The sequence below is a fragment of the Haliotis cracherodii genome, unplaced genomic scaffold (genome assembly GCF_022045235.1).
Source record: "Haliotis cracherodii isolate W230 unplaced genomic scaffold, xgHalCrac1.p SCAF_11, whole genome shotgun sequence".
Lineage (NCBI taxonomy): Eukaryota > Metazoa > Mollusca > Gastropoda > Lepetellida > Haliotidae > Haliotis > Haliotis cracherodii.
In genome coordinates, this window is record NW_027266266.1 from 13,670,838 (window position 1) to 13,792,733 (window position 121,896).

At 40.6% G+C, this 121,896-nt stretch overlaps 7 protein-coding genes across 9 annotated transcripts; 3 read left to right on the forward strand and 4 right to left on the reverse strand.

Moving 5' to 3' along the window:
• Positions 1 to 5,192: 5,192 nt before the first annotated feature.
• On the reverse strand, positions 5,193 to 11,929 carry LOC139455415 (uncharacterized). Its single transcript, XM_071236969.1, has 4 exons — positions 11,785 to 11,929; positions 10,314 to 10,980; positions 9,546 to 9,667; positions 5,193 to 5,307 (listed from the first exon to the last, which is right to left on the reverse strand). Exons 1-4 carry the CDS (start codon positions 11,927 to 11,929, stop codon positions 5,285 to 5,287), a joined length of 957 nt encoding a protein of 318 aa, XP_071093070.1. The 3' UTR covers positions 5,193 to 5,284.
• A 16,461-nt stretch (positions 11,930 to 28,390) lies between these two features.
• On the forward strand, positions 28,391 to 28,771 carry LOC139454859 (phytanoyl-CoA hydroxylase-interacting protein-like). Its single transcript, XM_071236477.1, has one exon. It carries the CDS (start codon positions 28,391 to 28,393, stop codon positions 28,769 to 28,771), a length of 381 nt encoding a protein of 126 aa, XP_071092578.1.
• Positions 28,772 to 40,827: 12,056 nt separating this feature from the next.
• On the reverse strand, positions 40,828 to 46,465 carry LOC139454860 (uncharacterized). The gene is made up of 5 exons (XM_071236478.1): positions 46,309 to 46,465; positions 45,094 to 45,772; positions 43,005 to 43,147; positions 42,465 to 42,578; positions 40,828 to 40,850 (listed from the first exon to the last, which is right to left on the reverse strand). The coding sequence occupies exons 1-5, from the start codon at positions 46,463 to 46,465 to the stop codon at positions 40,828 to 40,830; spliced, it is 1,116 nt and encodes a 371-aa protein (XP_071092579.1).
• Positions 46,466 to 52,483: 6,018 nt separating this feature from the next.
• On the forward strand, positions 52,484 to 66,701 carry LOC139454861 (DNA repair protein RAD51 homolog 4-like). Its single transcript, XM_071236479.1, has 9 exons — positions 52,484 to 52,627; positions 55,103 to 55,221; positions 56,745 to 56,826; positions 58,403 to 58,522; positions 59,499 to 59,600; positions 60,902 to 60,992; positions 64,796 to 64,866; positions 65,189 to 65,338; positions 66,648 to 66,701. The coding sequence occupies exons 1-9, from the start codon at positions 52,484 to 52,486 to the stop codon at positions 66,699 to 66,701; spliced, it is 933 nt and encodes a 310-aa protein (XP_071092580.1).
• A 10,289-nt stretch (positions 66,702 to 76,990) lies between these two features.
• Positions 76,991 to 92,370, reverse strand: LOC139455416 (nucleoside diphosphate-linked moiety X motif 6-like). 2 transcript variants are annotated; one of them, XM_071236970.1, is made up of 9 exons: positions 92,350 to 92,370; positions 90,494 to 90,518; positions 88,219 to 88,307; positions 86,487 to 86,560; positions 85,632 to 85,723; positions 84,041 to 84,146; positions 82,940 to 83,044; positions 81,024 to 81,226; positions 76,991 to 78,170 (listed from the first exon to the last, which is right to left on the reverse strand). In XM_071236970.1, the coding sequence occupies exons 3-9, from the start codon at positions 88,278 to 88,280 to the stop codon at positions 77,982 to 77,984; spliced, it is 831 nt and encodes a 276-aa protein (XP_071093071.1). In that variant the 5' UTR covers positions 88,281 to 88,307; positions 90,494 to 90,518; positions 92,350 to 92,370; the 3' UTR covers positions 76,991 to 77,981. The 2 variants fall into 2 exon arrangements, with proteins under 2 accessions (XP_071093071.1, XP_071093072.1); XM_071236971.1 differs by lacking the exons at positions 90,494 to 90,518; positions 92,350 to 92,370 and adding an exon at positions 89,147 to 89,324.
• On the reverse strand, positions 89,334 to 90,387 carry LOC139454863 (mitochondrial translation release factor in rescue-like). The gene is made up of 2 exons (XM_071236480.1): positions 90,058 to 90,387; positions 89,334 to 89,549 (listed from the first exon to the last, which is right to left on the reverse strand). The coding sequence occupies exons 1-2, from the start codon at positions 90,385 to 90,387 to the stop codon at positions 89,334 to 89,336; spliced, it is 546 nt and encodes a 181-aa protein (XP_071092581.1).
• Positions 92,371 to 92,641: 271 nt separating the features above from the next.
• On the forward strand, positions 92,642 to 121,647 carry LOC139456238 (microtubule-associated protein futsch-like). 2 transcript variants are annotated; one of them, XM_071237843.1, is made up of 18 exons: positions 92,642 to 92,727; positions 94,574 to 96,719; positions 98,315 to 98,547; positions 99,915 to 100,368; positions 100,698 to 100,888; positions 102,084 to 102,290; positions 102,375 to 102,423; positions 106,599 to 106,760; positions 106,904 to 106,957; positions 108,524 to 108,571; positions 110,974 to 111,038; positions 115,161 to 115,244; positions 115,995 to 116,123; positions 117,708 to 118,270; positions 118,937 to 119,067; positions 119,504 to 119,590; positions 119,860 to 119,922; positions 121,337 to 121,647. In XM_071237843.1, exons 2-18 carry the CDS (start codon positions 94,578 to 94,580, stop codon positions 121,430 to 121,432), a joined length of 4,758 nt encoding a protein of 1,585 aa, XP_071093944.1. In that variant the 5' UTR covers positions 92,642 to 92,727; positions 94,574 to 94,577; the 3' UTR covers positions 121,433 to 121,647. The 2 variants fall into 2 exon arrangements, with proteins under 2 accessions (XP_071093944.1, XP_071093945.1); XM_071237844.1 differs by having other exon boundaries at positions 99,915 to 100,350.
• Positions 121,648 to 121,896: the final 249 nt, after the last annotated feature.

Here is a 121,896-nt window from a genome sequence, read left to right on the forward strand (position 1 = left end):
ACATAATCGTGGCGAACGATGATTCGAACCTACAATCATAGGTTTCTGGCGTACCCAAGGGACGCAACTCTGCACAGCGAATCGCGGCGCGTCAGACGACTGGGCCACCCGTGCCCCTAAACAGGGACGATAACTGGTCTTCTAGGTCGGATTCCAGCCTCGCGAAGATGGTTCCTTACAGTCTTGTCCGATATCCTCCTCAAAACAGGGATGCGTCCTGCAGTCTCCGTAGCTGTGGCATAGTGATGAGGAAGGTGGAACAGTCGAATGTAGCGATCCTGTGCAGGGGTGGTAACTCTTGGTCGGCCCGTTTCTCCGACGGTCTGCAGTTAAATTGAACTGTGTGTGTCGGTCCCAAAGGCGGCAAATGGTGCTTTGGTGGTCGTTGAAGTGGCGTTGAAGTGTAACAGAAGACTTCGATACCCCTCTTTGGATACGTCCTATGGCGATGTTCCGATTGGCAGCGCTGAGTCGCGGCCTTTTCGAACTTGAAACATGTTGACAATTGAATGACAAATTATTAACTTATGCTGGCCTTTTTTAGCCACTACCACGAGTTACGAATGCCATAACTTGCGCGTGCATTTTGCTTTACTGTTTTTTTTCTCCTTGACATTTTTGAATAAGTGTGAAAACAATGCCATTTAAGACATTGCAAATGGGAAATGACTGCGTTTTGACGTACCGTTGTCAAATATCGGGCCATCAATATTTTCCAAAAACATATATCCAATTTATATACCGGATTTTTTGTGTAGTCAGGATCAATGGACTACATACTACCTGTGCGTTTCATTTTTTGAAGAGTGTACATGTACCTATTTCAGTATAGGTATGCTTGCTACAAAGATTGGGGCGATGGGGTAGCCTAGTGGTTAAATCGTCGGCTCGTCACGCCGAAGATCCGTGTTCGACTGATCACATGGGTACAATGTGTGAAGCCCTTTTTCCGGTGTCCTCTGTCGTAGAATTGCTGGAATATTGCTAAAAGCGGTGTAAAACTACCATAATCATTCCCTGGTACAAAGATTGCAAGTGCCACATTTTTATAATCATTACTGAACAGCTAGCCTTTGAGAGTACTTGTAACTATATTGTTTGAAACATTATCTATTTATGATAGAACATATCAGTGCAATGACTGAAGCGTCACATACTTCCTGGTCAAGACTCATCGTTGGAATTCCATCTACATTACTCAAGGTTTTGACTACTGCGCTGTTCTTTCACTGACAATCTATTGCACACACAATATTTTTTCCAGGACACTTTGATGTTACAGAAATGACATTAAATAGCGTTCATCTTGCTATCAGTACACACCAGGGCTTTATTCACTGGCGTGACTAGTTCGATAAGACTTAGTGGTGCTGGGAGATATACGCGACCGCTTGCGAGTCTTATTACTCGATCCATTAAGTCGGCACGTTCTTGATGGGGATCTACTCTAACCGGTGACACGAACATTTTGAACAATATGTCATGCTGACAACTGCACCATTTAAGCATTATATAAACTTCGAGTATACATGATCGGCATACAATTATTTTTAGCAGAGCGTAGAAAGCGGCAAATGTATCTGTATGCAATTTGATTTACATAGATTCATCATCACAACACTTTAGTTGATATATGTAGTTGAGCCGTTACATCGGTGATTCGTTTAGAAATTGATCGACCAGGTATTATCAAACAAGCAACCATGTATTGTGAAGTAGGACATTGAGATAAAGCTTTTGTTTGAGAAAGTTCAATTACAGTCTTCGCGTGGTAAAAGACAACGAACTTCAGTTATAATTTGACCGCTGTCAGTGATATTATGATTATTATCAAATACTATAGGTAATCTTGCAATCTTTGTAACATGCTAACAAACAACAATATGCTCAGGGAGAATTCTGTATTCGAACCCTTGCGGGATTCTCACTATTTAAGGGTGACAAATTTTAATATTTATATTCAATATTTAAGAGTATCAAGCACTTTGCGATGGGTCCCAGAAAAATGAACAGAATCCACAAAAAATCATACATGTTTATTGTAAAAATGATTTATTCAGAAAACGTATAAACTAGGATCCAAAATACCTTTGTAACAGCCCATGTAAAAGTTCAGATATTTGTTTCATTGAAAGTCCATAAGTCACGTTAAGGATAAAACCCGACTCCGGGGTTTTGGTTGAAAGTGCAATAAATACCAGAATAAAAAAGGGATAAAGGGCGTCGACCAAAGTTGGAGCATGCGCACAAACTGAAGTCATGACATGTAAAATTTAACAACCTTTTACCAGTGTCCCCTTTTTCTTTTGTCAATAAACATCTGGAGGCAATTGATTTACTCTTAAGTACTGACACCTTGTCCTCAAATTACAACCTCAATTAACAATAGTAACACAGTTATTGTGGATATATTCTGTACATGTACAGTGCACACTTTTGTTATTTATCGAGATGTATGACGGTCGAAATGCGTATAACGAACGACGAATATAACGATCTAAAATTAGCGGTCTTTTTGAGTTCGTTATAACCGTAGTTTACTATACTTTCTAGTTATTATACGTGTCACGTTCTCGACAGCTATTATCAAAACATCAGTAGTATAGTGCGAATATCACTTTTATAAAGCGCAGAGACCTTTATTGGATGGTAAAAACCCATGATAGTATACAGAACATTAAATAGTACATTAATATATAATTACTTTACTAGTTTAACGTTTGACATTCAGTGACTTACCTCATGGTCAAGACTCATCTTCCTTTGGCTGCATGTATATCATGGTTCAGGTCACATGACGACAGAGACATTAGCCTGGTGTATCGTGTGTTGACTCACGACGGTGCAGACTGTGAGCGGGGTGCAGTGTGACTGGGCTGTTTGTGACGCCGTAGAAACCACATATACGACAGTATCGCACTGCGCATTTTGTATGGGGTTATTTTTGTGTGGTGTAAGCAAGATAGTATGTGGTAACTGCGGTAGTAAAGTACCTGATCCATTATACTGAATATCGCGCCCATGGCGAGTTATTATTAACCATAAATTCTTATGTAAATCCTTCCTTGCACCAATATCTTACAGATGCAGGCGGCAGTACCAACTGCTGCACATATCCTGAATATATATATATATATCTGTCAGGTTAAGTGAGTGTGTATGTAGTAGGGTGTGTCAGATTAATGTGTCAGATTAATGGTTGTAAACGTTACTCACTTTTGACAAGCCCAATGTGCACTTGTTTGTTGCTGACAAACAAAAGAATACAAGTGTACATGTGTTGCTCACAAACCAAGGAACATATGTGTTTCTGACAAACCAAGGAACACTTTTCGGTTTCTGACAAACTATGGAACACATGTGTGTTTCTGAAAACTAGGGAACACATGTGTGTTTCTGACAAACTATGGAACACATGTGTGTTTCTGACAAACCATGGAACACATGTGAGTGAGTGAGTTTGGTTTTACGCCGCTTTTAGCAATATTCCAGCAATATCACGCCGGGGGACACCAGAAATGAGCTTCACACATTGTACCCATGTCGGGAAGTGTGTTTCTGACAAACTATAGAACACATGTGTGTTTCTGAAATACTATGGTACACATGTGTGTTTCTGAAATACCAAGGGACACATGTGTGTTTCTGACAAACTATGGAACACATGTGTGTTTCTGAAATACCAAGAGACACGTGTGTGATTCTGACAAACTATGGAACACATGTGTGTTTCTGAAATACCAAGGAGACGTGTGTTTCTGACAAACTATGGGACACATGTGTGTTTCTGAAATATCAAGGAACACATGTGTGTTTGCGAAAAAACAAGGAACACATTTGATTTTCGGAAATACCAAGGAACACGTGTGTTTCTGAAAATAAACAAGGAACATATGTGTATTTTTGACAAACCAAGGAACACATGTATGTGTCTGACAAACTATAGAACACATGTGTGTTTCTGAAATACTAAGGGACACATATGTGTTTCTGAAATACCAAGGGACACATGTGTGTTTCTGACGAACTATGGAACACATGTGTGTTTCTGAAATACCAAGGAACACGTGTGTGTTTCTGAAATACCAATGAGACGTGTGTTTCTGACAAACTATGGAACATATGTGTGTTTCTGAGAGACCATGGAACACATGTGTGTTTCTGAAATACTAAGGGACACGTGTGTATCTGAAATACCAAGGGACACTTGTGTGTTTCTGACAAACTATGGAACACATGTGTGTTTCTGAAATACCAAGGAGACGTTTGTTTCTGACAAACTATGGAACATACGTGTGTTTCTAAAATACCAAGGAACACTTGTGTGTTTCTGAAAAAACAAGGAACACATGTGTGTTTCTGACATACCAAGGGACACTTGGAGGTTTCTGGAAAAACCAAGGAACACATGTGTGTTTCTGAAATACCAAGGAACACTTGTGTGTTTCTGGAAAAAAACAAGGAACACATGTGTATTTTTGACAAACCAAGGAACACATGTATGTTTCTGACAAACTATAGAACACATGTGTGTTGTCGACATACGAAGGAACACATGTGTGTTGTCGACATACCAAGGAACACATGTGTGTTGTCGACATACCAAGGAACACATGTGTGTTGCTGACATACCACGGAACTCTGTTCAGTGGGTATACTAGGGAGAGAGACAAAACCTTGGCATTCTTCTTTGGAATAAAACTATTCGAATCATTCGATAAATTGATGTTGTGTCTACAAGTAGAAGGTAAATGAGATTTGATTAAACAATTCATTCTAAAATGACATAATTTTCGGAAGGAAGTGATGCCCGCATGACAAGTATCCGATGACAAGTAACTTTTCTTGTGCTCAGTCTTCTGGAAAACCCACAAACATCGTTGGAACACAGGTTGCGGCGACAGTAACTCATCCCTACACTCAGTCGTTATGAAATACGGAGGATTTTCAGAATTTTGTGACACATCAAGCTGACACGACGTGATTAACTGAAATACTGTAAAAAGTCACTTAAACTAAACTCACTCACTCAATACAAGCTATAATGTTTACACTGCCAGACGTGATTGAAATCAAAACGGAGTCATGCGACCAATGACAGCATTGTGATCATGTGCGCTCATATTAAAACTAAAACAAACTTAAAAGCTTACATGTATTCACATTTATTAATTAGAAAAGTAAATCCCGTTTCAAGCAAGCACAATACATATGTTATAATATTGGTGTTGGTGTTTAATATTGGCCTGTGTAGGTCCTCAATTTGGCATATCGTCCCTCGGCTTCAGCATATGACAGACCGTGATCCTAAACCAGGTCAAAATGAAAACGCTCATATAATTACATAATAATTTACTCATATCAAAGTTCACACAGTTGAAAGCATGACTGAAGTAGAAACAAAATTTGTTTGCTTAAAATAGTCATCGCGGAATACATCTTTAAAAATCAATTTGAAAATCTGTATCTAGTGATGACACAATTGTGGAACCGTTTCAGTTCAATTGAAGTTGGGATTTTTGAGGAACAACATGCAGAATCAATTCTAGTGAGATGAAGTTGAAGTTCAGTTCAAACGCCACCTTTAAGATTTCAAGTACAGGTATAAGTTAGCATTTATATGGTTTCATATCAACTTTGCATGATAGTGTTGTACAAACAGTCTAAAATACAGCATAACCACAAATAACGGTAAACGTTAAAACTTCATCAGCACATCACAATACCAAAAGACAATACTAAACGATAGAAGTAAAACAATTACGAACAAAGCTTTTTTTTGAAAAATTAGTTAACAAACACGCGGTATTAATAATTGAACAGACCGTAATTCATTTGATAGACCACACAAAGAAATTGGCTTTGAACGCCATGTGAATTGTACACAACGAAATTACTGACCTGACATAATCACCATTATGCAAGACAGAATTTCTAAAATTGCCTGATATGGACAACCCTGTGATATGACATTAGTTCATGCCAAAAGTCTTGTTTAATATTTCTCTTTCCTTCCTAATTTACCACAAATTTACAAATAGCTACCTATCAGTGACTTTTAAATCCGGTTTGTAACTTTTCCGTAAAGATGGCCCGATTGTCTTGTTGAAAATTCTAGTCATTTAATATATATATTTCTACCAATCATCAATTCAGGGTCAGGCTCCATTTAATGTCAAAGTCTGTTATCATTTTCGAAATTTATTAGAAACTCTCGTGAAGTAGTACAAGGGTTATTGATGTACACTGATTTTGACTGATATTCACGTACAGGCGTTATTAGCGATGCATGTGAAAGTATAAGAACCACCACAAACATATGTTATTACATACATAAATAAGGATAAGATATATAGATGAACAACTTTTTTCGCCAATTGTAGCCTGTCCAGAATTGCACGGAATGTGGTACACTGTCTTCTAGCTTGTGGCTGGATGGTGGTTTTCCTGTGGTTTTATTGGTGTTCTGAATGCTGTGATTTCTATTGAAAACCACATCGATCGATGTTGGCCTGTTTCCTTAAGAGTCTCAGCAATTCCGTGCAATTGTGTACAGGCTTATATTAGCGCAACACCTAGGCCCCTCAAAACACGAACTAAAGAACATCAAAGCTCAGTCTCCAAAGATGGTTCTAAGTCAGCTCTATAAGACCACGTCCGTGACAACCCAAGCAACAGCATCCAGTGGGACAAAATCAAAGCCCTCACCACCAACCAAAGACTTCCAAATCAGAAAACTTCAAGAAGCCATCAACATCAAAAGACTACAACCTTCAATCAACTGTGAGCAAGGCTATTACATACCCCCTGCATACCATCAACTCATAAAAGACCCTGTGATACTCCTTTTGTTAATATCAATGGCTTCACCGGTCAATATGTTTACCCTGGTTATTGTTACTTCCGTGGCGATTCACGTTCTTTATAGAAGAAACCAGTGACAGCTGCGTCCGCATCTAAGCTATGTTCTTTCCATAAATCATACCCCCCTGTGAAGGTCTCGGACTGTGTACTGTCGCCAGACTCTGTGTCTGAGTCAGATTGGTATGATTCCTGATCAGGCCCTGAATCTGATTCGACTGTTGATCTGACTGTTTCATTGTCATGACTTGTTCCTAAACCAGAATCTGATAAAGGAGTGACACCATCCAACCACGTGTTGATACTTTCTCCCTTGGACATTTCTTCAACACTGATGACTGATGTGGAAAACCTGTCCGTGAAAGGAAAGGCTTCTAAATGTTGTAAGTCGGTAGGATTAGATGATCGAATCGTTGTCGTTTCTGAGTTTTTTTCTGTTTCTGTAGACCCATCACAAGGTATCCGACGTGTGTTACAGGTACAGTAAAATGTAGTTTTATGTGCAGATACAAGCTTCCTTGCTATTTCTTTTGAATGTGATTCTATGGTTTCTATGAAATCTGATCTTATTTCTTCAGCAAAATTAACATAACACCAGAGACGCTTCCAGTCAAATGCACCAGTCAGTATCTTTTCAGGCAATAACTTTCTGTGAACAAGGACACGTCCAAGTTTTTCACAATCTTCAGATTTTTCCAAGGAGCAAACTCCACACAAATGATCAGCAGAAAGATTACCTACAAGAGATGAAACGATTGTTACACAACAATCAGTAAACATGTTGTAGGTTTGGAATATGGAATGAACTGGTCTGTTATCCTCTAACAGCTGCGTTCTAGACACACATGCAAACATATATAATTACCGCGAATATCCCATCTTTATTACATCATTGCCATACTTCCTATATAATCTCGGCTGTTGTCACACTCTAAAATCTTCATATTTTCAACAGAAGTCCTCTTCATTGTCAACTATCCACAATCAGTTTTGCTAGTAATATTATGTTGTGCAAGTGTCAACGAAATTGGTGACATGGCACATTTCTTTGTTGTCAAGCTATAATTAGATCTTCAGTTTAAAAAAAGATAATGGTTCAGCTGAAGAACATTATATATTTTTGTGTTTACCTCAGTTTCACGTCGTTACACAGTCGCTAAGGTTGTCATATTTAGGATCGTTATGGCGCTACCGACCCTATCTGCATCGACTTCGTGCAAGAGTGATATCTTCATGGTCATTGTGGAACCACACCGGTGCAGGACTAGGTGTTGCACAGAGGATATTGTCCTCTATGTCTGCGTTTTGGTAGAGACCCAGAAGCAGCTCCCGGCCAGGAGAGGGACAGTTGGATTTGAGGTCAAGTGCCACTTCCCAGAACGACCCTGAAGAATACCCCTCCAAGGACGCAAGACAGACACGGCCTTTGGTCGGGATGGACCGTTGGGCGTGGGTCGCCGAGAAGATATACTTTTCATCACTGATATGGGAATGTCCGCTCCTCCAGTACAATCTCCATACGGCAGCCGAATGAGTAGGATTCCTGACATTTTAGCCCATCAGGACCTGCTTGGCGAATAGTTGTTACAGAATGGTCTTTTCGTCCTGTTTTTTTTCAATTGGTGTAGGACACACTTCACCGGGGCTTGTTCGCCATGTCTCAACAAGTTTCTTGTGTATAGTAGCTTGTATCAGAACCCCAAGCTCTCATAAAGAGTCCCAGAATGTCTTCCACTACTTCAGGATAATCTCTCAAACGTTATGTACAGTAGTTTACACAGTATCCATCTTCTTGCCTACACCAATTCAGTCTTCGTCGCCAGATCCGTCCTCTTAAGTTATATATATCTCATGTCAAAGTCGCAGGAAGTAACGTAATCAGATCCGGAAGTGACGACATCAAAACCGGAGATGGCATCATCAGAACAATAAATGACGTCATATATGTTTTCGTGGGATCACTCGAATTTATAACATCTGACAACACAAATATAACGCTCAAGGTTTATAACGCAGTTGCTTGCTCCATAACATTCTTCCGAATTGAGTCACTGCTGATAAGGCAGTAAACAATCTGAAAGGTGCCATGATGACGTCACAAGTGGAAACAGGATTCACATATTACGGTAGTACAGCGGAAGTACAACCTCTATTACATCAGGAGTACTCCCAGCACTCTCCGTAATTATTTGCGTCAAAAGAACTGATGTTGGAAAGAAGTGAGGTTTCCCGCATTGCTTATGTGCAAGACGCTTGGGTAGCCAGATGCTATTGCTGACAAGATTGATTATGGCCATTTGACTGTGAATACTTCTGTTGAAAAGCTGGCGACATTATTCTGTGACGATAGCCAAAATACGAGTTTTATGGCAATGATGCTTGATGTTTTAACTCTTTGGGTTGTATTAGTTTACACAGTTTTTAGGACACCGTATTCTTTGGGGGACATTGAAAATAACTGGTATTTAATTAGAACTTCCTGTTACACCCAAAAGAAAGATTCCTTCTGTATTATTATTTTTAAAGCAATTGATTCCATTAAAGCATTCAAATAAGTCGGACAAAACAATCCGGATGATGAAATTAACTTACGCCAAATGGATAAATGTCAACCCATGTGTATGATGGTTTATAATAACCTATTCAAATACCATTTGATTTACCTTTGAACAACAAACGTTTACCTTTATTGGGTGGCATCTGCGAAGATGCACAAGAATCAGCCACATTGTGCATGGTATCGTCTTCAAAACAGTCACCATCATTTGGTGTTGCAAGCTTGTTTTTGTGCGGGATGGTCACTCTTCTGACAGTTAAAGAAATGAAAACCACAAAATGACATGTATTATGACATTTTGTTATTGTTAAAACTGATGAACTATTTATTATGATACTCACCAATTACTGTAAAGTACACCTATATGTTTCAGTCAGAGATTTAGAAGATATTGTTTGTATCTCATCGAATGACCAGACAGTTGATATTTTCATTTGTGACAATACAAATGTTCTTATCTATTACGGCTTTTGTATTGATTTGTAAGTCCCCGTGATCCCCAGTGAGGTGGCCTAGCTTTGGTTACTGGTGGCCTATAGCCCGTGTTTTAAAACTGTATTCATGATATTGTTATGCTGAAATATGTTCTGTAAATTGTTTTAAATATGGCTTTCCATAAATGACTCAATTGTAAACATATGAGCCTGGTCTCGTCGCAATATAGCTGAAATAATGTCGAAGCGACGTTAGATATTAACTCACTCACTCACTGCACATACGAAATGTGCCCTGTTGATTAATGTTATATATATCTGACTGCAAAAACAATTACATTCAGTCTACCTCAATGACTATTATCAGCACGAAAATACAGAAAAATATACATATTACGTTTCTTGTCAAATAACATATCTCTCTCATCTACTCATCTAGTGACTAGTAAATGAATTGTCACCTTTTTGTTTTCACTGTACTTCCTGATCTTGATAACCTTCTGTCGACTTCTTTCATCGCTCTTTCTTTGGATGCGTAATTCACAATTACCAGCGGTTCATCAAGGTATTTTTCCAGAAGTTGGTAGACATCCCACTTAAGCAGAACTATTTTATCTGATGATGTGGGGTTAGATGTGTGATCTACAGCTGCTGCCACGAAGAAGGCTTTGCATAAGTTTCGGCATTTGTTGGGATTCATGTGAAGAGATCTGGGATTGACATAACGACCAGACTTCTCAAAAATGGTATTCCTTTTGTCTTCAAAACCTGCACTGTCTTTCAAATCATCTATATCAAGTACACCATTCAAAATGTTAAATTTTTCATCAGTAAATTCCCTTAATGAATACAGGACACCTTTGGACAACTCGTCGTTTCTTTGAATCAAGGTATCAAATTTGTCTTTTGACACGCTTCTAACAAAGGTAAGAATTTGAACTGGATGATCACATACGATAACGCATGCATCAAATACAACTCCGTCAATGTTTGTGTCTTTCAGTTGCAAATCTAACATCTGTGCAAGAGATGTTGCCATGTATATCAATCCAATCTTTGAGCTGCCAAGAAGGATTTGCATTTCTTTGTTCCATCTTCTTACTGCACCCACTGGGAGCATATGGACATCTAAAACATATGTTTCATATGTTAATCCTAATTGAACAACGTGCAAACTACATAAAACAAGAATCACATACATTTTATGAAACACGATATAAACAGAACACAGCTAGATGTGAAAATTAGTCTTTTTACTTAAAGCACCACCTACATTTATAATAGTTGTCGCCCTATAATATAAAGAATCCAAAAGCTTTTCTTCACATTGATTTAATGATGTCACCTAGAATTTGACCTTGAAGTAGTGTACGGTGGGATGCGTATTACTTGAATAATTGTAATACTGATTTTATACTGCTAGTACAAATAGAAATGACAAACCATGTAGACTGTGAACACTTGGCAAATTAGAAGTTCTGACTTTGACCCCAATTAGAAGATACCACTTTACAATCTGGACAAACTCCTTTCAGAAAAGGAAGAGGATAAGCCCAGGGGCCCAAAGGCTACAGTCAGGAACCTCATTCAGAGACTGTCTATACATTGTAAGACAGTTGTTCAGGGGGGTCAAAGCGGACTTTTACATTCACTCACATGACACATTCCTGATCTTACATTGCAGTACTCATACAGACGGGATATCCAGCGATGTAAAGCACATTTAACATACCAATGATTTCCGAAGAAGTTCTTTTCCTCATTTCTGGCACTATGTATATTCTTACCATAAGAGCAGCAACAATGTTATATTTTCGGGGCAAAGTTATTTTCGGAAAAGGTAAGGTAAGCTCCATCATGTTGAATATATCATTGTGTTATTATGTAAGAATATGACGTTAGCAACCTAAAGATAATGAGAGCAGTTCAAACCATTTTGAAGTCGGTTAGACAGTTCCTCCAAAAAGTTTTCAGTTGCATATACTTTTGGGCGGAAAGGATTGCTTGTAGCTATGGGGACTTCAACAGTTAAGTCTCCTCCGATGGCATCCTTGACCGGTAACATGCCAGCTGACATCTCTGTAAATATACCTGTTAACAGAGAGTGCCTGATTATCCATACGAATTGTAAGTGCATATTTAAAACATATAGGATAATGAGGATAACTTCTCTTCAGATTCGAAAAGTCGGAAGAAGGTAATTAGACCAAGAAGTTTAACTTACGCTTCAGGTATATTGATGATCTGATATCGTTCAATAACAATCAAATAGCCGATTCCCTTCAACTGATTTACCCTCCTGAACTAGAAATAAAGGAGACCAGTTTTATGGTAGACATGTTACAAGGCAGTTACAAATTTGACGCATATGTTCCCATATTTTTTTCGGATGTACACTTGACTTGCCTTTGCATGTGTTTGTGACGGGTGCCACCGGTGGGGCAGGATACGCTCACCTTTTCGCGACCACCTGGAATCATTACTATTCGATAGAGATTCGTAAACATATGCTCATGATATAGTCGGATTTGTACAATCGACTCTGCTTTATGCAGAGAAATCTATTGGATATGGAAGGGGTTTTGTCGCTTTATTTACTATCTAAACAAATTCTTTAAAGTAACGATTATGCAATATAAGCGTAGGATACTGTTAGCAACGACTCATTTGGGGATTTCTTCAGTTCAGACATTAACGCCATGATACTTTAAATGCTGTCAAGATGGTGTTAAGCTAAACTCATTCACTCTGAACATTTGAGTTTTGTGCCACAATAGAAATAAGACCATACCTTTCTAATGTTTTGTAACTGATGTTACTATGTCCTTGAGCTCACAGCGGGTGCACTTCAAAAATGGTTCTCTATGTTCTACCGTGTATGCCTCTGGTCCCTGGTTATCATAGAACAATACACCTGTGATTGGATTCACTACAATTTCAAGCAGTATACGGCCCTCTTCAATTATGTCGTGAAAATGAGCAGTGATATGTATGTCGTTCCAATCTAAACTTTCCCCCTTGTAGTCAATGGAGCACATACCACCTTTCAAACGTTGCTCTATTAAATGTTCTATCTGAGGGTATTTTTCTGTAGGCAGTTCGATTCCGTGAACTTCAAATGATTTAGACATATATTGGAATGTCTGTCCTTTGATCACAGCAGAAAATTTCTTTTCCTCCTCTCCTATGCCAAGAATATATGATCCACCTCCCTTGAGTTTTGCAAGAGCAGTTACATAGAGGGGAAGACGCAGATCCCACAAGTGGTCAACAAATTGTTCTGGGTCTCTCAAAATTTCCTTCTTCTTCTTCTGTTCTTTCGTTGTGTCGTTGAAGACAAATCCTTTCAGCTGAATATCTCTTTTTTCAGTTATGGTTTGTATAGTCTCATCATTTAAGAAAGGCTGTCTATGCTTGACCGCTGAATGATGGGGATTTTGCTGATAAGAGATGTGTTTCAGGAAGAACCGCAGTGCTTGTGCACTATCTGGTGTAAACCCTTTGTCTATGATAAATTTAGTCTTGGGATCTGTTATGATTATTGTAGATGAAGGCTCAATGTCAATAACCACAAATTCCTGGTCCTCCTGGAGTGTCTTTTTGTAGTAAACATCATCAAATGTTTCATCAGAATTTATGATGGTTTGAAGGTCATCATCTATGAACTCGTCAAGGTTTCCCTTACTCGGGTCTTCAGGACTCAGGCCTTCTAAGTGAATTAGAAGTTGTCCGCCTGAAGAATTCCTGAGAGCCGAGACAGACCGTTTTATCTCTTCTTTCTTCTTCTTTTTCAGTTCTGGGCTAGGGCGTCGCGGTTTATGTTTTTCTTCGTCCCAAATGGAGTTGAAACAAGTTACTTCAAGGTGCACGCAAAGGCTGTTGTTCCTTTTGTTGAATTCTTTACTGTACCTTTCACATTTGGTACATGTCTGAAATGAAAGTGCAACTAACGTACTAAGACCAACACGTCAATGTGAAATGATGTTCATCTGTTTTTATAATTGTCAGAAACCCTTAATCTTACTTCATTTGATATATTTCTGACAAATTGAACAGAATTCTTTGGTCAGATGTTGTATTACAGTAAAATAAACATACATGTATGTGTGTGAAGACATACTTGTATCCTAAGGATTATATACTTATTATCATTAGAATGTACACATTGAAAAAAACAAAACGTCATGTGTACCTAAAAAGAAAAGTAATTGCTGTCGACCTAGTTCAGTGAAGTCAGGCTTACTACATGCATGCATGCGCATTTTTTAATATTTATTTTAGGGCTGGCAATCGTTTGCACACACAACTGACTTTGCCAAGGCACGTTGATATTACAAACTCAACATTGAGTTGTTATCACCAATTAGCCAGTACAAAATAGGAAGTTATTGACTCAAGTGACAGGTTATCAAGTTGATCAGGAAGATATGCGTGGTCATGTGCTGATGGAGGGCGCTTTATCTGGTGTCATGGGCTGGCAATCGTTTGCACACACAACTGACTTTGGCCAAGGCACGTTGATATTTCAAACTCAACATTAAGTTGTTATCACCAATTAGCCAGTACAAAATAGGAAATTATTGACTCAAGTGACAGGTTATCAAGTTGATCAGGAAGTTATGCGTGGTCACGTGCTGATGGAGGGCGCTTTATCTGGTGTCATGTCCATTATATCGCTTCGTATGGCACGTAGATATCTTTAGGGATCTACTGCGCACATAACTATGATGCATCGTGAACAATATGTTCTGCTGAAAAAACTGCACCATGCAACAATAACTTTTGTTTATTACTGACTAGCAATATCTCCTGCTCAATGTAGGAACCTACATGCAGTTTTCTTAGCACTTCCATCCAAAGTCCACCATCCACGTTTAGGCCCCATTACACAGGGCTGCGACTTTTGTGCCACCCTCGAGGGATAAAAAACTGGCCAGGACGCTCAATGGTCGCCTGAACCCAGAAAATCATGTTTCTATGTAACAGACCACTGGGCCTTCATTCAGCAACAACGGCAATGCTTGTGCCTCCCTTCTGCCTCCTTTGAGCAACTAACCTCCTCGGCGACCTTTGTGCGACTGTTTTGAACATGTTGTCCGAACCTCCTGTGTACCACCTTGGAACCACCTAGGCAGCCATTCTGCCTCCTTTGAGCCTCCAACGACGACCTGACAAATTCTATGGTCGCACACGGGAGGCACAAAGGTCGCCATCCTGTGTAAAGGGCCCATTAGCATCTGGTTCCCTATTAATACTTTTATTATGAATCATTAGAATATAACTGATTATTTGTTCCATCATCCATTAATTGACAGTTTATCCCCTTTAGATAATACGTACCATCATTTACAAATCAGGACTGAAACAGGTATCACATGTTGGCTCATGTTCTCAAAACTAGTTCTAGTTTGGTGTAACACATATAATGAATAAAATGATTATGGAATCCTAGAGAACAAGGAGTGAGTTTGTGAGTATACTTTTACGCAGCTTTTAGCAATGCATGTATATTTCAGCAACACCACGGCGGGAGACATCAGAAATGGGCTTCACACGTTGTACCCATGTAGAGAATCGAACCCGGACCATCGGTGTGATCAGCCAACACTTTAACCACTAACCTGCCTAACCCTACCACCCAATAGCAAACAGGGAACCATTCTGTGTGTCTTTCAGATGGTTGATGTGACCGGGTTGAATACCTTTTGTTTCAGTTAACAAGCATCTAAGGAACCGCATGAACAGTATGCCATGCAAATACAATATACTGCCTTATGACTGCATCTGAACTAAAGAATACATTCTAGTTGTTGAACGGCTCACGTTTAACACAGCTTTTTTCAACATTTCAAAAGTAATATTTGAGTATCATTTTAAAAATGCGTAGAGACGTTTATTGGGCTAATTAAACCTATGGACGTGACGATCCTGGTAAGAAATGGCCATGAGCAACCCATGCGTCGTAAGAGGCGACTAACGGGATCGGTCTGGTCAGGCTCGTTGACGTGGTTGATGCATGTCACCGTATCCCAATTGCATAGATCGATGCTCATGGTGTCGATCACTGGATTGTCTGCTCCAGACTCGATTATTTACAGACCGCCGTCATATAGCTGCAATATTGGGGACAGCAGCGTTAACTAACAAATAAAAATAATAAAACATATGGTAGTAGTCTGAACAGTTATAACACACAACTACATAATTAGAATTAGGACACGTTTGACATTCAGGGACTTACTTCATGGTCAAGACTCATCTTCCTTTGGCTGCATGTATGTCATGGTTCAGGTCACATCACGAGAGAGACATTAGCCTTGTGTATCGTGTGTGGGTTGCAGTATTTCGGTGCATGATTATCTCCGTCTGGTCTGTCTGAACGTGTATGTAGCATGGTGTGTCAGCTTATCGGGTATATAGGTTGTAGACTTTTATCAGTTTTGATAAACCCGATGTGCACAATTTGGAACACAAGTGGTTTGCTGACAAACCAAGGAACACAAGTGTGTTTCCGAAAAACCAAGGAACACATGTGTGTTTCTGACAAGCCAAGGAACACATGTGTGTTGCCGACATACCAAAAAAACAAAGGTGTTGCCGACAAGCCAAGGAACACAAGTGTGTTCCTGACAAACCAAGGAATACATGTGTGTTTCTGACAAACCAAGGAACACATGTGTGTTGCCGACATACCAAGGAACACAAGTGTGTTGCTGACAAACCAAGGAACACAAGTGTGTTGCCGACATACCAAGGAACACAAGTGTGTTGCTGACAAGCCAAGGAACACAAGTGTGTTGCTGACAAGCCAAGGAACACAAGTGTGTTGCTGACAAACCAAGGAACACAAGTGTGTTGCTGACAAACCAAGGAACACAAGTGTGTTGCTGACAAACCAAGGAACACAAGTGTGTTTCTGACAAACCAAGGAACACATCTGTGTTGCGGACAAACCAAGGAACACATGTCTGTTTCTGACAAGCCAAGGAACACATGTGTGTTGCCGACATACCAAGGAACACACGTGTGTTGCCGACAAACTATGGAACACAAGTGTGTTGTCGACATACCAAGGAACACAAGTGTGTTGCTGACAAGCCAAGGCACACAAGTGTGTTGCTGACAAACCAAGGAACACGAGTGTGTTGCTGACAAACCAAGGTACACAAGTGTGTTGCTGACAAACCAAGGAACACAAGTGTGTTGCTGACAAGCCAAAGAACACAAGTGTGTTGCCGACATACCAAGGAACACAAGTGTGTTGCCGACAAACTATGGAACACAAGTGTGTTGTCGACAAACCACGGAACACTTGTGTGTTGCCGACATACCATGGAACACATGTGTGTTGTTGACAAACCAAGAAACACAAGTGTGTTGCTGACAAAACAAGGAACACGAATGTGTGTTTCTGACAAACCAAGGAACACATCTGTGTTGCTGACAAACCAAGGAACACAAGTGTGTTGACGACATACCAAGGAACACAAGTGTGTTGCTGACAAGCCAAGGCACACAAGTGTGTTGCTGACAAACCAAGGAACACGAGTGTGTTGCTGACAAACCAAGGTACACAAGTGTGTTGCTGACAAACCAAGGAACACAAGTGTGTTGCTGACAAGCCAAAGAACACAAGTGTGTTGCCGACATACCAAGGAACACAAGTGTGTTGCCGACAAACTATGGAACACAAGTGTGTTGTCGACAAACCACGGAACACTTGTGTGTTGCCGACATACCATGGAACACATGTGTGTTGTTGACAAACCAAGAAACACAAGTGTGTTGCTGACAAAACAAGGAACACGAATGTGTGTTTCTGACAAACCAAGGAACACAAGTGTGTTGTCGACATACCAAGGAACAGTTGTCTGTTGTCGACATGTCAAGGAACACTTGTGTTTTGCCGACATACCAAGGAACACAAGTGTGTTGCTGACAAGTCAAGGAACATAAGTGTGTTGCCGACATACCAAGTAACACTTGTGTGTTTCTGACATACCAAGGAACACAAGTGTGTTGCTGACAAGCCAAGGAACACAAGAGTGTTGTCGACATACCAAGGAACACTTGTGTGTTGCCGACAAACTATGGAACACATGAGTGTTGCTCTCAAGCCAAGGAACACATGAGTGTTGTTGACATACCAAGGAAAACACGTGTGTTGCCGACATACGAAGGAACACATGAGTGTTGCTGTCAAGCCAAGGAACACAAGAGTGTTGTTGACATACCAAGGAACACAAGTGTGTTGCTGACAAGCCAAGGAACACAAGAGTGTTGCTGACAAGCCAAGGAACACAAGAGTGTTGTTGACATACCAAGGAAAAGATGTGTGTTGCTTTCAGGCCAAGGAACACAAGAGTGTTGTCGACATACCAAGGAACACATGTGTGTTGCTGACAAGCCAAGGAACACAAGTATGTTGCCGACAAACAATGGAACACGTGTGGGTTGTTGACAAACTAAGTAACACATGTTGGTGTTGACAAACTAATCAAAAACAAGTCTGACAAAATAATCCGGATGATGAAAATTAACTTACGCCATGTGTATGATGGTTTATAATAACCTATTCAAATACCATTTGATTTACCTTTGAACAACAAACGTTTACCTTTATTGAGTGGCATCTGCGAAGATGCACAAGAATCAGCCACATTGTGCATGGTATCGTCTTCAAAACAGTCACCATCATTTGGTGTTGCAAGCTTGTTTTTGTGCGGGATGGCCACTCTTCTGACAGTTAAAGAAATGAAAACCACAAAATGACATGTATTATGACATTTTGTTATTGTTCAAACTGATGAACTGTTTATTATGATACTCACCAATTACTGTAAAGTACACCTATATGTTTCAGTCAGAGATTTAGAAGATATTTGTTTGTATCTCAGACAGTTGATATTTTCATTTGTGACAATACAAATGTTCTTATTTATTATTTTTTATTGATTTGTTGTCTTTCTCTGAAAACCATAGAGGCAGACTGAAAGTAGTTCTTGCATAAAATATAATTTCACACGATTGAGATATCTATCCTATGTTTTAAGATAAATACAGTATTTCACCATAAAATATATAATCATTAGATTTAACTAATGCAGTCACAACATCAGTTTGCCTGATTTTATCATACATGACTAGTCTTAACTTCCTCTGAGGTCTATACTCATTTTAGTTTCATTTCAACTATTGTATTCAAATGTCAATCTTAGCATACTCTCACAATTAAAATCTTAAAGCGTCATTGTTGGTTATGTTAGTTTAAATGGTAACATATACTTCCCAACGTCAACATATACGTAAATCCTGCTGGGGTATCATGCAGGAAGCAGAGGTACTGTAAGTCCGCATGATCCCCAGTGAGGTGGCCTAGCTTTGGTTACTGGTGGCCTATAGCCCGTGTTTTAAAACTGTATTCATGATATTGTTATGCTGAAATATGTTCTGTAAATTGTTTTAAATATGGCTTTGCATAAATGACTCAATTGTAAACATATGAGCCTGGTCTCGTTGCTATATAGCTGAAATAATGTCGAAGCGACGTTAAATATTAACTCACTCACTCACTGCACATACGAAATGTGCCCTGTTGATTAATGTTATATATATCTGACTGCAAAAACAATTACATTCAGTCTACCTCAATGACTATTATCAGCACGAAAATACAGAAAAATATACATATTACGTTTCTTGTCAAATAACATATCTCTCTCATCTACTCATCTAGTGACTAGTAAATGAATTGTCACCTTTTTGTTTTCACTGTACTTCCTGATCTTGATAACCTTCTGTCGACTTCTTTCATCGCTCTTTCTTTGGATGCGTAATTCACAATTACCAGCGGTTCATCAAGGTATTTTTCCAGAAGTTGGTAGACATCCCACTTAAGCAGAACTATTTTATCTGATGATGTGGGGTTAGATGTGTGATCTACAGCTGCTGCCACGAAGAAGGCTTTGCATAAGTTTCGGCATTTGTTGGGATTCATGTGAAGAGATCTGGGATTGACATAACGACCAGACTTCTCAAAAATGGTATTCCTTTTGTCTTCAAAACCTGCACTGTCTTTCAAATCATCTATATCAAGTACACCATTCAAAATGTTAAATTTTTCATCAGTAAATTCCCTTAATGAATACAGAACACCTTTGGACAACTCGTCGTTTCTTTGAATCAAGGTATCATATTTGTCTTTTGACACGCTTCTAACAAAGGTAAGAATTTGAACTGGATGATCACATACGATAACGCATGCATCAAATACAACTCCGTCAATGTTTGTGTCTTTCAGTTGCAAATCTAATGTCTCTGCAAGAGATTTTGCGATGTATATCAATCCAATCTTTGAGCTACCAAGAAGGATTTGCATTTCTTTGTTACATCTTCTTACAGCACCCACTGGGAGCATATGGACATCTAAAACATATGAATTATATGTTAATCCTAATTGAAAAACATGCAAATTACATAAAACAAAAAAAACAGTTACATTTTATGAAACACGACATAAACAGAACACAGCTAGATGTGAAAATTAGTCTTTTTACTAAAACCACCACTACATTTATAAAGGTTGTCCCCCTATAATATAAAGAATCCAAAGGCTTTTCTTCACATTGATTGAATGATGTCACCTAAAATTTGACCTTGAAGTAGTGTACGGTGGGATGTGTATTACTTGAATAATTGTAATACTGATTTTATACTGCTAGTACAAATAGAAATGACAAACCATGTAGACTGTGAACACTTGGCAAATTAGAAGTTCTGACTTTGACCCCAATTAGAAGATACCACTTTACAATCTGGACAAACTCCTTTCAGATAAGGAAGAGGATAAGCTCAGGGGCCCAAAGGCTACAGTCAGGACCCTCATTCAGAGACTGTCTATACATTGTAAGACAGTTGTTCAGGGGGGTCAAAGCGGACTTTTACATTCACTCACATGACACATTCCGGATCTTAGATTGCAGTACCCATACAGACGGGATATCCAGGGAGGTAAAGCATATTTAACATACCAATGATTTCCGAAGAAGTTTTTTTCCTCATTTCTGGCAATATGTATATTCTTACCATAAGAGTAGCAACAATGTTATATTTTCGGGGCAAAGTTATTTTCGGAATAGGTAAGGTATGCTCCATCACTCATGTTGAATACATCATTGTGTTATTATGTGAGAATATGGCGTTAGCAACCTAAACAAAATGAGAGCAGTTCAAACCATTTTGAAGTCGGTTAGATAGTTCCTCCAAAAAGTTTTCAGTTGCATATACTGTTGGGCGGAAAGGATTGCTTGTAGCTATGGGGACTTCAACAGTTAAGTCTTCTTCGATTGCGTCCTTGACAGGTAACATCTCAGCTGACATCTCTGTAAATATACCTGTTAACAGAGAGTGCCTGATTATCAATACGAATTGTATAAGTAAGTGCATATGTAAAACATATAGGATAATGAGGATAACTTCTGTTCAGATTAGAAAAGTCAAAAGAAGGTAATTAGGCCAAGAAGTTTAACTTACGCTTCAGGTATATTGATGATCTGATATCGTTCACTAACAGTCAAATAGTCAATTCCCTTTTACTGATTTACCCATTTGAACTAGAAATAAAGGAGTCCAGTGAGACCGCCTCATCTGTTTCATGTAAAGATTCAGAGTGACAAAACACTCTCCATAAAACTGTATGATAAGAGGGATGACTTCAACTTTCCAATAGTCAACATTCTCTTCATGTCGAGCAGTATTCCAGTAGCTCCAGCCTTTGGTGTCTACATTTCGAAACTTTTGAGATACAATCAATCATGCTCTTTCTACCAAGATGTCAAAGAACATCATACGACTCTTGCTCAGAAGTTGTTTGATCAAGGTTACAACATTCAAGGCACCAGTAAGACTTTCAAAAAGTTTTATGGTATACATGTGGAGGCAGTTCCAAATTTGACATATATTTTCCCATATTTCTTTCGGGTGAACAATTGACTTGCCTTTGCATGTGTTTGTGACGGGTGTCACTTATGGAGCAGGATACGCTAACCTTTTCGCGATCACCTGGAATCATTACTATTTGATAGAGATTCGTAAACATATGCTCATGATATAGTCGGAATTGTACAATCGACTCCGCTTTATGCGGAGATTTCTATTAGATATGGAAGGGGTTTTGTCGCTTTACTTACTATCTAAACAAATTCTTTAAAGTAACGATTATGCAATATAAGCTTAGGATACTGGTAGCAACGACCCATTTGGGGACTTCTTCAGTTTAGACATTAACGTCATGATAACTTAAATGCTGTCAAGATGGTGTTAAGCTAAACTCATTCACTCTGAACATTTGAGTTTTGTGCCACAATAGAAATAAGACCATACCTTTCTAATGTTTTGTAACTGATGTTATTATTTCCTTGAGCTCACAGCGGGTGCACTTCAAAAATGGTTCTCTATGTTCCACCTTGTATGCCTCTGGTCCCTGGTTATCATAGAACAATACACCTGTGATTGGATTCACTACAATTTCAAGCAGTATAGGGCCTTTTTCAATTATGTCGTAAAAATGAGCAGTGATGTGTATGTCGTTCCAATCTAAACTTTCCCCCTTGTAGTCAATGGAGCACATACCATCTTTCAAACGTTGCTCTATTAAATGTTTTATCTGAGGGTATTTTTCTGTAGGCAGTTCGATTCCGTGAACTTCAAATGATTTAGACATATATTGGAATGTCTTTCCTTTGATCACAGCAGAAAATTTCTTTTCCTCCTCTCCTATGCCAAGAATAAATGACCCACCTCCCTTGAGTTTTGCAAAAGCAGTTACATAGAGAGGAAGATGCAGATCCCACAGGTGGTCAACAAATTGTTCTGGGTGTCTCAAAATGTTCTTCTTTTTCTTCTGTTCTTTCGTTGTGTCCTTGAAGACAAATCCTTTCAGCTGAATATCTCTTTTTTCAGTTATGGTTTGTAAGGTCCCTTTTTTGACGAAAGGCTCTCTATACTTGACCTCTGAATGATTTAAATTTTGCTGATCAGAGATGTGTTTCAGGAAGAACCGCAGTGCTTGTGCACTATCTGGTGTAAACCCTTTGTCTATGATAAATTTAGTCTTGGGATCTGTTATGATTATTTTAGATGACGGCTGAATGTCAATAACTATAAATTCCTGATCCTCCTGGAGTGTCTTTTTGTGGTAAACATCATCAAATGTTTCATCAGAATTTAGGATGGTTTGAAGGTCATCATCTATGAACTCGTCAAAATTTCCCTGACACGGGTCTTCGGGACTCAGGCCTTCTAAGTGAATTAGAGGTTGTCCTCCTTTAGAATTCCTGAGGGCCGAGACAGACCGTTTTATCTCTTCTTTCTTCTTCTTTTTCAGTACTTGGCTAGGGCGTCGTGGTTTTTGTTTTTCTTCGTCCCAAATGGAGTTGAAACAAATTACCTCAAGGTGCACGCAAAGGCTGTTGTTCCTTTTGTTGAATTCTTTACTGTACTGTTCGCATTTTTTACACGTCTGAAATAAATGATGTACGTAATTTACAAGGAGTAACAGGTCAAGATGAAAAATGATCTTCATATATTTTATTTGTCAGAAAGCCCTAACCTCACTTCATTATTTTTTTAAATATTTGAACATATTTAATTGCTCAGGTATTATAGTTAAATAGATATAAATGGTTTGATACACGAAGCCATGCCAAATCTGAAAATTTTAATTGTGTGAAGACATACCTAGCTTTTCCTACGAGATTACGAATTATTTACGTTTTGTCATTAGAATGTACTGTGTGATCGCAGTTATGTACACTTGGTACACGAAGTCGTAATGTGTCCCAAAGAAGAAAACCATATAGCTTAACAGTTGGGGACATCTACCTATTTCAGTATAGGTATGCTTGCAACAAAGATTGGGGGCGGTGAGGTAGCCTAGTGGTTAAATCGTCCGCTCGTCCTTGTTCAGCTGCTCACATGGGAACAATGGAGCTCATTTTCCGGTGTCCCCCGCCGTGATATTCACTGACAATCTATTGCACACGTTGACATTACAGAAATAACATTGAATAACTATCACCTTGCTACCAGTACACACCAGGGCTGTATTGACTGAAATGACAGGTGTGACAAGTGTCTAACCACTCGATGCACGTCGCCACGTTGTTGCTGGGGACCACCCAATCCCGTTGTTCACCTCTTACCACAAGCATAGTCGCCTTTTACAGCAAGCATGGGTTGCTGAAGATCTGTTCTACCCCGAATCTTCACCCGGTGGCTCAGTGGGAAAACAGTGGGTTACAAAACTAATCGCGATATGTGAGGTTGCTGGTTCGATTCCCGACATCAATAATGAAATAGTTTCATTTCTTGTCTTCTATTTTAGAACATTGGAAACACTCAGTCTAAGTTCCCTTTGCTAATCAACCATCAGGTCTTACTTGGAAAAATTTAAAACTTCTACCAAGTCTTATTTGGAAAAAGTAAAACCTCCCAAAAAGTAATTCCAAAAAGTACAGTCCAAACAATGTCTAATATCCGTGATGGGTTTATAAAAGCGACTTGGAACGGTCATTATTGTTAATTGTGAAAGATACTTGTGAAAGTTGGCAATGCAGTTTTACCTGATCATGTGAACGAAATATTTTTAGAATTGTACATACATATATGAAGAAAACAAAAAGGTTATGAGTGAGGAATGTTAATGTTCACACGACTGTCTATTTCTGCTCTTTCCTTTCTGTCATTTTTGTATTAATTGTAAATATTCATACATCTAAATTTATGGGAGAGGGCGTTCTAAGTTTTGATAACTTGTGCCCAATCTTTTCATGGCAATAAGATATGTTTAAACTAAATCTAATGTAAACCATGACTGTAGAATATCTGCATTTCATGTAATAAAGACAACCAGCGCGGCTGTTCAAAGCGTCAATAAACAACTGGAGGCAATTGATTTACTCTTAAGCACTGACACCTTGTCCTCAATTACACCCTCAATTAACAATAGTAACACAGTTATTAAAGTGGATATATTCTGTACATGTACAGTGCACACTTTTGTTATTTATCGAGTAACATGATGTCACATGACTTGATAAAAGATGTATGACGGTCGAAATGCGTATAACGAACGACGGATATAACGATCTAAAAATTAGTGGTCCCTTCGAGTTTGTTATAACCGTAGTTTACTGTACTTTCTAGTTATTAAACGTGTCACCTTCTCGACAGCTATTATCAAAACATCAGTAGTATAGTGCGAATATCACTTTTAAAAAGCGCAGCGACGTATATTGGATGGTAAAACCCATGATAGTATACAGAACATTAAATAGTACATAAATATATAATTATTTTACTAGTATAACGTTTGACATTTAGTGACTTACCTCATGGTCAAGACTCATCTTCCTTCGGCTGCATGTATATCATGGTTCAGGTCACATCACGACAGAGACATTAGCCTTGTGTATCGTGTGTTGACTCACGACGGTGCAGACTGTGAGCTGGGTGCAGTGTGACTGGGCTGTTTGTGACGCCGTAGAAACCACATATACAACAGTATCGCAGTGCACCTTTTGTATAGGGTTATTTTTGTATGGTTTAAGCAAGAAAGTATGTGGTAACTGCGGTAGTAAAGTACCTTATCCAATATACTGAATATTGCGCCCATGGCGAGTTATTATTAACCATATACCAATTGCTGCACATATCCTGACTATATATATAGTTTATCTGAATATGTGTATGTCTATCAGGTTAAGTGAGTGTGTATGAAGCAAGGTGTTTCAGATTAATGGTTGTAAGCGTTACTCACTTTTGACAAACCCAATGTGCACTTGTTACAATAAGAATACAAGTGTACACGTGTGTTTCTGAAAGACCAAGGAACACGTGTGTTTCTGACAAACTACGGAACATATGTGTGTTTCTGAATAACTGTGGAACATATGTGTGTTTCTGAATAACTGTGGAACATATGTGTGTTTCTGAAATACCAAGGAACACATGTGCGTTTCTGACAAACTATGGAACACATGTGTTGTTTTTTAAAACTATGGAACACTTGTTTGTTGTCGACATACCAAGGAACACATCTGTGTTGTCTACATACCAAGGAACACTTGTGTGTTGTCGACATACCAAGGAACATTTCTGTGTTGTCGACATACCAAAGAACACCTGTGTGTTGTCGACATACCAAGGAACACTTGTGTGTTGTCGACATACCAAGGAACATTTGTGTGTTGTCGACATACCAAAGAACACCTGTGTGTTGTCGACATACCAAGGGACACATGTGTGTTTCTGACAAACTATGGAACACATGTGTGTTTCTGACAAACTTTGGAACATATGTGTGTTTCTGAAAAACCAAGGGAAACGTGTGTTTCTGACAAGCCAAGAATCACTTGTGTATTGCCGACATACCAAGGAACACATGTGTGTTGCCGACATACCAAGGAACACTTGTGTTGTCGACATACCAAGAAACACTTGTGTATTGCCGACATACCAAGGAACACTTGTGTGTTGCCGACATACCAAGGAACACTTGTGTTGTCGACATACCAAGGAACACTTGTATCTTGTCGACATACCAAGAAACATTTGTGTGTTGTCGACATACCAAGAAACTGCTGACAAACTATGGAACATATGTTTTTTTGGGTAAAAAACAAGGAACACTTGTGTTGTCGACGTACCAAGAAACACATGTGTGTGGTCGACATACCAAAGAACACTTGTGTATTGTCGGCATACCAAGGAACACATGTGTGTTGTCGACATCCCAAGGAACACTTGTGTATTGTCGACATACCAAGAAACACACGTGTGTTGTCTACATACCAAGGAACATATGTGTGTTGTCGACATACCAAGGAACACTTGTATCTTGTCGACATACCAAGAAACACATGTGTGTTGTCGACATACCTAGAAACACTTGTGTGATGTCTACATACCAAGGAACACTTGTGTATTGTCGGCATACCAAGGAACACTTGCGTTGCCGACATACCAAGGAACACATGTGTGTTTCTGACAAACCAAGGGATACATGGGTATTTCTGACAAACTGTGGAACATATGTGTGTTTCTGAAATACCAAGGGTTGCTGACAAGCCAAGGAACACATGTGTGTTTCTGACAGACTATGGAACACATGTGTGTTTCTGACAAACTATGGAACATATGGTTTTTTTTGAAAAAACAAGGAACACTTGTGTTGTCGACGTACCAAGAAACACATGTGTGTGGTCGACATACCAAAGAAACACTTGTGTATTGTCGGCATACCAAGGAACACATGTGTGTTGTCGACATACCAAGAAACACTTGTGTATTGTCGGCATACCAAGGAATACAAGTGTGTTGCCGACATCCCAAGGAACACTAGTGTGTTGTCGACATACCAAGAAACACACGTGTGTTGTTTACATACCAAGGAACACATGGGTATTGTCGGCATACCAAGGAACACATGTGTGTTGTCGACATACCAAGGAACACTTTTATGCTGTCGACATACCAAGGAACACTTGTTTGTTGTCGACATACCAAGAAACACACGTGTGTTGTCTACATACCAAGGAACACATGGATATTGTTGGCATACCAAGGAACACTTGTGTGTTGTCGACATACCAAGGAACACTTGTGTGTTGCCGACATCCCAAGGAACACATGTGTGTTGCTGACAAATCGTGGAACAAAAATAAGAAAAACACATTCGGTACAGTTTTAATGTATCGAGCCAATCAACAGGTATCAAATATAACTCGGTCCGGCTTTATGACACTGCCGGACACATTAGGTGATGCAGCTGAAGATTTCTCCATGTACACATATGTCTTGTTATTATTTCTGTTGGACAGCCTCCGTGGTCTAGTGGTGGAGCTGTCGCCCGGAGAGCGGAAGGTCCGGGGTTCGATACCCGGCCGCGTCGTACCAAAAAACATTAAAAGATGTTACATGTTGTTAGAGTGTACGCCAGATACACAGCACCCGCAGCATTGTGGCCCAGCTTGGGATAGCTCTTCAGGCGGATGGCGGGCAATACCAGGGGCAACCATACACAAGTTTACCAACAGTATTCAATCAGGGTGCGGTGCATGTATATCCAGTACTGGCTCACCAGAAAATACTTGGCCATGCTTAATAGCTACGCTCGACTGGTTCCCGTTGTTCCTGGAAAGGAGAGCAGCGACCCCAAGTGGGGGAGCTAAATCTAGGTGTGAGCGTCTGGTTTACTGTGTAGTCTGCGTAGAGTATACTTGATGAACAGAAATAGTTTCTTAACACTCGAATCTAATTTTGTACAGTTAACATAAAAACAGTATATAATCAATATGGAAGATTCTTTGTTACATCTAATAGGCATTGATGGTAAATATTATTTATTGCAGACTATCTAGCAACACTACTCGAGAAGGCCTAAAAGCATTGTTCAAGCAAATATTTCGACGAAGTGAATGGCCTTTACCGCAATTAACCCGGCGACTATTTCATCCAACTTAAAGAGTACAGCAATATCATGGCACCACAAATAAAGGACAATGAAGGAGATCCATACTGTCCCATAAACAGGGAACTTGAAGGTGTGTTCTTTTGGGTGACCCGGTCGAGGGGTGATCTACCAACTATATCACCATTTGGAGACATCAGAGTGGTGGTTCCCCTGGAGCGAGTCTTTGATGAGTCAGCCAGGCTGTACTTCTTGGATTTCTACTGTATGTCAGGTCAAAGTCGTAACCACTACGTCACATTGGTCCTGACGGAACGTAAATCAAAAGCCAATCGCTTCTGTCGGAAACACCTCGTTCGTCTGGAAGAAGATGAGAACGTATTTCTGATGAAGGAAGGGGGCACCTATAAAACGCTCCGCCAGGACAAAGTGTGGGTTGAAGTGTTCTAGACGAATGAAGTGGACATATCAGGTCTGGAGCTGACTAACACTGCAGTGGTTGGGGGTGGCAGTAGCCCAGGAGGCATACCTAAAAAACTGGTTGTAGAATATGAAAACACACCAGTATTTATTTCGCAAATGTTTTTATTGTAGGTGGTCGTCATAAGGTCGAGGTCTCTCAGCAGTAACATAGGAATGACCTAAAAAGTGATGTTTGACTATATTCCTGTACTAAACAGATCAACATATAATTCTTGAAACTGATACTAATACCATATCATTGCGATAACCGTTTTCGCCCGTTTTAAATAATATTTTTGAAATATATTTATTTTCGAATTTAACGTTCTGTCGTTTGTAGGGGCGTCACGATCAATCGAACTATCAAAATATTGATATTAGTAAGCACTTTAAGTCAATACATCGCTTGTTAAATCGGTTTCCGATCAATGGTATCGATTTCAGTTGGGAATATCCATAGTTTCGATTGTATTTACCATATCAATAAAATATATGCAATGCTGTTCAAATTTCTTTTCTTTTGATCATGAGTAGTAGTAATTTACACATGGTAATGTGGAAGTTTCTTTTTCTTTTATTTTTAGGATAAAGAAACACTGAAAACTATCGATTTTTATCGAAATAGTTTCTTTCAATATCAGTAGTTATCGCAATAGTGATTTCCAGACCACCCCTAGTCGTTTGTAGAAACAGGAATTAAAATCATTTTTGGAGAAAGTTGTATGGAGATCAGATTTTAGCATCTTATTTAAAAGTAGTCGTCTTGGATTTGAGACGTTCCGGGATAGCATGTGAAGTTATTCGTATGAAAGGAACAAATGCTCTTTCGGGGTCATTCAGACAACACAGACACACAGAAAATTAAAATAGGTATTTAGTGTTTGGATAAGAGCTGACCATGGGCGTAGACACACAAGACAGGATGAAAACCAAATTATATTCTCTTGGCAAGGGTATGGCATCCTTCATATGACGCTCTCTTAATACTGCCCTATCCCAGAACAATGAAAAACGAATTTGTATGGCTTCATGCAATACGTATTTCAGAGCGGTTTCATTAAAATGTGAAGAAGACATCTGTAATTTGAGCTTCCTTATAAAATTTCAAGACACACATACATTTTATTCAGTAGCAAAAGGCAAATGGTTCAATGTACAAATAAAGTGATAGAACAATTTGTCATGTGAAAAACATGTGGATATTAAGATTTACTACAATTCTTATAAAAGGAACACGTTTCAGAAACAAAGCTTAAGAGTGAATATGGTTAACATTGTTCTAATTATTACGTTCATCATTGTGTGTTGCAATTGGTTCATCTGTAATTGGGTAAATACTTATTCGTAAATATGTAAACATCCCACAAATAAACAATACATTCAATTCATATTCAGTCTCACCAGAATTACAATTCCTACGTATGGCAGCTAACTGATCAACAACAACATAATTGACGGATATTATTAACATTAAAGTTAAATTTGTAAAATAACCTAATTAACGCCTTATCATGTAACTTTGTGATGGATATTTCTGTTTTAAATGATGCTCTGCTATCTGAATAATGTGTTAAACAGTTTGAAGTACATATTGATTGGTGTCAGTTTTGAATATAAATATCTTTAGCGGTTGGCGCAATTATACATATAAACAGCTTTTCGTCACCAACATTTTGTAAAAGCCATACACAGCTTATCTGTGTGACAATAATATTTATAGCTAAAACGGATAGCATTATCATTAAACTGCCCGCATGTTATCAGAAATGAGCGGGCCACTGTAACTTGATAACGACCTCATATTGCTTGACGACGGACCACTATCACGCCCGTTGTTAGGTGACGTCAAAAGGAGTCAGATTTTGACGTCATCGGGTTTGTTCTATGACGTTTCAATGTTTCTTGTTTGCATTTCCAAAGCAACAAGTTTCCAAAAGATTTTTTTTTTTTCAAACTCACTATTTCTATTTCTAAACCTATCCTTGTTCTGTGTGGCATCTACTAAAATAAGACGTTCACGATATATCTTTCTCACAATAAGAACTCTGGCAGATAATTTAGAAAGGATGATATCATTGTTGACAATGTTACGTTTATCTCATCAGATAAGAAATAGATAGAATAGATGTATATATTCACAATGACCTTTGTACAATTTATGTTGAGGCATTGAAGGGACTATAGCCAACGTGGTAGTTGGTGTGAACATGTAGTTGTTTGAGCAGCCGTGCATGCATAACAGTAGTTGTCAAGCAAAGGTATACCTCAATAAAGAAACGTTCCATTGTCTATCTATACTAGGGGCGGTCGGGTAGCCTAGTGGTTAAAGCGTTCGCTCGTCACGCCGAAGACCCGTGTTCGATTCCCGACATGGGTACAATGTGCAAAGCCCATTTCTGGTGTTCCCCTGCCGTGATATTGCTGGAATATTGCTAAAGGCGGCGTAAAACCAAACTCACACACTCACTATAACTATGCTGAACAAAAAAAAGAAACGTCGGACTTTTTTAGATCAAAATTATATTTCATTGTCGTGATGATGTAAACTATGATATAATAGTCCATAGCATGCACTGCCTCTTTAGTAGATATTAACAGAAATCAGTCACTGAAACATCTGTGGAACTATGTGGCTGACGATATTGAGGAAAGTCAGATCTGTGTGTGGCCACCGTCTGCATCAATCAGACCTCTGCATCGGCGTCTCATTAACGTCACTAATGTCTGGATTTCTTGTTGGGGAATGTTATTAAAATTCCGCAAACAAGGCAGTTTCAAGTTCCCGGATGAGGATGAGGATGATTATAACGTTGTCTTACACGTCTGTCAAAGAGTCCCACAAATGTTAAATTGGATTCATGTCCGGACTTTTTTGGTTGGCCAAAGCATAACATCCACGTGGTTAGCCTGCAGGAAGTCCCGTGTGATGCCCAAACCGTTACAGATCCAGCGCAAGCGTCAACAAAACGTTTATTCCTCCGTCTGTACATCCGTTGTCGACTGGCACTTCTGGAGAGTTAAAAACGGGATTCATAACTAAAGAACACACCCTGTCAGGCACCCGAGTACAACGCAGATATGCACGAGCTCACGCTCAACTTTGACGTTGTACATGACGTTGGGTAAGAACTGGCCCAAAGTATGGCCTCCAGGCTCTCAGACCATGCCGTCGTAGCCGAATGCGAACAATTTGAGTACTGATTCTGTTGTTATGAGTTCCTTGAGTGGTCTAGGCAGTAACAGTTGCTGGGAGAAAATGATTTGCGTAAATGTGACGTCACAATATAGCGGCCTTCAGCTGGTGTTGTCACACGTGGACGTCCACTTCTCGAACGATCAGTGGTTACTCCAGTTGCATTGTAACACTTCCTAGAACGTTGTGCTGACCTCAAATACGCACCAACTTGTAATGTAACGTCTGCAGTACGCATTCCTACAAATCTTCTTCAAATCTAGATTGACAAACCAAGTAATTGTAACATGTTTGTTGTTGACAAATTTGATATAATTTGTTAATACCCACTTGATGGTCCCACTTCTTTTACTTTAGATCTCTGATGTTACACCTAATCACATTATCGCAGTATGAAATTAGAAATGTTTTCCTAGATTTGTTGATGACCCATGATTCCAACATGGCTTCGTACCCAAGAAAAAGACAATGTCATATTTGCCAGTAGCAAGGTCATTGCATTATTCTGTAATTTCACGTGGACGTTGATGTTGACGGGACATTCTTGATGACCTGAAGACAGGAAAGGAAGTAAGAAAATATCATGAACTCTTTATGTTTAGATTGAGTGTTTATATATTTGAGAGCTGTTTGATTCTGCTTTTAGTACTCTTGATGATATTGTTTTGGATCTAATGCTCCACCATTCTTGGATCCGTCTGTATCTATGGATTTGTAAGTTCTACGTGTGCTTCTTTACTCAGTATGTTCTAGATTATAAATTAACTGATTTATATTCGATTTCTTTACTTTGGTTAACGCCAGATCAACCTGTGGCTTTATTTACTGTCACAGAGAAGAATACACAATGGGAGATATAATTGTAAGGTTAATATTTGCATCCAAGTGGGTTTTATTCTTATTCCAAGTGGTGAATAAGTCAAGGGCCTTCGGGTATTTATTCTTCACATATGATATGACATGGAATAGTATTGCCCCAAACTATGGTTCAGTGTCCTTCTATATCATTTCCCGACACATTTTTTATTTCCAGTGTATCCTATATATTTGTCCTCTGATAGATAGGTTGGACCATCCTTGCCGTCGTAGCTTCGTATCTAAAGCGACGTTTGTATCTCCATTCCATCACTAACTTAAATTAGCACATTATTTGTCTTTCTTTACATGAGTGACGGTAGACGAGTCCTTTAGTATGATACTTCCAGTGGCTGGAACTACCGAGGTTCTGCTCTCCGGGCGACGCTCACCACAGAGACGGTTCAAAGAAGAACAAAGAGATTGTGTCATAGCGACTGATTAAGACTACCATTGTCTGAAGTACATTCCAAAGGCTAATTACCCTGTAGCCATGTCTCCATAACTTAGTTGTCATTACGTTTTAGGCGCTAATCCCCATTGTTAATCCTCACCACCATTTCATTGTATATTGACTGTCAGCCAACCTGGGCGACTATATCACTTCCCGTTAATTACTGCACACACCACCTAACACATCGAACCGCATTACAAACCACTCTCAATCTAAACAAGGCTCTCACTCTAGAAGCAATACTAAACCAACAAAATAAACTAGAAAACTTCAAGGCCTTAGGCGTATTCTTAATCAAAACGGAACTAATAAAACGCATCTAAAAACACTATAATCTACCAACTCAAAATTACATAAACAAACAAACATCCACCATACCCAGTTCCCTTAGTTCTACTCCCCAATCCCATCGGCATCTATTCCAAATCTCAAAATTCCCAAATTCTATATAAGCAGCCCCTAAAGCCCCCTCTTGGGTTGCACACAACCACTTTCGCCCCTTTCGGAAACACATTAAATGGCCTGGCCAGGCCCGTGTGCGAAATACGCATCAGTCGGAAAGCGTACGTTAAATCTCCAAAGTAAGTAAGTGCTGGTGTAGGGACGATCTCGAGCAGGATTTGCCGCTCGTAGGAAACGTCCTGAGGTGAGCTGGAGCTCCGCTCACCTCGTGTATACCTGAGCTGGAAGGTCCGCTCATCGCTGAGTTTGTGTTGTCAGAGCAGGTATTCCGCTCATTGTGCAATTGCTGTTTATTATTGACATGTTGTGCATAAAGCGTTCTGGGACAGTGATGTCGATGTTGTCCTTTATTCCCCCAAGAGCTAATTTCCCGTCACCATGCGCGTTGACAATAGCATGGGTGTTTGTACTTGGCAGAATTCCCACTGCATATTTAAACATGTTTTTCGAACGAGGGAATAATCTTTACAACTCGGCTCTGTTATCGAATGGATCTATTAATATAACTGGTTTAACCACAAAAGGAATGGTAATTTAAACGAACAATCCACTTCACGTTTTCACATTGTTTTTTTTTCTAGCCAACAGCGTGAGGGCTCGGCACTGGTATCAATCGTTTTGTTTGTTTGTTGTTTAACGCCGCAAACGGATCGGGTGGTCAGGCTAGGTGACCTGTTATCCTTCCCGACGCCGTGGGATGTTGATTATAATACCAGTCACTGGATTGTCTTTCTTACTTACTTACTTATATTGGAGATTTAACGTGCGCTTTCCGACTGCAAGCGTATGTCGCACACGGGCCCGGCCAGGCCATTTAATGTGTTTCCAAAAAAGGGGAAAAGTGAGTTTGTGCAACCCAGGAGGGGGGCTTTAGGGGTTGCTTATATAGTAATTTTGAGATTTGGAAAGAATGCCAAGAGTGGGTTGGGGACGAACTAAGGGAGCTGTGTGTGTTGGGTGGTTGTTAGATAAGGTAGTTTTGGTTTTAATATTTTATGTGGGGTTTAAATGCGACTAATTAGTCCTGATTTTATTAGGTATATGCCTAAGGCTTTGAATTTTTCTAATTTATTTTATGGATTTAGGATTGATTCTAGTGTAAGTCCGGTTTTAAGATTTAGGGTGGTCTGTAGTGTTGTTCGGTGTGTTTGGTAGTGTGTGCAGTGAATGAGTACGTGTTCTGGTGTTTCTTGTTGTTTGCAATGTGGGCAGTTTCCTGTTGTGAGTAGATTAGCTATTTTACGGTGATTATTTAGTTTGGTGAGGCCTGTTTGTAGTTTAGAAATTATTCTGTCGACTTTTTTGGATCGGTGTAGTATTTTTGGTTTATTTAGTTTCTTTTTAGTACTTTCCTGATTTGGCTATTTGAGTTTTGGTGTATATTTTGCCATTTTTTGTTGATTTTTTGTTTAGTGACACTTTTGAATCTGATTTTGAGCTGGGTAAGTTTAAGCTTATTTCTGGGAGTTTAAGGGATAATTTTGCTGCTTTATCTGCCTTTTCATTTCCAAAGACTCCTACATGGGCGGGGATGTTTACCTACCTTAGTTAAGTTGTTTGAGCTATTGAGTATTTGATTTATTAGTTTGGGGCGGTTTTTAGTGTTTTTATTTTTGAGGGCTTGTAGTCCACTGAGGGAGTCGGTGGATTGTCTGGTACAGACTCGCTTATGTACAGGTCGCCGTACAACAGCTGGAATACTGCTGGAATACTACTGGAATACTGCTGGGTGCGCCGTCAACAACGTCTAAGAGAGAGATATTTGGAGATTTTACGAGCGCTTCAGCCTCTGGCTATTTCGCACTCGGGGCAGACGGTTCTTATAAAATATAAAATAATGGGAATAAGTATAAACGTCTAGCCCAAAAAACTGTAAGTGAAGGGGGATAAAGTAATGAGAAGAGAGGTTGAGGTTTTAGTGGCCATAGAGAGCCGAGGAGGGATAAAAAGTTCTACATTAGCCAGGTTTATTTGGGGTATGATAACTAGGATAGGTAGAGTGATAGAAGTAATCAGTTAAGCTGATGTATAACTACTAATAATAAGAATAAATTAAATTTATAGGGGGGGGGGGGGGGGGGGGGGGAAGTAATGGTTATGTGTAGGTAACCTTAATTAAAAGCAGGGGCCTAGCGCGGGGGGTGGGTGGTGGGGGCAAGGCTGTGTGTCAGCGTGAATGGTAGTGGGCTTGTTGTTGTCGGCTATGGGTGGATGGCTGGTTAAACGGCTATAAAGATACTATGAATGGATATGTGGGTTTGTAGCGCGGACGTCGGAGTAGACAATCCGCGCTGTGGGTTGAGTGTGTGGACGTCACTGTGGACAATATGCTATAGAATTTTGAGGCGCGGACGTCGTAGAAGACAGCCCGCGCTGAGAATTTCGATCCCGATCCGAATCTAGAGTTTTGCTGTTTATGTTAGAGTTACTAGCTGTGTTTGTTTGGGAGGGTTTAAATTTTTTCTATTAAGTTGGTGTCCTTAAGAAAGGTGGCTATTTGTAGGTAAGTTGCTGGTGGATTGTCGGGTTTGAATAGCATTGTAATATTGTTGTTGTATTTGGGTGGGAGAGAGTTGTATAATTTTAGCTGTTGTTGTTTACATTTGCTGCAGGTGGTGAATATGTGTTTTATGTCTACAACGTCTAAAATGAGCGGGTTTAATTAAATAATATAAGGACTACTAGTTGTACACGTCTAACGGGCCGATCATTGTCTGTGAGTTGTTGCTGTTTATGTCATCAGACAAACATCAGGCTTACTGGACAAGATCAATAGCCAGTGTGTGCGTGAGAATGCGCCATATGCTACATTGGTATGATAACAATGCCGCTGTATTTTGTTACGTCATATTCTGCAGGGTTGTAATTGTCAGTATTATATCAATAACCTAGTTTAGATTTCCTGGAACGTTTGCGGTGTACAGAATCTGTAATCAATAGTCAGTGTAGGCCGGGGTAGACAGCGTGGCTTGAAATAGACACACACATTACAGCTAGTATAAAGGTGTGAGCAATGTGCAAATAGTTGTGCACGCCATATCACGTGGCCAAGATATAATCGAGTATGGCCAGGTAAAACAGGCACATGAACAACGATTCATGGCTTTGGGCTCAATGTCACACAGTCAACCAAGTCACTCATTATGACACCGCGATGCTTTTTAGTCAGACAAGCATAGGAATAAGGGCCTATGTATTCCTACCCCAAATCCCAGTGGCGTGTCATGTTGGTGCATGTTGGGTGAAATAGGTTAACATTTTGATGTGGGTGAGTGAGTTTGGTTTTACGCGGCTTTTAGCAGTTTTCCAGCAATATCACGGCGGGGGACACCAGAAATGGGCTTCACACATTGCTCCCATGTTGGGGATCGAACCCTCGTCATCGGCGAGACGAGCGAATGCTTTAACCACTAGGCTACCCGACCGCCCCCATTTTGATGTTTCTTTTAAGACTTGACTTTGTGCACATGTAATCAGCATCGATGTTCTTATCGTTCCTTCTTTACCCTGTGAACGACGTTATGTGTGTGTGTGTGTGAGTTGGGTTTAACGCTGCTTTTAACAGTATTCCAGTTATATCACGGCGTGTCAGCTTAATGTGGGAGGAAAGCCCCAAGTGATGCAGGTCTCAGACGTTTACCACTTCGGTGAAACCCACGAGCACGGGTATGGTGCTGACAAACCTAGAAACATAAACGACGTTATGTGGATTTCCGGTTCAAGTGGTTCCCAGCAAACGTGTTCTGTTTGAGTGAGGCGACAAAAAGGGATCGGATAGTCAGGCTTAGTGACTAACCCCGGCAGATTTGTATGCGCCAGTCCGTTACTTTCAGGGCGGTCGGGTAGCCTAGTGGTTAAAGCGTTCGCTCGTCACGCCGAAGACTCGGGTTCGATTCCCGACATGGGTACAATGTGTGAAGCCCTGGTGTCCCCCGCCGTGATATTGCTGGAATATTGCTAAAAGCGGCGTAAAACCAAACTCACACTGTTACTTTCAGGACGTCGTCATATAGCTGGAATGTTATTGAATATGCCGTTAAACAATAAACAAATAAACAATAAATAACAAATCCTGATTTTCAAATAAATATTCATATTGCCGAATATTTACGGCAGCTGCTACATGAAGTAGATGAATACTGCGATGGAGGGATGGGGGAAGAGGGGTAGATGCTCTGTATCTCAAAAAACATACTCTTACTTCAGAAATATATGAAGAGGCGATGCAACATCATGGACCCTCACACTTGGACAGTGGAGGGGAAACACACTGTCCAATCAATGGGAAGCTGAAGGGTCTGTTTGGGGCGATCCTGTATAACGGTGGTCTACCAGATTGGCTGCCTTTATGATGGTTTTTGTCTTTTGATGTTTAACGCCGCACTCAGCATTATTCCAGGTGCGGTCTGAAAATAATCGAATCTGGACAAGACAATCCAGTGATTGACATACCCGCATAGATAACGTGGTTCGTGACATACTGCAGCAGGAATATGTGATACTGCTTTCTACTTTGTCCTTCCAGAACATTTATCCGTTCACACACACACACACACACATACGCACACACGCACGCACGCACGCACGCACGCACGCACGCACACGAGCATGTACGTCGGAATATAAGTCTTCGACGCGACGTTAAACCACGTTTCAGCTCACCTGTTATTTTTTTTCAAGATGTTAAGTAATTGTGTGACGTTCCTTTGTCAAACGGATGCACGTGTGGCCCAGTCGTCTAAGGCGCCGCGATTCGCTGTGCATATTGCGTCCCTTGGGCACGCCAGAAACCTATCATTGTGTGTTCGAATCCCGATTCGGCCCGATTATGTTTCTAGGTTTGTCAGCACCATACCCATGCTCGTGGGTGTCACCGAAGTGGTAAACGTCTAAGACCTGCATCACTTCGGGCTTCCCTCCCACATCAAGCTGACACGCCGCGATATAATTGGAAAACTGTTAAAAGCGGCGTTAAACCAAACTCACTCACTCATATTATAAGGATAAACAATGGAGCGTCCTGAAATGAAAGACAAGACAGTGTGTGAATAACTTCTTCAAGATTTAATTAAATCGTTAATTTATATATCGTAATAAACGTTTTTTGTTTTGTTTCGTTTGTCTATTGTTTAACAAAATATTCAAAATATGTGAAAGCTGTGTATAAATAATGGAGTCCTAGGGTAGGTGTGGTTTGACTTACTTACTGTGTGGTTTGAGTATGAGCTTAGGTTTTATATTTTGGTTAGCTTATTGGTGGTTTTGATTTTTTATTTTAAATACGGATGATTAAATCTGTTTGGATAAAGTATTTGCCTAGGGCTTTGAAGTTGGATGTGTTGTTTTGGGGGTTTAATATTGTCCCTAAGGTTAATTCGGGTTTTGGGTTTAATGAGTTTTGGAGTGCTTGAACTGTAACCGTGGTCGTGGGTTTCTCTAAAGTGATAAACGTCTTAGACCTGCATCACTTCCGGCTTTCCACACACAACATGCTGACTCGTCATGGTAAAACGTAACTACCTGGCACGTTGTGATGCTTCTTTGATACCGTGATCAAAGCAAAACGTATTAATACCACAGGTTACCGAGTTGTTACTTCCGGCCAAGAACCGTACACCAAAACCCTTGCATAAACGACTATGCAAATATTCGTAATTAAGAATGTAAAAGGTACCTTGACATCTATTGACTAACTCAGGCCACTGTGATCGACTTTCAGTTGTTGAAGCAGTAGGTAGGGGGCATTGTGATTTTCCGACTTTCTTGTGTTGTATAACATAATTACTTAGCAAACTCAAAGCGTGCGGTGATTGGTATACAACTGTAATGCATTAAGTTAATATATATTTCTTCTAAAAAATAAACCCTTTGACCACACTGAAACAAAACACACCTCTTTCATAATTTCGGAATTCAACATAATTTGAAAATGTGAAAACTTATTATAACTACATAAATTTTAGTCAAAGCTGTAGGCGAATACATTTGTATCCCTGTCGTGAAGGCGTCGGTGAACCCTATGAAAATGAAAAAAAAAGCTGTACGAGATGGCCCGAAAATGTTTCCATAGATTTATAATTTTAACAGACAGCAGCACCTCAAGGCACGTGACTTATGTTTATTGACATCTAGACAAGCAGACGACGAGAGGTGAGAAGGGTGGTGATTACGGTATATATTTTATTTGGTGTTTTGTAAATATGAAATTTGGTATTAGTCATCTAGGGCTATTTACCTCAGTGTTGGACATTTGGTTTTTCTGTACTTACATGTAATGCAGCGATTCAGAACATTTTTGTCAGCAAGGCGTGGCAGTGTGTGTACATCAAAAGTACCGCTGTGTGACGTCATACGAGACTTAATTTACGAGATATCACGATAATTACCGCGATCCACGAATCAAGGTTATCCACGAATTTAGGTAACGGTTTTGTATATGATTAATTATTAAACATTATTATGTACATAGCATATTTTGTCAAAAACATGTTCTATTTAATTTTAAAATCGATATTATTATTATTATTATTATTATTATTATTATTATTATTATTATTTTTATTATGTCTTATGTCATCGTTCGATAAAATGATGTTGTGTCTATAAGTAGGAGCTAAAGGTGATTTTATTAAATACTTCATTCTGATAGTGCATATGTTTCGGAATGAAGTGATGCCCGCATTACAAGTATCACAGTACTAACTTTTCTTGTGCCCCGTGATCTGAAAAAAAACGACAAACATCGTTGGAACACACGTTTAGGCGACAGTAACTCATCCTTGCACTCGGGCGTTATGAAATACGGTGAAGTTTCTGAACTTTGTGACATATCAAGCTGACACGTCGTGATTAACTGAACTACTATTCAAATCCACGTTAAACCGAAATCACTCACTCAGTAGAATCTATAATATTTACACTGGTGGCTGTGATTGAAAGCAAACAGAGTCATGCGATCATTGACAGCACTGTTGTAATCATGTGCACTCACATTAAAACTAAAAATAAACTTAAAATCTTACATTTATTCACATGTTTTAATCAATAGAGAAAAGCACGTTCAAGCAAGCAGACAATTGATTAGGCGGAGAAATAGGAACAGACTGTTGATCAATACAAATGTCATAATATGAGTACTTTCATATTCGACAAGAACAAGTCCTAGGTTTGTCATACTGGAATTCGGCGTTGCTTCGATCATATGAGAGAGCTTGATCCCATATCAGGCCAAAATGAAAAAGCCCATATAATAAAACTATAATATACACATATCAAAGATCACGTTAGTACATACACAGTGAAAACATGACTAAAGCAGAAACAAAACCTGCTTTCTTAATATAGTTGTCTTAGCTTGTATCTTTAATAATGTATCAATTTGAAAATAAGCTTCTAGAGATGAAAAAATTGTGGACAACGTTTCATACATGCAGAATCGATTGTAGCGAGATGTAACGTTCAAGTTCAACTCAAATGCACCTTCATGATTTCAAGTATGTATATGAATCAGCATTTAGACAGCTGGAAACCACGACAGTGTGCAAAACCATGACAGTGTTGTCAAACATGTCTAAACTTAAATCTACACATTACAATTTCATTTGAATACAATACCAAAATACAATTACTATACGATACAAGTAAGACTATTGCAAAAGAATAAAACATATTCAAAAAAGAAATTTGTGTGTGTGTGTGTGTGTGTGTGTGTGTGTGTGTAAGTGTTTTTCCTGCTTTTGGCCCCACTGATTGCGGTGATATGTGGGCAATAGGCGTCCCTAAATTGTTCTTAAATTGTTATTGACATTACAATGTATCTATCAACATGCCGAAAGTCACACATAGGTGTGCTTCTCCTGGTTCTTGCAAAAGTTGCGAAGCAGTATGAAGAAATAGTGATACGAAAGGAGCATATTACGCAAAATCAGTCTTTGTTATATTGTTTCTATAACTGATTTATTGTTATCATGATGTGCAATAAGGGTGTCTTCATAAGGTCCGTCAAATTAACCAAATGAGACATCAGGTTACATCAACATAGCAGGATGCAAAAACCACGCGTACTTGCATGTACGTCTAATCTAGAATCACTTGTATCATTCAGTAAACTGTATACTGTCAAGATCAGACAGTGAACTGTCGACAGAATAATCTTATGAAGGATCTGTGTCATAGTCATCATTTTCTGAATGGAGTTTTAACCAGTTTCTGGTCCTGACATTTGTATCTACACTTCCGACTAATGAAGGCAACTTTTCCGTCGAAGGAATCTCCTCTGGTTGTCTTGGGTCAGTAGGATGAGGTGATGATGAAATAGCTGTGTTTTCTGACTCAGTAAACTTTACAATGTCAGGATCTGACTGACGTGACTGACCCGACCGGACTGACACTTCGATCTGAACCGTAACAACCAGAATCTGATGAAGGTTGCCTGCCGCAGAAAATCGGCAAATCGGGATATAGATGTTGTAGGTCTGTACGATGAGGTGATGATGGAATAGTTGTGTTTTGAATGTTTTCTGACCTGAACAAAGTACATGTAGGAACAGCGCTAGGTGTCTGAAACGTCTTACAAGTACAATGAAAGATAGTGGCATGGTCAGATATAAGCTTCCTGGCTATGTCTTTTGAATATATTTTGATGCTGTCTATGAATTCCGATCTCAGTTCTTCAGCGAAATTGACATAACGCCAGAGACACTTCCAATCAAATGTACCAGTCAGTATCTTTTCTGGCAATAACTTCCTGTTAACAAGCACCCGTCCAAGTTTTTCACAATCGACAGACATTTCCAAGGAGCAGACTCCACACAGATGCTCAGCAGGATTACCTACAAGAGAGGGAACAATGATAACCTAAGAAGTAGTATAGATGTGCAGGTCTTAGGATTTGGAATAAATTGAATACATGTAGCTGTGCTTCAAAAGTGATTGAAATTGTTCTATTTACTATCCACATATGTTATCCTATATATCACTCTGGGTTTCATCAGTTATCGCAAGTATGTTATGACAATGTTGGAGAACAACGCATTTAATTAGAACTTAATAAGAACAGTTAAGAAAAAAAGACTGACCCACCACCCCCCACCAAACTTTCCGTGATATCACTTTTCGATCAAATCTGTTCAGTAAAATATTCAGTCATGTCGGTATACACAATTCAGCTGATGAAAATGAGCTTACACCAATGGAATATTTGTCAACCCAGGTGTGTGCTGGTTTATAATAACATATTCAAAAACCATTTGATTTACCTTTGAACAACCAACATTTGCCTTTGATGATTGGTAGCTGATAAGATGCACACGAATCAGACACATAGTGGAAGGCATCATCTTCAAGACAGTCACCTACATCGGGTGTAGCAAGCTCGGTCTTGTGCGGGATGGTCTCTTCTCTGAAAAGTATATAACAATAAGAAAATACATAGAAGCAAAAACAAATATGCTGATGAATTGTGTAATATAATGCTCAACAATCACTGTATGGTATGCCTTCATTTTACAGTCAAATAGAGAAAATGAAGAGATGTAGAGATTGCTAAACGAGCTCCCGTGTCATACCAATTTTATGAAGCGAGTGCAGTTTTCTTTGGGATTGGGGTGGGTGAGTTAGCTTATATAGATGTAAGGTATATATCAAAACTTTACGAATAGTAAATAGTGGATAGTTGTCTTTTTGTCAATAACAGTGTTATCTCATCGAGTGACCTGACCCATTGATAGTTTAATTAGTAGCCACGAGTAAAACTATACCCTTTTTCAGGTCGTGAGATGAGATAAACATGTTATTCAACAAAACAACACAGATGTTACATATATTTAGATGATCGTTTTCTTATGGATTCTTATTTGGTATTTCTCTGAAAACCATTGGGGCAAACTGAAAGTAGTTCTTGTGTTATTTCACTCAATTGAGATATCTAGTTAATGCTTTCAGATATACACAGTATGTCTCCACTTATGCGTATTAAATGTTTACCTTACTACAGTGACAGTAGCATTTTACAAGAACAACTACTACTAGTAGTTATTAATATGACAGCACTTCCTGGGAGAAGTCCCGTTCACTGTCTGGGCTGCGTGTAAAAGGGGTAAGGGCCCTGAGCTCATGATCACTGACAGTGCCAGGATCACCCAAACCCTCTTCCCTGCATTTATTTATTTTAATCTGTAAATTACAATAAAAGGGACAGAACCCTTTCCACGGTCATAACATTATACGATTCTGACCAAATCACGAGCAAGTGTTTATCATTCATTAACAGATAGTGGCAGGTGTATATTACCCCAACTGCAGAATTAGGCAGAAAAGACAACGTCACGTTGCAAACATATTTTGTGTCAGCCAAAGTGTGATCAGAAGGGCATGGAATCGATAGGAAATGTTTGGATCAGTTTCCCAGCGACTTGCAGGGCGGATGGGTAGCCTGGTGGTTAAAGCGTTGGCTCACCACGCCATAGGCCCCGGATCGATTCCCCACATTCCCCATTTGTGGTGTCCCCCGCCATGATGTTTCTGAAATACTGCAAAAAAAAACGCCCCCAGCATCCTGCAGGTGGTCGACAGCGTTCCAACAGCCGGGAGACTGGTTTCTTCTGATTGCAACCATAGACCAGGACTGGGCTCCACTACTTTTCATTGATGTAGCGTGATACTGTCTAGACATCACAGATCGTCGTGAGATCAGTAGAGCTAGAACAACTGATCTCCATGTCCTACATCGGGGCTTGGTGACAGACTCTGTGCTGCAGGGATGATATTCTTGATGTGTTCTTGAGACTGTATCTTGGTGCAATCAGACCGGACTTCATCCTCATCGCTGATGCCTTCTTAGAGCAGGGGACTTTTGTCTGCATGGATGGTCAGCCCGGTAACCAGAACTCAACCCAATCATACTTATATGTGGAATGAGCTGCAGACTGCCCTCTCACGACGCCCTGTCCTTCCGTCAACTCTACATGAACTCGGCAAAGCTCTTACTGAAGAGTAGAACAATCTTCCCTTTGGATACCAGCCAGATACTTATTGGTGGCCATGAGACGATGGTACCAGGCCGTGATCGGATCACGTGGATCACATACGCAACACTGACATTTTTATTTCAATGAATTTGTTTTCGTGATTATTTGACATTTCACTTTTGATCAAATGCTGTTATTTTGACTGTTGATCTAGCTGATTAGTTGGTCACATGTTGTTTGTTGGCATTGTGTGTCACATGAAAACGGACTTTTGTTCATTAAACATGTCTTCACGCAATATTGTCTTTGGCTATTTCAACAGATGCACACAATTTGACGTATTACCAACCAAATATCCTCTGTTTGATAAAACTCTCACCTTAGTGTTTTCATTCTCAGCACTGTTTTCCCTGATCTTGATAACCTTCTGGCGACTTCCTTCATCAGAGTAATTGCTCTTTCTTTGGATGCGTTATTCACAATTACCAGCGGTTCATCAAGGTGTTTTTCAAGAAGCTGGTAGTCATCCCACTTCAGCAGAACTATTTTGTCTGATGATGTAGATGTGTGATCTACAGCTGCTGTCACAAAGAAGGCTTTGCATAAATGTCTGCATTTGCTAGGGTTCATCTGAAGAGATCTAGGATTAACATAAAGGCTACGTTTCTCGAACATTTTGTACCTTTTGTCTTCAAAACCTGCACTGTCTCTCAAATCATCAAGATCAAGTACACCATTCAAAATGTTGAATTTTTCATTAGTAAATTCCCTTAAAGAATACAGGACACCTTTGGACAACTGGTCATTTCTTTGAATCAAGGTATCATATTTGTCTTTTGACACGCTTCTAACAAAGGTAAAAATTTGAACTGGATGATCACATGCGATAACGCATGCATCAAATGCAACTCCGTCAATGTTTGTGTCTTTCAGTTGCAAATCTAACGACTCTGCAAGAGATGTTGCCATATATACCAATCCAATCTTTGAGCTGCCAAGAAGGATTTGCATTTCATTGTTCCATCTTCTTACTGCACCCACTGGGAGTATATGGACATCTAAAACATATGTATCACATGTTAATCCTAATTGAACAACATGCAAACTACATTTTATGAAAAACGACATAAACAGAACACAGCTAGATGTGAAAATTAGTCTTTTTACTTAAACAACCACCTACATTTATAAATGTGTCCCCCTAAATTATAATGAATCCAAAGGTTAAATGATGTCACCTAGAATGTGACCTTGAAGTATTGTACTTGTATGTGCATTACTTGAACAATTGTGAAGAAGCATGTAAAATTGATTTTATACTGCTAGTACAAATAAAAATGACAAACCATGTAGACAGGATATCCAGTGATGTAAAGCATATTTAACATACCAAAGATTTCAGAAGAAGTTCTTTTCCTCATTTCTGGCAATATATATATTCTTACCATAAGAGTAGCAACAATGTTATATTTAGGGGGCAAAGTTATTTTCGGAAAAGGTAAGGTATGCTCCATCACTCATGTTGAATATATCATTGTGTTATTATGTAAGAATATGACGTCAGCAACCTAAAGATAATGAGAGCAGTTCAAACCATTTTGAAGTCGGTTAGACAGTTTCTCCAAAAAGTTTTCTGTTGCATATACTGTTGGGCGGAAAGGGTTGCTTGTAGCTATGGGGACTTCGGCAGTTAAGCCTCCTTCGATGGCGTCTGTTAAAAATACCTCAACAGGTAACTTCTCAGCTGACATCTCTGTAAATATACCTGTTAACAGAGAGTGCCTGATTATCCATACGAATTGCATTAGTAAGCGCATATGTAAAACATAAAGGATAATGAGGATAACTTCTGTTCAGATTAGCCAAGTCAAAAGAAGGTAATTAGGCCAATAAGTTTAACTTAAGCTTCAGGTATATTGATGATCTGATATCGTACAATGACAATCAAAGAGTCAATTCCCTTCCACTGATTTACCCATCTGAACTGGAAATAAAGGAGACCGGTGAAACCGCCTCATCTGTTTCATATAAAGATTCAGAGTGACAAAACACTCTCCATAAGACTGTATGATAAGAGGGATGTCTTCAACTTTCCAACAGTCAACATTCTCTTCATATCGAGCAGTATTCCAGTAGTTCCAGCCTTTGGTGTTTACATTTCACAACTTTTGAGATGCAATCGATCATGCTCTTTCTACCAAGATTTTAAAGAATGTCATTCGACTCTTACTCAGTTGTTTGATCAAGGTTACAACATTCAAGGCCCCAGTAAGGCTTTCAAAACGTTTTATGGTATACATGTGGAGGCAGTTCCAAATTTGACGCATATTTTCCGATATTTTTTTCTAGTGAACAATTGCCTTTGTCTTTGCATGTGTTTGTGACGGGTGCCACCGGTGGGGCAGGACACGCTAACCTTTTCGCAAACACCTGGTATCATTACTATTTGACAGAGATTCGTAAACATATGCTCATGATATAGTCGGAATTGTACAATCGACTCTGCTTTATGAAGAGATTTCTATTGGATATGGAAAGGGTTTTGTCGCTTTACTTACTATCAAAACAATTTCTTTACAGTAACGATTATGTAATATAAGCTTAGGATACTGGTAGCAACGACCCATTTGGGGATTTCTCCAGTTCAGACATTAACGCCATGATACTTCAAATGCTGTCAAGATGGTGTTAAGCTAAACTCATTCTCTCTGAACATTTGAGTTTTGTGCCACAATAGAAATAAGACAATACCTTTCTAATGTTTTGTAACTGATGTTATTATTTCCTTGAGCTCACAGCGGGTGCACTTCAAAAACGGTTCTCTATGTTCCACCTTGTATGCCTCTGGTCCCTGGTTATCATAGAACAATACACCTGTGATTGGATTCACTACAATTTCAAGCAATATTCGGCCCTCTTCAATGATGTCATGAAAATGAGCAGTGATGTGTATGTCGTTCCAATCTAAAATTTCCCCCTTGTAGTCAATGGAGCACATACAACCTTTCAAACGTTGCTCTATTAAATGTTCTATCTGAGGGTATTTTTCTGCAGGCAGTTCGATTCCGTGAACTTCGAATGATTTGGACATATATTTGACTGTCTTTCCTTTGATCACAGCAGAAAATGTCTTTTCCTTCTCTCCTATGCCAAGAATAAATGACCCACCTCCCTTGAGTTTTGCAAAAGCAGTTATATAGAGGGGAAGACGCAGATCCCACAAGTGGTCAACAAATTTGTTTGTGTCTTCTAAAATTTCCTCCTTCTGCGTTGCGTCTGTGAAGACAAATCCTTTCAGCTGAATATCTCTTTTTTCAGTTATGGTTCGTAGGTTCTGATCATTTAAGAAAGGCTGTCTATAATTGACCTCTGAATGATTTGAATTTTGCTGATCAGAGATGTGTTTCAGGAAGCACCGCAGTGCTTGTGCACTATCTGGTGTAAACCCTTTGTCTATGATAAATTTAGTCTTGGGATCTGTTATGATTATTGTAGATGAAGGCTCAATATCAATAACCACAAATTCCGGATCCCCCTGGAGTGTCTTTTTGTAGTAAACATCATCAAATGTTTCATCAGAATTTATGATGGTTTGAAGGTCATCATCTATGAACTCGTCAAAATTTGCCTGACTCGGGTCTTCTGGACTCAGGCCTTCTAAGTGAATCAGAAGTTGTCCTCCTAAAGAATTTCTCAATGCCGAGACACACCGTTTTATCTCTTCTTTTTTCTTTTTTTTCCGTTCTGGATTAGGTCGTCGAGATGTTTGTGTTTTGTCGTCCCAAATTGTTTTGAAAGAAGTTACCTCAAGATGTACACAAAGGCTGTTGTTCCTTTTGTTGAATTGTATATTGTTCTGTTCACATTTTGGACACGTCTGAAATAAATAGTGTAACTAAAAGATTAGGAGTAACTGGTCAACATGAATGTGATAATCATTTAATTATTTGTCAGAAATCCCTTACCTCATGCATTCTCAAACCAACTTAAATTAATATACATGTATGGTGCATAAATCCAGGACAAAATCTGATAAATTTTAACTGTATGTAGAATATACTTTGTCAATGCAGTTATCTAATGTTCACAGTGAATACAAATAGTAATAGGTTCCTGGGAAGAAACCAGATTGCTGACAGTTGGGGATATCTTCCTACGTCAATGTTGGCAGACTGACTACAACATGGGAATATTGCACGCCAAACAAACACTCATCACTACTGAACTGCTAGCTTTCTTAGGTTACATGTAACGGTATTGTTTCAAACATAAACTATTTATATTGAAGCATATCAGTGTAATTACTGGAGCATTACTCACCTCCTGGTCAAGACTCATCGTTGGACATTCCTACCACATTCATATTTTACTGACGGTTTGGGCTATATGCGCAGTTCTGTTACTGACAATCTTTTGAACACACAGTTAATGGTTTTTGTCATGCCAACATTACAGACACAACATTGATCACCTAGCTACCAATACAGTCGATGAACATGCTGACTGATCTGACAGGTTTATCGGGTGTACCAGGAAGATGAAATTGATTGCACTACTCGATCCCTTAAAATCGATCTCTTAAGTCACCTGTGTATAACACACTGGGGAGACGTGACGCATCACGAACTATATGTGAAACTGAATAATTGTAACATGCAGCCGCTATATATAAACCGCGAATATGCGTTATAGGCATACAATTATTTATACCAGGTAGTAGAATGCTACATGTATGTTTCTATTTTTTTCGTTTCTTCATCAAACCACCTCAACTGATATTTGTAGTTAAGCCGTTACCACGGTGATTTCTTTAGCAATCGATCGACCAGGTATCGCGAAGGGTTGTTACAAAGAATACAATAACTTGCAACTATGCATTATGAAGTAGGCTAAGCTAAAAATCAATTAAAGTCTGTTTGTGGTTAAAGACAACGAACTTAGGTTATAATTGTATTGCTGTGAGTGTGCTAACAAAACAACAATTATAACCAGGGTGAATTTGGGACTGGAACGCACCTGGGATTCTACTACTTAAAGGTGGCAACTCTGCCCAGCGGTTTGCGGTGCCATAGACGACAGTCCCAAAGTCAGCACTGCTTGGCATCAGAGGCGCTGCAGGAGCTGTCAGAATGGCGTTGAAGACAGCACCAGACTGCTTCAGGGTCCCCATCGTAGCCTTTTCTATGGATGAATACAGCCGTTAGGCAGCGGGGCATAAGAATAAGAATAAAGAGTTTCCTTAGCTCTTCTAGAAATTGTTTGTTGTTTAACGCCGCACTCAGCAATATTCCAGCTATATGACGGCGGTCTGTAACTAATCGAGTCTGAGACAGATAATCCAGTTATCGACATCATGAGCATCGATCCACGCAATTGGGATACAATGACATGCATCAACCGAGCCTGACCGCCCGATCCCGTTGGTCGCCTCTTACGATAAGCATAGTCGCCTTCTAGAAGAGCAGCCGGCCAAATTTGATGGGCCCCCTCTGCGCTAAGCGCCTACTATTGAGGCGCTAGATAATCACATACAGCCCCCTCTGACAATAAGAACAACCCCACCACGTGAAGGTCAAGGGCTGGATTGCACTCGCAGAGGCTATTGGGTGACATTTTATAGACAATATTTTTGTTTCTACAACGCAGGGCTTATATGTACTTTGTTTTCAGAAACGGGTGCTTGATTAATAGTTTACCTACCAATACAAGACTTGTAAAAATGGGAATACCAGACACTAATGCTTGCAGCTACTGTTCATTTGAAGGACAAACGGTTTCACATAAATTATTCGATTCTAACAGGGTAACCCCTATCTTGCCAGAACTGGAGACTTATTTTTACAAGAATAAATGTTAAATACAACTTACCAAACAATACATGTTGCTCGGATTCCCACAAAGAAGCAACTGACACTCTTCAAAGAAATAATATTCAAATATGGAATCTCAAAAAGAATTACAACTTTCCAGTTCATACAGTGGGGATTGTATTAATTGTAAGTTGCCATTATACAAAATGTGCGTCAATTGTAAGCTCAAGATTGGATATATTTTCAAAATTCTAGTCTTCCTTTCATGTCTCATTTAATTGATTCACTTTGTACATTTAATAACATTACAAAATCAACATGTATTGTTAAATTATATAACAGGAAATGTATAACTTCTTTGAGAGGCATTAGACGTTGGGGGTACTAAGTTAGGATGAGATATATGCATGGATGAACAACTTCTATATTACAGTTAGGATAGACGTTGGGGTACTAAGTTAGGATGAGATATATGCATGGATGAACAACTTCTATATTACAGTTAGGATTGACGTTTCGGTGTAGATTCTAACACGTTATCAAAGCAAGAGATGTACAGAGTTGGGTTGAATATATATATATATATATATATATATATATATATATATATATATATATATATATATATATATATATATATATATATATATATATATATATATATATATATATATATATATATATATATATATATATATATATATACAGGTACGAGGCAGTGTTTATACAGTTGGGTTGATAGGTATGTAGTAGAAGCCTGTACGCATCTTAACAGGTGAAGCCAGTGGTATGAACAAAAAATTTATGACTGACTGGAGTCCTTGATGAGTTGATGGTACGAGGGGAATATGTATAGCCTTGGTTGATGGAAGTTGTTATCCACAAAGTTGTATATTTTCTTACTTACTCAGCAACTTCTAGAATGCCAATCAAACAGTTAACATGTAAGTTGTCTGAAAAAAGGTGTGTGCACTCATGTACCCCCCTCCCACACACACACACACACACACACACACACACACACTCACACACCTCTGAATCTGCCAGAATCTCGATCCACGAGTCATTCATGTAATTTATCTATAATGTACAAGTATTATAATAAGAAAATAGCAAAAGATTTCAGATTTTCCTTTAATCATTATGTAGCTAGTATGATATACAATACAATGTCCGGTATACATGTCTATGTATATTATATATATATATAGATATGTATATTGAGGTCTGTATTTGAAACAACCCAGACGAATCTTAAAAGTGCTAACAAGGTGGGGTGGCTTCATTAGCACGACTGGCAATGTTAAGCCTGCAAACACAACCAGCCAAGTACAGAAGAATATATGCCCCCCCCCCCCCCCCCCGTCATCTCACAACAACTACATGCACCCTACGTAGATTATTGCATAATGTATGCCATGCAACAGTCAGCCCAGGTGTCATAAATCACTCAGCTATGTGCATAATGTAACACGTTAGCCAGTGACTTGGATTCACAAAATCAAAGACATGCTTCATCTTCATCAGACACTGAAACTAATATCCAATAAAACCCATGCAAGTCCATAATATTTGGCAAGTCAAGATTACTGCAGTATAATGAAGAGAGTCTCTGGGCTCTTTTTTCTATTATATTTTTATAACTATAATTAAGCAGCTGTTTTTATCTGTAAAAAATGTTCATTTCAGTGAGAGACTAAATGTTAGTATAGAAAATTACATGCATCTTGTAATATTTCATTAGATATAGAATCTATTAGCATAATGATTTATTTTTATCTATTTTGTTAACTTTGTATGATTTAACTCATGCTGATACCTCCTTCCTAATATGGTTTCAAATGTAAGCTAGATGAAGGTATTATAATACATCTTTGAATGAAGTTAGGAAATTGTCAAAGTGGTGCAGAGTAACCTCCCCTGTAAACCCGGAAGTGAAGTTATTGCGGGAAATGCAAAATGACAGCTCTCATTCCGGGAGTGTGTTCAGCTTTGACACAGGCAGTAGTTGAGTCTCTTAAGAAGACTGGCGTGAAAACTGTGACAGATTTCATCACAGACGATGTAGAAAGTCTCGCACAAAGGTGCTCGATACCATACAAAGTGAGCATTGATACAACAGGCCGGAACTCGCTGCTGCCGTACGGGAGTGCAATTTATCTATTATACGGTCTCTGTTTACTATCTATAGGAGATAGGCATTATGTAGAGGGGAATGTCCGAGTAACTCTCCATTTCCTAAAAATAATGGAGCAGAGGCCCCGCAGTGGCAGAGGACCATTATTTTTAAGGAATGGAGAGTTACGAAGATATTCCCCTTCTAAAACTCATCCCTACTTTTACACTTTGACAAAATATTCTGTAGTTGAAAATATTTGAAAAATTCAAATGCTGCTTCAAGATAATATACAGTTGACAAGCAACTCTCCATTCCTGAAAAATAATGGAGCGTTCAAACAATAGAATGACGTCACAGATGTGTTTTAATTAGTTTTCAGATTGGAGGGTTTTATTGAGAACTCGATGACCGAAAATATGATATTCAGTACTAAATGAAATCTTGAAATCTGAAAAATACAATGTTTTTCGACATTGCAACAAAGTGAACTCTCACAGTTGCAAGGACAGTAATGCTGATGTCTGGGATAGACCTTATGACTTCACTCTGGAATGCTATGACATATCATGGTTCAGTTGATGACATCACATTATTGCTGATAGAGTCTGGGTAGCCGAATGTGAAAAAAATCCAACTAAATAAAAGTGTACTGATATATATTGATCAGATTATTATATAGGTCCTAATTTGATCTGGTATCCATTTTGTCAAACCTAATGGCACATGTTTTAAATTTGGGATTGAGGAACCAAACATGAGATTCTTATGAACAAAAGAGGTTATACTCAGTGAAAAGTCTGAACGATTTCCGGGCTTTAATTCAATTAGACAACACTTTTCCTCCAATCAGATTAAAGCACACACTCCCATTCATTTCATACAAAATGACTAAAGATACTGAAATAGGAGATGTAATCTACAGATGATGAATGAAAATTCCCAATTTTTGGTTCAAGATTTTCGCAATACTTCCAAATATATATTAAACTCACATTAATTTCAGGCATATTTTTACATCCTATAATTGTATGTATTTAGTTAAATAAATTATACTTAACTGAACTTGGATATTCAGGGTAGGGTCTACATATGTAAAAATTCCCCAATGGCCCCTCAAAGTGAACATTCCTATCCTAGATAAATCCAATGTCATACAATGGTCAGTTTTATCACTGACATAAACCAATCTGATGAAAATGCAAATGCAGCCGCCTAGCAGGAACTACTTTCAACGAGTCTTATCTTCCTGTTAACAAGAGGTGATCCTGGTTAGAATTGAGTCTTCGGCAACCCATGCGATGTTGTAAGAGGAATTGAGGGGATTGACCAGTGGTCAAGCCCTATGACTTGGTTGATGCATGTTATCGTATCCCAATTGCGTCTACAGATCAATGCTCATGATGTCTTTCACTGGATTGTCTGGTCCATACTTGATAATTTACAGACAGCAATGCATGCGGCATTAAACAAAAACAAAACAAAACAAACTACTTTTAAGCTCCCCATACAGTGTATGTCCCAAGATAGGTATTTCCTTAACAAACATGGCTGCAGATCATTTGGCATGTGATTAATGGGGTGAATCACTGAAAGATTTTATTCATAGGTGGTTTCATCACCGAGTAAAATATGCCTTAAATTTTGATTATTTCAAGAATTTTTTCCCTTGTGTGTTTCTATTTTGAGTATTACCATATTCGATGTAATAAGCGCCCAGGGCGCTCTCAAAATTAGAAATAGGGGGATCTTATTAGAATATCATTTTGGTGAAAAAAACAGAGTTGAAAGATAAATTTTGTGCTGACAGCGTGAAATGTGTATGTACGACAAATATATTTTTCCAGAATTTAATTGCCCATAATTAAGGGTGCATATAACACACGAGTGCGTATTATGCGCCAATAAATAAGTCTAGTGTACATTGATCAATTGGAAGGGGTGCTAATTGGGATTGTTCACTAGCCAATATATTAGCAAATATCGCTGTGGGCGCTTATTAGAGCGGGGCGCTTATTATGTCGAATACAGTATATATAATATGTCAAATATGCTCCAACAATAATTATTTTGTTCCTATATGATATTTACTGTAAAGAAAAACACTTGGCCTATTAGTAATAGTGAGTGAGTGAGTGAGTCTGGTTTAACGCCGCTTTTAACAGTATTCCAGTCATATCACGGCGTGTCAGCTTAATGTGGGAGGAAAATCCGAAGTGATGCAGGTCTCAGACGTTTACCACTTCAGTGAAACCCACGAGCACGGGTATGGTGCTGACAAACCTAGAAACATAATAGGGGCGAACCAGGATTCGAACCCACAATCTTAGGTTTCTGGCGTGCCTAAGGGACGCAACTCTGCACAGCGAATCTTGGTTCTTTAGACGACTGGGCCACCCGTGCCCCCCCATTAGTGATAATTTCTAGGAACATGATGAAAACAATGTTTGTGTTTTTTGCAGGATCTTGTGGCAATAAAAAGAGTTCTTCTTGCCCAACATTCTTCTTATCCCGTCCTTGGCCATGAAGCCTATTCTAGTGCTTGTTCTACCCTTGCTTTCTTCTCCACTGGTTGTGAAAGGCAAGTACATCAGACCAGTTAAAAAAATATTCTTCTTTCTTATGTTTTCATAACTTAGATTGTTAGTGGCTGTACCCTTGATATGTATCATAAATGTATCATAAATGTATCATAAATGTAACTTCTCGTCACGATATGGCTGAAATATTGCCCATGTGACGTTAAATAATAACACACTCACTCACTCTTATGTTTTCAAATCTCACTGAGTGGGTTGTGGGGTTGACCATTTGGGCTATTTCACTACTGGTATTGCGATTGTATTACAATTGTAACCCACACTTTTGCAATAGTTTTGCGATAGGTAAAAACCTTTGTAATAGTATTGCAATAGTGTTAAACCAACTTTAAGACTTGATAGTTCTATAGATCAATATAATAGATACGATAGAGTATTGCTGTCAAAGTCAGACATTTTCCATTCTGTCACTACTTAAACCAAAGGGAAGTAACTCTAATCTGAAGTTGTCTTCATTCTTACTATTCAATGACACCAGGTTTGAAATTTCGATTCAAAATGAGATACATTATGCATAATTTATGGCTTTTTTTATGACTAATTGTGACTATTGAAGCTATCGATGCTTTTGACAATACCTATGGTGTTTTTGAATTCCTTAAAATATAGTACAATCGTAGATTCGTAAGGCAAACAATTGCAATACATCGATAGTTTGACATCATTACACTCCAAGTAGAGAGGGAGGATTTTAGGTTTTGGCCACTCCCCCTTTGTCTCAAAGTATGAAGAAATGGTGACCACGGCAAGGTTCTCCTGCCAGTCTACAGTCTACCGAACACTTCCCACAGGATTTCCCCAAAATTATTGTACACAATATTGAATGAAATTTTGAATAAAATTGATCAAATATCTTACAAACATAAGTCCAGATATGAAATGAACATGATTTTAAAACCAGATAGTTTAATAATGGGATTGCTTATTTCATTTTGGATTTGTTGACTGTTTCCTGTGTTACATGCTCGCGGTGATCAGCTGATACTGTTTTTTGAGAGGGAGGAAAAACATTGTGTCAGTGTAAACCTTGTGTTTGTTAAAAATGTAAATAAATTTTGGGGGCACAATAGTGAGGGAACACTATATATGTTATGAAAGTGACGCTTTAGTTTTTTCTTTTTGTTCATACATCCAGCACCTCAGATATGAGGTGGGCGTGACCAAAATGCAAATGTCCAATTGGCCAAAAGATATTTCCGGATCCCTGGTCTACACTGTGCAGGGCAAAAAACAGAATTTCCGTTATAAAGTCTTTTCCTGACAATGCTTGAACAAAAACAAATATTAGGGATGGGGAAAATTTTGTAGCTGGCAGACATGTCATGAAAAAAAGGAACTTGAATTTAGCAAACCTTGTCATAAATGTTTTATAAGAGAATAAAAGAAAACTTGGATTTAAGAAATTGAATTAATGAAAACTGGATAGTACTTGGTTGCATTTGATATTTTTTCTTGATTAAAAGAAAGTATTAAAGGTTTAGATTTGAACCAATTCCTGTTCCAGACTGGACTCAATCTTAGATGGAGGTCTCTATACAGGGGAGGTAACTGAGGTAGCTGGAGAGATTGCAGCAGGGAAGACACAGGTAGCTAGCAACACAATGCTTGAGTTGGTTATTAAACCCTGGACGACCCAGGTGAACAGGTGCATCAGGGCTCCAGATATTTTTTCGAGACATTTAGAATTTATTAACATATTAGCATTCACATTCTTTTTCTCCCTTTGATCCAGTTTCTGTTCTGCTCCACACTAAAACATGTTAAATTTGTTTCTCCTTTGGCAAGAGACTTTGTTCAAAATATGGCTCTGTTCAACCAGCTTTGATAATCTGTGTATGTGCGTAAAATACTCCCCAAAACTATTCAAAACCCAATTACTTTCAATTAACTTGCGCTTGCATTAAATGAAAAACTCAATTGTTTGAAAACATCCCATATAAAAACCCAATGAAGCTTTTTCAGCATGCGTACAACTGAGCTAATTTCCGAAGCACAATGATGAGCTAATTTACTTTCTGAGTCAAGCTTATATTTATAACCGTTATACACATTTAAAACATTATTTAATTTGTTTTGAAATCTCAAAATGTTTACTCATTTTGGGAAAAACCCAATAGAGTGATAAATAGATGAGTGAAAAATATTGGTTACCCAATGAAAAATGTAATAACCCAATTAAAATAGAAACCCTAGAGTAAAAACTCAATTGCTCAAAAAGTTATCTGGGCCCACTTGCACAAAGCGATCTTAGCATCAAGGTGATCGTAACTACCATACTTTAACATAGGCTTACTACAGTCGTAGCCCTAAGATGATCGTAACTACCATACTTTAACATAGGCTTACGACAGTCGTAGCGCTAAGATGATCGTAACTCCCATACTTTAACATAGGCTTACAATAGTCGTAGCGCTATGATGATGGTAACTCCCATACTTTAACATAGGCTTACAATAGTCGTAGCGCTAAGATGATGGTAACTCCCATACTTTAACATAGGCTTACAATAGTCGTAACGCTAAGATGATGGTAACTCCCATTCTTTAACATAGGCTTACAATAATCGTAGCACTAGGATGAAAGTAACTACCATAGTTTAACATAGGCTTACAATAGTCGTAGCGCTAAGATGATGGTAACTCCCATACTTTAACATAGGCTTACAATAGTCGTAACGCTAAGATGATGGTAACTCCCATTCTTTAACATAGGCTTACAATAATCGTAGCACTAAGATGAAAGTAACTACCATAGTTTAACATAGGCTTACAATAGTCGTAGCGCTAAGATGATGGTAACTCCCATACTTTAACATAAGCTTACAATAGTCGTAGCGCTAAGATCGCTTTGTGCAAGTGGGCCCTGGAGCTCTGGTAGGATGAGATGATAATGTGACTGTTAACTTTTTAGCGCCTGACAGGCAGCTTGGGTTGTATGCTCCCTAGGGAGCTGTAATTCAAGTGCACACTGATCCAGTGACCGGGGTAATAATGTAATCCTTGGAGCATGCCTTAGGGTGTGGATTTGGTGAATTATTGATATGCACATTATTATTATAAACACTGTATGTGAGAGTCGTGTCAGTAGTAGGTGGCGTATCTTGACTTGTTGACACACAATGAGAACCAAAGTGACTTTGATATATGCTGGGTGTGCCTTCAGATATGTCTGAGCAGTGCGGCGTGTGTGTCATGTCAGCAGCGGGTGGCGTACGTCGACACGTGCGGTGCGTTCAGTGCGGAGAGGGTGATGGAGATGCTGCAGCTCCAGGGCCACACCCAGGTAGGATGCTTATGATGAACAGGTGGATAAAACAAACTGTTTTTTTAGTCCCATCCATTTGCTGTATATATGCTGTATTTATGCTCATAACAAACTTCGGTTACAACAATAACATTAGTGGTCCCTTTGAGTTTGTTATAACTGTAGTTTACTGTACATAGAAATTAATGTTAAATACCTATAAAATAAATCAAATAAATACCAATCTGGAACAAACTAACATTTTTCTCCAGTTTACCAGGCAATAGTGCCTTGTTAACTGACCGGAGTTACCTCTCCTTTCTACTGGAGCATAAAGAACCTCATTACACAAAGCATAACCTCCCCCAGTGTCAAATGACAATGACTGCCCACTAAGTCTTCGAAAGGCATTTAGAAGTTATGTACATAAGGAAGAGAATTTATTGATGTCAACTACTTTATACTGGTAATGAAGAACACGACGTTTCAGAGTATATGCTTACTCCTTCGTCAGGTGAATGTATGCAGAGAGCATATATATTTACATCTAAGGACTACAGAAGTAATAAGATAACAAAATGTGGAAACTTAACAAGGGAAGCCCACAGATAATTGGCGCTGATAATTGATGAGCAGTAGACAATGGAGCCAACACTTCACAGTAATTAGCGCTGATAGTTATGGACAGCTGGAAGCCAGGTCTTAAATTATCATTGCGCTCGTACAATGAAATTCAAAACAAATATTGTCAAGTGTGGCCGCTGTCCGGCATACGGAACACAGTAGTGTGTATTTTGCACTGTCTAGATCCGGAAACTGGATTTCCAGAAATATAGCATTTTATGTAGTATTTACATCTGTTTGCGTAAATATCGTCTGGTAGTGAGGTTTCCGGGTATCTGGGGTCCGCATAATTGGGGTTTCACTGCACGTCCACATTTTTGAAATCTTGATCGCTCAGATTTGTGGAATGGATTACTGCCCTTGTTTCAGATTTTTATCTTTGTCTTTGCAGAATCCTGAAGAAGTGATGTCCAGAATCTGCTGCTTCCAGCCTCATGACATATTTACCTTGTTTGCTGTACTAGAGAACATTCGAGTCCAGCTTGTTAAACAGGTGAGTGAGTGAGTATAGTTTTACGCCGCTTTTAGCAATATTCCAGCTATATCATGGCAGGGGACACCAGAAATGGGCTTCACACATTGTACCGATGTCGGGAATCGAACCAAGGTCTTCGGCGAGACAAACGAATGCTTTAACCACTAGGCTACCCGACCGCCCGTGTTAAACAGGTATTCTGTCCGTCTCACATTCAGTGGAAGAGTCAGTATCATCTGATTTATACTGTTATCAATCAACATATTGATAATATTGTGAGTGAAAGATGTGGCAGGGAATGTGAGGGTGTCAGCTGATCCGTAATAAGGCTTAAAAAAATAAAAGACAATGCCTATTGAAAATATAGTGCAGGCGGGAGTTTTTTTTTCCCTTTTCTTTTTGCTTGTTCATACTAGCTAGTATGTAACCATATAAACAGCTGTGTACCATCAACCTGGGAAATAGCCTGTACATAAACTAGCATTACAAACTCCCATAACATGAGATGCGCCGTAAAGCAGTGCTCATGTAAAGGGAAGTAACTGTGTGCTATATTTGATCACATTTTTTTTAAGTATTAGGATTTTTTATAAAAAAAATTAAAAATGGAAATAAAAACGAAACGTGCGGTAGACTTTATGAAGATGCGGGCGGTTCCCAAAGAACCAAGACTTATTTTTTTCAGCCTGAAAGTTTCATTATATTGAAGTTGCATTTCGAAGCTGTAGCATCGATGAAGACAGGGTTGACTTTTTGATGTCAACTGGGACGTTCCGGTAGCCACACATTGTCAAACCCGTCAGAACAAGATTAAATAAATAGCCCTGCACATCCTGTTCCCTATAATCAATTGTCACACTGTCTCAATAGTCTAATCAGGAAAATTCACTTCCCTGCCACACCTTGTAAATTTCCTTACAAAATACTGAGTATTCTAGTCAGCCTTATTAAGCTGCTGTTAGATAAATACGTTACTCCAACCATTTTGGATATTGTTACCCACTCACAATAATTTATTGACGCAAAACTTTCCAGATAAACAGTAACTTGTTATAACGCCTGTGAAAATCTGGGTTAGAATTGGTCTGCAGTAGCCTATGCTTGTCGTAAAAGGCGAATAACTGGATCAGTTGGTCAGTCCCGCTGACTTGGTTGATGCATGTCATTGTATCACAATTGTGTTGATTGATGCTCATGATGTCAATCACTGGATGGTCTGGACCAGACTCGATACTTACAGACCTCTGGAATAGTGCTGAGTGCGACGTTAAACAACAAAGAAAGAAACTATCTGAAGCTTAGTGATGATTTACTTCCAGACAGACAGTTTCTACCGTTGTCTGAAGCTGTTGGTTGTGGACAGTGTGACGTCGGTCATCTACCCAGTCCTGGGAGGCCAGCAGATGGACGGTCAGTATCACCACTATATACTTAGCAAAACAAGTTAGAGATCATGAATATTTTTGGGGATAATTTTATGAAATTGGGTGCTCAGTCTTAAACACAAATATATATATGTCAACGTATACCGGTTTTGTTTAATCTTGTAGTCAAATATTGGTTTAATTTCCTGTGAGCAGTCCTTGTGGTTTTACCATTGTGTGAGTCTGTGTGGTTTTACGATTGTGTGAGTTCATGTGATTTTACCATTGTGTGAGTTCATGTGATTTTACCATTGTGTGAGTTCATGTGATTTTACCATTGTGTGAGTTCATGTGATTTTACCATTGTGTGAGTTCATGTGATTTTACCATTGTGTGAGTTCATGTGATTTTACCATTGTGTGAGTTCATGTAGTTTTACCATTGTGTGAGTTCATGTGATTTTACCATTGTGTGTGTTCATGTGGTTTTACCATTGTGTGAGTTCATGTGATTTTACCATTGTGTGAGTCCTTGTGGTTTTACCATTGTGTGAGTTCATGTGGTTTTACCATTGTGTGAGTTCATGTGATTTGACCCTTGTGTGAGTTCATGTGATTTTACCATTGTGTGAGTTCATGTGATTTTACCATTGTGCGAGTCTATGTGGTTTTACCATTGTGTGAGTTCATGTGATTTTACCATTGTGTGAGTCCTTGTGGTTTTACCATTGTGTGAGTTCATGTGGTTTTACCATTGTGTGAGTTCATGTGATTTGACCCTTGTGTGAGTTCATGTGATTTTACCATTGTGTGAGTTCATGTGATTTTACCATTGTGCGAGTCTGTGTGGTTTTACCATTGTGTGAGTTCATGTGATTTTACCATTGTGTGAGTCTGTGTGGTTTTACCATTGTGTGAGTTCATGTGGTTTTACCATTGTGTGAGTTCATGTGATTTTACCATTGTGTGAGTTCATGTGGTTTTACCATTGTGTGAGTTCATGTGGTTTTACCATTGTGTGAGTTCATGTGGTTTTACCATTGTGTGAGTCCTTGTGGTTCTACCATTGTGTGAGTTCATGTGGTTTTACCATTGTGTGAGTTCATGTGGTTTTACCATTGTTTGAGTTCATGTGATTTGACCCTTGTGTGAGTTCATGTGGTTTTATCATTGTGTGAGTCCTTGTGGTTTTACCATTGTGTGAGTTCATGTGGTTTTACCATTGTGTGAGTTCATGTGATTTTACCATTGTGTGAGTTCATGTGGTTTTACGATTGTGTGAGTTCATGTGATTTTACCATTGTGTGAGTTCATGTGATGTTACCATTGTGTGAGTTCATGTGATTTTACCATTGTGTGAGTTCATGTGATTTTACCATTGTGTGAGTTCATGTGGCTTTACCATTATGTGAGTTCATGTGATGTTACCATTGTGTGAGTTCATGTGGTTTTACCATTGTGTGAGTTCATGTGGTTTTACCATTGTGTGAGTTCATGTGGTTTTACCATTGTGTGAGTCTGTGTGGTTTTACCATTGTGTGAGTTCATGTGGTTTTACCATTGTGTGAGTTCATGTGGCTTTACCATTGTGTGAGTTCATGTGATTTTACCATTGTGTGAGTTCATGTGATTTTACCATTGTGTGAGTTCATGTGATTTTACCATTGTGTGAGTCTGTGTGGTTTTACCATTGTGTGAGTTCATGTGATTTTACCATTGTGTGAGTTCATGTGGTTTTACCATTGTGTGAGTTCATGTGATTTTACCATTGTGTGAGTTCATGTGATTTTACCATTGTGTGAGTCTGTGTGGTTTTACCATTGTGTGAGTTCATGTGATTTTACCATTGTGTGAGTCTGTGTGGTTTTACCATTGTGTGAGTTCATGTGATTTTACCATTGTGTGAGTTCATGTGGCTTTACCATTGTGTGAGTTCATGTGCTTTTACCATTGTGTGAGTCTGTGTGGTTTTACCATTGTGTGAGTTCATGTGGTTTTACCATTATGTGAGTTTGTGTGGTTTTACCATTGTGTGAGTTCATGTGGTTCTACCATTGTGTGAGTTTGTGTGGTTTTATCATTGTGCGAGTTCATGTGGTTTTACCATTGTGTGAGTCTGTGTGGTTTTACCATTGTGTGAGTTCATGTGGTTTTACCATTATGTGAGTTTGTGTGGTTTTACCATTGTGTGAGTTCATGTGGTTCTACCATTGTGTGAGTTTGTGTGGTTTTACCATTGTGTGAGTTCATGTGGTTTTACCATTGTGTGAGTCTGTGTGGTTTTACCATTGTGTGAGTCTGTGTGGTTTTACCATTGTGTGAGTTCATGTGGTTTTACCATTGTGTGAGTTCATGTGGTTTTACCATTGTGTGAGTTCATGTGATTTTACCATTGTGTGAGTTCATGTGGTTTTACCATTGTGTGAGTTCATGTGGTTTTACGATTGTGTGAGTTCATGTGGTTTTACGATTGTGTGAGTTCATGTGGTTTTACCATTATGTGAGTTCATGTGGTTTGACCATTGTGTGAGTCTGTGTGGTTTTACCATTGTGTGAGTTCATGTGGTTTTACCATTGTGTGAGTTCATGTGGTTTTACCATTGTGTGAGTTCATGTGGTTTTACCATTGTGTGAGTTCATGTGGTTTTACCATTGTGTGAGTTCATGTGGTTTTACCATTGTGCGAGTTTGTGTGGTTTTACTGTAGTGTGTGTCTGTTTGGTTTCACCATTGTGCGAGCCCATAAGGTTTTACCATTGTGCATGTCTGTGTTGTTTTTACCAACTGAACGCCTGTTTGACTTGTGGAACTGTGCTACACCCTGTGTTCCTGTGTCCCTGTGTCCCCGTGTTCCTGTGTTTGTGTCCCTGTGTTCCTGTCCCTGTGTTCCTGTCCCTGTGTCCCTGTCCCTGTGTTCCTGTCCCTGTGTCCCTGTGTTCCGTGTTCCTGTCCCTGTGTTCCTGTCCCTGTCCCTGTGTTCCTGTCCCTGTGTCCCTGTGTCCCTGTCCCTGTGTTCCTGTCCCTGTGTCCCTGTGTTCCTGTCCCTGTGTTCCGTGTTCCTGTCCCTGTGTTCCTGTCCCTGTCCCTGTCCCTGTGTTCCTGTCCCTGTGTTCCGTGTTCCTGTCCCTGTCCCTGTGTTCCTGTCCCTGTGTCCCTGTGTTCCGTGTTCCTGTCCCTGTGTTCCTGTCCCTGTGTCCCTGTGTTCCGTGTTCCTGTCCCTGTGTTCCTGTCCCTGTTCCTGTGTTCCTGTCCCTGTCCCTGTGTTCCTGTCCCTGTGTCCTCGTGTTCCTGTCCCTGTCCCTGTGTCTCCGTGTTCCTGTCCCTGTGTTCCTGTCCCTGTGTCCCTGTGTTCCTGTCCCTGTGTACCTGTGTTCCTGTCCCTGTGTCCTTGTGTTCCTGTCCCTGTGTTCCTGTGTCCCTGTGTTCCTCTCCCTTTGTTCCTGTGTCCCTGTCCCTGTGTTCCTGTCCCTATGTTCCTGTTCCTGTGTCCCTGTGTTCCTGTCCCTCTGTTCCTGTGTTCCTCTGTTCCCGTGTTCCTGTTCCTGTGTCCCTCTGTTCCTGTTCCTGTGTCCCTCTGTTCCTGTGTCACTTTGTTCCCGTGTTCCTGTGTCCCTCTGTTCCTGTGTTTCTGTTCCTGTGTCCCTGTGTTCCTGTCCCTGTGTTCCTGTGTCCGTCTGTTCCCGTGTTCCTGTTCCTGTGTCCCTCTGTTCCCGTGTTCCTGTTCCTGTGTCCCTCTGTCCCTCTGTTCCCGTTCCTGTGTCCCTGTGTTCCTGTCCCTGTGTTCCTGTGTTCCTGTGTCCCTCTGTTCCCGTGTTTCTGTTCCTGTTGATCATCATGTGAATGTAAACAGGTCATGGTCTGATGGTTCAGCTTGGACACACACTCAAGATGCTGGCGGTGGAGTTCTCTATTGCTGTCCTGGTAAGTCGTCTTGGACCATGTGTCACATTAGCAATATTCCAGCTATCACATCACATCACATCAGCCTGTACTTGACAGATAGAACAATGAATTCGACCATGGCCCACATATTAATATCGACCACAACCAACACATCAACCAGCTGATTTCTCATTTTATGCACCTCCACAAGTATGTGTTCACTTTCATTAGTAAGCTCTATTCATGCCGTTTTGGAATGGTGTCATGTTAACATAATAAGGTGCAGACATCTTCACTATTGAGATTAAAATACAAAAGCAAATTTAAAATACCACATCCTTCCTATGTATCTTTGTTTCAGATCAGCAACAATGTGGTGTTTGGTGCGGATGGTCAGCGTGTGGCCAGTCTGGGCCGGACCTGGTCTCACATCCCACACACACGACTGGTCATCGAGAAGACTGGACGCTCCCAGCACCGGAGAGCTGTAGTGGTCAAGAGCTCGCGCCTGGTACGTGTTCACTGAACTTAAGGCGATCATAGTACCACACATATTCCCGAGGCAAGTGAGTTAACTGACTATAAAAGTCCAGTTTCCACCCTTGCCGAACTAGGCTGGTATAATGGAGTTATATTTTGGCTGGACTAACGAATCTATGCATAGTCCAATCAAAATCGCGCACCGAAACCGAAACCCGGTTCTTAAAGTGTCATGCAGATTTCGGTCGACTGCAGCATTTGCAAAGCATGTGCACCGCTAACTCGTTGTCAACAGATATTTTCTAAATCTATTCATGTTTATAATCAAGGTGCTCACGTGATTTGATGCACTTTGCGATGTAAGACTCGTTTTATCACAATATAGATCTTGATTATCGATCAGATCATCTTGACTGAGCGCCACCGTTTTGTTTGAAGCAAATGCAAGTGATACGAGAGGTTGAATCTGATTGGTCAGTAGGAGGGGCATAGAAAGGACATAACTCGCAATAGCCACTGGTGGTGCTACGATCGAGCCCAGGAATTCCAGCCTAGTTCGGCAAGGGTGGAAACTAGACTTTTAAAGTCAGTTAACTCTCTTGCCTCAGGAAGATGAGTACCACATTGTTGTAACGCTCTGTGCACTAACAGTGAGTGAGTTTGGTTGAGGCCAGTTACATCATTACATTTCTCCTTGATATATGAGGAAGGAAGTCATGAGCATGGGTGTGGTGCTGACAAATGACATTGGTTGGTTTGTTGTGTAACGCCGCACTCAGCAATATTCCGGCTATATGATGGTAGCCTGTAAAAAATCGAGTCTGGAGGAGACAATCCAGTGATGGACATCATGAGCATCGATCCATGCAATTGGGATTGATTACATGCTTCAACCAAGTCAGCGAGCCTGACCACCCGATCCCATTAGTCGCCTCTTACGACAAGCATAGTCTCCTTTTACGGCCAGCATGGGTTGCTGAAGGCCTATTCTACCCCGGATCTTCACGGGTCGACAAATGACATTGATCATCATTAATATGAAGTTGAAATCTGAACCAAACAGTCAGTGGATTCTGGCATCATTATGGGAAGCACCTCTGCACAAAAAACTTTGGTGCCTCCGATGACTGTGCCCCCCCCACCCCCCCCACGTGTGCCCCCTCTGCCTAACAATCCATTCACTGTACAGAACCTTGTAGGTTGCTTACTGTTGTCAGCAGTATTTCAACTAATGCTGGCCACCAATGCTGTCTATTATTATCCTTTAAAGAAAATTAAGGAAAATTAGATTGTTTTGTTAAAATATGATGTAAGTGTTTACTTTCGTGTCTTTGTTGCAGGTGACCCCAGTATCAACATCGTTCACAATACCCTCACTGGAGCCAGACAGCTGACAACAACATTCTGGGTACCCTCACTGGAGCCAGACAGCTGACAACATTCCAGGTACTCTCACTGGAGCCAGACAGCTGACAACAACATTCCCGGTACCCTTTACTGGAGCCAGACAGCTGACAACAACATTCCCGGTACTCTCACTGGAGCCAGACAGCTGACAACATTCCGGGTACCCTCACTGGAGCAAGACAGCTGAAAACAACATTCCCGGTACCCTCACTGCAGCCAGACAGCTGACAACAACATTCCCGGTACCCTCACTGGAGCCAGACAGCTGACAAGATTCTGGGTAACCTCACTGGAGCAAGACAGCTGAAAACAACATTCCCGGTACCCTCACTGGAGCCAGACAGCTGACAACAACATTCCCGGTACCCTCACTGGAGCCAGACAGCTGACAAGATTCTGGGTAACCTCACTGGAGCCAGACAGCTGACAACATTCTTGGTACCCTCACTGGAGCCAGACATCTGACAACATTCCCGGTACCCTCACTGGAGCCCGACAGCTGACAACATTCTCAGTACCGTCACTGGAGCCCGACAGCTGACAACATTCCCGGTACCCTCACTGGAGCCCGACAGCTAACAACATTCCCGGTACTCTCACTGGAGCCAGACAGCTGACAACAACATTCTCGGTACCCTCACTGCAGCCCGACAGCTGACAACATTTTTGGTACCCTCACTGGAGCCCAACAGCTGACAACATTCTCGGTACCCTCACTGGAGCCAGACAGCTGACAACATTCTCGGTACCCTCACTGGAGCTAGACAGCTGACAACATTCCCGGTACCCTCACTGGAGCCAGACAGCTGACAACATTCTCGGTACCCTCACTGGAGCCCGACAGCTGACAACATTCCGGGTACCCTCACTGGAGCCAGACAGCTGACAACATTCTCGGTACCCTTACTGGAGCTAGACAGCTGACAACATTCCCGGTACCCTCACTGGAGCCAGACAGCTGACAACATTCTCGGTACCCTCACTGGAGCCAGACAGCTGACAACATTCCCGGTACCCTCACTGGAGCCCGACAGCTGACAACATTCCCGGTACCCTCACTGGAGCCCGACAGCTGACAACATTCCCGGTACCCTCACTGGAGCCCAGCAGCTAACAACATTCTCGGTACCCTCACTGGAGCCCGACAGCTGACAACATTCCCGGTACCCTCACTGGAGCCCAGCAGCTAACAACATTCTCGGTACCCTCACTGGAGCCCAACAGCTGACAACATCGTTCACAATACCCTCACTGGAGCCCAACAGCTAACAACATTCTCGGTACCCTCACTGGAGCCCAACAGTTAACATTCTCGGTACCCTCACTGGAGCCAGACAGCTGACAACATTCTTGGTACCCTCACTGGAGCCAGACAGCTGACAACATTCTCGATACCCTCACTGGAGCCCAACAGCTAACAACAGTCTCGGTATGCTCACTGGAGCCCAACAGCTAACAACATTCCCGGTACCCTCACTGGAGCCAGACAGCTGACAACATTCTCGGTACTCTCACTGGAGTCTGTCTACTAACAGCAAATATCAGTTACCCAGTCGTCTTTCATTAGAGGTCTGTCCTGATAAAAGGGATTCTCAATGCTGAAATACTCGTTGCAATATTTGAGTACCATACCTTCTTGTGCATAGTGCACACTTTATTAAACAACTACAGCTGTAGATACAGGTGCACATAATACATGCACACAATGAGTTTTAGTAATCTTAATCTGCATGTAAAACATTGGATAGCACAAATTTAATACAAATGAAACTGTAAATCTTCATGTCCATTGATGTTGTATTGCAAATTTCACATTTTAATTGACCAAGTTCGTTATCTCCTGTTCGTTCACCTGAAGTGACATGATGTAATTTTTGACTGCACACTATATAGATATAAATACCGTATTCAACATAATAAGCGCCCAGGGCGCTCTCAAAATAAGAAATGTTTATATACGAGAGATACATTTTTCCAGAATTTAATTGCCCATAATTAAGGGCGCATGTAACACACGAATACATTTTATACGCGAATAAATAAGTCTTGTGTACATTGATCAATCGGAAGTGGTGCTAATTGGTATTGTTCACTAGCCAATATATTAGCAAATATCACCAAGGGCACTTATTAGAGCAGGGCGCTTATTACGTGGAATACGGTAAGTAATTTTCTCAAAACTTTTACCAACAAATGGGGTGTGCATTATGCACAAAAAAAGGTGGCAACATTTCTTTCTCAAGTTGTTTCCCTGAACTTGATAATCACCTGTTACAGCACCGTGTCCTTTCTGTTCACATGTGCAACCATCACGTCATAAATCATATTTTATTTGAGTACTGTCTGTGTTCTATTTTTAGGGTTAAACCGCAAAAGTAACTGCATACCCATTCAAACTGGGAAGCATGCATGATAGATTTATAAACTGATGTATTATTCTGTTAAGAAAAAATAAGTTTGGACTGACAGTGTCTGATTTTGATCACTCTGTCACGAAGGAAATCTTTACTTTGTGAAGATCCGGGGTAGAATAGGTCTTCAGCAACCCATGCTTGCCGTAAAAGGCGTCTATGCTTGTTATAAGAGGCGACTAACAGGAATGGGTGGTCAGACTCGCTGACTTGGTTGATGCATGTCATCATATCCCAATTACGTGGATTGATGCTCATGTCAATCACTGGATTATCTGGTCTAGACTCAATTATTTACAGACCGCCTGATAGCTGGTGTATATTGCTGAGTGCAGTGTAAACAGCAAACAAACTTTACTTTATTTTCTGGTGATACTCTGGACACCCTTCATTTTCTTGCCTGGAACATTTTTACTTAACTCCCCAGGACCATGGTGATTCATGTTACACAGGTTTATTCCTGAAATGGCGACATTATGAGAGGCCTATAATGATATTGCTGGTGATGTGAGGTGAAATTATGTGTGGCTGCTGGTATGAGTCTGACTTATGCTGGTTTTATGGTGCTGGACCACTGAGATACCATGCCGCAGTTTAACATGAATACCCCACTCAGACACAGTATACTAACTCCGAGCTGACCAGTCCTTGTTTTTGCCCCTTAATGCTGGCATCAGGCAGGGTAACAACAATTAGCATCTTTTGGTGTGCCATGGCTGGGGATCGAACCACAGACCTAACACTCCATGGGCAGATGCTCTACCCATTAGACCACAGAGGCGTCCGTAGTCATAGTGACTAATTGAGTCTGGTCCAGACAAACCAGTGAGTGATATTATGAGACACGTCCCATGCTGTTGAGGTATGATGAAACTGAATTGACTGTCGCCAACTCGGAGCACCGATCCATTTACTGTCAACAGCTTTATTTCTGCGCCGTTAAAATATTGCGAATACCACACCAAAGACAATACTGCAACGAGATATTTTTGCGAGTTGCCGTGTTGAGATGACCCCTCAATTACCAAACAATAGACAGCTTCTCTTCGAAGCTAGTTAATCTGAGTTGGCCGGAAAGTTGACCAGTGTCATGAAACCGATTCACGCAAGATGGCTTGTTTCCTGTGTGGACAAAATTGCAAAGGACACTGACGCAATCAAGCGAGGTTGGAAGAAGGCAGGATTACTGTGAGGTAACAGTGACACTAACTGGTCTGTTTACACTGTCATTTGTGATGTATTGTGTGACCATTCTGCATTCATTTGTGTTTTTAACTTATAGAGTAACTTGTGGTTCTGGTTGATGATTTCAACATTTGATGACATGTTGCAATGAATAAAGTATGTACGTATTATTTATACTTATTTTTGCGTTTTTCATTTTTGCGATTGAGTCTCGTTCACAAAACTCGCAATAATAAAACAGTCGCAAAATTCCCTGTTTACAGTAGTCACCTGACATGACTAACAGAGCTTGCTAGAGTGAGTGAGTGAGTGAGTTGGGTTTAACGCCGCTTTTAACAGTATTCCAGTTATATCGCGGTGTGTCAGCTTAATGTTGGAGGAAAGCCCGAAGTGATGCAGGTCTCAGACGTTTACCACTTCGGTGAAACCCACGAGCACGGGCATGGTGCTGACAAACCTAGAAACATAATCGGGGCGAACCGGGATTCGAACTCACAATGATAGGTTTCTGGCGTGCCCAAGGGACGCAACTCTGCACAGCGAATCTCGGCGCCTTAGACGACTGGGCCACCCGTGCCCCCAGCTTGCTAGAGATCTATTCCAACCCGGGATCCCCAAGGGTAAAACACTGGGAACCTGAGACAGATGGGTGAAGTATATAGTATTGACATTGTTGTTTAACACCGCACTCAGCAGTATTCTAGCTATATGATGGCATTCTGTAAATAAATCGAGTCTAGACCAGACAATCCAGTGACCAACCAAGTCAGCGATCTGACCACCCAATCCCGTTAGTCACCTCTTAGACAAGCATAGTCGTCTTTTCCGGCAAGCATGGGTTGCTGAACACCTATTCCACCCCGGATCTTCACAGGTCCTGAGTCAGTGGTTGGTAAGATCAGTATGCCATCACACTTTCATCATTGATCGTCACATATTGCCATCAAAGGCGACTATGCTTGCTGTAAAAGGAGTCCAACGGGATCGGCTGGTCAGGTCGCTGACTTGGTTGATGCATGTAATCGCATCCCAATTGCGTCGACCGATGCTCATGTCAGTCACTGGATTGTCAGGTCCAGACTCAATTATTAAGAGACTGCTGTCATCTATGTGGAATAGTGCTGAGTGCTTCATTAAACAAAAAAAGAGTTTGTTAATAAAATGTTGGCCAAAATTCCAAGTAGGTGGTTGAAAAAAATATATACTAGAAACGATTTCCACTTCCAGATTAGCCTTATATCAAGACAGACACAGATAAATGAAAAACAAAAATATTGAACCAGGTTGGATGTTGGAGGAATGACTAGCATGTTACATCGTCTCAAGGCAAGGGAGTTACCTAACTGTAAAAATCCAGTTTCCACACTGGCTTGACTAACGAGTCTATGCATAGTCCAATAGAAATCGTGTAACGAAATCAATATCCGGTTCATAAACATAGATTTCAATGCGTTTCGGTCGAATGCAGGATTTGCAAAGGATGTGTACCGTCAACTGGGCGTTGACAGATACTTTCCAAATCTTTTCATGTTTTTAATCAAGGTGGTCACATGATTTGATGCATTTCGCGAGGTAAATAAAGTATTCAAGGCCTTACAGATTGCCCATGGCAGAAGCCCACCTGTGATAAAAAATAAATGGTAAAAACAAAGAAATGGTCGTTAAAATAGTTTATTCATGTACAAAAGTCATTGGCTACTCTGTTATACTGAGACAGTACTAACAAATATAAATAATTACTCTTATCAAAAATCTAGCTATGAAATAGGCTTGAATAAATATTATGACGTCTTGTTTAAATACTGATACATGTATACTGGCCAGTCTGTGTGGACATCAAGACATACCCCTCTACAGGCTGATGGTCCGCACAATATCCACATAAATCTCATTGTTACTAAAACACAAAAACATTGATCTGCAACTTATGACCTTGCAAGGCATTCATTTTCTAATTCCATGGTATAGTGCTCCCAATTTTCACAAATATGGTATGAATGTATCATGTTTATATTGCTATAAAGGATGTTTTGGCTTCCTGATGAAGAAATCAAAGGTAACCATTTTTCATTTTGTCATTTCGCCCAACAGAATAATTTTTTTCAGAAAGCACTTTAAAAACATGTTGAATGATTGTAAAGTTAAAAAAAAAAAATAGTCTTGGTACTCGGGCACCACCCGCATCATCATAAAGTTTGCTGCACATTTCATTTTTATTTCCATTATTAAAAAGATCCTTAAATATTCCCAATCCAACAGAAGTCAAATACTGCATGCCAGTATTTTACTTATAAGGCAATAGATTTATGTAGGGAGGCCCCTGGTTGAGTGTACACAACTGTTTATGTGGCTACATGTCTGTTTATTTTTGGTTACATGTATACTAGTTTAAACAAAAAAAACTAACAAAAAAAACCATCCGCCCGCCCGCCCACACTATATTTTCAAAAGCCATTTCCCGAGAACCAATTCTTTTATTTTTTAAGCCTGATGTCAAAATAAAAAAATAATATCTAGTTTTGAATAAAAAATCTTTACACAATGAGATTAAAAGTATGACCTTATAAATTAATTACATGTAAGTTGCAGATTGTACAGGATTGTACAGGATTGTACATGCTGAGCACATGTGTGACTTCAGTCTAACACGTACAGGTCAATTCAGTTCTTTAAATCGTGTATACCCTGTTATTGCCACATGTATCTCACAAGGCACAATGGGACATTACCCTACAATCCAGCTTACCCAAGTGGACCTGAGTTTAAAAGTGAGCTATATATATGTATAAACATACTGGTTGGTCCAAACATCACATGCACATGTAAACAAACCATCACCAGACAACATTTGTTCCCGAATTTACTGTAATATGAAATACACTTTTCAGACAATATCAATACCAAATGCAAGTTCTTTGTATTAAATCTACACCCGGAAGACTAAAAAAAATAATGGTCTTGGTTATCAGGCACCGCCCGCATCATCATAACGTCTGCCGAACGTTTTGTTTTTATTTCCATTTTCAAAAAATAAATTCTTTAAATATTCTGTGTCTCGACCACATGACAGCAGCAGTGAAATGCTACAATACTTAAGAAGAACATGATTTTGCCGAAATTAATGTTAACAAAATTTGATTACATACTAGCTTGAACAAAAAAGAAAGAAAAACCATCGCCCGCACATTGTTTTCAAAAGCCATTACCTGAGAACCAATTCTTTTCATTTAAAGAATTTTCATTTAATATTTTCATTACATTATTATTCTTAGTCATTTCATTAACTGCTTGCTATTTTCAGAAAGGAACATCAATGTGTTTCCACGGTATAAGGAACTGATTCAAGACAAAAACAAATTGCTGAAAATACAATACACAAATCGCAATCTTATGATATCAGATTTGTCAACACTGCCTTTTAATAGGAGGGAACGCTCCGAGTAACACCTCTTTGAACAGTATTCCAGTTATATCAGGGTCTGTCAGCTTAATGTGGGAGGAAAGCCCGAAGGGATGCGGGTGTTGGACATTTACCATTTTGGTGAAATCTACAAGCACAGGCATGGTGCTGACAAACCTAGAAACATGATCAGGGTGAACCGGGATTCCAACCCACAATCACAGGTTTCCGGCATGCCTAAGGGACGCAACTCTGCACAGGGAATTGCAGCGCCTTAGATGACTGGGACATCTGTGCCCCCATTGCTTTTCAGAAATTTTCTTGAAATAAACAATTGTTTGGTGACTAAAACGCCAATTAAAATAGCTTGAATATTGACAGCATGATTATGGATGATACACAGAATCCCACTATTTTGTTTTTAATGTCTTGTATACTTTGTTATCAACTCGTGCTGCTATATTAGATATCATTTGGTTTGTTTTTTGTCATTTAACGCTGCACTCAGCAATATTTCAGCTATATGATGGCTGTCTCTAAATAATGGAGTCTGGGCCAGACAATCCACTGATTGACTTTATGAGCATCTTTCCACACAATTGGGACACGGTGACATGCATCAACCAAGTCAGCGAGCCTGACCACCCTATCCCGTTAGTCGCCTTTTACGACAAGCATCTTCATGGGTATATTATATACCAAAAGATATATATATTCTTCACACATTCATGATATGCTTGAAATCTTACAGTGAACTATATATTGTGAAATGAGATCTCATGACTGAGACAGAAAAATAAGCTCTGTTTATACACATCGACCTTATTAAGACTAGAACAGTTCCACATGCTGATCGGGAATTCACAATATTTTGGCACGGTAAGCTTCAGTGACCTTGGGGTTGAGCATGATTCCTTGTGAGTGAGATTCTCAGAGTATCTGCACCATATATAAACAGCTACAACAAATGTTCAAAATTGTGTAAAAAAATAGAAGTCTTGGTTCTCAGGCGCCGCCCGTATCATCATAAAGTCTGCCGCATGTTTCGTTTTTATTACTAAAAAAATAAAAAAATTCAAATACTTAAAAATAATGCGATCCACTATAGCATGCAGTTACCTTCCTTTACATGTGCACTGCTTTACTGCACATCTTGTGTTATGGCCATGACGGCAATAGGAGTTAGTGTGCTTGTTTATGTAGGGAGGCCCTTTCCCAGGTTGATGGTACACAACTGTATGTTTGGTTACATACTAGTTTGAACAAGCCAATATGCAGACACTGGAGTTTCAGATATGTCAAACTGTGAACATTTACAATATGCAGACGCTGGAGTTTCAGATATGTCAAACTGTTAACATTTACAATATGCAGACGCTGGAGTTTCAGATATGTCAAACTGTTAACATTTACAATATGCAGACGCTGGAGTTTCAGATGTAAAACTGTAAACATTTACAATATGCAGACACTGGAGTTTCAGATATGTCAAACTGTAAACATTTACAATGTGCAGACACTGGAGTTTGCATATAACACATACCGTATTTACTATAATAAGACCCCCAGGCACTTCAAAAATTGATAAAGGGGGTGCTTATTAAAACTAAACAAAATAATATTGTTTCATAAGATTTCGCAGTAGTGTACAAACTTAGTTCAAACATCGATGAAACTAAAACGTTTTTTGATAATTCATGTACGGTAACCATGGTAACTACAAGTCAATAATATACCCCTCCAATGCTGCCGACTTTTGTTAAACACAGAAATATATAGACTCAGTTGTAAAGATTACAGATTAGTCTCGGGCTCTTATTGGAGTAGGTTGTTTAATACGGTGAATACGATATAGCAAATTCGACATTGATATGTACAGAATTACATGACATTATGTCTAAAGATGGCTCCTATATATGTTAAAATGGGTAACTACCATTGACGTGTCACGGAGATTAATACAATCTTCATAAACAAAGGACATATTTAACAAACAAGAGTACATTACGTACCTACTAACTAGAGAACAGAGATCACATGGACACATAAATGTTCAATATGGCTACCCTGACAATTTATATGGATACATTAATTGTTTTCCTGAAAAGTTATTCAGAAGCGATATAAACCAGAGATATCACAGGTACAGAAGCTCACCTTTATTCAAGAAACAGATTATGAGAGGGTGTTGTTTATCGTACAATAAAACACTGCAGGGAGAATAAACCATGGGTGCAAGGTGTTTATTTCTTATATGAGATATCAAGATTATGTAAAGCCTCTTTAAGGATGGTAATAAACCATTCCCTGTATTTTAATAATTATGACTTCCTGAATAGAATCTGGCCTCGGCAATAACGGACAAGTCCATTTCATGAACAGGGGGGTTAAGTTTGTTATTTCTCGCATATTCTAACAGTCCTCACGTCGATTATCTGTACCTTTTCTACCAATACTGATCGTCATATTTCTCCCAATTTTGGAGGAGATTGTTTGTCCACTTCGTTTGTTTTAGTTGCCCAGCTTCATCTATAGGGAACAAGTGACTAGGCACTAGTCTCTCAAAAAGAATGTCGTCCAATTTACAAAGTCGTCAAGTTGCGAGCATACGTTCGAATCTCCAGAAATGACGTCATGATAGAACAATGTCTTGTTGTGAAATATACAACGCTTTGCTCTTCATTGTTCTTTGTGATTTAATGCGGACCTACCGTATTTGACATAATAAGCGCCCAGGGCGCTCTCATAATTAGAAATAGGGGGCTCTTATTAGAAACAGACTATGCTGACAGCCTGAAATGTTTATGTACGACAGATATATTTTTCCGGAATTTAATTGCCCATAATTAAGGGTGCATATAACACATGTGTGTGTATTATTCGCGAAAAAAATAAGTCTTGTGTACATTGATCAATCGGAAGGGGTGCCAATTGGGATTGTTCACTAGCCAATATATTAGCAAATATCGCCGTGGGCGCTTATTAGAGCGGGGCGCTTATTACGTCGAATACGGTATCTTATATTCAATGATATACAATCTACAGGGTAAGAATTGCAATATATTGTGATACAGGTATCTGTATTGTGATACGTATTGTGATATATAAGTTAACGATGCAATAAATCACAACGATCAACGAAGCATGCCTTATTTCACGATAAAATATTGTTCTATCATGATGTCATTTCTGGAGATTCAAATGTGTGCTCGCAACTTGATGACGTCGTACATTCATAAATTGGACGATGTTATTTTTGAGAGGAAAGTGTCAAGTGATATGTCCTCCATAGATGTAGCTGGCTACCGTAGATGAATGCAAGGGCCGAACAATTTCATTCAAAAGTGGGAGAGATATGACAATCTTTATTTGGAGAAAAGATGTGAAAATTCTCTCTGCAGTGTTTTACTGTTCAATAAACAACTCCTACTCATCGTTTATTTCCTAAGTATTGGGAGCTAAAGTGTTTGACACGGATTGCCACTAATCGGCACTGATTGTACATGCAGATCCTATTTCTCCATACTAAAATAAATATGACCTGGTCATTTGCAGCCCACATGAGAGAAAAATTGCTTCCACGTTTATGCTGTTTTGTCAATCAATTTCAAAAGGAAGCCTCATTTGTTGGGCTGGGACGATACACAAACTGTGTGATCCGATATGTATCACGATACCTTGCTCACGATCCGATACGTATCACGATACTTGCATGTGCACTATTCTGTGGTGCGTGAGCAACTTTTTTCATAGATGGGATGGCCAAACACCTGGCACACATGAATGAATGAATTTCTGTGTCGATTTTAGGTTACACAATACAAAAAGACCCGTTATAAATTTTACACCCAATATACCGGAGCACAGAAAAAGTATTGCAGTATGTATCGTTTGAAAAGTGTAGTCCTACTAATTATGATTATACAAAAAAGTATAATTCTGTGGCTGGTTGATTGACGTGCTGATTCTATAGTGAGTGAGTGAGTTGCATTTATCGCCGCTTTTAACAGTATTCCAGTTATATTGCAGCGTGTCAGCTTAATGTGGGAGGAAAGCCCGAAGTGATGCAGGTCTCAGACTTTTACCACTTCAGTGAAACCCATGAGCACGGGTATGGTGCTGACCAACCTAGAAACATAATCGAAACGGGATTCGAACCCACAATCATAGGTTTCTGGCGTGCCCAAGGGACGCAACTCTGCACAGCGAATCGCGGCGCCTTAGACGACTTCGCCCCCCCTGCCCCTGCTGATGCTATAGCTAACACCTCACTAGTCTATATTGGTCTGGACTTTATCCTTGAGTTGGACGCTGTACATCTTGTTGTACACCGTGCCATGGAATGAGATGACTGGACTGGGTACAAGTGCTAGGCCGCCCTGACTCAAGCTGTCCTTGTAGCACTGGGCGATGTGACGGTTGCCCACCGACATCTCCTTGTGGTTTATGTACTCATCCAGCTGCAAGGGAAGACACAGGTGTACTCACACTACAGGTGTACTCACACTACAGGTGTACTCACACTTCAGGTGTACTCACACTACAGGTGTACTCACACTTCAGGTGTACTCACACTACAGGCGTACTCACACTACAGGTGTACTCGCAACACAGGTGTACTCACACTTCAGGTGTACTCGCAACACAGGTGTTCTCACACTACAGGTGTACTCATGCTACAGGTGTACTCACACTACAGGTGTACTCATGCTACAGGTGTACTCACACTACAGGTGTACTCACAACACATGTGTACTCACACTACAGGTGTACTCATGCTACAGGTGTACTCACAACACAGGTGTACTCACACTTCAGGTGTACTCACACTACAGGTGTACTCACACTACAGGTGTACTCACACTTCAGGTGTACTCACACTTCAGGTGTACTCGCAACACAGGTGTTCTCACACTTCAGGTGTACTCACACTACAGGTGTACTCGCAACACAGGTGTACTCACACTACAGGTGTACTCACACTACAGGTGTACTCGCAACACAGGTGTACTCACAGTACAGGTGTACTCGCAACACAGGTGTTCTCACACTACAGGTGTACTCACACTACAGGTGTACTCGCAACACAGGTGTACTCACACTACAGGTGTACTCACACTACAGGTGTACTCACACTTCAGGTGTACTCGCAACACAGGTGTACTCACACTTCAGGTGTACTCACACTACAGGTGTACTCACACTTCAGGTGTACTCACACTACAGGTGTTCTCACACTTCAGGTGTACTCGCAACACAGGTGTTCTCACACTACAGGTGTACTCATGCTACAGGTGTACTCACAATACAGGTGTACTCATGCTACAGGTGTACTCACACTACAGGTGTACTCACACTACAGGTGTACTCAACACATGAGTACTCACACTACAGGTGTACTCACAACACAAGTGTACTCACACTTCAGGTGTACTCACACTTCAGGTGTACTCACACTTCAGGTGTACTCACACTTCAGGTGTACTCACACTACAGGTGTACTCACACTTCAGGTGTACTCACACTTCAGGTGTACTCGCAACACAGGTGTTCTCACACTACAGGTGTACTCATGCTACAGGTGTACTCACACTTCAGGTGTACTCACACTTCAGGTGTACTCACACTAAAGGTGTACTCACACTTCAAGTGTACTCACACTTCAGGTGTACTCGCAACACAGGTGTACTCACACTACAGGTGTACTCATGCTACAGGTGTACTCACACTACAGGTGTACTCACAATACAGGTGTACTCACAACACATGTGTACTCACACTACAGGTGTACTCACAACACAAGTGTACTCACACTACAGGTGTACTCATGCTACAGGTGTACTCACACTACAGGTGTACTCACACTACAGGTGTACTCACACTTCAGGTGTACTCACACTACAGGTGTACTCACACTTCAGGTGTACTCATACTACAGGTGTACTCACACTTCAGGTGTACTCGCACTTCAGGTGTACTCACACTTCAGGTGTACTCGCAACACAGGTGTTCTCACACTACAGGTGTACTCATGCTACAGGTGTACTCACACTACAGGTGTACTCACACTTCAGGTGTACTCGCAACACAGGTGTTCTCACACTTCAGGTGTACTCATGCTACAGGTGTACTCACACTACAGGTGTACTCACACTACAGGTGTACTCATGCTACAGGTGTACTCATGCTACAGGTGTACTCACACTTCAGGTGTACTCACACTTCAGGTGTACTCGCAACACAGGTGTTCTCACACTTCAGGTGTACTCACACTACAGGTGTACTCACACTACAGGTGTACTCACACTTCAGGTGTACTCACACTTCAGGTGTACTCACACTACAGGTGTACTCGCAACACAGGTGTTCTCACACTACAGGTGTACTCATGCTACAGGTGTACTCACACTTCAAGTGTACTCACACTTCAGGTGTACTCGCAACACAGGTGTACTCACACTACAGGTGTACTCATGCTACAGGTGTACTCACACTACAGGTGTACTCACACTACAGGTGTACTCACACTTCAAGTGTACTCACACTTCAGGTGTACTCGCAACACTGGTGTACTCACACTACAGGTTTACTCATGCTACAGGTGTACTCACACTACAGGTGTACTCACAATACAGGTGTACTCACAACACATGTGTACTCACACTACAGGTGTACTCACAACACAAGTGTACTCACACTTCAGGTGTACTCACACTACAGGTGTACTCACACTTCAGGTGTACTCACAACACAAGTGTACTCACACTACAGGTGTACTCATGCTACAGGTGTACTCACACTACAGGTGTACTCACACTACAGGTGTACTCGCAACACAGGTGTACTCACACTACAGGTGTACTCATGCTACAGGTGTACTCACACTACAGGTGTACTCACACTACAGGTGTACTCACACTACAGGTGTACTCGCAACACAGGTGTACTCATGCTACAGGTGTTTTCACACTACAGGTGTACTCACACTACAGGGGTATTCACACTACAGGTGTACTCGCATTACAGGTGTACTCATGCTACAGGTGTTCTCACACTACAGGTGTACTCACACTACAGATGTACTCACAACAGATGTACTCACACAACAGATGTACTCACACAACAGATGTACTAACAATACAGGTGTACTCACACAATAGGTGTACTCACAACACAGATGTACTCATACTACAGATGTAATCACACTACAGGTGTACTCACAATTCAGGTGTACTCACAATTCCGGCAAACTGATAATACAACCAACACCTGGTGCAAGGGAAATACAAAACACAGATGACTCCTGTACTTACATCCATCCACTGGCACTTGGCGATCTCATGTTTACACGGCTTGAGGTCGTCGCTGCGGGGTCTCATCACGCACACAAAGTAGATGTCGGAGCAGCCGTAGCGGTAGTTGTGTTGGTGGCGGAAAGTCAGCACCGACTCGAAATCGCACTCTATACCCGTTTCCTCAAACACCTCTCGCTTAGCTGTCTCCCCAATGTCTTCCCCTGTTCAACAGTAACATTGACCCTGTAGAGGTTTACCGAGGGATAAACAGAATACAACATGGTGTGTGAGTAACTATGGGTTTACGCAGCCTTCAGCAATATTCCAGCAATATCACGGCAGGGGACACCAGGTCTTCGGCGTGACGAGCGAACACTTTAACCACTAAGCTATTAACCCCCCCTTAAACACAGACTGGTTTGCTTTTGACAGTTTCTTATTCACACCACACTCAGCAATAGTCCAGCTATATGACATCAGTCTGTAAATAATCAAGTCTAGTCCAGACAATCCAATGATGGACATCATGAGCATCGATTTATGCAATCAGGATACAATGACATGATCAACCAAGCCTTATGCCTAATCACCTTACAACAAGCATGGGTTGCTGAAGACCAATTCTAACCTGTATATTCAGTGGGGAAACTTGATAAAACACACAGTATACATACTCCTAGGAAATATTCCAGCTCCATGTTAAACACATTCCCTGACAATGTACACTGAATAGATATTTAAAAAAACATAAGTGATTCCTCCCTGAATTTTTCAGATAAATTTGGATTATGGGTATTATTATGGGAACATGTCTGTGTCTACCTGTCTGAGATACCGTCTGCTTGTCCATCTGTCTGAGATACCGTCTGCGTGTCCATCTGCCTGACATACCGTCTGCATGTCCATCTGTCTAAGATACCGCCTGCATGTCCACCTGTCTGACATACCGTCTGCATGTCCACCTGTCTGAGATACCGTCTGCGTGTCCACCTGTCTGACATACCGTCTACATGTCCACCTGTCTGAGATACCGTCTGCGTGTCCACCTGTCTGACATACCGTCTGCTTGTCCACCTGTCTGACATACCGTCTGCATGTCCACCTGTCTGACATACCGTCTGCTTGTCCACCTGTCTGACATACCGTCTGCATGTCCACCTGTCTGACATACCGTCTGCGTGTCCACCTGTCTGACATACCGTCTGCGTGTCCACCTGTCTGACATACCGTCTGCGTGTCCACCTGTCTGACATACCGTCTACATGTCCACCTGTCTGACATACCGTCTGCTTGTCCACCTGTCTGACATACCGTCTACATGTCCACCTGTCTGACATACCGTCTGCGTGTCCACCTGTCTGACATACCGTCTGTATGTCCACCTGTCTGACATACCGTCTGCATGTCCACCTGTCTGACATACCGTCTGTATGTCCACCTGTCTGACATACCGTCTGCATGTCCACCTGTCTGACATACCGTCTGCATGTCCACCTGTCTGACATACCGTCTGCATGTCCACCTGTCTGACATACCATCTGCATGTCCACCTGTCTGACATACCGTCTGCATGTCCACCTGTCTGAGATACCGTCTGCGTGTCAATCTGTCTGACACATCACAGGAGATATTGCTTGGGTGTGATCAAGTGATATCTAAATTGTAGATATTGCTGCAATGAATCACAATTATCATGACGTCACAATCAAATGACATCACTAATGGCTCTGCTACTGAAGCTGTTAGCAGTACTTTTTACACTTAAGATTCTGCTTATGATGTTGGATGATAAATAAAATCTCACCCTCATGTCTTTTGATATCAACTATGTGAACACGAGTTGATAAAGGTGGAAAAACTCGCAAGCCTCGGATTTTTTCCACTTTTATCAACTCGGGTGAGATTCTCTATATATGCTCATTTGTCCGGCATACCTTTGTCTGCATGTCCCCCAGGAAGTTTCCAGTGAGGCCGACTCTGAAACCTCTCCTGTATTGCCAGTACCTGGTGTTTGCTGTTGACTACAAACCCTCCAACACCTGGACGAGACAAAGGATAATGTGGTGGTGAAATGGGGTTTAACATCGCGTCCAAGATTATTGCACTTATAAAGCGACGTGCATGTACGTGTGTGTGTATGTGTGGCTGCTTGTACTAGTCCGGACTGATGCCGATTTATAGTGCTAGCACACTGAAATACCATGTTGCAGTTTAACATGAATACCCCACTCAGACACAGTATACTGACTCCGAGCCAAGTACCATCTTTTAACGTCTTTTGGTATGACGCGGTTGGGGATCGAACCCCGGACCTTCCGCTCTCCGGGCTGACACCCTACCACTTGACCACGGAGGCGGTCAAGGATAATGTGGAAACTATTAAAGCTTCAGAAAGAATTAATCAATCTTCATATAAAATCATCATGGACTGGCAAATAAAAAAACTTTGTTGTTGAACAAAACATCGGCGATATTTAAGCATTCTTTTTCGAACAAAGTCAGGTTGTCTGTTATCATCAGGGTTTCCCCTTGTCTATTCTTAGTGCAAGGAAATAACTTTTCGATTTGCTTCGAGGTTAAATATGTATCATAGTGACTTAAGTCTCGAAATATTCAAAACAAAAGAGAAAATTGTGAGTAATCTTTGTGTGAATGATGTGCAGATCTAACTAGGTTACTTCAAAAATGAACTGAACATGATGTTGAAATTAAAAGCAGGTAATTTTCATACGTTTTTTTCTTTGTTTCAAGATGGGACTGACAAAAATTAGGGGAAACTATTAATTTTTAGAGTTTCAAAAGCCAGCGGGAATACTGCTTAATGAGACTGACTGAGTCAGGAGTAACAAGTGAGTGAAAGAGGTTTTACGCCGCTTTTAGCAATATTCCAGCAATATCACGGCGGGGGACACCAGAAATGGGCTTCACACATTGTACCCATGTCGGGAATCGAACCCGGGTCTTCGGCGTGACGAGCGAACGCTTTAACCACTAGGCTACCCCACCGCCCCTCAGGAGTAACAAGAGGCACCTACCAATATACTGGTTGGCATACTCAGGCAGGTTGTTGGGTTCGTCTGGAGGCAGCCACACGCTCATCATCACATACCCTGGCTGGGCATGGTGGAAGTCGAATCCCAGCTGTGAACAGAGTCAGGGTTACATTATTGCTGTCACAGACTTCAAGATCATCACACACTCTGAAAACTACTGCATAGAGCTGGTTACTCTATTTAGATGATTCATTTGTTTGTTTGTTTTTTTGTTGTTTGATGCCGCACTCAGAAATATTTCAGCTCTATGGCGGCGGTCTGTAAATAATCTAGTCTGGACCAGACGATCCAGTGATTGACATCATGAGCATCGATCCACGCAATGGGGATATGTTGACATGCATCAACCATAATGCTATCAGAACTTGGGTATAATTACTGTATTTACATCGATGTTGAAGATTATTTCACTTGCATAGTGGCATGCACACATATGTGTGTTTGGCTGTTTGTATTAGTCCACATTTATCATTTGGTTTGTGTAAGTGGAAAGTGAGTGAGTGAGTGAGTATGGTTTTATGCCGCTTTTAGCAATATTCCAGCGGGGAACACCAGAAATGGGCTTCACTCTTCGGCGTGGATGAATGAACGCTTCAACGACTAGGCTACCCGACTGCCCCGTAAGTGGAAAGAGTCTTAAGTATATAGTGACTGTAAGCACCTAAGATTGATTTTATATCCAAAATTATCTATAAGGTTTGTTGGAGGGCTGGGACGAGTCCAAATTTACTACCCGGGTACCCACCCCCTTATTACCGGACCCTACCCGGGTACCCGCTGTCAGTCTCAAGAGACAGGTACAAAATGTCTCATTGGGAAACGTTTTACCGTACTCCTGTCAAAATGTATTTAGAAACAGGTATAAAATGATCTGGTCATGCATACACTGAAGTTGACTAGTAAACATATTAAGTCAGAGTCGGAAAGAAATGTGAACATTTGTCACTAATAGTGTAACCATAGAGTTCTAGATAATTGTCATGACCTGAAAAGGTCGCCTCAAACAACCAGTATAGGTTGCTGGGGACCTATTCTAACTCGGAACACCCACAGGGCACTAAATCACATTTGGTCGCTTCTTACAACCAGCATAGTTTGCTGGGGACCTATTCTAACGTGCAACCCCCACAGTGCACTGAATCACATTTGGTCGCCTCTTACAACCAGCAGGGCACTGAATCACATTTGGTCACCTCTTACAACCAGCAGGGCACTGAATCACATTTGGTTGCCTCTTACAACCAGCAGGGCACTGAATCACATTTGGTCACCTCTTACAACCAGCAGGGCACTGAATCACATTTGGTCGCCTCTTACAACCAGCAGGGCACTGAATCACATTTGGTCGCCTCTTACAACCAGCAGGGCACTGAATCACATTTGGTCGCCTCTTACAACCAGCAGGGCACTGAATCACATTTGGTTGCCTCTTACAACCAGCAGGGCACTGAATCACATTTGGTCGCCTCTTACAACCAGCAGGGTACTGAATCACATTTGGTCGCCTCTTACAACCAGCAGGGTACTGAATCACATTTGGTCGCCTCTTACAACCAGCAGGGCACTGAATCACCTTCACAAGCCTCGGCACCAGTGCTGTCTGCTGCAAGCTGATCTTAATCCACACTCCTCGGACCTTGCCATTCCTCCACTCAGTCAGGGCAGCTGCAGACAGTGAGATGAATGTACAAAATGAATGATTATTGTTTGTTTGTTTGTTTGTTATTTAAGGCCACAATCGGCAATATTCGGTGGTTATCTGTAAATAATCTAGTCTAGACAAGACTATCAAGTGATTGACATCATGAGCATCCAGCTATGCAATTGGGATATGATGACATGCATCAACCAAGTCAGTGGGTCTTACAACTCGATCCTGTTAGTCGCCTCTTACGACAAGCATGGGTAGCTAAAGGCTAATTTTTAGCCAGGATCTCATGGGGGACAAGCATGGGTTGAAGACCACTTCTAACCCGGATCTTCATGGGGGACAAGCATGGGTTGCTGAAGACCAATTCTAACCCGGATCTTCATGGGGGACAAGCATGGGTTGCTGAAGACCAATTCTAACCCGGGTCGTCACAACCTAAAGATTATCAAAAAGGGAAGTAACTCCTTTGTTGGCCCATAGTTTGATGCATCCACAGTTGACCCTAAAAGTTACTACTACTACATAGACGGATAATAGTTAGAGTGATATCATGGCGGGGACACCAGAAATGGGCTTCACACATTGTCTCAATGTCAGGAATCGAACCCGGGTCTTCAGCGTGATGAGCGAACGCTTTAACCACTAGGCTACCCGACCGCCCCGATAGAAGTTTGAAGATTGTTTGGTGAGATAAAAAAATTACTTTGCTAGTATTCCAACATAAAATTGAATTTCCATTGGTGTTGGGATCAGATCATGGATTAACGTTATAATCACCTTCAAGATTCTGGATCAACTCTTCATCACTGGCAAAGGTTTGATCACTGACACTAAACGTGATGCTATTGAACCTGCACAGAGTAAAAAAGAGTATCTTAATAAAAGGTCAGTCAGGTGAGACAAAACTTAGTCTGGCCTGAGAGAGGGGTATACACTGAATCACGTTCTCAACAGACACATAATTAATCAACAGAGATCTCTACAACTGTTGTTTTAGAGTGAGTGAGTGAGTAAGTGAGTGAGTGAGTGAGTGGGTGGGTGAGTGAGTGAGTGGGTGGGTGAGTGGTAGGGTGGGTGAGTGAGTGAGTGAGTGAGTGAGTGAGTGAGTGAGTGAGTGAGAGGTTTCACGCCGCTTTTAGCAATATTCCAGCAATATCATGGCGGGGGACACCAGAAATGGGCTTCACACATTGTTCCCATGTCGGGAATCACACCAGGGTTTTCGGCTTGATGAGCCAATGCTTAAGCCACTACCAGACCGACCCCTGCTGTTTAAGAAATAAGAATAGGGAATATTTTCCTCCACAATGGTTGGTTGGTTGGTTAGTTTGTTGTTTAACGCCGCACTCAGCAATATTACAGCTATATGACGGTGGTCTGTAAATAATCGAGTCTGGACCAGACAATCTAGTGATTGACATCATGAGTATTGATCCACGCAATTGGGATACGATGACATGATTCAGTGATCCTGACCACCCGATTCCATTAGTCGTCTCTTACGACAAGCATAGACGCCTGTTACGGCAAGCATGGGTTGCTGAAGACCTATTCTACCCCGGGTCTTTACGGGTCCCTTCACAATGGAAGAGTGGAATGTTTATGTCAGTCAGCATTATTACAGCCACATCATGGTGGATTGGAAAGGATAAATTCTTCACCAATAGTTTGGATTAAAGTACCAGGAAGAACATACACATATATACTACTCAAAAGAAGTTAAAGAACGCCCTATTTTTTGCAAATGACTAAAGTTAATCTTTCATGGCATGAGAGATTAACAATTGTGATATATACTCACTGACAAAAGAAATGCAACTACCATACAAGATGGTTAATATATGAAGATTAACTCATATTAAAGATTTATTAGATTGGTTCGACGCACAAACGGCCCTACTGGTATGTTGTGTAAACTGACGCTAATGAATGCATCACATGTTGTCAGATCCCTTGCCTCATGCAGGATTAATGTTTAAAGTTTGGATCACACATGATAAGAATAAAGAATAAAGTTTTGTCATTAACATGTACATATTGGAAACATCTCTTCTTAACGTACATACTTCTCAATATGTTTCTATGGTTTGCTTTTCTTTTTGTGGTGAATATATAAGAATTGGGTATTCCTGAAATTTCTTTGAGTGAGTGAGTGAGTTGGGTATAACTCCGCCTTTAACAGTATTTCAGTTATTTCACGGCGTGTCAGCTTAATGTGGGAGGAAAGCCCGAAGTGATGCAGGTCTCAGACATTTACCACTTCGGTGAAACCCACAAGCACGGGTATGGTGCTGACAAACCTAGAAACATAATCGGGGTGAACCGGGATTCGAACCCACAATCATAGGTTTCTGGCGTGCCCAAGGGACGCAACTTGGCACAGCAAATCACGGCGCCACAGAAGACTGGGCCACCCGTGCCCCCTCCTTTTAGTAGATATGTCAATCACATTATGGTGGTTCTTCTATTTTACATGTATTAATAGATATTGTTGTAACCAGATACTTACCTGTCTCTCTTAGCAACAAATTTGTCCGCCATTTTGTTGTTTACAGTTGTATTGAAAGACATCAACTCATATTACTCATATTTTCCTGCCTGAAATTGACATTCAGATATTTAAGGTTCATAACCACACATAAATATACACCATTATCATCTTGGAATAAAACAAACATGAGCTACCTTGTACTATCCTACACTATTACTGATGATCTCACACTGCACTTGCCATTTGACTGGCATTTCAACACGTTCCACTGCCACTTTTAACCCTCATGTGCCAAGAAAAGTCAAGTAAGCGCCCTTGTTTGAAATCTTAATGTCCAATAATTCATATCATTGGAAAGTACAACCTAACAGCGATAGACATATGACATTTATGTTGAAGTACACATTCAATGAAAATTGTCCATGATTTATATTTATCGATAAAAAATCCTGATGAAACTGTCAGTGTTTCTGATGTCAAAACAAAACTGACGGAAGTGGTCGTGATTAGTTCATACACAGAAAAAGGTCGAGAATCGTGGTAACCATGGTAACCACTTTATTTACCTCACCATATTTCGCAATACGTAGCACTGTATAAAATATGAGTTACACGATGTTAAAGCCAGGATGATTAGGGTGATGATGGTTATAATTTTTATACTGTGCACTCTGTGTTTGACACAGTTGAAAAGGGGCAAAGAGGGTGTGAAAAGTGAGGGACCATATATGGTCCCTGGGCATCAAGAGGGTTAAAGGTGCCAAGATAATAAAAGATGTCTCAGGATTCATGGATACATTTTCTAGACGAATGTAAATATTACCGAAACAATTTTGGTTTGGTAGTCTTGTTGAAAACATATCACAACACAATTTAGTTAATTGTTTTTTATATGTTTTCATGTTTGTCATGCTATAAAGTTGGGTGTAAGTGCACAGCCTTGCACCTTCCACTCTTTGGATCTAGGAATGCATGCAGGAATGTCGCAACCTCTGTCCAGATGTACAAACAACTGATACTGTTTGGGCTTGCTATTTCAAACCATGAATTATCCACACATGTATGTCAACGACCAAGTTCACATTCACTCCCAAGGGCTCAAAATTGTTTGTCAATATGATGTGAACATTGAGCTACTCTTCTTTTGTCTTTTCTATTTCTTGCTTGAAAGCCTTCTTCATTTCGAGTCTCTCATTTGTCTTCTTCTTTTTCTGTGATCTTCGCTTCATCTCCTCTCTGCGCTGCATCATCAGGAAGCTGTTTTCTCCGTTCATCCGCAGATCTAGTTTGTCTCGTAGTTTCAGCCGGGCTGTCCGTCTGTTGGTGTCCAGCGATCGGGATTCATGGCTCTATGATTGAAAGTAGTGTGTGAGTGGTTTGTGTTTAACACCGTTTTTAACAGTACTGTATTCGACATAATAAGCGCCAAGGGCGCTCTCAAAATTAGAAACAGGGTTGGTTGGTTGGTTGGCTTGTTTGTTTGTTGTTTAATGCTGCACTCAGCAATATTCCAGCTATACGACAGCGGTAAATAATCGAGTCTGGACCAGACAATCCAGTTAATGACATCATGAGCATCGATCCACGCAATTGGGATACGTTGACATGCATCAACCAAGTCAGCGAGTCTGGCCACCCGATCCCATTAGTCGCCTTTTATGGCAAGCATGGGTTGCTGAAGACCTATTTATTCTACCACGGATCTTCACAGGTCAGAATAGAAATCAAATTTAAACGCACCAATGATGATTAATTTCCCAATTTGCCTGCACTGAGTTTGGAATCCCAGACAAATCCCCACATCCACCAGTATGGTTCTCAGTTTACATGATATAGCTCACTGCTCTCTGCCCTCACCTTCACAACAATCCCGGTCGGCAGGTGTTTGAGCACCACACAGTTAGCTGTCTTGTTGACCGCCTGTCCCCCCGGCCCACTGCCCCGGACATGCTGCTCCTCCAACTCATCCTCGTCCACAACAGGATAGCAGTAATCCTTCTGGGACACATAGCTTCTTAAAGGCTCACCCACAGACCACAGCTTCTGAAAGTTTTCTCTGCTTTGCAAACACCACCTGTTTTGTTCCTCTGTTCTGGAAACCTGTTGAGAGGGCCCCCTTAAGGTTGACAGGTGAGGTGTGAGGGATCTTTCTTGCTGTGATGACACTATTGAGAGTTTCTTCAGCATCCTCTGTGTTGATGTGGGGAGGAGAAAGGGGTGGATAAGCCTGTGATGTACTTGGCGTGCTACTGACATGGTATGGAAGATGTGCATACTTATTGATATTACTTACTTGATTCCTAAACATTCGATAGAATCTGAAACAAAATTAAATATCAGTGGGTGTTGTTATATGGTGAGTGAGTGAGTGAGTGAGTGAGTGGGTGGGTTTTGGGCAAGTGAGTGAGTGAGTGTTTTTTGTTTGTTGTTTAACTCCACATACAGCAATATTCAAGCTATATGACGGCGGTCTGTAAATAATGGAGTTTGGACCAGACAATCCAGTGAATGACTTCATGAGCATCAATCCACCCAATTAGGATCAAGTCAGTGACCTGACCACCCGATCCCATTAGCCGCCTCTTTACAGCAAGCAGGGCCGGGTTGTTGAAGACCTATTATACCTTGCATCTTGAGTGAGTGCATGAGTGAGTGAGTGAGTGAGTGAGTGAGTGAGTGAGTGAGTGAGTGAGTGAGTGAGTGAGTGAGTGAGTGAGTGAGTGAGTGAGTGAGTGAGAGTAGAATCGAACCCTGTTGAATTAAGTTGTATTCAATAATGTGGAATCAAGGAATGTTTCATTCCGATTGATTATTCATTTTATACAAAGCATTGATACACTGTATACTCAAAATCATGAAACTAATGCAGCACCAAAGTAATGTGAGTGCTGACCCCTGACCTAAAATGTGTCAAGAAATTAAAGAGACCAAAAGGTTGCTGGGGGCCATTTCAATCTCATTAAAATCAGATCTTAGTTCTCGCTACCCCTTAACAAAGATCTGCGGACATTGCATTACGGGTCACTTCAGACTGAACTTTCGCGAACTTTGACCAACTAATGGAATAACTAACGAGAAGTTGGCAATAGCCAATCAGAAGGCAGCTTAATCGAGTTTTACGGCATGAGTTTCAAACTGGCTACTACGCTTCAAAACATATTTAGACATATACTTGATTAAAAAATTAAAAACTGAACAAAAGAACATTCTGGAATGGCAAATAGATGGTCTAGATTGTATGTTGTTTTTTTCGAGGTTGTTTTTTTCGAGGTTGCATGATAAAATATCACATTCCAACTGTCACTTTCATGATCTGCTAAACAATGCTCTGATTGGTCAGATGAAAGGTCGTTCTGACATGATCCGCAAAGGGATGTCCTCAGATTTTTGTTTAGAGGTAGCGAAAACTAAGATCTGATTTTAATGAGATTGGGGGCCATTTGTTACCCAGAATCCACACGGGTGTACTGGACCCGTGAAGATTCCAGGGTAGAATAGATCTTCAGCAACCCATGCTTGCCGTAAAAGGCGACTATGCTTGTCGTAAAAGGCGACTAACTCGCTCACTTGGTTGAATCATGTCATCGATCCCAATTGCGTGGATCGATGCTCATGATATTAATCATTGGATTGTCTGGTCCAGACTGGATTATTTACAGACCGCAGTTATATAGCTGGAATATTGCTGAGTGCGGCGTAAACAACAAACCAACCAACAGGTGTACTGAAGGGCTATGACAGTCATAACCCTAATTCTCTTTCACTCACAATAGTTGTAACAAGAAGATCTTAATAATTGAATACAGGCGAAATAGCCGTTCAAAGAGTAAGAGGTGATCAAGCCAACATACACTTATCATGCTTATATATAAGACAGGCCCTGTGCCATGTTTACAAAAGGTCTGTGTTGTTACCTGTATTTTAAAATCATCATGTATATTCTCAAGATGACCTGTTACACCACTAAAATTAATATTATGCAATCTTGGGAAAAGTGTTACTCTCAGTTTCTGAATTCAGGAAAAATAAAGTGTTGTCACTGAGTGGTGCCAACTTTAAACTATACATGGCTGGCATTTGAATGTCTGTTTCAGTATTACTGACATTTAATCTCATATTTGAAAAAAAAACCCAATATTCTATGTGTACCTGTTTCAGCTCGGGGAGATTTCCAACAGGAAGTAGAATTACACGCAAGCAGGCGGAACGTTTTCAATGTCGTAAAAATAATAAACTCTCTTTCTCGATATTACAATTGATTAAATGTATTGATATCAAATGTTTATGAAAAAAGTGACATCATCGTAAGAAGATCCACAAGATATATATTCCATACACAATATTTATATCTTACGACACCCAAGCTCGCTTCTTACTCTAGCGACCCCCGCCGCTTCGGTGCGCAAGTATCAACAGGAAACGAAAATCTGAACTTTGTTGACGAATGGTCCGTGTGAAACCGCACGAATATTTAACTAGTTACCGGAATTAGACAAGGGCCTTGACTGGTCGTAGGACATCCTTGCCGTAAGTGTTATTTACACATAATTCTATTGCGTGTTATTACAGCAAAATAAACTATTGCGTTGAAACAATGTCCAAATCAGATTCTTCATTCACGACAGTGTCATTAAGAAGGCGAAAACAGTATGAGGATTAGGGACAGGGTAGATAGGCATCTTTAGATGCTTGTTGCATTATTGATAAATGCATATGCAAAAGTGAATCGTCTTTGTTGATAGTTATTAGCTTGTGTGTATTTTGAAATCTTCTACAGTTACAATTCATGTTAGGCTTGTAGCGAAGTTTGTTTATCTTGTTAGTCTCCTTGTGTCAGACGTCCTAATCTCGATCAATCTCTGCAAGTGGGCCACAGATCTCCTTCATAAGACCACTTCTAAGGGAGATTATTTTCCGGGGTATTGATTTATTTGCTTGACTGTAGCTAGGTATTTGAGAGGAATTTCAGACTGAGGTTAATGGTTAACAAGGTGTTTCATATACAGTGAATTACTTCATGTATCACTGATATATAGACCCCCAAAGTCATGACCATGCTTGTACACAACCTTTAAGCTGTACAAATGTACTCTAGTTCCTTCCTGTGTGAGCTGATAATGATGGTTTACATTAATTTTCTCTTACAAACTGTAGTATCTTCATGGCGATTAAGAGACATATTCCGACATATTTTGTTGTGGTTACAACTTACAGTTTTACTTTTACAAATTTACTCAGCAGGATACTTGATAACCATGGGGTCATGAGGGTTGGAATTTGTGGAATTATTATTTGAATCAAAACTTTAACTTTATTTAATAACATTTGGGTTCATGACAAGGACCCTTTTGCAATTGTGTTTGCTTTCAAGATTAATTTTTTGACCCATGAACATGATGAGGATCCGAGGTAGAATAGGTTTTCAGCAACCCATTCTTGCCGTAAAAGGCATCTATGCTTGTCATAAGAGGTGTCTAATGGGATCGGCTGGTCAGGTTCGCTGACTTGGCTGATGCATGTCATTGTATCCCAATTATGTAGATCGATGCTCATGGTGTCAGTCACTGGATTGTCTGGTCCAGAATCAATGATAAATTTACAGGCTGCCATCATATAACTAGAATATTGCTGGGTGTGGCATTAAACAACAGACAAAGAAACAAATCAAGACTTATTTCTATTCCATGACTTTCAATACCCATGAGTATGGTGTAAATCATTTTTGGGCATTACATGCAGATTTGATCATGGTCTCAGTCCCAATGAACCCTGTAGTAAGCAAGGTATGGTGTCTTCGCTCTCCGTGCTCGTGGCCCAGCTATCGTCCCTGCATAAAAAAATATATTATTGAAGTACAAAATGTAGTCATTGAAAAAAAAATCATTCAGTTGAAATTTGATTTTATGAAACACATTTGATCAATTTGCATGATTGGGAAATATCTTCTTTTTCTACTTTTTTTCCTACAAATTTATGTATACATGTTATCAATGGTTTTAGCAAAGGTTTGAACAATCTGAAATCACTGCTTGTACATGTTGTATGGACTTTGTGATACTCGTCTTTAAAGTGTCAGCTTTGTACATGTTGAAAATTCATCATGTTCATGGGATGTGATTAAATTATTTTATCATTGTATACTCCCCAGGGAGCTGAGAATGAAAATCGAGTGCTCACTGATCCATTGACTGGGGTAATAATGTAAGGGCCACGGGCTTGTATGGAGTTTGGTGCCATACAAATTATTATTATTATTATTATCATTTAGTAAAAAGTTTATATAATGACTCAGTCTCATGTTGTCATCATAAACATAACTTTTTCAGTGGTATTTTTAACAGTATATATCATGATCATGTTTACTTCATTTTAGGATAATGGATGATTCGGAGTCCGGCAGTCCTACTGCAGATGATGGCACATCCACCGTCAGAGATGAAGATCTCAAAGATGGGGATAACTCTGGGGCAGGTGGAGTTGTCCCCCTTGAGAGACCAGTGACACCAGGTCAGGATGCGGAAGCCCAATCAAACACTGTCAATGTCATACCTCACGATACGGAAGGTGGTCAGGATAATGTGCAACAAAGAGCAGACAATGTTGCAGAGGCTGTGAGACAGGATGAAAATGGTGAGAGTCCACTGGCAGAGCCTGTTGCAGCTGAAGCTGCTGCTGGCTCTCCTGAACCAGATCCGGATGCAGATAAGGCAAAGAAAATACCTGATACACCTGCAGAGAAACCTCAGGTGGTGTCAGGAGAAGATGGGGAGCCAGACCACAGAGAATCAGAGACTGATGTTATTAACTGTAATGCTCCTACTGCAAGTATGACACTTGAAGAACACAGGGAAGACGTTGCAGACACTTCTGCACAGTCTGAAGGCCCTGAGCCTGCTTCAAATTTTTCATCACCTGAGACCAAAGTGTCAGCTGTCATGAGTGACCCTGGTGATTCATTTGGATTGCAGCATTTTGATACTGGTAGAGAAAGTGAAGAAGAGCCAGATGGTAGGGAGAGAGATGGTTTAGAGAACAGCGAAGAAGCACGGGTTGTTGTGAAGGAGGTTCTCAGCAAAGCACTCATGATCAACAGTGATAGTGACACATCCCTAAAGTCTGACTCTGGGTTTGTTCCAGCGGACAAGTCGGCTGCTGAAGGTGCAGCAGCACTGTCAATTGCAGAACTGAAGGATGGGGATGGGGACACTGATTCCAAGGGTCCTGCTGATTTATCTGCCGATAAGCATTTGATGCAGGCAGATTCGAGTGATGAGGAAAGATTGTTGGATGTAGATCAAGATGGTAGTAAACGTCCACCAGAACTAGAGGAGGATCATCTTTTTCTTCATGTCGAACAAAACCATGACTTTGACGAAAGCAGTCCTGAAGCTGAGCGGGTCATTGAGCCACAGACGAAGGAAGCTGAGGATGAAGGAGATGATGAAGCTGAAGGCGATGATGATGATGATGACGATGATGATGGTGTTAAGGTTGTGTGTGTTGGGGAAGGTTCTCAACATCCGGAATACCCTATGAATTATGGCAACTACAAAGTGTGCAGACAGGTTTCACCTGGAGTCAAGGAGTGTTTGATATTAGAGACCGGAGAACATATCAAGTATGATAAAAAGAAAAGAAAATGGACCAGTTCAGAATCCCCATCCGCTTCACCAAGAAGATCAGATGATGAGAGTGCACGTAGGTCACTGAGTGAAAGCTCAGGGGGATCTCCCAAGTCTGACAATGAAGGGGAGAGAAAGGCTTTCAAGATTGTGAAAACTCCGCCTGCAATGAAAGGCACTGTGTTTATGAGCCTAAAGCTTGGAGATTTTGATGGTGCAAATGGGCAGGTGGATGCAGAGAGGAGTGAGGTGCATGATGAAGGGAGACAACTAGTACATCAGCCGGACATCAAGGATGAAGAACAGGAACAAGATAAGGTCGCTGGGGCCGGTCAGGAGGTTCAGGATGACACTCGAGAAGGTTCTGGGGCTGAGGCTGAGGCTGAGCAGATATCGGATGTTCTTGAAACCTCCCCTGAGGAAGTTCATTCTGGGAGGAAGGTTAGTGAAGGAGTGGAGCTTCAAGAGTCCTTTCTGTCTGAGGTTCCTGGCAAGGGCATTTTGAAGAGCAGAGAGGAACAGGAGGTGCCGACTAGTAGACCCAGCAATGCTGGAAGCCCTGCATCTCTGGGTAAACCTCCAATGTCTCCACGGATGAGGCCCAGCTATGAACAGAGAGATCATGCGTACAGGTCCCCACCGAGGCGGAGGGAGGAGGTTGATGGGAGACGCTATGAGAGTGTAGATCAGAGTCGAGAATCATACACGTCTGATTATGGGAATAGCATCAGTGGTAGTTATATTACTGGACGACCTCGACCACATGACCAATACCACTCTCTGCCAACTAATGATCTATCAAGAGCTGACCACAGACATCTGTATCAGTCTGAAGTTGTCACATCCCCACCCAGCTCCGGCCCAGTACCAGGATATAATACACTGAAAGATCAACAGGTTAGTGAGAGTTTGTTTCAATAATTTTGATGAAGTCAGCATCGTTTTCAGCATGTTCAGCTTATTTGAAAGTAAAGTTGCCAAGGATGTGACTGAATGAGTGAGTATGCTTTTATGCTGCTTTTAGCAATATTCAAGCAATATAACGGCAGTTAACACCAGAAATGGGCTTTGCACACTGTTGCCTTGGGGTAGTCAAAGCTGAGCCTTAAGCGTGATGATCAGATTCTTTAACCACTAGACTGCCCCATCACCATGATCTCATGGGCAAGGATATGCTTGATTTGAACATGATCGATAGTGACAGTGTTTTGGCTATGTTCAACTATGTTGATATAGTTCATGCGTTGTACCAAGGTTATGAGTGAGTGAGTATGGTTTTGTGCCGCTTTTAGCAATATTCCAGCAATACCACGGCGTGGGACACCAGAAATGGGCTTAACACATTGTACCCATGTCGGGAATCGAACCCGGGTCTTCAGCGTGACGAGCGAACGCTTTAACCACTAGGCTGCCCCACTAAGGTTATGACAGTCAGCAATGTAATACTGGGTTGTCAGCGTAACTGATATGGTTGATGCAAGTTGTTGTATCCCAATTGTGTTGATCGATGTTCATGATGTCAATCACTGGATTATCTTGCTCTGAACATTCATAACATTCCAAATTACATAATTGCATTGTTTTGCCCAGAATGTTCATAACATTCCAAATTACATGATTACATTACCAGTCTGTGATCCCTGTGAACATCAAGGATGGTTCAGCAATCCATGCTTGTCGAAAGAGGTTACTAACAGGATTGATGGTCAGGCTCGCTTACTAAACATTAAACAACAAAAAAATAGTCTGCAACTTAAGACGCAAGTCCGAAACTGGAGTGTAGTAAAATGCTTTGTGATCGTTATGTTCGTTAGTTAAACTCCATATGGTAACACTAAATTGCACTGAAAATGTTACTAAGAGCCAAGTTTGGGATTCAAAAGTTTTTGGCACAGTCTGTATTAATACATGTATATTTTCTCCAATTATTTGTTTTGTCATGTGGTTAAGGCGTTCGCTCGTCACCCGGGTTCGAAACTCGACATGGTTACAATGTGTGCATGGTGTGAAGCCCATTTCTGGAGTCCCCCCGTCGTGATATTGCTGGAATATTGCTAAAAGCGGCGTAAAACCTCACTCACTCACTCACTCACTCATGTTGTTAGCAGAACAAAACTTTATTTACACTCAGGCCTTGATACACATGAAACAAATAGGATATACATATGATGACAGGATGGTTTACATGGAAGATTTTACTGTTTTCACTCTTTTTTTTATGACACTTATTTTTCTACAATTAAAAAGTTCTTTTAGTTTTTAAAATTTGGGTTTGTAGCATATGAAATTAGAACCTATATTTTCAGAAAAATATAATGGAATTCATCGCCAATATCGCTCATGTCGCAGAGCTTGCACATTGGTTCATGGTCAGGATGGTAGTTTCAATCTGCATGGACATCCATTGTAAAACCTGGAAGCTACTTCTCCCCCACTTGATTACCGCTAAGCAGTGCTAACCATGCTGATCTTGTATGTGTGTATTTCTTCAGGTGTCCTGGCTGAAGATGTTCAAGGTGTTGGAGGACCAGCACAGGACACAGCTCCAGTCCCAGTACTCGGAGCACCAGCGCCTCATCCAGGACATCCAGGACCAGATGGAGAGGGAGCTGCACAAGCAGCAGTCGGCCATCCAGCACCGCCTCCACTCACATCGGGAGCTGCTCCGGGATGCCTCACCCCTGGCTGACCGAGTCCTCAGTGACCTCACCACTGACCAGTACAGGTAGGGAGGATCTCTATTGATGGAGCCTGTCCTTGACATTGGCACACCAAGCTGAAAAATGTAAGATTTTTGACACATTATCTAGACTCACTCTGGCATGTGCACTGGGATTCCTAAGTGATCTTGCCACTGACTAAGGGATGAGGTCTGCGCCAATTTGTTTTATGTCAGCTTGGGGGGATTTGTGTTTGGCATTATTTTCAGTAGATATTGTGTTAATTTATGCACTAGTATCAGCTGATCGTACTAGACCAGAAGAAATTGTACTCTACATTTGCTCTACTTGATTTCAGGAATACCTAAAAAAAATTCCGGCTTGGTATTTGATGTTTTTTTTCTCCAAAATATTGAATCCGCAAGAGGGGGGTGCGCATTATACATGGGTGCGCACTATACTCAAGAAAACATGGTAGTGTCTACAGTCAAAAACTGTGTTTGGAGCATATTTGTTGATGGCTTACTTGACTTGACACATGTCGCTGTCCAATTCTCTGGACTCCCTCTGGGAGTTGCTCAGGCATGCCTTGCCCCTGGTTGGGTCTTCGGTAGACTGGACACTAAACATGACAGGTGTGGAGGATCTTTGTTGCTGGAGTGGCCTTGACATAGGCACACCTAACTTAATATGTACAGCAGGTGCTGCCATTGCCGACCTACCATTCTCAAATATTGCCGACCTAGTCTTCAGTGGTCAAGCCACTGACCAATACATGTATGGAGCCTGCCGTAGACACGGCACACCTAGCTATCATTCATTGGGTTTCATGGGACACATTAGCACATGTCTTGGTTGTTGAGAAAATAGTAAGATTTCTTTGTATAAAGTATATAAATCCAACTTGGTTGATGCATGTCATCGTATCCCAACTGCGTGGATCGATACTCATTACGTCAATAACTGGATTGTCTGGTCCAGACATGATTATTTCCAGACCTCTGTCATATAGTTGGGATATTACTGAGTGTGGCGTTAAACAACAAACTTTTCTTCTTTTTTTAAAATATTTTTTATTCAATTCAGTATATGACATTACAGAGTTATACATGGAGTGGCACGTCTTGTGGCATACTTGTTAGGTATAGGTTACCTATACAGCAGACAGCAGGTCAGCAAGTTTTAAGTTCGCTACAGGTGTCCATCAAAGTTTACAAATGGTGAAAACGGGCAAATATTTGCCATATTTATTAACTTAGTGTGAAGCTTAATCCTTACAAATTGGTTGTGTAAAAAAAATAAAAATAATAATAAATAAATAGAAAATAAATAAATAAATAAATAAATAAATAAATAAATAAATAAATAAATAAATAAATAAATAATAAATAAAAAATAAATAAATAACAACAAACTTGTTTTGTTTTGACAGTCGGCGCCCTGTCTCTCCGCTCATGGAACCTTACAGAGGTGGACTGGTGGACTACAGTTCCGGGGATTCTGGAGAAGGGGACGAGGAAGAGGATATGCCATACGGTGGACTGTCTCGTGGTCCCACATCATCGGACCCATTGCGGACTCCGAGTCTCCGGTCCCCTTCAGAGAGAAGGGTTCCATCCCACGACGGTCTCGGTGAATATCTGGGACAGACTTCGACATCAATGCCTGTGAGAAGGTCCCTTGAACTTGCCTTCGACTCCCCTAGTCGGTCACCAGAACGTAGCTTTGTTGCCATGGAGACTGGTTATGTATCGCCAAGGAGATCCACGGGTTTGGGAGATTCCAGCTTGTCAAGGTCAAGGTCAGATGTGACGGGAGACCGTCTGCTCCGGGGGGGTGTGTACAGCAGTCCTATGCCGATGTCCAAGGTGAAGAGCTCTAACAGGGTAGGGGATTGGGCAACAAATATGGCCGTTGAGACTATATGGACTTCGATGGGGTAGCACCTGGCACAAAGAAACAAACAAACAATCATAATGCCTTTGTTGATTACATGCTACTTTATTAACTCACTCACTCATGAGTCATCACAATAACGGCAGTAATCTCACTTACAGTATAAATTTCTCTCCTTGGTGCAGGGTATTTTTAATATTAAAACCTCCTGTTCTATAGGCATCATAAAGTTTCTAAAAAGCATATATTTTGTTTTCTGGTATTATGATTACCATGATTATGCCATTTCCTATTTTTAGTACAAAATTCTTATTTTCAGTCACTGTCTTTTTCAAAGAAATCCTTATCAGAAAGTCAGCACTCAAGCCCCCCACCAGTTCATGAGCACCGACCTAGTCCGTCTGCCGAACGACCGTTTGATGTGCGTCTCCGCCATGATCTTCCCTATCGTGGCGAGGAGTCCGTGCTAATGGGAGACTCTTTGTTTGATGACAGTCAGCTGTCCATGAGGTAAACACTCCTCCAGTCCCCTTGGGGATTCTACCCGTGAAGATCCGGGGTAGAATAGGTCTTCAGCAACCCATAATTGCCGTAAAAGGCGACTATGCTTGTCGTAAAAGGCGACTAACGGGATCAGGTGGTCAGGCTCGCTGACTTGGTTGATGCATGTCATCGATCCCAAATGCGTGGATCGATGCTCATGATATTAATCACTGGATTGTCTGGTCTAGACTCGATTATTTACAGACAGCCGTCATGTAGCTGGAATATTGCTGAGTGCGGCGTTAAACAAGAAACCAACCAACCAACCATGGGGATTCCAGGTTAGAATAGGTCCCCGGAAACCTGTGCCGGTCGTAAGAGGGTTAAATGCATCTGGTGGTCAGTCAGGGGCGGTCGGGTAGCCGAGTGGTTTAAGCGTTCGCTCATCAGGCCGAAGACCTGGGTTCGATTCCCAACATGGGTACAATGTGTGAAGCCCATTGTGGTGATGGTGTCTCCTGCTGTGATATTGCTGGAATATTGCTAAAAGCGGCGTAAAACCATACTCACTCACTGATGGTCAGTCTGATTGACTTGGTTGATGCATGTCATCGTACCCTGATGGCGTGGATCGTTGCTCGCTATATAAAAATCAATCACTGGATTGTCTGGTCCAGACTTGATTATAAAACGTATTAGATTGCTGCTGATTGCTGAATGTTTGTTTGTTTGTTTGTTGTTTAATGCCCACAGTAATATTCCATCTATATGACAGCGTCCAGTAAATAATCAAGTTTGGACTAGATAATCTAGTGATGGATATTGTGAACAACGGTCCTCACCATTGGGTTACGATGACATGCTATGAACCAAGCCAGCAAGATTGACAACCAGATCCATTTGGTCGCCTCTTATGAGGGGGTTTCAGGGGACTTATTCTTAACCAGAACCTCCCGACATGGGTACAATGTCTAAAGCCCATATCTGGTGTCCCCCGCCGTGATATTGCTGGAATATTGCTAAAAGCGGCTTAAAACAATACTCACTCAATTAACTGGAATCTCCATGGTGTGCTGAATGTTGCCAAGTCTGACCATATTTTGATCATTTGATCTAGGTAACAAATGGTTAACAGGTGAAGAATCAAAGCAGCATATATATACATGATATAGCAGATTTTTATTTCTGAAGATTTCACACTGACATTAATTTGTGTTCCCAGTACGAGAATCAACCTGCGAGAGAAGCACGCCAAGCACCTGTCTGACCTGAGGGAATACTACGAGGCAGAAATGGCAGAGTTGAGATCAACATTAAGTGCTGCACATACATCCAGTGAATCTGCACATGAACGAATCCTGCGAGAGGAGAGCCAAGAACTGAAACTGCGATGTCAGAGCCTAGATGATCAACTTCATGATGCCAAAGTGTCAGTATCTATCACATTTCTTCCCTCTTCTCTGTGTACATACTGTCATGTGAGTTTGAAAACCTGTTATTTTTCTTCTTTCAGACGAATAAGGGACCTCGAACAAAAATTACAAGGGTTAGAAATTCGTGCGGTGAGTACGGTACTACATATACTGTATGTCTAAGGTGACCGTCATCGATTATTCAGTGTATCACATCTCTGTTTTATTAGCATAAAGACCCAGGTTTCATTTGCCACCATAGCTTTCTTTTTGGAAGCAATGTCGCGATTTTTATTAGCTGCAGTCTCTGTGCTGTTCCCTATCAAAGATATTGCCTTGTTGTGACAGTGTGAAGCCCATTTCTGGTGTCCCCTACCGTGATATTACTGGAATATTGCTAAAAGCGGCAAAAAATCTTACTCACTCACTTGTTGATGTACAGAGCTACGGTCTGTGTTTTCCTCATAGAATCTTGACTGGGAACATACTGCGCTAATAACCCTGCCTTAATGTACATACATCGTAGAGTGAGTGAGTGAGTGAGTGAGTTGGGTTTGATGTTGCTTTTAACAGTATTCCAGTTACATCGCGGCGTGTCAGCTTAATGTGGGAGGAAAGCCCGAAATGATGCATGTGTCTGACGTTTACCACTTCGGTGAAACCCACGAGCACAGGTATGGTGCTGACAAACCTAGAAACATAATCGGGGTGAACCGGGATTCGTACCCACAATCATAGGTTTCTGGCGTGCCCAAGGGATGCAACTCTGCACAGCGAATTGCGGCTGCTTAGACAACTGGGTCACCCGTGCCCCCCATAATTCGTAGATCCATGAAAAGTCACACTTGCCTTCAAATATGTGTACTTATACTTTTTATCACGCAACTTGCTCTGTACTTATCGGGTTTGCTTCATTGTGGGGGCACAGATTTTTGTGCTGAGCACAGTGGTGGAATTTTTTTTCTTGAATAAATAAAACTAGATAACTCACATATCTCACATATGCATTCCTTCCTTCTTTTTTTCGATCCTGGAAACAAAGTTTCCAGGTTCCAAAAACAATTGCCCGAACACGTCCCAGTTTCTTGATTGGTTGCAAATTTTTTAAACTGTTGGCAATGAATATCTCTTGAACAAATACAGAATGCTTAAGGACATGTGAGTTCGTATCATCATGATCAGGCTAATTCAAACAACTCATATTACCACATCAAAAAGTATTTCCCATGTTCATAGCGCTGTTACTTCTGGGTGTGTCTCTACCATCTTGTTTGCCAATGGGAGGTAACTCTCTCTGCCTGTCATGAGAAAGTTGCCCCTCCATAACTGAAGATTGTTCATGTAAAGTTTACCTTAGCTAAGAGAGTGATACAAATCCTCTAGATCATCATGCCCTGTGGTAAATATTATCTTGGGGTTAGAACATTTTACATTTGCGAGATTTTCTTGAAACAGGGTCAGTGAGTTCACAAGGAAGCAGAAGATTGTTGTACATGATTTTCTAGAGTGAGTGAGTGAGTATGGTTTTACGCCGCTTTTAGCTATATTCCATCATGGCGGGGACACCAGAAATGGGCTTCACACATTGTACCAATGTCGGGAATCGAACCCGGGTCTTAGGCGTGACGAGCGAACGCTTCAACCACTAGGCTACCCGACCGCCCCTGCTTTTCTAGAAGGAAAGGGTGTTTTCCTTAGTCTCAAGACAAGGGGAGGGAAGTCCTTATCTATCCACTGGTGCCCTGTTATTATTGAGTCAGTATGTAACAAGACAATTTGAGTATTAAAGTACTTACGGAAATGAAAAAACCCTGTTTTTCTCAATTTAAAAATCAACACAAAGTGTTATGTAGCTGTAAATACGAAATAACAAAACAACTCGAAAAGTACTAGTCTCGATTTGCTAGTTTGATCTCAGTGAACAATACAAAATGTACTTTACAGGAGGTAATTTGTCGGCACTTTCAACATTCAAAAATAAAACTAAGTCCAAATTGACATAGCAGAAACAGACTATAGGCATTATGCACCTGTTCTCACCTGTCGTCAAGGTGTCATAGGTCACCTTGATCTACTTACACCTGGTTATGCCCTGTTTCACAATAGTCTGTTATATTCACATTTTTACACACTTTTACGTGTAAAAAGGCATAAAAACATTTAATACGCTGTATTTGTGCCACGGCCCAATTAGTACTAATTTAGTTGTTTGAATATTTACATATTTTGTATATTAACTGCATTTATTTAAGATCTGAGGTCGAAAAAACAGGTTTTTTTCATTTCCGTGAGTACTTTAGTGGTAACGGAATCGTAACGGAATAGTGTAGTTTGATTGAACAGTGTTGTGGCATTGGAACCTGACTCGAAATAAAACTATGATTGCAAATTGGTGTTGCTAAAATGGAGATATACTGAATAATTGAGACCGAGAGTATTGTCACACACAGTATCCAAGTATTGTCATGTACAGTATCCAAGTATTGTCACACACAGTATCCAATTATTGTCATATACATTATCCAGGTATTGTCACACACAGTATCCAAGTATTGTCATATACATTATCCAGGTATTGTCACACACAGTATCCAAGTATTGTCATGTACATTATCCAGGTATTGTCACACACAGTATCCAAGCATTGTCATATACATGATCCAGGTATTGTCACACACAGTATCCAAGTATTGTCATATACATTATCCAGGTATTGTCACACACAGTATCCAAGTATTGTCATATACAGCATCCAGGTATTGTCACACATTGTATCCAAGTATTGTCATATACATTATCCAGGTATTGTCACACACATTATCAAAGTATTGTCATATATATATATATATATACATTTTCAAGGTATTGTCACACATTGTATCCAAGTATTGTCATATACATTATCCAAGTATTGTCACACACAGTATCCAAGTATTGTCATATACATGATCCAGGTATTGTCACACACAGTATCCAAGTATTGTCAAATACATTATCCACATGATCCAGGTATTGTCACACACAGTATCCAAGTATTGTCATATATATATCCAGGTATTGTCACACATTGTATCCAAGTATTGTCAAATACATTATCCAGGTATTGTCACACACAGTATCCAAGTATTGTCATATACATTATCCAGGTATTGTAACACACAGTATCCAAGTATTGTCACACACAGTATCCAAGTATTGTCACACATTGTATCCAAGTATTGTCATATACATTATCCAGGTATTGTCACACACATTATCAAAGTATTGTCATATATATATATATACATTTTCAAGGTATTGTCACACATTGTATCCAAGTATTGTCTTATACATTATCCAAGTATTGTCACACACAGTATCCAAGTATTGTCATATACATTATCCAGGTATTGTCACACACAGTATCCAAGTATTGTCAAATACATTATCCACATGATCCAGGTATTGTCACACACAGTATCCAAGTATTGTCATATATATATCCAGGTATTGTCACACATTGTATCCAAGTATTGTCAAATACATTATCCAGGTATTGTCACACACAGTATCCAAGTATTGTCATATACATTATCCAGGTATTGTAACACACAGTATCCAAGTATTGTCACACACAGTATCCAAGTATTGTCACACATTGTATCCAAGTATTGTCATATACATTATCCAGGTATTGTCACACACATTATCAAAGTATTGTCATATATATATATATACATTTTCAAGGTATTGTCACACATTGTATCCAAGTATTGTCTTATACATTATCCAAGTATTGTCACACACAGTATCCAAGTATTGTCATATACATTATCCAGGTATTGTCACACACAGTATCCAAGTATTGTCAAATACATTATCCACATGATCCAGGTATTGTCACACACAGTATCCAAGTATTGTCATATATATATCCAGGTATTGTCACACATTGTATCCAAGTATTGTCAAATACATTATCCAGGTATTGTCACACACAGTATCCAAGTATTGTCATATACATTATCCAGGTATTGTTACACACAGTATCCAAGTATTGTCACACACCGTATCCAAGTATTGTCATATATGTTATCCAAGTATTGTCACACATTGTATCCAAGTATTGTCACACATAGTATCCAAGTATTGTCATATACATTATCCAGGTATTGTCACACATTGTATCCAAGTATTGTCATATACATTATCCAAGTATTGTCACACATTGTATACAAGTATCGTCATGTACAGTATTCATGTAGTCTCCATGTACACATGTCATGCTGTAATGCAGCTAGTTGTCTCCTCCCCAATGAGTACTGATGTAGATATTCCTCCTTCAGACTGATTACTCTACACGCTATGATGAGTCACAGCGAGTGGTGTTGAAGCTACGAGGGCGGGTTGAGGAACTTCACTCTTACGTCAAAGACAAAGATAGTCAGTGTGGGGATCTTGAAGCTAAAAACAGACAGCAGGCCCAAGCTTTGAAAGATGCGTACAAGGTTGGTTTTTCTTTTCTTGTACATGGCATGTTTAAATGTAGGTTTTGTTATGGTGTAGATGTGCCATATCATGAAGACCCCTTCTGTTCATTGTACTAGGAATTGTATGCGTGAGGCTTTAGCCATGTCTGCTTGTGTTTCAGCACCAACATGAGTTGACAGACAGCAATAGACGGGACAAGGAGGCTCTCAAGAGGGTATGTACGTACATCGTGTCAACAGAACAAGAGTGGGGGTTGACAATGGTGGTTTGGGGTGGGGGTTGACATGGGTGGGGTGAGGGTTGACAATGGTGGGGTGAGGTGAGGGTTGACAATGGTGGGGTGAGGTGAGGGTTGACATGGGTGGGGTGAGAGTTGACATGGGTGGGGTCAGGGTTGATAGGGGTGGGTTGGGGTGGGGGTTGGGGTTGGGGTTGGGGTTGACGTGGGTGGTGTTGGGTGAGGGTTGACATGGGTGGGGTGAGGGTTGGGGTTGCCAAGGATGGGGTGCGCAGAGGGTTAGGGCTAGGGGGATGGGGTTGACAAGTGTTGGGAGGAGGTTGACATGGGTGGGATGGGGTGAGGGTTGACATGGGTGGGGTGAGGGTTGACATTGGTGGGGTTGGGGTTGGCAAAGTTGGGGTGGGTTGGGGGTTGACATGGATGGGTGGGGTTTGGGTTGACAAGGATTGGGTGGGGTGAGGGTTGACATGGGTGGGTTGGGGTTGAAAAGGGTGGGGTCGAAGTTGACATTGGTGGGATGGGGGTGGACATTGGTAGGGTGGGGGGTTGACATGGGTGGGATGGGAGTAGACATGGGTAGGGTGGGAGTTGACATGGGTGGCCATGTCGTCTATGGTGCTGCAAATGGCTTTGCAGAGTTGCGTCCCTTAGGCATCGAATCTTAGTTATCCCCAATTATGTTTCTAGGTTTGTCAGCACCATACCCGTACTCGTGGGTTTCACCGAAGTGGTAAACATCTGAGACCTGCATCACTTCGGGCTTTCCTCCCATATCAAACTGATGCACTGCAATATAACGGGAATACTGCTCAAAGCGGCATTAACCCACCTCACTCACTCAGAACAGTAAAGGGACAATGCAGCGTTGCATCCCTTATATGTGCCAGGAACCTGTCATCGTGGGTATAAATCCCTGGATGTTTCTGTTTGTCAGCACAATACCCCTGGGTTTGAACAAAGTGTTTGTCTCCATGCTTTGAGTCTTTTTTAGCTTCTGTTTTTCCTGCTGGCACGGGTGGCCCAGTCGTCTAAGGCGCTGCAATTCGCTGTGCAGAGTTGCGTCCCATGGGTACCCCAGAAACCTATGATTGTGGGTTCGAATCCCGGTTCGCACCGATTATGTTTCTAGGTTTGTCAGCACCATACCCGTGCTCGTGGGTTTCACCAAAGTGGTAAACGTCTGAGACCTGCATCACTTCGGGCTTTCCTCCCACATTAAGCTGACACGCCGTGATATAACTGGAATACTGTTCAAAGCGGCGTTAAACACAACTCACTTACTCACTCAGTTTTTCCTCCCACACCTGACACACCGTGTGATAACTGAAATAATAAATAATAAAAATACAGTGGCAGTAATCCAACACACTGATGAACACTCAATGTTGTATTAATATTATATACAGCTGCTTTTTGATTGAGTGAAACTGGCATGTTTCATATAAACCTTCACTTGATGCTTAGGGCAGCTGTCAGATTTGTGTACTGAAAATGAAATGTTTTATTCTCTTTTTAACAAGACATGTTTTATAATTGCAGCTGCTTGACAAGTACGATGATTTGGAGAAAGAGCATGATATTTTAAGGGTAATTATGTTATCATTGATTTCTAGTGATGCGTACTGGCCTTAATTTTGTATTGCAATTTATAAATGTCTTGAGTGTTTTTCCTATTGTCATTCCAATGTTGTTAGGAGTTGTTGATTACATCCAGTCTTTCCACAAGGTCGGCTTTTATCCTAGCTGGCAATAGTCCATCTAGTGCAGTACGTAATATTAGGTGACAGGTTTGACCTACGTGACAAAAGAGGCCACTCAATCTCATTAAAATCAGATCTTAGTTCTTGCTACCGCTAAACAAAGATCTGAGGACATCCCATTGCTGGTCACATCAGACCGACCTTGCGCGAACTTTGACCGACCAATGGAATGACCAATCAGAAGGCAGCTTTCTCGTGCTTTACTGCACTAATGTCAAATTGGCGACTACTCTTCGAAACATATTTTGACAAATTCTCGATTACAAATTTGAAACCTGAACAAAGGAACATTCTGGAATGGCTAATATATGGTTTAGAGTGTATGGATTCAGTCATAACTATCGTTCGGAATACCGCGTGTGAAAGTTTTCGAGGTTGCATGATTAGAAATCACATTCCGACTGTCACTTTCATAATCTGGTAAGCGACGCTCTGATTGGTCGGATGAAAGGTCGTTCTGACGTGACGCCTAATGGGCTGATGGGATGTCTTCAGATTTTTGTTTAGCAGTTGCGAGAACTAAGGTCTGATTTTAATGAGATTGGAGGCCACTAAACATGCTAAACTCGGAAATTCAACATTTTCAGAAGTTGGGGTGGAGGGGTGTGACTCAAAATTTGAGAAATTAAGTTTTTTATCTGACATGAAACTTTTGACCCGGTCCGCACATTTCAATAAATGGACACATTATCCACTGAAAGCTGGTCGCCAATAGTTTTGCTTTTTCGATCACTTATGTAGACTTTGCCATCAAGATGAATATATGCATGAAAAATGCAGTATACAATCAAACACTGTTGTGTGGAACTTTGATCTGTCGGTTATCTGTTCAGGGTTGTGGCAAAGTGAAAGCTTGCTCCCTGCGTATTCCTTCTTTAGTTATCATCTTCGGTTATGTCGAATCTTACATAACTTGGATTATTTACATAGGTCCCTTCATCTTCGACACAACGAAGCCAGTATTTTACAAACACACTTTGTTACATGTTAACTAGCATTTCAAACTGTGATGTACTGGTAAAACTGATAATGTCCATGGACTCCACTGAAGTTATTCAAATTTGCATTACCGTATTCGACGTAATAAGCGCCCCGCTCTAATAAGCGCCCATGGCAATATTTGCTAATATATTGGCTAGTGAACAATCCTAATTAGCATCCCTTCCGACATGTCTGATTCATCAATGTACACAAGACTTAATTACTGGGCAATTAAATTCCGGAAACATACATCGGTCGTATATAAACATTTCAGGCTGTCAGCATAAACCACGAAATTTATCTTTCAACTCTGTTTTTTTCAATAAAATAATATTCTAATAAGAGACCACTATTTCTAATTTAGAGAGCTCCTGGGCGCTTATTACGTCAAATATGGTATATCAAAATCATGCTGATCAATGCTGAACATGAAGGCTATGAGATGCAAGATCATTAAGATAGCAGATTGTGGGCTTGTGACAAAGTTTTCTTTGACCGGCAAAGCTCAGTTTTCAATACCAACACCCTATATGATGTTTTATCAAATAGTTTTGCCACACTTGCATTTGCCTTGAAATACATAAGGCTTACCTACAGCTTCTGCCATTACTGGAACAGGTTATGAGGTTATGATTAACACACAGATAATGGCTTCTATAGCCTATCAGGGTACGTGGGTGCCCCAGTTGTCATAGCATTTGGCTATGCAGAGTTGTGTCCCTTAGGCAAAGACCGCCTCCATGGTCTAGTCATAGAATGTCTGCCCGGAGTGAGGAAGATCGGGGGTTTGATCCCCGGTCGCATCATACCAAAAGACATTCAGAGAGGGTACTTGTTGTCTAATGCCTGTCTCTCTGCATAGAACAAGAAGTTGTCGGCATGGAGTCAGTATACTGTGTCTGTGTCTGTATTCGTGTTAAACTGCAAGTGCAATAACCTTGGATGCGACATTCAAGCCCATTTCATCTCACCTCGCCCTCAGGCATGACAGAAACCTATGATTGTGGGTTCGAATCCCGGTTCGCCCCAATTATGTTTCTAGGTTCGTCAGCACCATACCTGTGCTCGTGGGTTTCACCAAAGTGGTAAACACCTAAGACCTGCATCACTTCGGGCTGTCCTCCCACATAAGCTGACACGCCGTGATATACTGGAATACTGTTCAAAGCGGCGTTAAACCCAACTCACTCACTCACTCACACTTTATAGCTTATCATGATCATTGTGATAGTCACTTGCATCTTTCAGGGTCGTATGGGGGACGGTGATAGAAAACTACACTTGTCTCGCCAAGAGGTGGCAGAACGTGACAAGTAAGTGGAGTTACCCCATAAAATATACATATACATATCATATATACACAGTCAAGTCCCGTTAATCCGACATGGCTGGTTGCATATGATCATGTCTGATTAAAGTGTATGGCGGATAAACCAAATTAAGTAATATCAATGTTCGTGATCGAAAATCGGACAACTGCACGATAGATAACCATACAAACATGTAATAAAAAAATAAAAATGAAATATTCATATTGTTATATTACATTGTTAGCGGAATATATTTTTCTAATCATGCAACCTCTAAAGCTCAACACAAAACAACTGTTACGGACTGTATGACTGATTCAAAATACTTTAAAAAGCATAGTCTGGAAGGGAAGTCGCAAGTTTGAAACTGTTGCCGCAAAGCTTAAAGAGCTGCTTTCTAAGTGGCTAACATTGACTTGTTAGTCATTTCATTGGTCGGTCATAGTTCGCGAAAGGTTGTTCTGACGTGATTTTAATGAGATTGAGGTAATGCAAGCATGTGATTATTCCTGTTTTCTTTATTTAAAGCATTAATTGTTTATTGTTAGCAAGTTTATTTCTGCAGCCGTTGTAATATGCAGCTACCAGCTGACTCGTCTCGCATCAAAACACAGGCTGGGTACTCGCAGGCAGATGACCACGGAGTACGCTGTTCACTGTGTCGAATTAACAAGACTGATTCATGAGTGATTTCAGTAATTCGTTGCAAATTAGGTGTGTCGGAGTCGGAGTGCGAGACTGTCGGATTAACGGGTCTAAATAGCACTGATTTATTCGGTTCCCATCATTAGTGTCCGATAAAGCTGATTGTCGGAATAACAAGAGTCTGATTAACGAGACTTGACTGTATATATACTACTCAAAAGAAGTTTGGGTGGTCCTAAGCATTTTCAATTTGTCTTGTATGTATGTTTGATGTTTTAATACCACATTCAGCAGTGTTTGGGGTATATGATGGTGGTCTGTAAATAATCAAGTCTGGACCCGACAATCCAGTGACTCATATGAGGTACCATGCCTCAGGTTCGATGACATTCAGTCAACCAAGTCATTGAGTATGACCTCCGGATCCATTGTGTTGCCTTGCATGGCTAGTATAGGTTGGGGGTACTTGTCCTACCCTTGATTTTCCACAAGGGTGTATTACAAACATAGTCATAGAATAATTATATGAATCTTGAAAAATATAGTCATAAATGCAAATTAATAAATGCCCTGAAGCATGCTCAAGGCATGGTTCAGTGCACACTCAAGTTACATTCTCAACTTCCTGGGGAGCTGCCTGTTATACGCTTCAAGGTTTTTCGTTCACATTACCATCTCGTCCCTCACTGGGTACCAAATTTTGTTGCTGGGTGAACAGAGGTATATTTTGAACAATTTCCTTTCCATAAAAGCTCAATTCTTACTTATCCTATGTCACATGTAGCCTTTTGTCCCTTTTTTGAACAAGAAGTGAAAACCTTGCCTACGAATGCAGCCATTCGTAACTTGAAACGCCCAACCTGAAAGCAGCCTGTCCATGACTCTTCCCCTGCTTTCCGCAATCATCAATACAGATGACCAGCAGGAGTTCACACTCTGCCTGTAAGGGCACTTCGAGCATATGTTACCGCCATGAAGGGCCTTTGTCGGAATTGTAAACCCGTTTCTTCCTCTGTCTCCGGCTTCCCGCTCTGAGGTTTCCTGAAAGCAGCCTGTCCATGACTCTTCCCCTGCTTTCCGCAATCATCAATACAGATGACCAGCAGGAGTTCACACTCTGCCTGTAAGGGCACTTCGAGCATATGTTACCGCCATGAAGGGCCTTTGTCGGAATTGTAAACCCGTTTCTTCCTCTGTCTCCGGCTTCCCGCTCTGAGGTTTCCTGAAAGCAGCCTGTCCATGACTCTTCCCCTGCTTTCCGCAATCATCAATACAGATGACCAGCAGGAGTTCACACTCTGCCTGTAAGGGCACTTCGAGCATATGTTACCGCCATGAAGGCCTTTGTCGGAATTGTAAACCCCTGTTTCTTCCTCTGTCTCCGGCTTCCCGCTCTGAGGTTTCCTGAAAGCAGCCTGTCCATGACTCTTCCCCTGCTTTCCGCAATCATCAATACAGATGACCAGCAGGAGTTCACACTCTGCCTGTAAGGGCACTTCGAGCATATGTTACCGCCATGAAGGGCCTTTGTCAGAATTGTAAACACCCGTTTTTTCCTCTGTCTCCGGCTTCCCGCTCTGAGGTTTCCCCCACTAGTGTCACCTTTTGGTTACAATCTGCCATTCTCCAGGCTTATGCTGATGCCGATTTATCTCCTCCCAGAACTTGCAATCCACACGAGACACATGCACTCGCCTCTTCATCGTAATGTGTGGTGGAGGGATGTTTCTTGCAATCTACCTCTATGATGTCTCCATCGAGGACATTGCTGGCCTTCACCAGTTTGGATGTTTGGTACTTGCCAACCAAGTAGTAACGTCACGCCCCGATGACTTCCTCTCCGAAAGTTACCAGTACGCTGTCATTTAACCATTAATGCTTTAATGGTTCAGCCTGTTTTGTATGAACCTGGTTGTTCTAAGCCGAGAATTATCGTAGTCATGAGCATGGGTGCCTGTTGAAGTACGCCAGTTAATGGCAAAAGTCGCTCTCAAAGTTGGTGCCGGGTGTCCTCTGGGTTTGACTCTGGTTATTGACATAAATCGTTTTGTGTGACGCAAATGAAAGATTCCTCTTCCCATTAACAGCTGTTGTGGACAAGTCGACATCCCTCTATCATCACGCCAACAGCCTGGGTTTGATTCCCGACATGGGTACAATGTGTGAAGCCCATTTCTGGTGTCCCGCCATGGTATTGCTGGAATATTACTAAAGTGGCATAAAACCATACTCACTCACTCACTACATTAATTTAAAGACCTGTGAAATCCGGGGTAGAATAGGTCTTCAGCAACCCTTGCTTATCGTTAGAGGCAACTAACGTGATGGGGTGGTCAGGCTCGCTGACTTGGTTGATGCATGATATTAATCACTGGATTGTCTGGTCCAGACTCGATTATTTACAAACCGCTGTCATATAGCTGGAATATTGCTGACTGCGGCGTTAAACAACAAACCAAACAACCAACCAGCCAACCAATTAATTTAAATATGTAATAGTTATCCTGTCTCACAGGATATATTGCCCACTCGTCCTACCCCTCTCAGGGTCGATTCCTCTCTTCGGCTTGCGGCTTCAGTAGACAAGAATGAAGCGGAACCCCTGTGTGTCATGGATTCATGGAAAGGGTTTTCAAGTTGCAAACATTTGCGTTTGCGAGCAAGTTTTCCCCTCTTGTTTGAAAAAAAGAGACAAAATGCAATGTGTGAGACAGGATAAGTATTTGAATTGAATTTCATGTAAAATTGACAATTTCTTGAAGAGGTGTGTGGTTATCCGATCAGAGGACCTTGGGCGGTGTATAATATGCAAATGTTATCCAAATACTTATTGGAAGATTCTGATTGGTCTTACTTGTTTTAGGGAAGTAGTATCAAGGGTGTAGCCAGTGTGTGTTTGTAATGCATGACTGTCATTTTCAACTTTTGTTATTCCTGTGTCACCTGACTGTTTTTATGGGTTATGGACAGGTGAAGATTCAGGTTAGAATAGGTCTTCAGCAACCCATGCTTGCCGTAAAAGGTGACTATGCTTGTCGTAAGAGGCAACTAACGAGATCATGTGGTCAGACTTGCTGACTTGGTTCATGCATGTCATGGTATCTCAATTGCGTAGATCAAGCTCATGATGTCAATCACTGGATTGTCTGGACCAGACTTGATTATTTACAGACCACCATCATATAGTTGGAATATTGCTGGGTTATGCATCCCAACATGACAACTTTTGACGATTTTTGTGTGCTGACTCGTATAAATAGGTAAAGATTTGATTTATGTTGAAGAATTGACTCTTGATATTGTTTGTGGATTATAACATCAAAATCAGAGGGCACAGTGTTGCACACTGGTTTTTGCGTTTATACCTGCATAAACGTAACAATATAGTGAAGATAATTAAATATAAACAAGGCAGATATGTTTGAAAACCTTCCGTGTTAGCATGTTGCAATGCTACTACTGATTCTGTTTGAATTTCAGGATTATTTCCAAGTTGGAACTTCATAACAAACAGCTTGGGAGGGAGAACGAGAACTTGAAACACAAGGCAGCAATTGCACTGAGGTTAGTGACGTTCTACTGTGTTTGTATAGTGTGTGTATGGAATCTTTAACCTTACAAACATGTCTTGGCAAAGGTACACTCGTGCATGTGTACCTAGAAATTTGACCTCAAAACTGGTTGTCTGCATCAGCGATTTGTGTCTGACCATGCTGGGCTGTTTGTAAAAAAAATTTGAACCTTGTGTAGACAAAGTATTTCTTCATGGGAGCCATGTTACAATAAGCCCCCACCCCCCCTATTACCCGACCTACCCAGGTACCCAGTGTAGGTCTCAGGAGATGTCTCAAAGTGTCCAATTGGGAACATTTTTAGCATAGCTCTGGCAACACGTATTTAGATACATGTATTAAACAATCTGGTCATTCATACACTGAAGCTGAATTAAGTTATATCTTTATTCAACCATATGAAAAATCAGAAGGAATGGGTGCATAGTCAGAAAGAAATGCGATCATCCGTGACTTGTAGTGTAACCATAGAGTTCAAGATATTTTTTGTCATTAGACAATATATCATGTGATTAACGACGGGTTCGGGTAGTCCTGTGGGTACCCAGGTCCTACTCAGAATCCACCCGACCCAGGTACCCGAGTTACCTGTCCCAGCCTTAGTTTCAAATTTTTGGCCCCTATTTAGTTTCCAATTTCAAATATAAATTTGATTTCCTCTTGCAATTGTCATAATTTGTTGTGTTTTGAAGTTTTGAACCCATTCGCATGCCAAGCTATGATACAGTATTTTTTTTCACAGTATGGCGTCAGCAAAGACCAGCTACGAAGACTCGTACGGATATAGTGATATTCATCGCTCAGCGGAACCGAATCAAGGGGAGATAACCAATGGGAGGACTCCTGCTGTGCCATACAGGTCCATGGAAAGGTACTTTGAAAGTTTCATGAACATCGTGACTGGGGATTATATGCATTCTTCCTTTTCTGGATGTGCTTCTGTATATACTGTAAACCGTGAAATTAATGCGTCTCCAAAAGAATGAGACCACTGGACCCTAGCCAAAAATGCAACTCGATATGAATGCGACACCCCCTCCTCTGAAGCATCAGTGGATTTCTATCTAAAGAAAATGTCCTCAGTCAGGTTTAGAATCCTCACCTTAATCCAACCTTACATTAATCCAATCACACACCAAATAGCACCGCTTATTAGCGCTGAGTAAAGTACGATTACTTCCGCAAAAACAATACATGCGTGCTGGCTCGTGTCGGCCTTTCATGCAGTCGCATAGTACAAAGGGTGGCATCTGTCTGGGCTTACAGGTGTGTTCAGTGATGACATAAGTGAATGGAACTCTTGTCTTGACCCCAACAGTGACAATTCACAAGATGTAATTAGTGTTTGAATGACATTGTTTAAAAATGCGACCAAAGACCACTCAGATTTTCACATTTAATTCACGCTCGCGTTATTTTCAAGATTTACAGTATGTCCTTGTGGAAACCTGATTCAGGTATTGAGTTTGCTTCAACATTCTTAGCAGGGTGGCCTCTTAAAAATGTGTATTTATAACCCCAACTACATTACCCGTTTTTTCACATTGTTGGTCATTGAAGTTTGTTTGTTTGTTTGTTTGTTTGTTTGTTTAACGCCACACTCAGCAATATGTTACCATAGTTTCTATGGGTTAATGGATAAGCTGCCTATTTGCATAAAATACCCCCCAAGAATATTCAAAACCCAATTACTTTCAATTAACTTGCGTACAGAAATGCATGCATTAAATGAAAAACTCAAATGTACGAAAACAGCACGTGTAAATACCCAATCAAGCTTTTTCAGCTGTGCGTACAACTGGGCTTATTTTACAAACACAATTACAAACTTAGTTACTTTCCAAGTCAAGCCTGATATTTAAAACCATTAAATACATGTAAAACTTTTTTCTTTTCTTTTTTTGATATCTCAAAATGTGTACTCATTTTGGAAAAAACACAATAGAGTGATGAATTAGATGAGTGAAAAAATATAGGTTACCCAATGAAAAGTGTAATAACACAATTAAAATAGAAATCTTCGAGTAAAAAATGCTCAAAAAGTTACCTGGAGCTCTGGTTTAGTGTTGGCAAATATCAGGTGCTGGAGTCCATATCGGGTTTGAGGTGACGAGTACTCGAGTGTTTTGTACCCATCAGGGGCGGTTGGGTAGCCTAGTGATTAAAGCTTTCGCTCGTCACGCCAAAGACCTGTTTTCGATTCCCGACATGGGTACAATGTGTGAAGCCCATTTCTGGTGTCCCCCGCCGTGATATTGCTGGAATATTGCTAAAAGTGGCGTAAAACCACACTCACTCACTATAATTGTACCCATCCGAGCCCAAACTGATTCTCAGCTGCTGCTGGTGGCATTTTGAAGCTGCAGTATCAATAAGTTCAAGGATGACTTTAGCTTTTCTATTCTTTCAATCAGTCATGTATACTCTGTATTCATTCCGCTAATTGTATCGACAGGTTGTACGTGAGTGAGCCCGGGGGTCAGCGGAGAGTGGAATCATCTCCAGAGTCGGATGTTGACAGTGACAGCACGCCCTCACCTCTACTGAAGGCCGAGCGGGAGCTTCGCAGACTTCAGACTGATTCCTCCCCCAGCTTCAGGGATGGTTTCCAGCCAAAATTGCAGAAGAAATTTTACGGAAGTGAAGTCGCCTACCCAGGAAGGTACAGAGAGGCTGCCTCTAACTCAACACTTGATTCATCACGATCTCAACCAAAAAATACCTCGTCGGGAAAGTCATCAAACTCACCCAAACCCAAAAGTCAAAGTCGGAATATGTCTCGGTCCGATACTCAAATTGATTCTGTAGGAACTCACAATGGTATTCTGTCTCCGAAGCGAACCAAACTAAAACTGCAGCCCAAAGAACAATCAACTCCAACGAGGATGGACGTCAGTCTGAACAACTTAACCAATGGTCATGAAAGCAGCCAAAAGATGACCAAGGACAAATTATCAAGGTCACGGTCAGAGCAGGCTGTCCCTGCAGCTGTGGAGGTGTCGACCAGGAACAGCCCAGGTCAGTGAGACGAGTGAGTGAGTGAGTATGGGTTTACGCCGCTTTTAGCAATATTCCAGCAATATCACGGCGGGTGACACCAGAAATGGGCTTCACACATTGTACCCATGTCGGGAATCGAATTGGGTCTTCTGTGTGACGAGCGAACGCTTTAACCACTAGGCTACCCGACCGCCCCTTAGTGAGACGAACGTGGTGGGAGAAGTTGTGTATGGGATTTGAGTTACAGACAATTTGAGGTGTGATGGGGTTTAACGTCACTTTCAAGATTCCAAAGTAGACACAATAAGAATTTATGGATAAGAACTTTATTTTACTGTAATGGCGATGTTTCGGTATAGATCCTTATAGAGTTGTCAAGCAAAACTGAAAAATGAACATGGTACAGAATATATATGGTAGGTGGAGGATTCTGATCCGACCACCCCTTGTTTTATCCCCTTCATGCCAAGTGACAGGCAGGGTAACAACAAGTACCATCTTTTGGTGATCGAACCACCGACCTTCTGCTCTCTGGGCAGGTACTCTGCCACTAGATCATGGAGGCAGTGCAAAGAACATGAAATATCTGCACATTCCCTAAAGCTTATAATATGTTACCACCATGACCAAGGAATCGGTATGAGTAAATAGAATGTTCAATGAATTCTTTTCAACCTTCCACAGGAGGCAAGTCTGTAGAGGGCACCCTGGCCAAGGTCCGATCAGGGAATTACGTGTCTCGTCCACAGTGGGAGGATGTAGACACGTCCATGGCACGACCCGCCAAATCTCAGACGTCTCCTAGACAGAACATGGTAAGCCTGCTCCTCTTCAATCTCATTAAAATCAGATCTTAGTTCTCGCTACCGCTAAACAAAGATCTGAGGACAATAAAACCGACCAATGGAATGACCAATCAGAAGGCAGCTTTCTTGTGCTCTACGGCACTAATTTCAAATTGGCGACTACGCTTCGAAACATATTTTGACCTCTTGATTACAAATTTGAAACCTCAACAAAAGAACATTCTGGAATGGCCAATAGATGGTCTTGATTGTATGGATTCAGTCGTTAAACCCGTAACTATCGTTCGGAGTTAAAGTTTTGGAGGTTGCGTGATTAGAAATCACATTCCGACTGTCACTTTCATAATCTGGTACATAGTTAATACTGTCATTGTGTTATCCTTGACCAACCTGGTACATAGTTAATACTGTCATTGTCTTATTCTTGACCAACCTGGTGTTTCAGACTCGAGAAGAGCGACTACGAGAACGACTTCAGACGGTCGACAAACTAGAGCGGCACTATGACGATCTGCAGGCTGAAAAGAGAAAGGTACTTTACGCCATGAATATTTCCCTAGTATACATCACTTAGACCAGTCTTCTCACTGGGGATATGGGGACCCAGTCGTCAATTCACTATGCAAACCCTGTAAAGTCCAACAATAAATAAGGGGAATGTTTAGTGGGGAAAATACTTGTTGGTTCTAAGCATCTTGGTTTCCAAGGATCTGTTTAAACCAATGAAGTTGTCCTGTTGAAATTCTAGTATGAATTAAATAAGTGTTAAAGTGATTTTGATAGAATGACATATATTTTCAGCTGGAGTCAGCACTGATCAAAATTCCAATTCATGGTCGAAACAGGAAGATGATTCAAGACCAGGTATGTAATTTTGGTAACCATGGTAAATCTAGAAAGAGTAATATTGTCGTATCTTTGCAGGAAGCACATGGCTTGTTTATTGATCATGTTGATGTAAGCATGAAAGGTCAGGGCCTTGCCAGCATATCTTCCATATGTTTTTTAACTAATAACTTGATTACATTCATGACATCATCTTCCCAAGGCAAGGAAGTTGACTGACTTTGTGAAGATCAGGGGTAGAATAGGCCTTCAGCAACCCATGCTTGCCACAAAAGGTGAGTATGCTTGTCATAAGAGACGAATAACGGGATCGGGTGGTCAGGCTCGCTGACTTGGTTGATGCATGTCATCATATGGCAATTACATGGATCACTGCTCATGATGTCAATCACTTGATTGTCTGGTCCAGACTCGATTATTTACAGACCACTGTCATATAGCTGGTATATTGCTAAGGGGGCGTTAAACAACAAACAAACAAACTTGCCGAACTGGGGTGGAATTATTGAGTTATATTTTGGCTGGATTAACGAGTCTATGCACAGTCCAATTAAAATCGATTTACAAAATCGGCAACCAGTCATAAACTGCCGTGCAGATTTCGGTCAATTGCAGGGTTTACATGTGTACTGTCAACTCGATTTTGACAGATACTTTCCAAATGATTTCATGTTTTTAATCAAGGTGCTCAAGTAATTCATGCACTTTGCGAAATAAGATCTGTTTTATTGCAATATAGATCTTGATTATTGAATAGATCGTCTTGACTGGGCGCTGCCATTTTGATCAAAGCAAATGTAATTAATATGAGAGGTGGAATCTGATTGGTCGTTGGGAGGGACATAGAAGGGACATAACTCATAATAGCCACTGGTGGTGATACGATCGTGATACGAAATTCCAGCCTAGTTCGGCGAGGATGGAAACTGGACATTAGTCATTTAATTCCCTTGCCTTGGGAAGATGTCATGAAGAAACCAATGCACACTTGTGAGCTATTAGTGTCAGTCTATATTGATGCCCCTGTGAATATTTGTGTTAGAATTGGTCTTCAGCATCCTCTGCTTGTTGTTATAAGCAACTAATCCTTTTGGTGCAATCAAAAAGAAACCATAATCGGTTCCATGTGCGTGATTGTATTCATGTGTTCTGACAAGCTTTTACAATATCCTTTTTATGTTAACCATTACATGTATACTTGTACATCAGTGTCCAAAATAATGCCTGCCCGTGGCTGGTAACTTTTCTGTCAGACTGCATGAATTTTTTCTCATCTGAGACCTGGATCACTTCGGGCTTTCCTCCCACATTAAGCTGACACACCGCGATATAACTGGAATACTGTTAAAAGGAACGTTAAACCCAACTCACTCACCCACTCGGATTGTTTCCCTCCCAGACTGACCTGGTGTTGATCTGTCTTTTGTTCCAGGGTGAGCTGGAGGGAAGATTGGATCAAGTGGACAAGGAACTAGGATCGGTCAGAATGTCACTCAAGCGGTTCCAGGTTCTCAAATCGACCATCTGATACTTGTCCCACGACTTACTACGTCTTCCCATGTCAACATTCCTCACAAACTGTTTACAAACTAAGGCATGTGCTTGTTTATTTATGATAACAAACTAGCTGTTCAGGTTGTTAATATGGATGATAATTGTTGATCCTTAAATTGGCTAGTTTGAGATTCAGCATATCAGAAATATGTGTGGTTAAATCGTCCCTCTTAGAATATCTGAGATGGTGATATTGAAATCGTTTTCCTTTGATTTCGTGACTGTTATTATCTATTGGTCTATTATCTATTAAACCGTCTATTGGTGATTGTGTAGAACATTCTATGGACATCGTAGCTTTGCGAACCAAAATAAATCAAAAGAGGAATACAAGATCAAACGATAACTTTCGTGCTGTAATATTTGTTATGCATATCATGACCGATTTTGTATATTTATACTATTATGTACTTACACTATGGAGCTGTGGTTTCCGTA

Coding starts and splice junctions, on each gene's coding strand:
- LOC139455415 (XM_071236969.1), bottom strand. CDS start 11,929: ATGTCAGCTGGCATGTTACCGGTCAAGGATGCCATCGGAGGAGACTTA. Junction 10,981..11,784: donor GTCTAACCGACTTCAAAATG/GTTTGAACTGCT, acceptor CATATGTTTTAG/ATGTCCATATGCTCCCAGTG. Junction 9,668..10,313: donor AGTACAGTGAAAACAAAAAG/GTGACAATTCAT, acceptor TTTAACTGTCAG/AAGAGTGACCATCCCGCACA.
- LOC139454859 (XM_071236477.1), top strand. CDS start 28,391: ATGGCACCACAAATAAAGGACAATGAAGGAGATCCATACTGTCCCATA.
- LOC139454860 (XM_071236478.1), bottom strand. CDS start 46,465: ATGTCAGCTGAGAAGTTACCTGTTGAGGTATTTTTAACAGACGCCATC. Junction 45,773..46,308: donor GTCTAACCGACTTCAAAATG/GTTTGAACTGCT, acceptor CATATGTTTTAG/ATGTCCATATACTCCCAGTG. Junction 40,851..42,464: donor GCCAGAAAAGATACTGACTG/GTACATTTGATT, acceptor ATTGATCAACAG/TCTGTTCCTATTTCTCCGCC.
- LOC139454861 (XM_071236479.1), top strand. CDS start 52,484: ATGACAGCTCTCATTCCGGGAGTGTGTTCAGCTTTGACACAGGCAGTA. Junction 52,628..55,102: donor GGTGCTCGATACCATACAAA/GTGAGCATTGAT, acceptor TGTTTTTTGCAG/GATCTTGTGGCAATAAAAAG. Junction 56,827..58,402: donor TTGCAGCAGGGAAGACACAG/GTAGCTAGCAAC, acceptor GTGTGCCTTCAG/ATATGTCTGAGCAGTGCGGC.
- LOC139455416 (XM_071236970.1), bottom strand. CDS start 88,280: ATGTCTTTCAATACAACTGTAAACAACAAAATGGCGGACAAATTTGTT. Junction 83,045..84,040: donor GTATGCCAACCAGTATATTG/GTAGGTGCCTCT, acceptor TGTCTCGTCCAG/GTGTTGGAGGGTTTGTAGTC. Junction 78,171..81,023: donor CCAAGTGCCAGTGGATGGAT/GTAAGTACAGGA, acceptor CTTCCCTTGCAG/CTGGATGAGTACATAAACCA.
- LOC139454863 (XM_071236480.1), bottom strand. CDS start 90,387: ATGCTGAAGAAACTCTCAATAGTGTCATCACAGCAAGAAAGATCCCTC. Junction 89,550..90,057: donor CGACCGGGATTGTTGTGAAG/GTGAGGGCAGAG, acceptor TTTCAATCATAG/AGCCATGAATCCCGATCGCT.
- LOC139456238 (XM_071237843.1), top strand. CDS start 94,578: ATGGATGATTCGGAGTCCGGCAGTCCTACTGCAGATGATGGCACATCC. Junction 98,548..99,914: donor CTCACCACTGACCAGTACAG/GTAGGGAGGATC, acceptor TTGTTTTGACAG/TCGGCGCCCTGTCTCTCCGC. Junction 106,761..106,903: donor CTTTGAAAGATGCGTACAAG/GTTGGTTTTTCT, acceptor CTTGTGTTTCAG/CACCAACATGAGTTGACAGA.